This window comes from Rhinatrema bivittatum, chromosome 7 (assembly GCF_901001135.1).
Source record: "Rhinatrema bivittatum chromosome 7, aRhiBiv1.1, whole genome shotgun sequence".
In the NCBI taxonomy this organism is placed as follows: Eukaryota; Metazoa; Chordata; class Amphibia; order Gymnophiona; family Rhinatrematidae; genus Rhinatrema; species Rhinatrema bivittatum.
Genome location: NC_042621.1, coordinates 120772349 through 120916527, shown reverse-complemented (window position 1 = coordinate 120916527; position 144179 = coordinate 120772349). Strand labels below are relative to the sequence as shown.

Below are 144179 nucleotides of genomic sequence, written 5' to 3'. Positions count from 1 at the left end.
ATTTCAGAGCTTAACTATGCGCTGAATGAAAAAGAATTTTCTTCAATTTGTTTTAAATGAGCTACTTACTAACTTTACAGAATGCCCCCTAGACCTTCTATTATCTGAGAGAGTAAATAATCGATTTACATTAACCTACATGCTTGAATTCTGCCATTGCTTTGGTTTTTGTAACTTTCACTGAAATTATGCTCCAAGAAGTCTAATTCAGACACTGGCTGGCTTGCAGTTAGCTGGATAAAGTTTTCCAGCTAACTTTGCTGGCATATTCAGCGGTGTAGCTGCACCGCTGAATATACCCAGCTATATCAAAGTTAGTCGGATAAGTTTATCCAACTAAATTTAGGACTGCTCTTTGGCAGTTAGCCAGATAATGCTGAAAATTGGCTGAGAAACACTACTGCCCATAGTAGCCAATGCAGACATACATGCTGCAAACCAACTATCCACCAGTGCTTGAACAGAATTACATTTTCAAATGCTGAATTACAACAAACAGCTCTCTTCTTTATTTACTGATGGGCCGATTCAGTAAAGTCTGCGGGACAGCGGACGAGCGCCTGCTCTCCCGGTGCACGCACAGGCCACTCGCCTGTGCGCGCGATTCTGTATTTAAATTAGGTGGTGCGGTAGAAATGGGCAAAAGGAGGCGCTAGGGACACTAGCGCGTCCCTAGCGCGTCAGTGGGTTTGACAGCCGACGCTCAATTTTGCCGGCGTCAGTTCTCCAGCCCGCTGACAGCCACGGGTTCGGAAACCGGACGCTGGCAAAATTGAGCGTCCGGTTTTCGGCCCGACAGCCGCCAGCCCATTTTAATTTTTTTTTCTTTACTTTTTTTACCCTTCGGAACCTCCAACTTAATATCGCCATGATATTAAGTCGGAGGGTGCACAGAAAAGCAGTTTTTACTGCTTTTCTGTGCACTTTCCTGGTGCCGGCAGAAACTAGCGCCTACCTTTGGGTAGGCGCTAGTTTCTTAAATTAAAATGTGCGGCTTGGCTGCATATTTTACTTTCTGTATCGCGCGGGCATACCTAACAGGGCAAATGCATGTTGAGGGCGCTATTAGGTGCCGCGGGTTGGACGCGCGTTTTCCACCCCTTACTGAATAAGGGGTAAGGGAAAACGAGCGTCCAAGGGCGCACTGTACTGTATTGGCCTGTGAGAGATCCCAAGTCCTCAGTGTACTCCGTATCATCCACTTCACATAGGGGCAAAACCTCTGGTAGTTCATGCTTTCTTCTTTACCCTGCTCCTCGTTCCATTTCTGCCCATGACCAAATCCTCTTTGGCCCTCCATGACCATCACCTACCTCGTTAATGCTTCTGGGGAATGGAGTCCAGGAAATCAGCCATTTCCCCCTAGGTCTCCTTTCAGGGACTACATTTCTCTTAAGGTTGTTCCTCTGCATTTTTCCACCATTTTGGGGTAAGCAGAGAACAAGCTAAGATGAGGATACATTTGGGTAATTGCCAGGTTCTTGTGGCCTGGTTTTGGCCTCTGTTGGAAACAGGATGCTGGGCTTGATGGACCCTTGGTCTGACCCAGCATGGCAATTTCTTATGTTCTTATGTACAATCTCCTCATCACAACTGTTACCTTTCTCAACTGTTTTGTCACACTGACTATGTACCATAAGGTTAGATGAGATGATGACCATCAGATTCCTTTCTTGTTTGGTCACTGCTAGCTTTTAACCTTCAAAAAGATATTAAGCCCTCGATTTTGCATTTTTTGGATTAAAGTGTAGCTGCCATAACTTTGACTATTTTTTTTCTCAGAGAGAGGACTGGAGGAAGGCTGAAACCTAACATACCTCATCTAAGTCCTAGCTCTATTTCAAACAAAGGGGAAAGCTTTACTTTATTTATTTATTTATAATATTTTATATACGGATATTCTTTATACAGTCATAATGGTTCACTGTTTAAATATAAATAACATAAAATTACAAGCAAATTAAAAACAATTCTCATAAAAATCAAAATAAATACAAAAGCAATTCAAATAAAATCCTTATGGCTGAATTTTAAATCCTCTGTGCATTAAAAAAGGGGGTTATGCGCGTGGCTGGGCCTTTTGCTCACTGCGCGCATCTTCAAAGGGGCCCAGCCATGCATATAACCCTTGTTACACACCGAGGTGCCAGGCCCAGATAAAGGGGCAGGGAGGGGAGCGGGGAGGGGAGGGGCTGGAGGTGGCCAGCACAGCGGCCATTTGCTGCTGTGCCGGGGAAGCACGTGTCAGCAGCCTGCTGGCGCACACAAGTTACTACTTTCCAGAGAAGCAGTTACTTAAAAAATTTAAAAAAAAAGGTGAGGTAGGGTAGATTTAGGGGGTGGGGAGGAGAGGAGAAGGGAAAAGAAGGTTAGGCAGGGAGTTAGGGAAGTTCCCTCCCAGTCCACCTCTTAATTGGAGCAGACTGGGAGGGAACTAAGGAAGTGCCGATTGTGTCGCTGAGAAGATTTGCAAAAGTACACACACCCCTTGCACACGCTGCACACACACCCCTTGCACACGCTGCACACACATGCACGCGTGGATTATAAAATTCAGCGCATATATGCGCGCGGCCATCCGATTTTATAACATGCCCTGCAATACATATGGCTCTTACCCTGACTTGTGCTGTTTGTACAGAAGGTACAGTGAAACAAACCTTTGTTTGCTGACCTTAAGATCCACTGAGGTGTATGAATATGCAATGAAGCATTCAGCCACTCTATCTTCTCATTATAGATAGATTTATGTATTAAGCAGAGAACTTTATAGTCTATCCTGGATTTTATTGGCAACCAATGCAAATCAATAAGAGTTGGGGGTAATATGATCGTATTTCCTTCCCCAAGTTAAAATTCTTGCTGATTCTTTGCAATAGCTGAAGGGGTCTCATAGTGCTAACAAGTAAACCCAGTAAAAGAGCATTGCGATTTTGAAAAGATTAAAGTTTGAAGCACTATCATATGAAGGCTTGGCTTTAATTTTTTTAATATGTGCAATTTATTATATCCATCTCTAATCATCAAAATAATGTTTTTTCATATTAAGCTCATCATTGATAATAATTCCAAGGTCTCCTGCAGAACTAGTTAAATTTATGTCGGCACCACCGGCTTTGTAAACAAAAGGCATACTCTGAGTTAATTTATAATATAATACAATACATTTTGTCTTTTTATTATTCAGAACTAATTTCATATGGGTTAGCAATCTTTGAATTGTAGACTTGTATTTTTCCATTAACTCTAAAATCTTCTCCACAGATTCATTTACAGGAATTAAAAGTTGAACGTCATCAGCATACGCATAATAGATGAGGCACAAAGGTAACATTTGTATATTGAAAAGGGTGGCTGATAAGGAAGATCCCTGTGGCACTCCTGAATCTAGGGTTAATTTATCAGATCTAGAATTCCCTATCTTTACTACAAATGTACGATTTTGAAGATATGAAGAAAACCATTGTAATATATTGCCATCTAATCTTATCTCAGAGAGTCTTTGAATTAAAATTCTGTGATCTAAGTGTTATGGTTATGAGGTGTTGGAGTGGATTCTTGGGTACTGCAGCAATGGCCACTCCCACGGGGAGGAGCCCCATGAGGAACCGCAGTACTAGGCTAGACTCTATACACGCAGACACAGAAGATTTGTATTTATTATACAGCTTGGAGATACTGGCCAGGGGGTGGCAGTAGTGAGGTAACCCAGTAGAAGCAGTCCAGGGTCCTCAGCAGAGGAGACCAGTCCCACACTTGAATAGATGGTAGGCAGCGTGAGGTAGTAGAGGAAGTCCCGGATGCAGGATCCCAGCGCTGAGCTGTAGGTGAGACAGACTGACAAGGTTAGATTACCCACTGAAGTTGATAGCTGTATTGATGGAGATCCTGGCAGGCAGAAGTAGTTGAATTGCAGGCACCAAGGCAGGGACAGCAGGCCCTCGAGGAACGAGTACCTGGTATCCCAGATAGGCTCCTGAAAGAAACCATAAGGGCCCCCGAGGAGCGGGTACCCAGATTAGAGATGAAATACCCCGAAGGGCAGAGAGAGCTTCCAGAGGCAGCAAGGAAGTGGCAGAGTAACTTAGACTGGAAGTGTTCTAATCCATTCACGATCCTTGCTAACTCACGGGCCGATACAGTAAAGTCCGTGGGAGAGCGGGCTAACAGGCCTGCTCTCCTGTGCGCGCGATTCTCTATTCAAATGAGGCCCGGCAGTAAAACAGGCAAACGGAGGCGCTAGGGACACTAGCGCGTCCCTAGCACCTCCTTTTGGACCGGAGCAGTGGCTGTCAGCGGGTTTGACAGCCAACGCTCAAGTTTGCCGGCATCGGAACTCGAGCCCGCTGACAGCCACGGGCTCGGAAACTGGACACCGGCAAAACTGAGCAAATTTGGCCGACTTCAAATTTATTTATTTATTTATTTATTTATTTATTTTACTTTTCTAAACTTGCGGGACCTCCGACTTAATATCGCCATGATATTAAGTCGGAGGATGCACAGAAAAGAAGTTTTTACTGCTTTTCTGTGCACTTTCCAGGTGCCCGAAGAAATTAGCGCCTACCTTTCGGTAGGCGCTAATTTCTGAAAGCAAAATGTGCGGCTTGGCTGCACATTTTGTTTTCTGAATCGCGCAGGAATACCTAATAGGGCCATCAACATGCATTTGCATGTTACGGGCGCTATTAGGTTCGGGGGGTTGGACGCGCGTTTTCGGCCCCTTACTGAATAAGGGGTAATGCTAGCGCATCGAAAACGCGCGTCCAATGGCGGGTTAACAGTGCGCTCCGTCGGAGCTCACTGTACTGTATCAGCCCGTCAGTTTGTTAGCAAACGAAGGGCAGGCTAAATACCCGGATGACGTGACGCCACTCGGAGGGGACGCCCCCGAGGTTCCCGCCATGACGTGGATAAAGACGAGGGTGGTGTGCGCACGCGCACCCTAGGAGGCCCTCAGGAGAAACATGGCAAACACCTTCGCCGTTGCCGTTCCGGGGACGCCGGAGAGAGCGGCATGATGATGCGGCAGCAGCCATCTTCCCAAGACTTGAGGAGAGAGAAGGAATAAAGGTGAGGCACAGAGGTCAAAGCCGTCTGAGACCGATGGAAGAAACACTAAGGTGTCAAAAGCTGCTGAAATATCTAATAAAATTAATAAATACGACTGACCAGAATCCATGCTTCTAAGAACTGTGTCAATTAAGGCTAATAAAAGCATTTCAGTACTAAAAAACTTTCTAAAACCAAATTGTGATGGGTATAATAAATTATCTTCTAAAAATTCAGCTAACTGCGATTGCACAACCTTCTCAATAATTTCTGCCAGAAACGGTAAATTAGAGATAGGTCTGTAATTACTTAAAACATTATGATCGGAATTTCTATTATTTAAAATTGGCTTCACTATTGTACATCTTAAAGAATCCTGTATTATTCCTTCTTCAAATGATACATTTACAGTCTCAATGATAAAAGCTATTATCAGAATGGCATCTAATAAATGAATAGCTGGAATTATCTTTTTAATAATGGATTCAACTTCAGTGGAGGAAACTGTCTCAAATGTAGACCACTTTGGACCCATTGTATCTTGTAAGGTGATCCTTTTATATGAGACGTTAGGGATAGGACTACCCCTCATTCCAAGTAGTCACTCTTCACACAGGAGGTGATGTTCCAACAAAATAAACTTTATTTAAATTTTAACTTATTCAAGTTGACACAAGGTACATCTCTTATTTTTATTTTCCGTGCACTGGAGGCTAGCCTTTTTCAACTGAAATGAGGCTCTAGAACAAGGGGTAGACTCATGAGTAATCTTAGGAAATATTTCTTTACAGAGAGGGGGTGGATGCATGGAATGACCTCCCAGTGGAGGTGGTGGAAACAAAAACAATATCTGAATTCAGGAAGGTATGGGATAAATACGGGGGATTGCTCAGGGAGGGATGGGACTGGTACGGCTAGATAAGCTGGATGGATGAGCAAACTATATGGTCTTTTTCTGCTGTCATGTTTCTATGAAATGAATCCATATCTTCAGAGTTTTACATTCACAAATATACTTTCTCAGGATCCTCCTTAGTTTTGTCTGCCACAGATTTTCCTAGCAAATAGTTCCAAAAGTTCCTTTACCCCCTTGTACCTAAGATCCAAAGAGCTGCTCTGGATACCCTCCTCCCCTTAGCTCTCCATTGCTGCACCAAATGGGCACACACTCCTGTCTCCACCTGGGATAATGTCTGGGTACCACTTAGAAATTAGGATGAGAAATTCCCTCTCTCCAAACACTTTCGGTGATCAGTTAACACTTAACAGTGAACTATTGGCAAGCCAGCAAAAAACAAAAAGCACACAGAAGTCTCTTGAGCTCTAAAACAGGACTCTACTCTAGCAGGAACAGAAATTTTGACAGGAAGATCTATTACCCAGTTGTGGTGAACTGTTATACTTTCACTAGTTTAAATCTTAGACATACATCAAGGGACAGATAGCTTCAGTAACTTCTTCCCTCTAACTCTGTTCTTCCTTTGGGCAAGTATCTAGTTTCAAGAAACACCACAGATCTGGCACCGTCTGTATTGCTCCTCTCGCATCTTTTCTGCAAGGGAAGGGGAAAGGAAATTGCTTCCTCTCCTTCTCACTGCTTGTGTGTCTCAATACTCACTGCAGGATCCTTACTTGCAAATGGATCATAGCAGCTTTTTACGCTCTACAAACATGTCCTTTGTAAAAGGACACGGTGAAGGGCACTGTAGCTCAGTCTGAACAATATGTGTACACCTCGCCCTATTGGAAGTTTATAAGGGTGTGGAAACACTATACAGATGACATCTTTAATCTGGAAAGAGTCCATTGAGCTCTTCCAAGAATTTATAATTTGGCTTTAATCAGTGGAGCCCTCATCTGCACTTTATTGTTCACACTAGTTTGCCAAGCATTTTGTTTTTGGATATTTTGATCTATGCCACTTCAGGTGTTTTACAGACATCTGTGTTTAGAAAAGACACTGATTGAAATAAGCTTCTGATATATCCTAGTCATCATCTAAAATTTTTGCATAATAATATTCCAGTGGAGCAGTTTTTGCACCTGAGCTTTTATTTTATTTTATTAAAGTTTTTATACCGCTAAATACCAAAGGCCCAAGACGGTGAATAAAAGAACATTCATAAAATTATAAGACAAAATGACAGCATAATCCCAAAATAGTATTACAGCCTGTGCGCAAACGGAAAAAGCTTCGTGGAATAAATAGGTTTTAATAGCCCTATGAATGTTTTGAGGCAGCCTTTGTTCAACTGTACTATGATTTAAGAATTGCATACAAGAGATGTTCATGCACTCTTTACAAAGAGGCTATTTCCCTTAAAGATATATGGAAGGTTGTTACCAGGACTGATAATTCCTTGACAAGAACAGTCACTAGTTTATGTGCTTTTTCACCAGGTGTGTCCTCCAAGTTGATTGAACTGGATCATCCAATGGGTGTGCTTGAATCTCAGGTGGTCACTCAATCTGGAAAAATACCTACACTGCAAAGTACTATGTCAGCAAGTATTAAGGACAATTTGAGTATTCATTATCAATATGAAAGGTTTAAAAATAGAACTCTCAGGCTTTCGAACTTTTCTGAAACTAATTTGCTATCTGGAACAGAATTATTTAAACATTATTTTACTGATGCTTTTCAGTTCTCTTCTGACAAATTGTTTATGTTATCTAAAAGATATTATTTACCTAAAATGAGGAGAAACTCAAGCTCTGTGGAAGGAACTCATCTCCAGTCCAGACCTTTCTCAATTTCTTCCAACTTCAAATGACAACATATCATCTGGAGCTACTTTTGTAATTACATTTGCTCTAGAAGCTGATATAGACTTGTTTTTTCAATACTTTAAACATAAATAAGGTTTGTTATGTGGTTAAAAGGTACATGTTTTGCCTGATGTCTCCAGGGAAATGCAAGCTAGAAGGAAACTTTTCTTTCAATTAAGACAAGAGGTCTTATCCTTGGGGGCTACTTTCTTTTTAAAGCTCCCATGTAAATCTGTGATAGCATATCAAGGGAACAGGTATATTTTTGTAGACCCTGCTCATTTGCAAACTTTCTTGGTGGACAAGTCTCAATGATTTCCTGGCTATTTTAGGTGAGTGGATAATAATGAGCATTGCTGTTAATTTGAGGTTTTGCAACAATTTAATCCCCCTTTTATATTTAGTGTTGGGAAATGTTCTCTTTTTTCTTCTTATTTCTTATTTCTTCTTTGTTTTGGTTTTTCCGTCATGTAAATGGTTTAAAACTTAATACAGAATAAATTATTTTAAAAAAATGCCAGCCTGAAAAGTTACATCTTCAGTATAACTTTGAATGTCTTTGTACAGCTCATCAGATGCAATTCTTGGGGAATAGTATTCCAAAGGGCAGGAGCCGCAATTGAGAAAGCCCTTTCTCTCATCTCACCAAGCAGTGCCACTGCCTGACAAATAGAAGGCACGTCTAGGAGTATTCTTTGTGAAAATCTTAAAGCTCAAGATGGATTTTATATATATGGAGCAAGGCATTTGCCCACGGTAATAAATTCATTGCCGTAAGTTTATAAACTAACAGAGTTTTGCATAGAACCCTTGAGGCAACTGGCAGCCAATGAAGATCTCTCAAATTTGGGTGGACGTGGACTCTCATGGGCTACCAATAATCGCTTGCTCTGCAGCATTTGTTTTTCCAATTTAAGGCCTAGATTCATCATTTTTCTATAAATTTTGCAAGAATAGCTCCTGTGATAAAAAAAAGGGGGCGTGGTTATGGTAATTTTCCAGATACCGCAATGCCCACTATTTTACCACATTGCATAGGTATTTTAGATATTGCACGTGCAAGAAAAAGAGAGAGAGACTCTTTATAAGGCTCTCATATGAGTAAATATTTATACTTCTATAAGAGGGGCAACTAGAAACTCGGAGTGAGGTTTTGGTGGTGGCTTAGGTTATAGGGAGCAGTTTTACATGCACACTCAGCGGTACAAACAGCACAGTAGACATTAGTGAAGATTTTTTGGAGTGATAAAAGGTACACAAAGATGAGATTTGTACATTGTGCTCTCAACCTAGCTTGATAGCACAGCATAACGCCAGGAAAAAATGTATAGTTATTTCTGGCGTTAAATTGTGCAATTGTGTGCATTATGCTATCGCACGCAATGTTAAACACCCCTAATTTCCTAAACTCTGCCCAAACTTCTCCCTTTTGACTAAATTTTGAAAATTTGCATATGTATATCTCGAAGCGTTATTTATTGCATGCATTATGGCTTTATCACGTGCGTTAGGGTCCTATCACCTGCGATAAAGCCCTAACGCAATTTCATGAATGACCCTATTAGTTTTTATGGTGATCAACATAGGTCAATAACAACAAGAACATATAAGGCAGTCAAAACAGAATTACAATATCATCTTTTACATTAAACAAACCCACACGCACTCCCACTTAACCCAACACACCCATCCCCCTCCCAAAAGGAGCTTCCATCCTATAGAAGAGGGAATAAAGAAGCAAGTCAGTCAGATATGTATTAATAACAGTAACAGAAACAGAAGGACACATGCCCGTCCCTTCCTCACATGTGCTGCAGCATTGTGTAATATCTGTAAAATCTTTAGCATATATTTTGGTATACCAAGGTATAAATGATTGCAGTAATCGAGCAGGATTAAAGCCGATACCACAGTGCGAAAATCAGCAGCAGGAATAATGGTTTTACATGAAAAAGCGGTACTACGTGGACTTAAATCAGCAGTAGCTACTGTACATAGTAGTAAGTCAAGATGTTATATAAACATGATGTAAGATAAAGACTCAAAAGGTTCATCCAGCAAAATGTTTAGGGCTGTAACTGCTGCTCCGTGCAGGTTACCCCTATGCAGAAATGTTACACCTAATGTTACCCCACATCTTCCATTACAACTTTTAGATAGTTACTAACGGCAGATAAGGAATTCAGAGCTCATCCAGTCTTCCTAAACTGCTTCCTGTTACATGCAATATAGTAATAATTATGAAGTTAAATCAGTTTGGGATTAATGATTTAAACTGATTTTGCTGGTATTGACTGAGGCCTGTGATTTAGGCAATGTGTTAGATTCTTGTTTTAAATATGAAATCTCAAGCAAAGGTAGTTGCTAAGACTGTGTTTTGTTTTGTTTTTTCAATATCTGTTTATTAACCAAAATAGTATATATGTACAAACAAGGAAAAGCAAGTACATTACTGGCAACCCAACAACAAAACAGAGAGACTGTGTTTTTTAAATTACACCAGTTAACAAATTCATAGCATAGAATTTCTTGACATGATTTTAGAAAGGTACTACAGGCAATAATAACCTTTGCTTGAATATTGTAATTCATTATATTAGGGGGTTTGAAATCATTGCTGCATGCATTATTGATTGTGCAAACTGCAGCTGCCAAGTTACTAACAGGTGCTAATAGTTGGGATACCATTACACCAAAACTAATTGAATTGCATTGCCTTCCGATCCCTGAACAAATGTTATTCAAAATGTGATAGCGCACAAAATATGATAGGGGAATGATGATCATTGCCTCAAGAAATTGATGACAAAGTGTTGGGATTTAAGATTTAACTGTATATTTTTCATAAGAACATAAGAAATTGCCATGCTGGGTCAGACCAAGGGGCCATCAAGCCCAGCATCCTGTTTCCAACAGAGGCCAAACCAGGCCACAAGAACCTGGCAATTATCCAAACACTAAGAAGATCCCATGCTATTGATGCAATTAGTAGCAGTGGCTATTCCCTAAGGGGTAGATTTTTAAAAACAGCGTGATCGCGTACTTTTGTTTGCGCAGGCGCAAACAAAAGTACACTGGATTTTATAAGATACGCACATAGCCGCGCGTATCCTCTAAAATCCTGGATCGGCACACGCAAGGCTGCCGATTTTGGGCAGCCGGCGCGTGCCGAGCCATGCAGCCTGCCTCCGTTCCCTCAGAGGCCGCTGCGAAATCGGAGCGGCCTCGGAGGGAACTTCCTTTCGCCCTCCCCTCACCTTCCCCTCCCTTCCCCTACCTAACCCACCCCCCCCCCGGCCCTATCTAAACCCCCCCCCTTACCTTTGTTCCTAGATTTACGCCTGCGAGAAGCAGATGTAAATCTACGCACGCCAGCAGACTGCTGGCGCGCCGTCCTCCGACCCGGGGGCTGGTCCGGATGCCTGGACCACGCCCCCGGGCCGGCACCACGCCCCGGTCCCGCCCCCAAAACACTGTATCCTGCCCCCAAAACGCAGCGTCATCGGGTCCCGCCCCCGACACGCCCCCGACACGCCCCCTTCGACAAACCCCAGGCCCTACGCGCGGATTATTTTCCCTGTCAATATTCCACATAGTTAAACAACGGGAAAGTTTTTAGGAGGGTTCGTTTGTTTCTTTGTATTTATTTTCTTGGATTTGATTTTTTTGCTTTCTAATTAGACACAAGTCAGCCATGATTTCCAAGGGGGATTTAGACATAATGACAGCTGGAGGATTAAATCTGCGCTGATCAGAAAGCAGGAAATCATTTTTATTTATTTTTATTTAAAAAGTATTTATTACCCGCCCCTCCTAAAAGGTTAATTCAACTCACCTCAGGTCCTTTCCTTAGCATTAAAAAGATTCATGCATAGCTAACAATTCCAATCAAAGAAATAAGAAAGATGCATTTCAGTAATCAGTATTAACATAGAACATGGGGTTCCACTGTGTTCAATCTGGAAATCTACTTCAGTTCCAATCTCAGTAATTCCTTTTTTTTTTATATGAACTATTTACTTAAAATATCCATAAAAATGCAAATAAAATACAAATAGTCCTTAGACAGAACAGAGCAAACATATTAATGTTCAATGGAGTAGATTTTACATTATATATCTTACCCCACCACCACCTTCTCGTACCTTCCCACCACCAATTACTTATTTTTTCAACCTACAAATCTGTTTTTACAACAAAATTTGACAAAGGTCCATCAAGCCCAGCATCTAATCAAACTGATTTTGGGTACATCAAACTAGTACAATACAAGTACAGTAATAACTAGAAGTCCTAGCAGAAATGCAGAGGCTAACTTAACTGGCAGGCTATGTACAAAGCCTAGAAAGCTGGATGATGAAGCAACAGCCACACTGGTACTGCTGGTAACTATTTAGATTATTACAAAGCTTTGTGGTTAGACATGAGGGGTTGGGGGCTGCTGCAGGTGCACTAATTTGGGAATTTTGTATGCTCATCTCCCTAAATAAGTGGAGTAGAAATAAGCAAGAAAATAAATACCGTCCTGGATAAGGAGAGAGATGTACACGTAGTCACACTCTACAGCTGGGAGAGATCTTTAGCAAGGTGAACAGGAATAACCAGGCAGACTGGATGTGCAAGCTGATCATTTCTGACGTCATATGCTATGTAATCCCATAGTTTCCTTTTTGTTCTGATTTATATTGCCTTTCTCGGGAGACATTAGTGCTTAACATTTTGAAAACCCCTCTTATTTAATATCTCTTGCCATTATTGGACAGCCCAGGCATCCAAGGAGACTCTCAAGCCATCTGCTCCTCTTCCTCCCATCATCCGCCACCACTGGGGTCTCCTTGCACTGTGCAGATAGGAGCCTCAGATCAGGGAAGCCTGTGGCCGCCCCTCTTCTGCCGGAAGAATGATCAGGTTGCTGCTGCAGGGACAGGAATAAAGTAGGTGTCCCCGCTTCCAGTTAAGAGAAGAAGTGGGCCGCCCGTGGGGACAAGATGAAGGAGGCACACATGCGTGCTTTATCCCCGTGGGTACCCAGCACCTTATCCTCTTCCTGCGGTGCTTCCTCAGGCAAAGGGAAGCTTACCAAGGGGAGAAGGCGGGTGCCCCCGCTCCATTCTTGTCCCTTCTGTGCCATGTTATCATGCCTGCTGCTGTCAGAAAAAAAAATGCTTCAGTGGGGGAGGGAGGGAGACAAGCATTGGTCTGTGGATGCTGGGGGCAGATCATCAGAAATTGAAGGACAGACAGAAGGAAGGAGCTGGGAAAAGTTAAAGAGAGAGGGAGGAGGATGGGAAGAGGATGAGACAGAAGGAAGGAGTGGAGGTGGAGGTGGCTGGGTACATAGGTGAGACAACTTTGGAGGATGCAGCTGAGAAAAGGCTGAAAGTAGAAGAGGTGATGCATCAGAGAGGAAGAGAGAATGTTGAGATGGCTGAGAAGAGGGAAGATCGTGTGAAGGGGAAGTTTATGGAGTGGGAGGGGTGAGGATGGAGAGCTGGTGGGTAAGGAGAGACTGAGGAGTGGGAACATTGATGAGATAAATCTGGCAGTGCTTTAGATATGATAACTTATTGCAGTGGTAAGAAAGATGAAAGAAGACCAGATATGAAGAGGAAGAGTGGTAACAGAGTAAAAACCAAAACTATACAATGTTTACAGGGAAACTGAATGTGTTTAATCTATAAGACCTGGATACAAAGCAGCAAGTTGCTAGGAAACAGGCTTCCTCAAGTGCAGACACATCCATAATCAGGAGGGCCTGAAAAGCCTAATTTGCAGGCTGAGAGACAGGCAGCTGCAAGGAGAGCTGAGCTCCAGCCACACACTTTATTACCTCAGATCTGTCTGCTGAAGAGAAGCAGTATCTGTTTATTTTGCTACAAAAGAAGCTGTATATTAAGTCTCGTTTATGTTGTGGTTAAGGAGCTATACTTTTGTTTCTGCTTGTGCTGCTGCTTAAGAAACTGTGTGTTTGGGTCTACCGGCCACAATAAACCTCTTTAAACTGTCTTCTGGTGTGGTTGGGTTCAGTCTTCCTGTCCTTGCAACCATCCCAGTCTATTGTAAGGAGAAAAGTGAAGATGAGACCATAAATAAGAGCATAAGAAATGCTATACTGAGTTGGCTAAGAGGTCCATCAAGCCCATCATCCTGTCTCCGGCAATGGCCAATCCAGGACACAAGTACCCTATAGGATCCCAAGAATAGATTCAATCCTCCTTGCTCATCATAACCAGGATAACCAGTGGCTTTCCCAGTCTATATGACTAATAATGATCTGTGGACTTTTCTTCCAGGAACTTGTCTAAAGCCTTTTTAAACACAGCTGCGCAAACAGCTTTCAGTACATCCTCTGATAGCAAATTCCACTTTAACTGTGCCCAAGTGAAAAAAATACTTTCTCCAGTTTGTTTTAAATGTGCTACCTGTTTGCTTCTGAGATGGACTACTCCCGAAGTTATGACTCCAAAAGCAGAGGAGAGCTGGACACAGACGAGATGGACTTGAACAGAAACAAGGAGTCTTCTGCCTGTATTAACCTCCTTCCCCTCAGGTTGAGCCCTCGAGTGCTGGTAGCCAGCAGGATTCAGACCACAGGAAATGGAACACTCATGCCTGGGAACTCGAAGAAGCCCACAGAAACAGGGCAGAGCTGCTGCAGGAACACGAATCAGGAAGGTGTCTGCTAGAGCAACAGGAACAAAAACAACTACCGGTAGGACCAGACAAGAACACAAGGCAAGGCTGTGACCAGACAGGAACAGAGGCAAAGGTGAGACCAGACAGGGAACACAAAAGCAGACCAAAGCAAACAAGAGTTCAAAGGCAGAATATGAGGGCCCAAGAGAGGGAGCCAATTAAGGCCACAAAATTAGGGCCAACAAGGCAAAAATCTAAGAGCAAGACTAGGAAGCAAGAACCTGATTTAGACCAAGCTCCGGTAAGTTACTGATTGTGAGGCCGCAGTATAACAGAATTCATAGTACAAGAAGTTAGATACCTTAGGAAGCACAGGCCACTGAGCTGGGCTGTTGCGTCCATAGGTCTCAGACGGCTTCAACCCTTGTGCCTCACCTTTTTCTCTACTCTCCCCGCTAGCCTTGGGAAGATGGCTACTGCCGCGTCTGCAAGCCGTGCTCTCCGGCGTCCCCGGAATGGCTATGGCGTTGCCTCCCGCCATGTTTCTCCCAAGGGTCTCCTAGGGTGCGCACGCGCTACCCACGTCTTTATTCCAGCTATGGCGCGAACCTCGGGGGCGTCCCCCTCAAGTGACGTCACACCATCCGGGTACTTAGTCTGTTCGTGTTTGCTAGCTCATTGAGTTAGCAAGGATTGGACTCGTCCGGTCTAAGCTACTCTGCCGCTTTCGTGCTGCCGCTGGAAGCTCTCTCTCTCTCTGCCCTTCAGGGTATTCTCTAACCTGGGTACCCGCTCCTCGAGGGCCCTCTGCTTTATTTCAGGTGCCTTACTGGGATCAGGTACTCGCTCCTCGAGGGCCTGCTCTCCCTGCCTTGGTGCCTGTAACCATCTACTTGTGCCTGGTGGAATCGCCAACCTACAGCTACCATCTAGTGAGTAATTTAACTCTCAGGCTGTCTCATCTACAGCATTGCCTTGCTGGGAAACCTACACCGGAATCCCCCTATACCAACTTGGTGAGACGGGTTCCCTCTGCCGAGGGTCCCGAGACTGCTACCTCTGGATCACCTCACTACTGCCATCAGCTGTACAATAAAAGATCTAACTCTGTGTTTGTGCGTCCTGAGTCTAGCCAGTACTGTGGCTCCCCACAGGGCTCCTCCCCATGGGCATGGTCATCTACCACAGTACCCAAGAATCCATCCAAACACCGCTAAACCATAACACAGACCAAAAGGTGCATTCTGGTGGCAGGCAGACAGAACTGCTGAACAGGTCCTCCCAGCCTCATGGAGTATCCCATAGTTCTAGTACGTTTTGAAAGGGTAAATTACCATTTCACTCCACTCAAGATTTTATAGATCTCTATCAAATCTCCTCTCACCCATCTCTTCTCCAGCCTGAAGAACCCTAACCTATTCCTTATAGGGGAATTGCCATATTCCCTTTATAAATTTGGTCACCCTTCTAGTTCCGCTATATCTTTGAGATGAGGTGACCAGAACTGCACACAATACTCGAGGTGCAGTTGTACCTTGGATCGATACAGAAGCATTATGATATACTCTGTTTTACTTTCCATTCCTTTTCTAATACGGTATTACCTAATACTGTTTGCTTTTTTGACTGTTGACATGCACTTGGCTGAAGATTTCAATGATTCCAAGATTTCTGGGCGATGGTGCCTAAGATAGAATTAGGATTAGGTACCTATAGTTTGGATTATTGTTGTTACCTACATCATAACTTTGTACTTGTCTATATTAAATTTCATCTGTCATTTAAATGCCAAATCCCTTATTCTCACAAGGTCTTGAAATTTCTATCAGCTTGTGATCTAATAACTTTGAATAATTTTGTATAATCTGCAAATTTGATCACCTCACTCATCACTCCTTTTTCCAGATCATTTATAAATATTTTAAAAAGCATCAATCCCAGTACAGATCCTTGTGGTATTCCATTATTTAACTTTCTCCATTGATCAATTCACAATAAGATTGCCTCTAATTGCATGACTTTTTAATTTCCTGATGAGCTTCTCATACAGAAAAATGTCAAATACCTTCCAAAAATCCAGAAACACTATATCAACTGACATCCTTGTCCAAATGTTTAACCCATTCAAAACATTTTTGAAAGGCAAAATTTCACTTTGATAAATCCAAGATGGCCTGTAATTTTCTTTATCAGAATAGCTTCTACCATTTTGCCCAGCACCAATATCAGGCTCTCCGGTCTGTAATTTCCTGGATTACACCAGAGCCCTTTTTAAAAATGGCCATTACACTGGTCCCCTACCACTCCTCAAGTATCATAGCTGATTTGAACGAGAAGTTAGAGATTACTAGTAACATGTCTGCAATTTCATTTTTTAGTTCTTTCAGAACTCGGGGATGTATACCATCCAGTCCCAGTCGATTTGCTCTATTACACCTTCACAGTTCACCATGATTTGATACATTTCCGCTGAATCATTATCCTCAAAGAATGTTTACAGTGTAGGTATCTCTTCAACACCCTCCTCAATAAAGACTAAAGGAAAGAATCCATTTAGTTTTTCTGCTATGGCCTTATCTTCCCTCAGTGCTCCTTTCACCCCTCAGCCACCTAACAGTCCAACCAACTCCCTCACTGCCTTCTTGCTTCAAATATATTTGGAAAAGATTTCGATCTTCTGGCAAGCTTTTTTCAAATTCTCATTTGGCTGCCTTATTGTTATGATTCCTGCCCGCGGAGCTACTCTCCATGAGCAGGCCTCGCCACCTACCTGCCCGAGACGCCGCCGATTCCGTTTGCCACGGCCCAGAGGCCGTGGTCGTCCTCATTTCTGCGGCAGGATGCCGCCACTGCCACTATCTCTTGTGGCCTGGAGGCCACAGCAGCTCCTGCCCTGCTCGGCAGGGCCGGCCCCGCCGAGCAGCCGCAGACGCCGACACCCTCGTCGGGTCCCGCACGGCAGGGCTGCCGCCAGCACTATCTTGCCGCGGCTTGACCCACCGCCGAGACCCGCGGCCTAGAGGCCCTGCTGTCCGTCTCCTCGTTCCAGCCTGGAGCTGCCCTGGGTCAGCCTACGTGGTAGGGAGCCGCGTCATCGTGCTAGGGGTCCTCGCCGGACGGCAGGAGGCCATCCTGAAGCCTGCCTGCCTGCTTGCTGCGTTGAAGTGCAGGAGAGCACCGCTGTCCATGTTCCTGCTTCTTCTCTTCAGCCTTCCTTTAGGCGCCGGCATGCGCCTCTTCACAGTATTTAAAGGGCCTCCCACAGGAAGTGTTGCTGGCTCCTCCCAATGATGTCTTCCTGCTTCAGCCCTATATAAGGGATTCTTCGTCAGTCTCTCGTGGCCTTTGGATCAGGTTCCACAGTTGCCTGTGTCTTCAGACTGGTCCAGGTCCTCCATGGTCTTCTCTTGCTTTGATGGCTTCGTGTTCAGTGTCTTCATGTTCCTTGTTTCCAGTCCTGGTGTTGGCCAAGTCCGGATGTCCGTGTCTTTAGCTGTTTCCATGTTCCAGATGTTCATCGTCCTGGTCTTCAGCGTCTTCAGGTTCTTGACATCTCCTGTTCTTGTCTTCAGATGTCCTCAAGTTCACGGTACCTGATGTTCCATGTCTCCGTGTTCCAGAGGTCCCTCGTCCAGGCTTCCTCACGTCTCAGCCTTCCTGGTGTTCTAGCCTTTCCTGATGTTTGCTTCTGTGCTCTGGAGTCTTCTGTTCTGCCGGCCATGGATCTCCAGGTGACGCTGCTCCGTCTTAGAAGATGCCGGCAGTGGACTGGTGTCCTGTGCTCCTGAGCCGTCCTGTCCTGCCAGCCTTTGTGGTGCTTCGGATGACATCTGGCTCTGTCGTTGAAGTTCTGCCTCGGCTGGATTCTTCCCTGCGCTTGTCCCGCTCTCCGCATGGTCTGGGACTAGCCTCCTCGGGCTGTGTAGGGCACGCAGTGGGACAGGGTGGTCCGCAACCAGCCCATTGGGTCCGCCCGTGAAGGTGGGTTGTGTAGGGCGCCCTGAGAGACAGTGCCAATGTCTACCCTCCCAGCTTCTCGTCTTGTCTGGGATGCCGTTGCATCACGCCCTTGCCTGTGTTGTCTTCGTCTGTGATGCCGTCGCATCTACCTTGGTCCGTGATGCCGTTGCATCAGTCCCTCGACTGTGATGTCTTCGCATCAGTCCCTCATCCATGATGTCTTCGCATCAGCCTTGGTGTCATGTCTTCACTTCAACCTTGGTGTCATGTCTTCGCATCAGTCCCTCGTCCGTGATGTCTTTGCATCAGCCTTGGTGTCATGTTTTCACTTCAACCTTGGTGTCATGTCTTCGCATCAGTCCCTCGTCTGTGATGTCTTCGCATCAGTCCCTCGTCTGTGATGCTATCGCATCAGTCATAGTCTCAAGTCTTCTGTGTTTCAAGGACTCCGTCTGCCCTCGTCCTCGTTCTGGCCTGCCACCCATTGCCGTATCCAGCGGCAGGTCCGAAAGGGCTTGGAACGGTCGGAGGACTGTTCATCAATCAACATTGCGTTGTTGGTTGTCCGGGGTGTGCAGGTCCGGTTGAGGGTCAGACCTTGTATCCTAGTCCTTGCGTCTGCCATGTCGTGCCATGTACCCATGCTCGCACCAGCTCACCTCCCACGGTTTGGCTTGGGGCTCCTCCCTGGGTCATGCCATGGCCCAAGGGCTCACAACCCTGTTTAGAGGCAACCGCGCCTCAGTGCCTCGGAGCGTGACGGCCGACGGAGGTCGCGCTCGTAACATTATTAATACTTTGCATCTAACTTGCCTATGCTCTTTCTTCTTTTCTTCATTTGGATCCACCTTCCAGTTCTTGAAAGATGTCCTTTGGCCTTAATAGACTCTTTCACCTCACCATTTAATCATGCTGGTAGTCATTTGGTCTTCTATCTTTTTTAATGCATAGAATACATTTAGTCTGGGCTTCCAAGATGTTTTTAAACAGCATCCAATGCTGCATGCAACTTTTTAACCTTTGTGACTGTTCCTTTTTGTGTTTGTTTTCTAATTTCCTCATTTTATCAGTCTCCCTTTTTAAGGTTAAATACTACTGCACTAGTTTTCCTTAATGTACTTCCTCCCTTGAGTGATTATGTTAAATGTATATGTATTATGATCACTACTGCCAAGCGGTCCCATCACTGTTATTTCTCACATCAGATCCTGCATTGCAATGAGGACACGTTCTAGAGTAGTCCCCCCACTCCCGCTCTTCAGTCCCAGGACCAACTGCTCCATGAAACAGTCATTAGTGGCATCTAGAAACTTTACTTCACTAGCAAGTCCTGATGAGACATTTATTCAATCAATATCGGGGTAACTGAAATTTCCCATTATTTTTAGTGTTGCCTAATTCATTAGCTTTCCTAATTTCTGTTAGTATTTCACAGTCTGTTTCTTCATCCTGGCTAAGCAGATGGTAGTATAATCCTGCTGCAATACTCTTTTCTATAACAATGGAATTACTATCCATAGAGTTTCCAAGATGCATTTGGTCTCCTGCAAGACTTCTATCATGTTTGACTCTATGCCAACCTTAACATTTGGCATCACCCTTCCACCAATTTAATGTTTTATTTATATTCTGCCTTTCTGATTGGTCAACCACTTCATAAGAGATTACTTTCTGGTACCATGTTTTTCTGTCCCCTGAAGGCCTACCATCTAAGGGGGTCATTTGCTATGCCATGGTATTTTCTCCCGAGGGGGATATTTTGCGGAGGTTTACTAAGCTGCCGCATAACTTTTATAATGGCCAGCCAGCACCATTTTGAATGAAGATGGCAACAGGCCCAGAGCCTAGGGGGCACTCTGGGCCCCACTAGGCCACCAGGTATGCCAGAGAGAGTTGGCTAGCTTGATTCGGGAAGGTCAGGGGAATCTACTGTTTGGAGGGCTTTGGAGCTGGGGGGGATTTATTGAAAAGGGACAGGGTTTGGTAGGGTGGAGGGGCATTCACCAGGTAAATATTTAATTTTTGCTGTTGCTTTTATGAGGGCAACCTCTAAAGGAAGTGAGGAGGGTAGACGGAGGCCTCACAAGACTCCAGGGGGGTTTACACATAGGTGAGGGGAGGGGATCAATTGAGCCCACGTGGCCCTTTAAGAAACTGCTCAGAAGCATCGGAATGCATGTTAGTGTCCCGATACTCATGGAGAAAGTTAGCTAAAACTCCTGAGTTGTAGTTAATTTTCAAGAAAATAGCGTGACTTGTGTTTTTTTAGGCAAGCCGTGTTATTTTATTTACATAAAATTTGATAGTAATGAGCTGCTTTGTATGCAAAGCAGCTCATTACCATTTTTGCGATATCAGGGGTAAATGATAAATAAATATTAAATACATGTATTTATTTAGAAACTTTTTTATACCGATACTAGTGGTTACATCATATCGGTTTACATCGAACTGCAGGTAGAAAGTACATAGAACAGGGAAGGGGAGGGGTACTGCAATTAAACCAGAAGTCAAGGGAAAGAAAAGGAGAGAGGAACTGGAGAATTTAACTGAAGAGAAACATGTTAACTTAAAGAATGTAACAATTAATGACTTAGAGGCAGTAATGAAGCGATGGGATTAGTGCGCAGGGGACCTAATCTGGGTATGCCTGTTTGAAGAGCCAGGTCTTTAGCTTTTTCTTGAATTTGATGGAGCAAGGCTCGAGGCGGAGATCCGTAGGTAGTGAGTTCCAACGGGTGGGGCCTGCAATGGAAAGAGCTCGATCCCTGGTGGAGGTGAGGTGTGCATTTTTAAGGGATGGGATGTGGAGAGTACCTTTCAGGGTTGCTCTGGTGGGGTGGTTGGAGGGGATGAAACGGAGAGGCTCGTCAAGCCAGTTGGAGTTGTGATTGTAGATGGATTTGTGAATAATGGTAAGGGTTTTGTAGAGGATGCGTGAGGATATTGGGAGCCAATGGAGATCTTTAAGGATGGGGGTTATGTGGTTGGATTTGCTGGTATTAGTAAGGATTCTAGCAACAGCATTCTGCAGCATTTGTAGCGGTTTTATTAGTAGGGGAGGCCTAGAAAAAGGGAGTTGCAGTGGTCCATTTTAGTTGAGAGGGTCGCCTGTATGACGGAGCGAAAATCATGGGTGTGGAGTAAGAGTGTTTTTTTCAGGTTTAGTTGCTGGTCAATCAGAACACCATTGAAAATTGAAAATACCATGTGTTTTTGCTACATTGTATTTACATGCGGTAAACTAACACAACTTAATAAATATACCCCTAAGTTTGTTCCCAGCCTATCATTTCAATAGAATTTGGTATTCTAGTGTTCCATCCTTCCACCAGATCTCTGAGATTCGTATTATGTCTACATCTTCATTCAGTGCCATACATTCCAGCTCTCCAATCTTTTTATTTTAGACTTGTGGAATTTGCATAGAAAATTAAGTATGTATTCACAACCTGTCTAGCACTTGAAATGGGCAGTTTGGAATCATCTCCATAGGCACTTTATTTAAATGCACCTGGGCCCTTTCTGTCTCTATCCTTCTGCTATCAGGATAGTCTGACTCCCTTGTTATGTCAGTATCTTTTGAAGATACCTCAATTCCAAATCATGTGCTCCTAAGCAACTGTTTACTTTCTCCCATGATTCAGTTTTAAAGGTTAGTGCCAGCAGCCAGGTTCCATCCTGATTAAGGCATAACCTATCTTATTGGAATAAGTACCTCCTCACCCAGGCTGCTACTCCCTTCCAAACAAGCCTAAAGCCCTCTTCCTTGCACCATTGCCTCATTCATTGAGACTCCTCTGGGGTCCTGCATGTGGAAGATGGAGCATTTCTGAGAATGCTTCCCTGGGGTTTCTAGATTTCAACTTACTACCTAGAAGCCTAGATATAGATTCTAGAACCTCCTTCCCTTACTTTACTGCTGATCTCATGTAGCATAACTGCCGGCTCCTCCCCACTACTCTCTAAAAGAAAGCAGAATACAATAAAAAAAATGACAAATAGTAGAAAAAAATGTAAATATTTAGTTACTTTTCAATGTTTTATTTATATATATATATATATATTTTTTTTAAATTTTGTGTGTAATAATTAACATGTGCCTCTGCTGAACTCTCCTGCACTACTTGTCATCAGTATTGCCTGACTAGGCTATTTCACATCCAAATGGGCTTCTTTTCTCAAATTCTGCAGAAAAACATTTTGCATGCAGGTTGGGCTAGTTTGAGGCTATATCCTCAACCCGGACATGCGTGCTACCATTCCTCTTCCCATTGGTGCATTTATTCTTCACGAGAGCCCCACAGCCTGTGCACTGAAAAGCAGAATGATGATGAATAGTCAGCACAGTCGACCAGAGGCAGCTGGAACAACAGCAAAGTAGGGACCCACTGCTGCAGGATGCAGGTGGTGTGTGCTGAAGGTGGGAGCTGTTTCACCGTACTCCTCATGCAATTTATGACTGAGTTAAGATGAGAGCTGCCCACCTGCACAGCCCAGCCTGCCCACCTTGTTACTGAGTAGTGTGCCACCATCCAGTCTCTGTACCCCTGCCTGCACAGCTCTTCATTTCCAGAAGCCCTAAAGAGGCAGTCAAATCCCCGCACTTGTTGCCGCCACTGGAATCCTTCTCCACCTCTGCCCTGAACCTGCCAAAGCTGCTGAACTTGAGCTTTTGCCCCTAACTGCTGAAGCTCCCCAACGCGGCTACTGCCTGGGAACTGGAGAGACTGGAAGAATGCTGCAGGAAGTAGGAGAGACTAGGGAGATACTTTCTTTGCCTGATAATGAAGGATTGGCCTGCTTGGGGTGGGGGGAGAGAACAGCACTGGTGGATAGGAGGAGGAAAGGAGAGGGGATGAGGGCAAGGGGGGAAGAGAGGGGGTTGGGGAACAGGTAAAGAGCTGGGTTGGAGGCAAAGGGAAGGGCATGTGGAATGAAGGGATGGGAGGCAGGGAGACAGGGGAAGGACAGAGAAGGAAGTATGGAGTGAGAGGATGGGAGAAAAGGGAGGGAGAGGAGTGTGGGGTGAAGTGGTAGGAGGCAGAGAGCCGGGGTTAGAGAAAGGGGGAAAGCTGTTGGGCATACTGCAGGGGAAAGGGAAGGATTAGGAAGAAATATTGGTAGAACAGTTAAAGTAATAGTTGCATTTTACATCTATTGGGAAAATTTTCAAACTGGCAGTGGTCACCTAAGGGCAAAATCCTTAGGAACCTTTTACCTGTGGAGTTTATACCAGTTTACAAAGGGGAAAATGGTACTTTTTAAAAATTGCTTAAGCAAAACTTCAAGCAAAAATTGACACCAGCTGTTCATGCAAGCACTTTTTCTAGTAAAATTATGCACTTAATTTTTGAAAATGCATGCCCCAACACCACCCCCAGGAATGTCTTTTCACACTGTAGGTAAAATTATGAGCACAGTGCCACTATGCACATAATGTTACCCACAGATAAGACAATTTTCAAAGACCCCACTTCTGCACAGAAAAGGTCATTTAGTAACTTAAGGGCTGATACAGTAAACCACGCGGGAGAGCACCTGCTCTCCCGGCGCGCGCACAGGCCACTCTCCTGTGTGCGCGATTCAGTAACAATTTATTTAAATTAGGGCCCGTGGTAGCGGAAGCGGCGGCTGTCAGCAAGTTTGACAGCAGACGCTCAATTTTGCCGGCGTTGGTTCTCAAACCCGCTGACAGCCACGGGCTCGGACACCGGACGCCGGCAAAATTGAGCGTCCGGTTTTCAACCCGCGAGCCCAGCAGAAATTAACGGTAGAATTAGCGCCTACCTTTGGGTAGGCGCTAATTTCTTAAAGTAAAATGTGCGGCTTGGCTGCACATTTGACTTACTGTATCGCGCGGGAATGACTAATAAGGGGTAAAGCTAGCGCGTCAAAAATGCACGTCCAAATGTGGGTTAACAATGTGCTCCACCGGAGCTGCCAGGAGTCTTTTTGTTTTCCTCCTTTGTACTCCACTGTCTTGGGTAAAAAGAGAAAACAAGATTCACACTTGGGTCCCATGTCTAAACACGGGGCTCTGTAATCTAGTCAGCAACATCTGGCTTCCTAAATCCCCTGCCTAACCTTGCAGACACACTCACCTAAGTAAGCACTTGCTTTTCTAGTAAGACATCTAGTTAATTACAGAATTTACAATTTGCCAGCCGGCTCAGATGCTAGTTTTGAGTCTGACACCTCAATATGATATAATTCTAAATAGCTATCATTACAAGGTAATCTACCAGGTCCCTCATGTAGCCTGCCAGACAGACCTATGTGAGCACCTGCGTTCCTGCTAGGATTTATGTGTGGAAATGGCTTTTGAAAATTGCCCTGCTAATAAAGGTTTGTGAATACTTTATTTTTGCTTGGTGCAGTTTTACATGTCCACCTATTTGGATAGGTTGCGGCACTATAAATACACTACAACTTTGTTACTCCATCACAAAATAATTATTGAATATACCATTTATATCAGCCTTTATTTGATAATTTGAAGATTTGGCTACTTGAGTTTAGGTTCCATCCCTTTCCTTGGGTTACAATTAGTCTTATTTTAGCTACCAAACCTGTTGGCAAATTAAGAACTTTTGGAAGGGGTGGGGTTGTGCAATATCCTCTCCATCTTCCACGTCTTCCTGAAAGTCAATGGCCCATAGTTGCATCACCAATCTCAGTAAACTGAGATGAAGTTTCATCAGAACTGTTCTTTGGCTTTTGTATCTCCTCCATAGTCTGCAGATGGCATTGCATTCCTGTACCTAACTTCCTGTCTATAATGGTATTTATAAAAATGCCCTAAACCAAGGTGCTTCAGAAGGGCAATTTATCCCTGCCCCAGAAAATGTATAATCCAAGGAGGTACTTGAGAAAATGGGATTAAAAAATTTGCCCAGGGTGTCAGTAACAACTGCGTTTACAAACCCGGTCGCTTAGTTACTAGTCTATTATCCTAAACACTAGGCCACCCAGTCTTTCAGCTGTAGGTTTATGCCTGGATAAAGTCTGATGATCTCAGATTCATGTGTCTAATTATACTTTACTACTACTTCCACTGGCATTACATCCCCTCGGAACCAAACACAAGGCCGTAGCAATCCCTTGCTCCTGTACCCTTAAAACCGTCTTGGCCAGAACCGAACTCTCTCGCACCTAATGCGGACGGCAAAGAGTTGTCCATCTGTCTGCCTCCCCCGCTCGAACGACACTGCATAGCAGGGCCAAGCTCACACGAGGACTCTTATGATGTGGCTCCGCGGGAACAGAGCCAGAGCAATTTGCGGCTCTTGGCCTAAGAAGAAAGACTAAACTCCACGTGGCAGATTCTCACACTAGAGACTCCGAGCTGAGACCGGTCTTCAGAAAGGAGGAACAGGCGTGCGCTTGCGCAAACTGCGTCACAGAGGAGGGTATCCGTACGTCTCGGAATCTCCAGGAGGGTGTCACAGGCCTCTCCTCTCACTCTCTGCCGCACCCACCGCTCTCCAGCCAATGAGACTCAGAGCCCTGGTTCACGGGGGGTCGTCCTGTCAATCCTATATACGCAGCAGCACCCCTCGGTAGCCCACAGCGTGCAACAGACTGTTCACGGTCAAGACAAAGAGAAACTACTGCAGCAGCAGCCGTCTCCCACCTCTCCCCTCTCCCACTGCGCGTGTACAGCGTCACCTGCAAGCTCGCGCCACAGCCACCTCCCCCACGCTCACTTCGTTTCTCCCGCTCCCAGCGCCGGCCAATCACCGGGCACTCTCCTCCCCTCCGGCGGCGCGAGCCAGTCAGCTAAGAGGCTCCGAGGGCCGAGCTCCAAATGTCGTCGCACCAGAAACCCGGCCTCCTGAGCTGGTGGTTCGCGCGAGATTCGCGCGGAGGTGGCAGCACCGCCAAGAACGGTAGCGGCACCGCCAAAGGCAGCAGCAGCGGCACAAGTACTGGTCCCGGCGGCGGCATGGGCTTCAGCACCGAGGAGAGGGCGAACTTGAACACGCTGGAGTACCGGCTCTTCTTCAGTGAGTGAGGGGAGCGCCGGTGGCTTATCGGCTCGTTCTCCGGGAAGCGCCGTAGGCTGCAGCGCGTGGTGCTGTCTCGCTCCCTGGGGTGTCATTCATATCGGGGGGAGGGGGCGGGGCTGCCGGCTCATTCGTTTGCGGCTTCGTGTGCCGTGGACCGCCCGGCTCGTCCCTGTACCTGACTGTCTAGTCCGGGGAGCACCTGTCCGAGGCGGGAATGTCTGCTCGCTTCCCCACCTTTGCGTGGCACTACTCCGTGCTTTTATTTTTTTTTTTTCATTTTATTTCGTGTTTTTTTTTTTTTAAGTATGTATTTGTTCTCTGTTCTTTCTAGGTTCTTATTGATTCTTTTCACGTTTTGTTTCTTTCTCTTTGCTTTTTTGTGTGACTGTTTTTCTGTACTCCCTTAAACTTTCCACATAAGGATTCCCTGCTCTCCTGACCAACTTTCCGATTCCTTTGCGAAGGATCTTATAAACCCCCATTGAAATTTATGGGTGACTGTGTTGTTTTTTTTGTAGATTTGTTTTTAATCTAGGATGGGGGAAATTCTGCCTTTGCAGACTTTGCACTTTATTGTCTCTCCCTAAATTCATTTGTTTAAATTATAATTCACTCTTTATAGTGCACTTGTTGGTAGTTAATGGTCTAGCTTGAGAAGCTGAAGGGCTGAAGAATTTTATAGAAGCCCTTAAAGACAAGCTTTTTTTTTTTTTTTTTTTTTTTGCATTTTCGGATATATCACAATATCATTTTACAAAAGAATAGAGATTTTATACACCTTATTTTCCAACGTAAAAAAAATTTGAAGCAAAGAAAATAGATAATGACATTCTAACACAAAATCTCTTAATATAGTTGGAAATTACAGAGCCAAGATGATTAAAGAAAATATGGAGCTCACTTATTAACGCTTAGTATAAAGAATTACATAGAAACATAGAAATGACGGCAGAAGAAGACCAAACGGCCCATCCAGTCTGCCCAGCAAGCTTCACATTTTTTTTTCTCATACTTATCTGTTTCTCTTAGCTCTTTGGTTCTATTTCCCTTCCACCCCCACCATTAATGTAGAGAGCAGTGATGGAGCTGCAACCAAGTGAAATATCTAGCTTGATTAGTTATGGGTAGTAGGGGAAGTAACCGCTGCAATAAGCAAGCTACACCCATGCTTATTTGTTTTACCCAGACTGTGTTATTCAGCCCTTATTGGTTGTTTTTCTTCTCCCCTGCCGTTGAAGCAGGGAGCTATGCTGGATATGCGTGTAGTATCAGTTTTTCTTCTCCCCTGCCGTTGAAGCAGAGAGCTATGCTGGATATGCGTGAAGTATCAGTTTTTCTTCTCCCCTGCCGTTGAAGCAGGATATGCATTGAAAGTGAAGTATCAGGCTTATTTGGTTTGGGGTAGTAACCACGTAACAAGCCAGCTACTCCCCGCTTTGTGAGTGCGAATCCTTTTTTCTTCTCCCCTGCTGTTGAAGCAGAGAGCTATGCTGGATATGCGTGAAGTATCAGTTTTTCTTCTCCCCTGCCGTTGAAGCAGAGAGCTATGCTGGATATGCATTGAAAGTGAAGTATCAGGCTTATTTGGTTTGGGGTAGTAACCGCCGTAACAAGCCAGCTACTCCCCACTTTGTGAGTGCGAATCCTTTTTTCCACATTTCCTCTTGCTGTTGTAGCTTAGAGCGATGTTGGAGTCACAGTAACCATGTGTATGTTTATTGAATAAGGGTATTATCTCCAGGCAGTAGCCGTCATTCTGGCGAGCCACCCACTCTTTATTGACGGCCTCTTGATTTTATGGATCCACAGTGTTTATCCCACGCCCCTTTGAAGTCCTTCACAGTTCTGGTCTTCACCACTTCCTTCGGAAGGGCATTCCAGGCATCCACCACCCTCTCCGTAGATGAGTCACCCTTTATCCCAATTACACACTTCCAGAAATCCTATTTAGAAAGCCCCTGAGTTGTTCCGGCGCTAGAAATATATAATTTTCTTCTTGATACTTCAATAAACATTTGCATGGATATTTCAGTCATAGTATCACCTCCGATCTCATATGCAGGAATTTCTTCCTGCGTTCTTGTGTGGGGCCTCCTATGTCTGGATTTTGCCCATAATAATTAGTCATCCTATTTCTGAAGAAAAACTTTAATACCATATTTTGATCATGTTCAAAAGTGAATGATATCAACAATGTTCCCCTTGTGGTAATTTCTGTTTGTGTGAATAATTCAAGAATCTCAGTAATATTCATAGACTGTTGATCCTTTGCTTCTATGCCATCTGTATTTAATGATTTATGTGATATGAAAAAAGCTTTTGTAATCACTGGTATTGCCTCCTTTAGAATTTTAAGACATTCCATCAAGTAAAATTTAAATATCTCCACCGGCGCCATTTTTTTCAAGATAGGAAAATTAACTACACTCAGATTTAAAAATCTGAGGGTATTCTCAATTTTCTCAAACTTTTTCTCCATGATATTTTCAGACTTAATTAAATGTAGTTGAATTTTCTCCATTGGTGTTACTTTCTTCCACATTTTCAAATTTTTCTTGCTGTTGAGTAACGATCTTTTCAGTATTTAATCCTTTTTTACTCATTTCAAGAAACGCTTTAGTTAAAAACGATATTGCTGACTCTATGGAAACTATATCATTCCAAACAGTATCTAGAGTCACAACGGGCGGTTTCTGTAATGTAAACACAGTCCCTGGAATTATATTCAATGATTCGGTTGGTGTAATAACACTGTTGTCATATACCGGTGGAGCCTCTTTAGGGGGCCAGGGAGAGAAAGTTGTATCTCCAACCGGAGTTCTCTCACCTTTACCTGACCCTCTTTCACCGCCCGGATCTGGAGTCCCTCTTTTCTCTTGAGGGACTCGGCTGTTCTTCGATTTTCACTCCTCTCAGTGCCTGGGGAGGGGATGGTGTCGTTGGGGGCCCCCGGGTTCAGCGATATCATCTCAGCCATGGAAAGAGACCAGAGTTCTAGGATCTCTCCCACCGTGGCCCTCGCTTCTGGTGCCTTTGGGGTCGACGCGAAGAAGCTCTCTATTTTCGCCTGTTGGACACCGTCATCTTTGTCAGGAACAATGTTCTTTAATCTGTCATGAGAGGAACCCTGCTGTTAGAAGCTGAATATTACTTGATTTTTTTGTGTGTGTAAGGGGGGGGGGCGGGGGCAGTTATTACTTTTTTTTTTTTATAAACTAGCGTGAATATCATTCATAGATGTCAGTGAGAGTAGCAGCAATAATCCCTAATAGATAAAAACATGAGTGGACTGGAAGGGTAAATAAGTTGGGTTACATTTTCAAATAACACTAAAAAGGTGGGCATTCAATGAAACTAACAATCGGTAGATATAAAACACATTCTAGAAAGTACTTTTTTACTTGGTGCCCGATCAAACTGTGAAATCTATTGCCAGAGGACGTAATCAAGTTGACTAGTATAGCAGGGTTTAAAAGAGGTTTGAGCAAGTTCTTGATGAAATGTCCATAAAACATTTATTAGCCGGGGAGACTAAAAAAAAAAAAAAGAGCTATTCCTAACCCTGGGAGTGACAGGTAATAGAGCTGCTTTATGGGATCTGCTTGGCACTTGTGACCTGCATTGCCTACTGCCAGAGACAGAATGCTAGGCTTGATGGACCTTGATCTGACCAAGCATGGCATTTATGTTCTTATGGATAGGGAATTTTACAAGCAGTTAATCTTGTTTGCAGGTGTACAAGGTCAAAGAGAAGAACTTGTTTGATGTTAAAATATGATGGAAACCCTGACATCGGGCATTGTCATATAAAGAATGTTCATCAGAGTGAACTATACCAGCAGCTGCCTTAATGTGGTACTAACTGTGAGTTAAGTTGTAGAGGATACCCACATGGCTATTTTCTTTTCTTTTTTTTTTTAATACTATAATTATTTTGCCATATGATGTTTTCGAAAGCAGCATCTCCCCTGCAGAAAGTGTAGTACTCCTAAAGCAGCTTCATTTTGCTGCGTGCGTCCCTTGCCCACCCATGACTACTTCTCATGCTATCTCTGGCTGAACAGCTCAGAGATAGCATCTCTTCCTTTTCCTTCTACCCTCTGACCACCGAGTGACCCACCACATAGCGCACCTTAGTCTTTTCCATGAGGAGGGTTCATGAGATTCCACCTGAGCTCAGGATCTTGTATGCCAAAAATATAAAGTAGAAGGCCTGGCTTAATTATATATTATATAAGTAAACGTTTTGAGAGATTAAAAAGTTGCAAAATTTAAAATGTGGTAGAGCAGAAGGCATGCTGCCTAAATGTGTAAAGTTCATCAAAAAAAGGGTTATGTTTCCCTTCAATTTATTTGGGTTTGTTTTTTTTTTAATGAAAAAATGCTGTATAAATTATATTGATTTGCTTGTTAGAGAGCTAGTAATTACAAAGATCAGCTTGAAAATCCTGCCATGTCCCCAGTGCCCTAGTGTTTGTTTGTTTTTTCTTGTCCAAAGTATGATGCAATCTGCAGGTGCAACCCATTCCCAAAGCCTCTCAGCACTATTTTTCCTGCCTTTTCGGAAAAGTGATAGCATCAGAGTTCACAAACAGAGAGAAACTGGTGCAGTGCATTTACTCTTTCTGTGTTGCCTTGCGTTCAAGTTCAGTTTGTGTGTTATGTACTTTACTGTGTAGAGTTAAACAAGGAATTGGGAAATCATCACAAGGGGCAAAGGTGACTATGGATTACAAGTCTGACTCTACTTAATCCCTCAACAGGATTTACTGTGCTCTGCTTCCTGCTCTTGTGTGAAGATTTCATTCCTCACTGATTTTTAGCTTGTTTGGGGGGGAATGAAGGCTGCCCTAATACATGGTTTCATTTTCCCGCCATTTGGTACTGTAGTCGGGTATCGACAATGGCTAATGTTTTTTGGGGGGGGGGTTGTGTTCAGGGGTGCCACTTGTGAAAAGAATATGGCGCATTTCATTTTAGAAATACTCGGGGAAAAGTGATTCTGCCTTGCTTTATAAAGATCCTTATATAAGGTCATACACTCCGGTTCAAAACAATAGTAGTAGCTATTACCTAAAGTCTTCAAAGTGGCAACTTGACTTTGGTACTGTTATTATCCCAATGCATTTTTTAAAAAAAAATTTATTTATACATTTTTTGGGGAGCAGGGAGGAAAGATGTATTATGACCACATTCTCGGTGTTTAAACTTCTTCATCCCTGAGCCCACTCTACTGGTCATTGTGTGTCCACGTGTAAGGTGTCAGTGTGATACTATCATGGGGTTCTGACTAAGGCTGGCGCAGTAATAAACCTCAGTTTACTCGGATTCACACTGGCAGGAGAAGCCAGGTATAAAAAAAAGCTTTCAAAAATGTATACTCTTTTTTTTTTTTTTTTTTTTTAATTTGAAATATTTTTCTATTCCACCAAATGCAAAACAAGTTGTTCTTGGTGGATTACAGCTAAAAAAAAAAATAAAATCTGTTTAAATACGCATGACTGATAAAAACATAAACAGAAAAACAAAGTGCCTGCCTACCATGTTAGAAAACAAACTTCTATTAAATGCAAGAAAATGAAAGGAAATCTTGAAGATTTTGCTTTAATTGCAAACTGAATTATATAAAAAAGTTGTGGTACTGCTGTTTTAAATTATCATACATTCTCAAACATAACTTTCCCACAAGTGTCAATGCCCCTGAACAGAATGATTTGAGAGGGCTGAAGCATATATTCTAATTGCTTCCTTTTTTTTTTTCTCACATAATATGCTTAAAAGGCATAGCTAAATCACACATTAGAAATGTGAAGAATCTCTAAGAGCTGGTTGCTTATTAATAAATAAATATTTGTTCTAGTGCTGGGTAGTTCAGCAAATGTTCAAGGCTGTAAAGCTGCTGTGACTTGCGTACTGCAGCCCTGTGGTATTAATCTGGATACTGTGCCGGGCACGCTGCCAGCTGATTTCCGGTCCCGGTGCATAAATTGTGGGCGTGAGCCATTTGGCAGTATTCTTTCTTCAGCTCAAGCTTAAAACAGACACATTTGAAAATTAAATGAAAAAAGAAGCCAATAGCAATATTCTGTAGGGCAGCTCAGTCACTGGTCTGAAATGGGTGATAAATTTGACATACTTTTACTAGAGTATGGAGTAAGACAAATGGGTAACTAGGGAGTAATATATAAAAAATTTAATATATTTTTTTTAAATGGTGGACCAGCCATGACCTATCAGAAGTTGTGCATTTTGCAAGAATGGATTCGTCCCTATCCAGTGCTCTAACAGCCATCACAAGATGTAAAACATTTTTCTTGTCTGGCACCCATTCCAGCTGCATAATGGAGTTGCCAGAAATGGGATAAGGGAGCCCCAGTTAATTGATGCTTCTAAAACCAATATTTGGTTTAAAATGAACATTTTATATTTTAATGGTGTAAAGTTAATGAAGTGTCTTTTTTTTTTTTTTTTTTTTTAGGTTTGTGGCATTTGTGCATATCACTCAGGAATTTCCAAATAGGACCTTATAATTTATGCCTAAAAGTTACTTATCGACATAGGATGTGATTATTCTTAGTCGCCAATGTTAAACTGCTTGGAAGCCCTGTGTATTTTGGAAAAATGTCATCAACTCCCTTTACATGCCTTTCTCAGATCTTTCACCCTAACTGTCTTAGTCCATAGGTTCTTCCTTTCTGACAAATTTATAGAGATGCAGAGAGACCTTTTTCTCTATAAATAGTGTGGCGCTGTCCTCTGTCTTAAGGGGGGCGAGCAGGCATCCAGAGCTGAATATTAAAAGTGAAACAGAAGATTTTAAAAGTAGAGTATCAAGCCCTTTTTGGAATCGAGGGGTTGGGGTCCTGCCTTAGCTCTTTAGTTCAGATTTCTTTATAGTCAGCCATTGAGAGTTTGGATTCTGTTTGCATTTCTGGATTTCGTGTTAGGAATTTTGGCTATAGAGTGCCTAAGCCTTTATCTCTTAGCGGCTCAGCTCCCCCCTGTTACAGTGACAGTGGATTTGGCATTTTGGTGCACCGTTGCAGTGAAGGTTTGTTTGCTTTTGGCCTGGAGGACACAGTCAGTTAGCATGTCAGGTCTAAGGACAGGTGTATAAACGCAGAGAGAGAGAGATGTAGTAGTTTGAAAACAACTGGATTGCCAGATTATAAAGAACTCCCCAAGGTTATTGCCATTTGGAAGCAATCAATAATTGAGATCTGAACATGGATTTTGTTGACATTATGACTAAGCAAAATAGCCTGTTGGAAGATAAGCGTAAAAGACAAGTGGCAGTGATTTAAAAAGCAAATAGAATGTTAGGAATTAATTGGAAGGGATTGTAGAATAAAATGGAAAATACCTATCTGTATCGCTCCATGGTGCAACTACATATATTGGGGCAGATTTTCAAAGGGTTACGTACGTAAGATACGCGCGTAACCCCCCGAAAAGATGCCCCTTCCACCCCCTGCGCGCGCCGAGCCTATCTTGCATAGGCTCGGCGCGCGCATATGTCCCGGGGCTTTCCTGGGGGAGCGTGTCGGGAGCGTTCCGTGGGCATGGTTCTGGCCCAGGGGCGTTCCGGAGGCATGGCCGCAACCTCCGGAACAGCCCCCGGACCGGAACATGGCGCACTGGCAGCTGGCCGGAGTGCGCAACTTGTAAAATAAAGGTGGTGGGGGGGGGGGGAACTAGTTAGGGCTGGGGGGGTGGTGGAAGGAAAGTTTCCTCCGAGGCCGCTCTGATTTCAGAGCGGCCTCGGAGGGAATAGAGGATGGCGGCTCGGCGCGCGCAGGCTGCCGATTTTTTTGCATGTGCCGACCCTGTATTTTATAACATGCGCACAGTAGCTCGCGTATGTTATAAAATCAGGAGTAGATTTGTTCGTACCGGGTTGCGCGAACAAATCTACTCCCGTGCGCACCTTTTAAAATCTACCCCATTGTATGCAGTTCTGGTTGTGCCATCTCAAATTTTTTTTTTAAGTGGAACTACAAAAATTTATAAGAACATAAGAAATTGCCATGCTGGGTCAGACCAAGGGTCCATCAAGCCCAGCATCCTGTTTCCAACAGAAGCCAAACCAGGCCACAAGAACCTGGCAATTACCCAAACACCAAGAAGATCCCATGCTACTGATGCAATTAATAGCAGTGGCTATTCCCTAAGTCAGCTTGATTAATAGCAGTTAATGGACTTCTCCTCCTTTTTTAACCCAGCTACACTAACTGCACTAACCACATCCTCTGGCAACAAATTCCAGAGCTTAATTGTGCATTGAGTGAAAGGGGATAGAACTCCCTTATGAAGGGGCCGATGCAATAATTTTCGCGGAAAGCAGGCCACTTTCTTAACACACGCATGGTGCCATGCAATAGGCAAATTAGGGGATCTTGCTTGCGCGACCTTAACGTCTCCTTTTTAACGCAACCCTGCGGCGGCTGCCAGTTATGAAGACTGACGCCGGTAAACTCTGCATCAGTTTTCATAACCGGCCGTCTGCCAGTAATGAAAACGGACACAACCAGAACTGCATACAATATGTGTAGTTGCACCATGGAGCGATACAAATAGATATTTTCCATTTTATTCTACAATCCCTTCCAATTAATTCCTAACATTCTATTTGCTTTTTAAATCACTGCCACTCGTCTTTTACACTTATCTTTGTCTGCTGAGGTATTTCTTTTGTTTTTTTACTGAAGCAGTACAGAAACGCAGTTTTTTTCTGCTTTTCTGTACTTCTTTTACATGCACTCAGCTATTAACGCCTGCTCCAGGCAGGTGTTAATATCTGAGCGATAAATGTGCATCTGAGACTCACATTTATCTCTTTGCATTTGGAGTGAATGAGTAATAGCCTCATTTGCATGTGATGAGCGCTACCTCATTCACTCCGCGTCTGATGCACGTTAAATAGGCGCTAATCCCCTTATTGCATTAGGGGGTAGATTAGTGTCTAACCCGCGTCCAACTGCGGGTTATAGTGTGCGCTCGGCTGAGCACACTATATTGCATCGGCCCTAAAGAGAGGCTAAACAAGTTGGAACTCTTCAGCTTGGAGAAGAGATTGAGAGGGGATCTGATAAAGGTTTATAAAAATCATGAGTGGGGTGGAACAAGAGATTAACGCAATTTAAAGTAAAATTGTTCTTTCTCTGAATTGCATGGAAACTGACTTCAATAAAGAAGAAATTCCATTTCTCTGGGACCATTAAAGATTAGTTACCAGAATAAGGAACATCTAATCGGGAAGAAGACACATTAAAGTTTTGATAAAATGCAATAATTTAATATTAAAAACATTGTCCCTGGAAGCAAGCGTTGAAAAAGGCATTGCCTGCTTGCCTAAGGCGAGTTGATTTCCACTGTCTGAACTGCCAGGGTAGGAGAAGAAGCTGTGAAACCAGCAGCCACTACCGGCAGGCGGAGGATTGAGGCCATGGAGAACATCCCCCTTCCTCCCTTCCAATAAGGGACAGCATTTGCAAGGCGCCACATATGTCAGGAGGGTTGAGAGGGGGCACCCCAGAGAATGGCACTGAGGGTTGGAGGGCGGGTGTGGGAAGGGTTCCAAGGAAAGGGATTGGTGGATGGGGGAATGTAGGAAAGAATTCCAAGGGAGGGAAGAGATGGTGAGTCAGGTTCAGATGCCAGGGAAGGATCCTGTGGTGAATGGGTGGGGATGGGACAAGCAGGGAGCATCATTTTTCTGTAGAGCAAGCAAGACTTTTCAATGAAGAGAAAAAAAAAAGCAAGAAATCTGTACAGATTTGTGGCATAAGTACTTATTTATTTATTTATTTATTTATTTTGGGAGGGAAGAGAGGTCTTGGGTTTCCTTCCCTGGTGAGTGAGTGTTGGCAGTTTCCAGTCCCTGCCTGAAAGAACCAAGGCAAGTAAAGTTCATACAGAGGAGCCAATACATAAAGCAATAAAGGAGATAGTATTAGGCAAGTGAAATGTGTACCAGACAGACACTTATTGTACTAGTAAATACTTTCACCTTACACCGTTCTACCCAAATCAGAGTGAAGAAACCGCATTGACCTAAAATGGGTGTGGAAATGAGGGAAGTTACGATGAGACTCGCCAGACCATTAGGGAACCTATCTTCCCCCTTAGGATTTAAACAGAAACCTTAGGGAGAACTCACTAAAATAGCCTCATAAGCTTTTCTTCCTGGTTTCTATCACTTTAGCCAGAAGCGTGAACATTCTAGGGACATTATCATGTAGATATCCACATGAGATATTTCATTCAGATAAACTAGTACTTTGTATGTTTCCTGGTTTTAATCCTGAAGTATTTTCTTCCTTTCATTTAAAACAGGAAACAGTTCCCCCTAACTTTTCCCTAAACTGAGGTCTTAGAAGGAGCAAAGGTGACAATCACTTAGATGTAAAGATGGATTTGCAGATCTACATTCAGAGCAGTCATTTGGAAGATCCAATAGGCATCCTTTATTTGGGGTGATAAAAGGCTTAGCAGCCTCTTCTATCCAGCTGGATAAGTGTTGAATTATATACAGTGACTTTCAAAAGTAAGCAGGTTTATGTGGATTACAAATGACATTTACACATATTGTTCCAGACAGTATGTTTGTTGCAAACCAGTAAATTTTCTAAGTTGCAATTCATATTTCTCTGTATTTTTTGTAAAATAAAATTTAAAACTGCAGAGTATTCAGCCCCTTCAGACTAGTACTTGGTAGAATCAACTTCTGCTGCAATAACAGCTTTAAGTATGAGTGATTTTTTTTTGCCCATTCTTCCTGGCAGATTTGCTCTAGGTTGTTCAGGTTGATTGGATGATGCTTATGGTTTGCAATTTTCAAATAGTGCCACAGGTTCTTGATTTGTATTGAGATCTAGACTTTGGCTTGTCCATTGTAGAATATTCACCTTTTTGTTTAGTCATTTGTGTTGCTTTGGCCTTGTTCTTGGGGTCATTGTTTTGCTGAAAGGTGAACTTTCTCCCAAGTTTGTTTCTTAGCACAGCAGTTCTCAACCGTTGTGTCGCCAAGCACTGGCAGGTGTGTCGCGGCTCCCGGTGTCCCACTGCCCCGCTTGTGCTTCCCTTCTCCCCAGGGGTGAGGCCGGAGTGGAGAGAACTGTGCGCCGCCGCTGGAGGCCAGGCTGGCGGGGCCGAAGAATGGAGAGACACTGCGCCCCGCCGGAGGCCAGGCCAGCGGTGGCTGGAGAGATATTGCACACAGCCAAAGGTCAGGCCAGCGGCGGCTGATAAGCAGAGGCCAGGCTTATTGGGCCAAACAATGAGAAGAGGCTCCATGTGAGCTTTTGTGTGTGGCAGCTGTGTGTGTGTGGGAGAGACAGACTGGTTGTGACTGGTTGTGGGCCCTAAGGAAGAGGATTGTGAGGACAGAGCTTCAGCAGCCACTGCTGCTTCTGGTGAGTGCTATTGGCCTGCAAGGGAAAGGAGTAGGAGAGGGTAAGTAAAGGCGGCTTTTTAAGAACATAAGAAAATGCCATACTGGGTCAGAGCAAGGATCCATCAAGCCCAGCATCCTGTTTCCAACAGTGGCCAATCCAGGCCATAAGAACCTGGAAAGTACCCAAAAACTAAGTCTATTCCATGTTACTGTTGCTAGTAATAGCAGTGGCTATTTTCTAAGTCAACTTAATAGCAGGTAATGGGCTTCTCCTCCAAGAACTTATCCAATCCTTTTTTAAACACAGCTATACTAACTGCACTAACCACATCCTCTGGCAACAAATTCCAGAGTTTAATTGTGCATTGAGTGAAAAAGAATTTTCTCCGATTAGTTTTAAATGTGCCACATGCTAACTTCATGGAGTGCCCCCTAGTCTTTCTACTATCCGAAAGAGTAAATAACAGATTCACATCTACCTGTTCTAGACCTCTCATGATTTTAAACACCTCTATCATATCCCCCCTCAGCCGTCTCTTCTCCAAGCTGAAAAGTCCTAACCTCTTTAGTTTTTCCTCATAGGGGAGTTGTTCCATTCCCCTTATTTTGGTTGCCCTTCTCTGTACCTTCTCCATCCCAATTATATCTTTTTTTGATTGACTGCCATTTGAATTATTGGGTATTATGTGATATCTGCTGTTTTGAAATATTTTATTGATATTTGAACAATTTTTAATAATTTGAGTTTTTAATTGTTCTGTTCATCAGCTGTTTTGTAACATTTATTAGTATAGTTTTACAATTATTTCTAAGTGGGTATCTATCTATAGCAGCTTGGCTTGCTTTGTTTTCCTAATAGGTGTATTTGTGTTTAGGGCCTGGTTAATATTTGTAGTGGTAAATTACTGTCTTTTGATAAGGAGGGGTATTGTGCCTGCCAGTAAAGAGTTTGTTTTGCTTTTACTGAGATGTCATCAGAACCAGAATATCTTTTTTTTTTTTTTTTATATGGTGAGTTGTACGGATAATGCCCTAGTTCTGCTCTTCACCCATATGTGGGGGTCGAGGGGGTTCCTGAGGATACAGAATGTATATTTACATTTTGCCCCATGACTGTCACATGTTCAGTGTGTCACGCATGTGAGAACCATCTGTCAGGTGTGTCCCGACCGAAAAAGGTTGAGAACCACTGTCTTAGCAGACTGAAGCAGGCTGTCTGTTATAATTAGTGAGGTTTGGGTGGACCCTTGGACACTGTGGCAGCTGACCATGCCCACGGGGGGAAGTCCCGTGAGGGGCCACAGGTCAGGCTCAGCTCCGGACACACAAACACAGATTTATCTTTATTTAGACAGTTTGAGAAGCCACCAGAGGTGGCAGTAGTGAGAAGATGTAGCCCGGCTGGGCTAGTATTCCCCAGGGCGCTGGAACAGCGGTTTCTCCGGTAGCAGTGCTGTAGTGGAGAGAACTGAGAAAATGAGTACAATAGAACATTCACAGAGTCCCAAATATGGAGAAGCCTCGAGATAGGGAGAGCTGTCCCTCGAGGAGCGAGTTCCAGATCCCTGGGAGCAGAGAGACTCGTTGGCAAAGTCCTCACACAGCAGTTCCATGTAGGAGATGGCACTGGCGCTGGAACAGAGGCAGGCCCTCGAGGAGCGAGTACCTGGTTCCAGGGAGACAGCTCTGAGGAGTGGATGATAGTAGTACTCACTGATGGTGTCTGTAGCGAATTCTTCCAAGTAGAAGAGGAGATAGATGCAGGCAGCGGGTCGGGAACATGGGCCCTCGAGGAGCGAGTACCGGTTACCTGATAGCAACCTGAAAGAAGCAAAGAGGCCCCCGAGGAGCGGGTACCCCGTTAGCAGAAAGAGTTCAATGGAAGTTGGAGAGGCAGAGTAGCTGGGCACGGAGAGCGAATCCCATCCATAAAAATCCCCTTGCTAACTCAATGGCCAACAATGAACTGTAGGTTTAAATATCCAGGCAGCGTGACGTCATCACAGGGGGATGCCCCTGAGGAACGCACCAAGGAGGAAATAAGAATGAGGACCACGCAGCGCGTGTGCCCTAAGGTACCTGTAGAACATGGCAGGAGGCAGCGCCCAAGCTGGTCTGGGGACGCCAGAGAGGACGGCAGGCGGACACTGTGGCAGCCAGGTGTCCGTGAAGAGCAGGAGGGAGCTGCAAAAAAGGAAAGGTAGGCGGAGTGAAGCAGTCGAAGTGACGGTCGCAACACTGTCTTGCAGTATCTCCCTATATGTTGTTTCATCCATCCAACCTTCAATTTTAACAAGATGTCCAGTTCCTACTGAAGAAAAGTATCCCCCACATCATAATACTGCTTTACTATTGGGATGGTGTTTTGCTGAGGAATGGACAGTGTTAGGTTTGCACCACACATGGCATTTTGAATTTTGGACAAAAAGCTCCATTTTTGTGTCTAGTGTTTTTTATATTTATTTATTTTTATTTCAAATCTTTTATATACCGACGTGTAGCAATCTGCCTTGTCTTCATGTAAACTGGAGTGAACTTATTACATTGTTAACATTGGAACAGTATATTACAATAATTATACAATTGAACGAGAGACTTATTAATTGATCAACTATAACATTTTAAAAGAACAATTTCTAACAACAAGCGAATTGAACATATATGAGATTAGGTTAACAGATCGTTTTTAGGCAGGGTGCATATAGACTTGAGTATAACATCGAGCATATGGCGCATTCAACATTGGACATAAGGTGCAAAAAGCTTTATCGTGAAAAGGTAAGTTGGGACTGAGAGAAGAGTCCGAAATTCGGTAAGCAGAGTGATCAAGATCTTTAACTATATAAGCTGCGTTAATAGGAGATCGTGGAAAGTAGAGAGATGTGGATGGGTGAGAGAGGAGAACATTCGACAAGTTTAGTGTGTGCAGCCAGATATGGATAATGGGTAAGGGTAGTTGTATGCCGCTTAACCCACGCCATCTCTGAACGTTTGGCTGAATATCCATGCTTTGAGTTCTTTTTTGAAGGATTTGATGTCGCTGAGTGAGCTTAGGTATTGTGGTAAGGAGTTCCATAGGTTTTGGTCCCTCTGTGGAGACCGTCATTCCATGTGAGAATCACTAGTTCATAACGGTGTACAGGTTTTACTCATAAATAAATGATGAAATACAGTGGGAGCATACATAATACAGGTAATAAACTAGATAAGAATTTAGAGGCAAGGGTGCCCTTCAAGGCAGATATAATATAGGCTAGTATAAAAGGGTTAAAGAGGGGTTAGGATTATGGGGGTTAGGATTATGGGGAGATATTGTTCAGGACATATTTTGGATAACTGGCTCATGGTGAATTGGAGGTTTGTCAAACAGTAGGCATTTTTGAATAGCCAGGTTTACAACTCTCTCTTAAATTTTTTAATGTCTGCTATTGTTCGTGGGTCCTCTGGCATATGGAGTTCCATAGTTTTGGGCCAGCGACTGACATCACTCTTTCTTTCTCTTGTTTGTGTTAAATTATCATGTTCGGGATTTCTAGGAGGCCTTTTGTTTTGCGATCTGAGCGTTGTGGGAGAATGTGGTTTAAATATTCGCATTAGATCGTTCTGATGTTATTGAATATTATTGTTAGTACTTTATAAATTATTCTTGATTATGCAGGGCGATCAGAGTAGGGGTGATGTGGTCATATTTCCTTGTTCCAGACAATAGTCCAGATGCAGCATTTTGCAGTAGTTGCAGAGGTTTTAAGTGACTGGTCGGGAGACTTAGCAGTAGGGAATTAGAATAGTCAAGGTTTGAGAATATTAGAGATTGTAAATCCATTCTGAAATCTGCAGTATTTAGAGGTTTCAGTTTGGTCAGGATTCACAACTTGTAGTAACCAGATCTGATTAGTTTGCTGATATGAGTTTCATCGTTAAATTTTCATCAATTTGTACTCCAAGATCAGTCACTTGATTTGCTGGGATTAGCTGGCAATTTCTGAGGTGAATATCTGGTGGAATAGATTTTGGTGGGCCTCGGTTCAGTCAAATTCAGTTTTTTGGGGGGTTCATTGATAGTTTCATTTGTGCAAGTTTCTTTTATTGTGACTATATATTCAGAGATAAGTGATGCTGTTTTCTCAAACGATTTTGTTAGTGGGATATAGAATTGCAGATCGTTAGTATATAGAATTTTATTCCTAGATCTGTTAGAAATTTTCATAACGGTAGCATGTAGATATTAAATAGAGTTGCAGAATGCCTGTTGAGCATTTGAGTGTGTCGGATAGATGATTGAGTTTTACTTGGGAAAAATCTGTTTGAGGAATGAGGTGAACCATTTAAGTACATTTCCATCGATCCCTATGTTTCTCATCTGTTGGCAAAGAAGGTTATGGTCAACAGTGTTGAAGGCTGCTGTTAAGTCAATCAGCACAAGGCAGTATGATTCATTAGTGTCAAAGCCTTGTAGTATAGGGACAGTTAGGGATTGTAGAAGTTTTCATTGAGCAGTTTTTTCAAAATCCAAATTGGTTAGGATATAGGGTTTTATTGTCTTCTAAATGAGACTCTAATTGGGTAAGTGCTGCTTTTTCAAGAATTTTTGCAAGGAAGGTCAAATTAGAGATTGGAATGTAGTTGTCCCAGTTATCAGCTCTTCCCAATTTATTCTTTAGGATTGGTTTTATAACTGCCTGTTTTAGACCATGGGGCATGTGTCCTGCAAGGACAAGGTTATCTAGTGTTGTGATAGGGTTATGGTTTGATTTACTAGTTTGAGCAAAGAGGCTGGTATCAGGTCAAGTGAATGAGTAGCTGGTTTTAGTTTCATTATGATTTTGCTTATCTCCAGTTTCAAGACTGTGTCAGATGATCATGTATCGTGTGTTAAGTCTTCCGATGCATTGATAGGGTAGGTATAGGTGGTTTGTTTCAACCTCCTGGATTTTTTTCACTTAATGCTATAGCGTAATCATTCTTGAAGTTATTGTTTGAAGTGCAGAAGGGTCTTTTATTAGACTCTTAACTGTTTCGAACAAAAATTTTGAGTTGAAAACAACTCCGTGTATTTGTTTTGCATAATAGTCCCTTTTTTTTTTTTTTTTTTTTTAGATTTATTTGTTAGTGTTCTGTAGTGCGATAAGTATGATTTGTATCTTCTTAGGGATTCATCTGTAGTGGGGGGGTTTTTCCACCAGAGTTTTTCAAGCTTTCCAAGGTGCCTTTTTGATTCTTTCAGTTCATTATACCATGGATTCATCTTCCTGAGATTTTCATAATTTTTGTTTGAAGTTCTGGTTTGAATTGGGATGTATTTGTCTATTTCCTTAGTCATGTTTTCCCACAAATCAAAATAGGTTGATGTTTTTGTCCGCTAATGCATTTGTTAGTGTTTCAGTTTTAATTTTCCTTCTGAATGTTTGAGAGGTTTTGCTTTCAGAGCTTATCGCTGAATGTTTTTTGTATATTAAGTCTGCTTTGATTAGATGGTGGTCGGACCAGGGTATTATTTTGTGCTTAGTAGTTATACTGTAACTACTCGAATTTGCAAATATGAGGTCAAGAGTATTACCTGCTTTATGGGTGGCCTCAGACATGTTGAGGCCATCCTAGGGCTTCCATTGCTTCTAGGAACATGTCGCATGAGGTGGATCGTGGAGAATCATTTACATGCAGATTGAAGTCTCCTAAGGATATTGTCTCAGGAGTAGGGAATTCTTTTGTGAATATTTTGATAATGGGGAGGGCAGTATACCAATCCAATGTTAATTTGTTTAGATTTTAAAATGGCTACTTCATAGGGAGGGTAGATTTCAGTTTTCTTTAGTATCAATTTGAGTTCCTTTCTGCAGATTAATAGTAGTAGTCCTTTTTCTTTTTTGCCGTGGTACATGGAATAGATTGTAATTTGGGTGGGATAATTGGTTTAGTAGTCATTTAGCCAGGTTTCAATGTGCAGAATGTTATTGGTCATTAATGATATCATTGAGGAGTGGAATCTTTTCCTTGAAATTAATTGTGCATTCAGGAGTAATAAAGTGAACAGTAGGCATGTTTTGGTTTGGAGTTTGTTGTGAGTTGTGTGTGTGTGTTTTTGGGTTGTTTTTTTTAAGTCTTAGTTGGATTTTTGTTTTTGTAGTTCTTTAGGTTACTGTTTTTCTCCTGACCTGTTGGTTGTATTCTGATTTTTAATTCCATGTCTAAATTAGATATTCGAAACAAAAGGGGGAGCACTGATGGTCACTTCGCTGGATGTGTCTTTGTGTTGACAACCATCATAATATAGAAAGGCCTTAGTGCTGTTTTATACAGAGCGGTCAAAGTCAGCCAGTCATTTAGCGTAGTTAGTCCTGAGGTGGTGGTCTCAGCTGGTGACGTCAGGAGTCTCATCTGACCACAAAACCTTATCCAACGTCTTAGCTGAGCCACTCTGCATTCTGGCAAACTCCAGACGTGCTTTTCTTCAGTAATGGCTTCTTTCTAGCTACCCTCCCATGCAGAGCTCTTGATATGCTTGACTGGTGCACCTCCATTCCAGTCTCAGTCACTGAACTTTTGTAGCAACTTCAAAGTGATTTTTTGGCTTCTCTGTGGCTTCCCTCACAAATCTTCTAGCTCTGATGCTGAGTTTTGAGGGGGTGGCCTTGTCTGGGTGGTATGATGCAGTTTCTATTTCCTCTCAATTGATCCAACAATGCTCACTGTTTTATCCAAGCACTTGGATATTATTTTGTAGCCTTTTCCTATCTTGTGCTTGTCTATAACTCTTTAATTTCCTTAGTATGTTCTTTAGACTTCATTTTCACAGCTTTCCTTCAGATTCACAATTTGACCAATGGTACTGGAATTAGGGGGTCTTTTATCCAAAAAAGCCCACCTTTTTTATTGATTCACAGGTAGAGACTAATTGTTAAGGCAGTATCTTTCATCTGTGTAAACTTGGAGCTTCCACAGCACAGGGGCTGAATACATATGCCAGCAGCATTTTTCAGTTTTTAATTTAATTTTACAAAAATTGCAGAGAAATAATTAACTGTGACTTTGAAAGTTTACTTTGAGTATAGTGACTGGTTTGTAGTAAACATACTGTCTGGAACAATCTGTGTAAGTGTCATTTGTAATCCACACATCTGCTGACTTTTTAGGGGGGTCAAATACTGTTGCAAGCACATATACAGTATATGGGAACATCGTGGTGCAGATTCATTCCATTAAAGCAGCAAGCAGAAGCTTCACTATTTAGAAATTTGTAGGACTGTATTAATCTGTTCACATGTTCATGAAATACTCCTCTGTTTAATCAGTAATATCTTTGAATGCTGCACTTGGAGATAAATGCTTTCAGCTATATTGCCTCCCAGAGTATTTGGGATCGCTTTGGTAAGTTTCATGGTTTTGGACTAGCCCAAGGGTAAATTTATTTACCAGCTAATTGGATTCCCAGAATGCCCACTTAAACAATTAAAATGGCTTAAGGGAGCTCAAAAATAGATTCCTCCAAAGGCAGGATTTTAAGTGGCAGACAAACTTTGGTTGTATCCTATTCAGGCTTTGATCTACTCTCTCCTAATTTGGTTATTGCTTGCTTCATAATAAATTAGAAAGTTTGGACAGTGTAGTGAGATGCCATAATCTGCATTTCATCCACTTAACAAATGTTTGCAGTCTCTCTTCCTCTGGTTACCTTCCAGCCCTTAGAAAAAATTCATGACTACTTTCTGTCCTTTCAACGGTCTTGATTTAACCGGGATCTTGGAAAAGTCAGAAAATGATTCTGCTATACTCTACCTTGGTGGTGAGTTTGAACTGGAATGGACACGGTTTGGTTTTCAAATATACAGAGAGAATTTTTGAATTGTAAAACTAGGATGTTTCCAGAGAACTAAGGCTATACAAAAAGAGGAAAATGTTTTTATTTTACACAAACTGCTGTCACGCACATTTTAACCCTCAAAAATTAATTGAGCTGGCAGTAAGTCTTGAGAAGCCTCAAGCAGAAAATACTGCTTTTCTGTAGTTTCTCTGACTTAATATCATGACAATATTAAGTCAGAGGAACCACAGGGAAAAGTCTTGACAAGCATCCATTTTCCTAACCTATGCACAGCTGCTACTTCTCCCATGCACCCGATACTGAGGAGGCACTAGAAATGCACAGTTTCCCCTAGCGCCTCTTTTTTTTAACGCAGCAGCTCATTAGCCTACTGCATCATGCACCCGGGAGAGGTGGATGGGCGCGCATTAAGACAGGCGCTCACTCGGGTGCGCCCATATTGCATCAGCATGAATGTGAGTTGCTCCCTCCCTCTCCAGCCCAACCTTGTAATTAAACACATTTTTGTAGGATGGTAAATAGGCAGTCAATAGCTCAAAATGTACAATACTCCAACCAGAGCAAATAAGCTTGAAGCCACATGGAAACCTTATCAACTATTTAATATTTAAGTGCAGTCAATTTCCCTGTGTAATGCATTTCCTAAGGCTCTGACAGACATATAGCAAAGCTGGGATCTTTATAGACTTCTAAGAAGCTGCCAGCGCACACCTCTCAGCTATAATAATTTGTAATAACATTTTCATGTAAGATGCTGCATTGGGAGTGAAGAAACTTAAAAAGAAAATCTTAGGATTATGGGTAATATCCTTAATCATATCCCAATACTTCTGTATTAGATGACATTCCAACCATATGTGAAAAAGAATCTACCCCACCATGCTGATGCCAGCAATCTAATTTGGCATCCTGATAAGCTGGAGAGGTTAAAAAAAAATAATTTTAAGGTACGACTGAAATAATTTATATCAACTTTCAACAAGTAGTGCGCATATTGAGCTGCATCCAACTGACAAAAAAAAACAGAGATCCCATGAGTTTTCATCTAGAGTCTCTTCTAAATCCAAGCCACAAGGTGTGAGGTTTGTTGGGTAAAACCCCAGTCTGTGGCATACTCTGCTCCTCCCACCACTGAAGATCAGACCAGAGAAGCCCAGGTGGAAACTCCATATCTCGCAGGTGATCTAGAGTAAAAATTCCTCTTGCCTACCGATGTCACCTTACATGTATCCCACGGTCGCATAGTAAAGGGTGAGGAAAAAGGAGGTAACCACCCGTAATCTTCTGGGAAGCCATATCAAAGCCTTAATAGGCACATCCCCCCCACTGAGGCCTGTTCTCCATGAATCCATTCCTTGCTATCTACTTCCTGGTGCCAATAAACAACCGTTTTCAACTGGGAGGGTAGGTAATATTTCTTGAAATTGGCAACACCCAACCCACCTTCCAGTTTTGGCTGGTACAAAACACTTTTTTTGGCCAGCCAAAGGGATCTCTGCCTCCCAATAAAACTAAATGTCTTCCTCTGGAGATGGGACAGAAACTGGGAGCGTTTGAAATAAATAGCATAAATGTGGCAGAACAGTGATCTTAATTGTTGCAGTTCTTCCTCGCTAAGATAAATTGAACTCTTTCCACGTCTCTAGGTCATTTGTAATCTTTGAAATCATAGGGAGATGGTTAAACTGAAAAATATCTCTAGTATCTAACCCAGTATAAATCTCCAGGTATTTGTTTGCCCGAAGAGGGATTTTTTTTTTTTCTGTAAAAGATGTAGATTATTGCAGTTAGGGACTTTTATATCTTTTAAGCTTTCTCTGTAAATGTGGTAAGTGCCATCTGAGATTTTCTATAAACTGTAGTAGCTTGATGCTTTCCTGAATAGCAACATTTTTGAAATCTCTCTCTGGTTGAAGAATACCTGTGGTAGAACTGGTTTCTTCCAAAATAACTTTTACAAATTTTAGAGCCAGGAATTGCTCTTGTGTGTTGTGATGTGTTTTGGTTTTTTTTTTTTTTGTTTGTTTGTTTGTTTGTTTTTTTAATCTTTAACATTGTTTTGTGGACTGATTGTGCACTGGATTGGATTTTGCTTTTTTCCTTGTTAATTTGTAGAGTATATTTTCACTGTATTTATTGATCTGTACTTATTTTCCATCAAGTGATCACTTAGCTGTAATTTTTAAATCAATAAATATGAACCGTGGGCCTGTGCATCAAAATGTGTATAGAAGAAAAAAAAAGTTTTGGATAGCTTTCAACTTTGGAAGAACTGAAAGCTGAGTCAGAGGAGAGAGCAGACCTTCTGTCTGAGGTTTCTGTTTTCTCTGCCTGCTAGCTGGAAGAGAAACCCCACGCCCCCACTCTTTTCAGGGCTATTCCTGGTGGAACTCAAATTAGCAGATAAGGAAATGTTTGTTTTTAGACTGATCCCTGCTCTTATTCACATTATGCATAATCGGCTTTATTACAGTGTGTGACCTTTTGTTATCCAGCTTTGACATGCAAGTCCCTCTCCTGATGCCAGCATCAAGAACTGGGTGGATGAAGCACATTTAGTATCCTTCTGCCTTGCTGTCACCTTGAATTAAGGATATGAAGCAAAAAAAAAAATGCTTGCCAACCCTTAAATCATCATATATCATTTAATTATCTGAAGAATCACAGAACCCTATTCTCCATTGGTTGTCATGTACACTTTGGGAATACTGTATTGTATACAGAGGGGCATAATTTAACTTTAAAATTTTGAGCATTCTGTTTTGGGGATATTACCAACAATAATATAAGATCTTCTAGTGAGGTTCTGTGTGAACTAGTCTCAGGATAAAGTTTTTGTGTGGTTTTTTTTTTTTTTTTCAATTGAATGTTTTAGTCACGTTCTGATTTTTTTTTTCCATATTGAGACCTTGCCTCTTATTTTTAGAGAGCAGATGATAAACATGAAATTTGTTTTTGTTTTTTTCCTAGAAAATAGCAAGGGGCAGTACATTTCCCCATTCCATGACATCCCACTGTATGCCGATGAGGAGAAGGTAAGAATGCTTGACTACCTGTGCCAGGTATCCTCTAACTCTCTTCTTCAGGTTAAGCCTCTCTTAGATCCACTTCAAAACAGTAAAGATTCTGCTTAACACTCTCCGGTTTCAGGGGAAGCCTATAGTATCCCTGCTCCCCAAATACAAATTTCTCTTTTGGTTATAATTACTTTAGGGATTTGCCTTTTACCAGATGCTACAATGAAACTGAGTCAAGTGGCAGCATATACAATACTTTTACCCCAAAATCACACCTTCCTCACTCCCATCTACAGCATATCCAGTTCCTGTATTTTTAAAATAATGTATATAGCTCATACTGAGACATTACATAGTTCTTGATCTATTCAGTGTTTGATTTTACACTACAATTTCTGTAACCCTACTAGTGCTCATATAACCTGCTTTTGAAATAAAAAAAAACAAAACCAAACAAACAAACATACAAAAAGATCTACTTTCCTCAAGGAGTTAATTCATATTTAAATAACTGATCAGCAGTTTTTGATTATGGTAGTTTCCAGAGTTTTAATACAGATTTAGTTAAACCAGAGTAAACTTTATACAATAGCTTAAGCACCTGGAGTACTTTACATTCCCACTTGCTGCATAAAATGTTGCTTCCTTAGTTTTTATTGCTGCCACCCAATGTATTTCTCAACTTTGCCTTACACCTTTCCAAATCTGAGTTTGTCATGTCCTTTTATATTCCCTTGAGCTTTCTTTACTGAGAGTTTCAAAAAAGAAAAAGCCAGACTGAAAGACATCAGAATCTCTGAACTGATTATAGTTATTGAAGCTTTGGGGGCCAATGTAACAATAACCTGCACCAAATTGTCATCAACAGATCTTTATTTTGGTCGTTGTTAGAGAGAGGACAAACCTTGACCTGTTTTAGGCTTGGCAGAGAAGTATTGATCTTAATTAGTCAAGCTAACCACTAGCAGGGAATGACGAGGGAAAAAAGTAGTGTAGACCAGTGGTTCCCAACCTTTCTTGTTTTGTGGCACAGCTGACACACAGGTCACTTCGTGTGGATCACCACCCACTTCCCCATCATCACTTTCTCTCCTCTTCTCTTCTTTTGGCATTATTCTCCCTTCCTTCCCTCTTCCTCCCAGTCATAATTGTACCTCCTCCCTTCCTTATCCCCCATGCCCATGGTATCATCATCACCTTCCCTCTCCCACCATCTCTTCCCCCCCCCCCCTCCTTAACTCCCTAACATAAACTTCACCTTCTTTCCCCACCTCCTTACCCCTGGCATCATCATCATCACCACCACTTTCCCTTTCTTTATACCTCTCTCCCCTATCCCCTGGCATCATCACTACCTTCCACCACATCTTTCCCACTCCCTCTCCCTTCACCCACCAAACTAATCATCGCCTTCTTTCTCTCCCCCCCCCCCCCCCCCCCAAACATCATCTTCTTCCCTCTGGCTTTACACCTCTCCCTAACCCCCCCTTGCCATCATCACCTTACCTTTGCCTCCACCCCTCTCCTTCCCTCTTCCTCTATGCCTTTCCCCCTTCTCTCCATCCCCTGGCATCATTGCCTTCTCTTCCTCTCCCTCCATGCCCCATATCAATCACCTTCTCTTCCCTTTCTCTTCACCCTCTGGCCTCACTTGCCTTCTCCCTGGCGGCATCTTTCCTCTCCCCTTGGCATCATCACCTTCTTTCTCTCTTCACGCCTCTCCCCCACTGACATCATCAATCTTCCATGTCCCCCACCCCCTTAAATCATCATCTTCCAGCTTCTTCTCCTTCTAACCTGCCCCCCCCCCCCCATCTCCAGGCATTATCACCTTCCCTTCTCTCCACCCCCAATCCTTGAACAGCAAAGGTCTGGGAGCAAAGCTTAACGAGTGCTGCTGCTTCTTCCTGTACCGGCTTCCTGCTGCAATATGTACTGCACGGGGCCAGCAAGCCTAAAGAGCACCGTGCAGTTTCTGTTGCAGGGGAAAGGCCAGCAGAGGGGAAAGCAGGAGCAGCTGTTAAGTGCTGCTGGCAGGAGGACATCCTGCAGGCCAAGACTAAAGGAAAAGGAGAATGCAGCCGTAGCATTCCCAGTTGGGAAATGCTGATCCAGACTGATATAGGTTACAGGATCCCTCTGCCCTAACTGGGAATCAAACTTGGTGGCGGGGGGAGTATCTTCACAGCAGAACACAGCTCATTAATTGATTTTTGCATGTTATGTTATACTTTTTTTTTCTTTGTTTTTAATGGTAACACAAGCACATGTGCTGCCGTTAATGCACTCTAATGCAATACTGTAGCCAGTTAATGCACTTTAGTAAAATGTGCCTTAACACAGGGGTGGACAGTTGTGGTCCTCGAGCCACTAAAGGGCCTAGTTTTCAGGATAGCCCCAATAACTATGCATATGAGAGATTTGCATGCACGGTCTCCATTGTATACAAATATAGCTCATGCATTTTCATTGTAGCTATCTTGAAAACCAGGCTTGTTACTGGTGCTTGAGGACCAGAGTTGGTTATCCCGGCTTAACATAAAGTTGTTTTTGTAAGACAGTTTAATGGTTTGAGCTTCATAAAGTTGTCTTATTTTTAAGTTAAACTACTGTTCAATATTATTGGTGAATACTTTGAATAGTTTGCCATCATCACACAATTTATAATGTGTAACCATACAATATTTTTATATAATTAAAAATTGTTTACATAGGCAGGATGAAATCTTAACACAGTAACTTCAACAAAATGTTGTTGCTAGGATGCTTACAGTGATTTACACATCTGTGGTTCTTTGCCTCTTACATTATGTATTTGGATTATGTAAGCCACTTTGACAGAGTAAATAAACAGAGCAGTAAAAGGAGCAAAACAGCTAAACTAAGAGGTACTTTTTTACTAGGTTAACTGCTCACTGGTAGAGTCGTTAGTGTAGAACAAGGGAGACCAAATTCGGTCCTCAAGAGTAACAAACAGGCCTGGTTTTCAGGATATCCAGGGTGAATATGCATGAGAGAGTTTTGCATGACTTCCTCCATTGCATACAAATCTATCTCACGCATATATTCATTGTGGATATTCTGAAAACCTGGCCTGTTTGTGGTTCTTGAGGATTGGAGTTGGCCACCCTTGGTGTAGAAGTGAATTTCCTCGGCTGCTAGGTCCTATTTCTTGAGATCTCCAGTTTGGTTGTAGGAATTAGCAGTGCAGTCTTAAATTAAGAGCCAGTTTCTAGGGAAGGCTTTGCAAGTCATTGCAGCATTTTATATGTGCAACTTTAACCAGTTCCAGTCCTTTAGACTTTTTCTTGTATTGATCAAGAGACATGAGAACTGTCCTTTTGGTGTAGAAGGTATGTCTTCTGCAAAATGTGCACTTATGGGGTGCTGCCACTATTCCCATTGTGTTTTCTTTCAAACACAATATGCTGGGGATTTATTCACCCACTTTTAAGGCTGGAAAGGAGACTGAGGCAATTAGCTATCTGGGGAAGGGGGGGGCGGGGGGGAGAAACAAAACTGTTCAAAACTAGATTGGCTACTATGTTAAAATATTTAATAGTATTACCCACCCTGCCAGTGTTTGGGGCAGGATACAGTGAGTTTCATAATTATAACAGTGATGACAAAAATTAGATTTTTTAGACATATGTCTCAGTGAACAAAAATATTAAAACAATTGATTAAAAAATCTAATTATATAAAAAAGTATTTTGCAAAAGTATTCGACCCCCTAAAATGTCAGCAGATGTGTGGATTACAAATGACGCTTACTCAGATTGTTCTAGATATTGGTTTGTAAACAAACATACTATGGGGAGTGACTTGAAAGAATGAGGCCACACATTCAAAATCCAGTAGATGATTTAGCATTAATGGACCGGTAATTCACCTACATTGCTTTTTATTTAATCATAGGTCCCGGTACCATTTGCTACTTTTTTTTTTTTTAATTTGTCTCTTGCAGATTAAATTACTATCGAACATTCAAGATTACTTGTTTTATTGGTAATTCATGATTTCAAAGCTGTTGCATAAGACTCCAGCTTTCGTGGCGTGAAAGCACGCATAAACCTTGCTTGCAGTAACCCAAACAGTCCCAACACGGGTTGTGTTTCGAAAGTTAAGTCTGCGTCAGAGGTGTCTAAACATTGAGGCACTCCACTGTGACAGAAGTGCTTGGCGCCAAGTTCAATTCTAGTTTGAACTTCGCACCAAGCACTTGTCGCAGTGGAGTTAACCTTTTATTGTTCAGGCACCCTTTTCATAGTACAGACTAGCGATGGGTCCTAGGAAAGTGAATGCAGCTTGAGATACTTCCTCTACCTCCCCTTCCCACTGCTGCCAGCTCGCTCCCTTCCACCCCAAGAATGCACATCTGAGCAATAACATCCTGCCACAATCTATAAACTAGACAAGCTTGAAGGTATTGGGAATGAGAAAAAAAAATCCCTCCTTGAACTGAAGGAACATTACCAGAATAATATTATTGTTGCAACCAATTGCTCTTTATCCGGGGGGGGGGGGGGTGGTTATGGGAAAAACTTAATCAATGTAAGTGCAAATTTAATTCTTACTTTGTTTTCTGTGGTTTATAAAAAAAAAAAAAAAAAAGCTGTGTGACTATACTTTTATTGGTCAGACACTATGGGTTGGTGGGGAGCTCATAGGCTGCACAAAATGTCTTTGGCCTTCTGCTAGCTAAGCCTGCAAGTTATCTTTCCTGAAACTAGAGAACTGAAGACTTCAGGAATGGGTGATAAATCCTTACCTTGCAGTTTAGTGTTCCATTGCCAATAGCCCCCTTTACACTAAAACGCTGGTAAAAATGCTGCATGATTTAGCACTCCATATAGAACCCATGTTGTGCTATAAATTTCTTTTGCTTTGCAAATTGTATTACAAAAACCATAAATCCCTATAGCCTTGGCATTCACAACCACTCTTGGCAGTGAAAAGGGTTAAAGAAACGCTCTCTCCTGCTAGTAAGCCCACTTTACTATGGCCAGAGGTGACGTATTGTAATAGGGAAAATAAGCCAACCGGATAGGCTTGGAGGCCTTTATTTAATGTTTTTTTTTCCTTCAAAATGCAGAAATTTAAGCATAAACTGAAAATTAGACTTGGCAATTTTATAAAAGGTTTCAAAGGCAATTTTATTTTATTCCAGAGAAGTATAAAAAATATTGTATTTTCATATTAGGAAAGCACAGGATGCCTAGGGATAAGCCCGAGGAAGCAAACCAAGGAACAGGCAAGTTGACAGTTTGAAGAATTTTAGTATTCCTGTCATTAACATACTAACTGCATAAGAATGCTATTCCCTTCAGCTTGTTGATACATGGCTATGTAAGAACAATATGGCAGATCATATCCAATTTTTCACAAGTTGTCTTGACTTAGTCCCCACTTGCAATGAAGCAAAATAGAAAAAAAAAAACTGAGTGCAGATTACGAACCTAGAATTTTCTAATGCATTTCGGAATAGAACCTGGCTATGAAGATACACACTGATAAATTGGAGGTTCAAGGATTGGTGGGTATTTTGTCCAAATTTTTCAAAAGTTTGGGGTGTGGAGAGAGGCTCTCTACAAAAATAGTAAAGAGGTATAGCTGGATAGGTTTACAGAGGGTGTTGACAGAGGAATGTGTGGGGATTATTGCATGCCAGCATTGCTGCTAGCATCTCTGTCTAATTCCATTAATCCTCTTCTTTCTTGAGCAATAAATACATTTAATAAAACTTTGTACATAATGTGAGGCTAAGAAACGAAGATGTTGAATGTGTTTAGATCTGGGTTGTAAGTGCTCAGTGATTTGGGACATCACTAACAACTGTTGTCTCATTTCTAACAATTTCGTTAATTTCAGTGCAGATCTACTGCAGATTGTACTCCTAACACAGCAGATGATGGCAGAAAAAAGACTAGTTAGCCTTGTCCATGCTGCCAAGGACATATTCCAGCTGCTGGAAATAGAGCACAGCTGTCTGGAAGATATTCCTTATTCAAGACAGTATTTCTCATCTTCCAACATCGTACTCCACCCTTGTGGGTAACTAAATATGCAAGATCCTCTTATTAGTTCATGCATACACCACACTTCCCCTCCCATGTCCAACCACAAGGTCCAATAATTAACCAAACACCCACCAATGTGTTTCTGGTAGGACTTCTAGGGTGTTTGGTTGGTGTGTGTTTTTTGTTTCTTTTTGTTTTAATTTTTTTTTTTTTTTTTAACTACAATTGCAACCTGCCAGACAAATCTGACTGTGAATATCTGGTTTGTTTTTTTGCTAGGACTTCTAGGTTTGAGAAGTGAAAACGCATGTATTCTATTTCCCTCCCCATCTGCCCACATATTAGCAGGTGCAAAGCATGTGCACGCTTCTAGTGCACATGCTTTGTGCTAGCTAATTTTCAAAGAGAAATTACCTGGTTGAAATTAGCCACAAAATGTTCTCTACAACTACGTGGGCTATTTCAAAGATTGACTGCTTACTTATTGGTCTTGCAGCCTGTCATGAAGACCAAATTGCTGAGTAATTCTGTCACAGCCTGCAAAAACAGACCCGGCTATGTGAGCCTTAAACCAAGAGTGCCAGCCATTCCTGGGCACACGTGCATGGTAGACCAAGTCCTAGAATTGTCTGGAAACCTCAGAGTGCATTTTATGATACCATGACCTGCGTATATGTATTACAGTTTCTCTGGGTGGATGATAGGTGTGTTGCTGAGAGGAGAGGGGTGTTTTGAGGAGGCTTGGGTTGGGAGGGGGAGGTGTGCTGGTTGGTGGCTGCAAGTGGGGAGGATGGGATGTGGAGAGATGAGTCTTCTCCCCTCCCCATCTCATCATCTTTCCTTATCCCTTGCAAGTGCTGCTCCTTCCCTTCAGCTGGCACTTTGAGGCATAGGCTCTCCTGCAGTCCCACTCTCCTTTGGCATTGTGGGGCCTGGGCTCCCTGCCAGTCATGCTTGTTTTCTTTTCTCCACAATGCTGCTCTAGCGCTTGTGTGTGAAATGGATAGACAAAAGTGTGCAAAAAAAAAAAAAAAAAAAAAAGCTTTTTATCGCATAAATTGCACTAACAAGTAATGCAGTAAGTTGGACACAGATGCCCTGTACACACCCAGACAAATGGGAAATTTAAAATTCAAACATACAAGCATATCTCCCGGTAACTCTTTTTTTAATATAATATTAATCAAAGAAAAACCTTTAATATTTGTAGGACTTCTATGTAAACCACCTTCAATATATATCATTATATGTTGAAACAACCTTGTAGTCCAAATTGACTTTTTTATATATATGTTTTCCTTTATTACAAATAAAATTAGATGGCCAGTGAATCTCAAGAGAAAATCATGTGCGAGTCACATTTTAAGACCAAAAAAACCATTGTGTCCCAAAAGCATTCTATCTCGAGGGTGCACTATTAAATCCAAAGTTCCCCAACATGTTTCATGCCGTTTCATTGGACCTGCATCAGGGAGATAGTTGGTCATCTTACAATTCCACATATGTTGAAGTCAAATGCTGTGATGATCCTTTTGTAACAGTCTGCTCAATTTTTTTATTTTTTAAAGGTTAAGGCTTGGCAAGGTTTTGTTTCCTATATTTTAGACCATGACTTTTGTAATGAGGTCATAGAAAAGGTTTCTTTCTGATCATCATATAAGCGATGAGTGGAGGCGTAGCCTGGTGGTTAGAGCAGCGGGTGATGATCCAGCAAAGCCAGAGTTAAAATCCCACTACTGCCTCTTGTGATCTTGGGCAAGTCACTTCACCCTCCACTGCCTCCGGTATAGACTCAGACCATAGTACCTGAATGTGATATGTTTTGAAGTGGCCAAAAGGCAGAACATAAATACCATAAATAAAGCAATACTGATCATTGTTTAAGCAATACTTGTATGGTGGACAACTCCAGCATAAGCTAAATTTTTCAGCAAGATGTTTGCAGTGATCTGTGGGTTCTGTTTTACAAATCTGATCAGTTTTTTTTGGCAGTTCTATCGGAGATTTATCTTGGTTTTTCAGATCTTGCCTTGACTTCAACAGTTCTGTTTCACTTACATTGTTAAGAAATGGAACAGTTGAAATTGCTGGCTGGAAGCCTTTAGAGATTTTTTTTTTTTTTCTTTAATAGCCTTCTCCAGCTTTGTAAGCGTAAATTATCTTTTTCTTTCAAATGCTCAAACAGCTGTTTAGAGGAGCCCAGGTTGTTTAAAAGTAGACAGAACAATTGCAAACTGAGAGGTTAGAAGGGTCAAAGTATTTGAACTGTGAAATTGTTCTCACCAGACTAATTAAAGGGCTTTACAAGTTCAAACTTTTTTTGGACCTTAACAATTTTTTTTTTATAGCAGCAGCAAATCTACTGGAAGTGTATAGAAACTTTTGCACATACCATATTCACTGTGGGCCAGATTTTCAAAGCCCTACGAGCGCCAGGCCTATTTTAAAAAGGCCTGGTGATGCGTGTAAAGCTGTGGGGCGGAGCTAGAGGTCCCCAGCATAGTGGCCATTTGCAGGCACAATAGGTAAGAGAACTTTTTGGGGGTGTGTAGGTTAGGGGAAGGATTAGGAAGGTTAGATTAGGGGATAGGGTAACATGCACGCACATGTTATAAAATCGGGCATCCATGTGCAAGTGCCGGGTAGTGCGCGCACATGTACGCCCGCATGTAGGTTTTAAAATCTACCCCTGTATTTTCAATCTGCCAAAATCAGCAAATAGTAATTTTGCTTTAAAAATTGCAGAAAAATATTGTATTTAACTTTGTAACAGGAAAAGAGTCAAATATTGCAGTAATTCTACAAAGATCAAAGGGAGTGGTACAAACAGAATAAATGAATACATTTAAAAAATACATTTATATACATTTACACACACCTATATATACAGCTTTATTTTTTTTCATGTCTGTGTAAGAAAACATCAACCTAGTTAACTCAAAAGATCAGCTAGATTCAAATGTTTATTTCACGAATTTCCTAATACTACTGAGCAGGAAGGCAATGAGCAGATGTAGGTTTTGAAAGCATACTGAAAAAGGGGAAGAGTATGGAGAAAGCAGAGGTGGGTTAAGTAGAGCCTGCATGAGCTCCACCCAGTGCTGCTGAGTTGCATTACCATTTGGGTGGAGGTGGTGATAACTGCTTCCTGAATTACTCTGGAGAAGCAGCAGCAGATGGAGAAAACTGCAGTGGCACTGTAGGTGGGACCTTTCTCAGATCTCTGGGCAAAAAGGCACCCTTTTCTCCCACTCCTAGATCCCAGGTGTTGACTCCTTTCCTTGAATGTGGCAGCACATGCCCAGTGTGATCCTTGTCCAAAATGTTTGCTGCTCCTGTTATTGGGAAAGAAATGACACATTTTAGTATGTTGTGTGTGTGTGTGTTCATATAAGGAGTGGAGCCAAAAGATGATCCCAAGGTTGTGGGGACTGGGAAGATGACAGTGGTGTATAATACTAAAATACAGTACTAATATTTCATTCTAGCTGATTTAGATTAAAGTCTTTCCTTTTAAGGAGTCTACATTGATCCTGCAGAGCAGCAGCTCTCAACCGGTGTGTCGTGAACACCGGTGTGCCGAGCACAAGCAGGTGTGTCGCCACGCTTCCTGGTCCCCCGCTGGCCGCCCTCCTCCAGCGAAATGGAACTCTTCCTCTGCCTGGGCTTTTATCACCCAGGCAGAACGCGGCAGTAGCACCAGTATGGTTCCTTCTTCCTGCCCCTGTGGCCCAGAAGAGGACGTGGAGTGCAGCGGTTGAGAGCGCGGGAAGAAGAGATCCTGTTAGGTAAAAGGTCTCTGCAGCGCCGACCGGAAGAAGAGCAGCGTCATCCCGGAGCAAAACGAGGAGCTACGTCAGTCGCCGCAGCCGAAGGGACTCCTTTCTCGAAGCTGTGAGGGCTGGAAGAGAAGGAGACTTTTGCTGCCACTAGTTCGGTGGGGAGAGCAAGTGAGTGAGCTAGCATGTGTTTGAGATTGCATGTGTGTGACATCATGTAAGTGAGTGTGTTATTGAGAACCTGTTTGTGTGAGAACGTGTGTATGTATGATTAAGAGCATGTGTGTAAATTGTGTGTCTATGTAAGTGAGAGAGAGAGCATGTGTGTGACTGAGAGAAGGAGAAATGTCCAACCCCCCCCCCCTTCGTATTTCACAGCAATCTCAGCGTACCTGAAAATCGAGCATTTTTTAATCCTTATTTTTAATTATTGGGTCTTTGTGTCTGCTATTCTGAAATTTTATTGGTGTCTAGAAATTTTTGATATGAGTTGGGTTTTTTTTTTGTTTTTTTTTAATTGGATATTCCATTCATCTGCTGTTTTGAAATCTGTTCTTTTTATTAGTATGGCTTTACTGCTATTGATTTTATATATTTTGCTTTATTTTATGAGGACTGGTGATTTCCATTTGTCCTTTGTTGCTGCACTGCATACAGACTCTGGCTTGTGGTTTCCAGTTTAGGTTTTGACTGCATATTTCTGTTTGTGATTTATGGTCTCTCTATTCTGTTAGGTGAGGGTCTGCACATGTGACTGAGGTGAGATATTCTGATGCATGTAATTTCTGGATAGGGCTCTATAGCAGCCTGGTTTGTTCCATTTTCCTAACAGAAGTATTGGAGTTTTAAGGCCTGGTGTAATATTTTCAGTGTTGCCTTTTCTTAGGTAAGGTAGTTACGGTTTGAGTACTGGAAGTTGATGCTGTTCTGGTAAGGGAGGTTTACTATTTTATATAATTTACATTCAGAGAGAGTACTTTTATTTTTACTTGTCATTCTTAACAATTAAGGTAATATTGCAATGAACAGTGTGTCACACATGTGAGAACCAGCTGTCAGTTGTGTCCCGACCGAGAAAAGGTTGAGAACCACTGCTGTAGAAGATAAGACTGGGAATAGTTGAAGGAAACTATAAGAATGCACAGGTGTAATGTATAACTGTTTGTTTGTCTCCTTCAAGCAGAGAGATCTTTTTAGATGAAGTTTCTTATAGTCCATTTTAATTTAGCTTCATATAGATTGCAAGAATCTGAGAGAAGCTACTAAAACGCTTACTATCTATCCATCCCCCTTAAATTTTCAAGTGCTGGTAATCAAATGGCATATATTTTATTCCTCATAGCTGTTTGTTATAAAGCATTCATCAGACTTAGATGAACAGTGTGCACTTTATCCTGTAGATAACGCTAAAAGGACTTTGAGTCCAAAACAGTTTTGATAAGAGGAAATAGTCCTCTTCTGTTATGGCTGGGGTAGGCCGCTGAACAGACCAGGCTGGAGAATGGTCTGCTTTTCATCAGTTTATTTTCAAAAGTACATAACAGAAGAGGAGCAAAATGGCTGCTTACCTCAGCAGACTGACAAGCAACGAAAATATCCAGAACAAACACAGCATTGGATTACCGCTTCCTTCTCCCTGGGGCCTCTCTAACTCTCTCAGGGCCTCACCTTTGTATCCCTTACCTCAGGGAAACGCCCCCCCTGAGGATCCCTTTCCTGTCTGTCTTAAGGTGGACCGGGCCAGATAGCTGGAGCCGGTCCGTTAAGGCAGTCTGAGGCTTTCTATCATATACTCTATCACAATATAAAAAAAAAATTGGGCTTGATTATATGCTTTCTTAAACTAAACTAACTCCTAATCGAACCTAATGTGACACTCCTCACGGAGCTTTGGGTGAAGGATCATTCCAAACAGGGAAAAATTACCTTCTAGTCCACTGGGGTTTAAATAAGTCTCTATCTGGTAAGTCATGTGCTGTGGTGAGCAAGCAGAAACGTGCAGTGTCTGCTCTGGGTGCCAACCCTTTTTCACTTTTAAAATTTTCTTCTTGTCTGAACAAACTTTGGACTTTCTGAAAAAAGCTGGAGTTTAAAACATGACTTTTCTCAGCAATTACATCTTCCAGGATAACTTCAAAACTTATGAGAGGAAAAGGCAAAAACTGTGAAAGAAACCAAGATGGCGGAGGGGTCAATGTTGGCCTCATCTATTGGGGAAAAACTCCTCTCTGGTGACAAAAGTATCTAAAGCTGTTGTTGCAACATTGGAAGTAAAGTTTGATATGGCAAATATAAAATTAGAGGTAAATGCATGGGAAAAGTAAAGCTTGCTTGTGTGATGCAAATGATTGAGTGGAGGCCTAAGGTAGATCTGAAATAGCATATGATTTTAATAAAAGTGTTGGAAAATAGGTGGTGATTTGGACAATAGCTAAAAGCACAACAATTTGTTCTACGGGTGCCTGATTTGGTGCAGGTGGGGATCTCTAATTTGTTGGAAACGTCGCTATTGAAGGATTAGCGCCCTGCAGACTCTGAAACTGCTGTTAAATGAGACCACATGGACTTGGTGTTACAAATAATGTGCTGACAAGGCCAAGCATTGTGATAGCGCAAGTGCTTAATTTTGCATATAAAACAGCAATTCTGCAGCTGTGCCCAGAGTGCAGAGACCTGCAATACAAAGACAAGTTATCTTTCAAGAATATTTTGCAGCAGTGGCAACCAAAGATGTTTTTGGCAACACTGCCCAAGAAAAAATGTAAGGTTCACATTGCAGTTTCTTGCTCAATTATGAGTGCTACTCATGTGGGGAAAAAGATAATGTTGGAGACTGTAGCTGCGGTGAGAACATTGTGGACTCACTAAATGTGGATACCAAATAAACCGTACAAAAGGGTGAACTAAATCAAAACAAGTGGCACTATCCAATTTTATAAATAAAAAAAAAAAGGGCTCTGCATTATCGGATACAAAAGGCTTGGCTAAATCGCTGCCTATATGACCATACATATCAATCATTTATACCTGTAAAGTAATAACTCTAATGATTTCTAATTTTTTGTGTTTTAAATTTGCAAAGTATAACAAACCCAGCCTTGTACCAAAGGAAACTACTAAAGTCCCTGCCACCATCAATGCCTTCCCTGGGGGACCCCCAAAAAAGAAAGTCCAAATACACTTAGTGAAGTAGCATGGTTTTTAAATGCTGACAAGGTAACTAATGAGAGAACAAAACTATGGTCCAAAATGTGAGGTCTGACCTTCAGAAAAGCAAGATCCTGAGTTTAAAAGGCATCAATGGGTGATGTTACTGAGGCTGTACTATAGCTTATATGCTGAAAAGGGAAGACAATAGGTGATATCTACTACTGGAAAAACAGTTAAAGAACTAATGACTAAAAAATTGTCCACGGGGGGAAAAAAAAATCACTTTTTTTTTAGCAACCATGACTACCTTGAATACTTTATTTCTGATGAATCAAAGTATCTGTGATGTACTATAAACCTAAATTGTTTCAATATGATAAATCAGGCAAATTATTGGCAAAATTGTTCAGACTTCATGAGTTTGATTTGTTCCAATTTTGAAAGATAAAGGAGCAATAGGACATAATGTGGATATCTTCAGAATATTTAGAGTACTCTAAAGAGCTTTACAAGGCATTTGAAGCCATTGTGATTCACAGTTTCCTTCTTTTAAATGCAGAACTACGAAGATTCAAATATGCCTTTTTACGTTGCAAGAAATCAATTCACATTAAAACTAGTAAAAATGTCAAATCTCTGAGGCCTGATGGATATAGTTTGAAGTATTATACAAATTTAGTGGATTAGAGTGATGTTTATGGGAGAAATATATGATGTGGGTTTGGGAGAAGATGGTTTTCCCAGTTATATTATGAAAGCAATGACTAGGACTAGGGGGCATTCCATGAAGTTAGCAAGTAGCACATTTAAGACTAATCGGAGAAAATTCTTTTTCACTCAACGCACAATAAAGCTCTGGAATTTGTTGCCAGAAGATGTGGTTAGTGCAGTTAGTGTAGCTGGGTTCAAAAAAGGTTTGGATAAATTCTTGGAGGAGAAGTCCATTAATGGCTATTAATCAATTTTACTTAGGGAATAGCCACTGCTATTAATTGCATCAATAGCATGGGATCTTCTTAGTGTTTGGGTAATTGCCAGGTTCTTGTGGCCTGGTTTTGGCCTCTGTTGGAAACAGGATGCTGGGCTTGATGGATCCTTGGTCTGACCCAGCATGGCAATTTCTTATGTTCTTATTAGTCATTCCAAAAAATGGGAAAAGGATTTGACAGATCCAGCATCCTACCATCCCATATCTTTAATTTTTCGAGCATATTTATTAGTGGATTGAAGAAATACTACCCTATCTTATTATAGAAGAGCAGGTGGGGTTTGTGATGGGGTATAGTGCTGCAAAGAATATTTGTAAGATAGTGATTCTGTAGAGATTATACTCAGAAAATGGAAAAGAGGGCATCTTGAGGGAGCACTGCAAGCAGAAACAGTTTGTGCTGGTGATTCATCAGTTTGTGAATATTGCTTTGCTGGGGAATTTGTTACTTAAAGCTTGGGCAAGAAGAGAGTGTGGAGTAAATTGGTTATTTCTATGTCCTTGACATTTAGAATTAGTTGTTTTGTTGTGGTGTTTTTTTTAATAAAGATCAGCCCCAACATCCATTCCCACATGCATGATGTGCTCTAGTTTCAGACAATACATCTGGTGTCTGGATTTATTTAAGACTTATTACCCACCCTATCTCCAATTCTAAGTGGATAAGAAACAACGCATCCATAAATACAACACACAAAGCAATCCATAAAGCAAAAAACCTTCAAGGCAAAGTTGCAGTTCATTGAGCTTCAGTAAAAAAAAAAAAAAAAAAATCTTTAGTTTTAAATCATTGAAATATTTGAGCATTAAAATACCCAGCAAATTAGTGGACTTGTACTCCTTTAAATTACAAACACCTCTTCACTACAGTTTAGTGAGATGTCAGAACCTGGTTATGTTTCCTTGTCTCATGTTTGGGGGAATGGTGGTCGTTAAAATTAATATATTCTTGCGGCTTAATATGTGTTCCATTATACTGGTTCCAATTCCAAATTAATTCATCAGGGATTTAAAGAAACACACTTTGGTTCATCTGGAGAGATTCCAACCTAGTAGCTAGACCTAACCTAGTAGCTAGACCTGTTCTTACTCGAAAATAAAGACAGGCTCTTGGTACCTGGTGTCAAAGACCACTGGGCACCACAACTGAAGAGGGTGGTTGACTGGTACAAAAAAAGCCACAGAATAGCATTGGATCAACATTTATTTTTTTATTTAGAGATTTTTTATGTACCGCGGCACGTTACAAACATCACCTCTGTTTACAATGAACCATAATTCAACAACAAGCTTTACAATCAATTCAGAATCAAACAAGCCTATATCTAATAAAGTATCTAATAAACATGAAGAGATTGCTCCACAAAACAACTTTATCGTCCTGTTATGGAAGGAAAAACGCCCTCTGAAAAGAATTCAGTCGGATCATCTCTTCATAAAAGGCAGCCTGCAAACATGATAAAGCTTGGCATCTAGGTGACAGCTCACAGCTTTCCCTTTCCTAGTGCTGCCCCTACAGTGTAATCCTGATTTACTCAAGGTCATAGCCCAAATGAGTATTAGACTCTTGAGCACAAGTGGGTTTAATAGAGCAGGACAACTTTCAAACTTAACTTTGTTTCAGCTTCTTACACATGGTGTATTATGCAACTCTGAATAAATGCCTATTTTTAAGGCTCTTAGTCATATTCAGTTTTGTTTTGAACTTAAGTTGATTTGAAATCTATTTCCCTCTCATTTCAATTCTACAGTTAAGCTACACATCTTTTTTGTTCCCCGTGTTTTAACCATTGCCAAGTTTGTTGCCTGTTAAAGAATCTTTTATGCATGAGGTAGTTGCTGTGTAAAACGTTGCCTCTGCGGGTGGCTTCCAGGTCAGACCGACTTTTTATGCAGGTTAAAAAGCACTCATTTACTGCTCGGAGGACATTGAATGTGAAATTAGAGATGCATTTTGTGTGTCTGATGTTTAATAAGTTAATATCAACTGTCTAGTCAATGGTAAACAGCATACAAAATATTCAGTGTAGCGATTTAAAGTAATATTCTGTGATTATGGAAAGCAGTTGCTTACCTGTAACAGGTGTTCTCCTAGGACAGCAGGATGTTAGTCCTCACACATGGGTGACATCATCACCCATGAGCCCGGGACTGAAAACTTTTATGTCAAAGTTTTTAGATCTGTTTGCATGCTACTGTCCATGTGAGGTCCCTCTTTAGTCTTATAATATAGAATTTGTGGTTAGTGCAGTTAGTGTAGCTGTGTTTAAAAAAGGATTGGATAAGTTCTTGGAGGAGAAGTCCATTACCTTCTATTAATTGATTTGACTTAGAAAATAGCCACTGCTATTACTAGCAACGGTAACATGGAATAGACTTAGTTTTTGGGTACTTGCCAGGTTCTTATGGCCTGGATTGGCCACTGTTGGAGACAGGATGCTGGGCTTGATGGCATGTTCTTAAAATCAAATCCAAAGAAAAAAAACAACTTCGTGGGGAGGCTGGTACATTTCATGAGGACTAACATCCTGCTGTCTGAGGAGAACACCTGTTACAGGTAAGCACCTCACACAGGTGAATACATAGCCATAGGCTGCTCCCTAACAACAAGCTAAACAAACAGGCACTCAACTCTGTGCCAAAGGGCATAACCACCCCCAAGGGAGACAGCTGAACTCCAAAGAAAAGGCCTGAGGCAGGAAGAATTGGTTTTACTGCTGAAAAATATTATGGAGGACAGACTGACCGAAAATGCTGTCACATTGGTCATCTTTGTCCAGCCAGTAATGTGAGGCGAAGGTGTAGAGGGAACTCCAAGTCACAGATCTCATTCATGGGCACCGCACGGAAGTGGGCCACTGAAGCTGCCATGGCTCGCACAGAATGAGCCATGACTTGACCCTCAGGCTGCAATCTGGCCTGCACATAGCAGAAAGATATACAATCCTGCTAGACAGTCGGACAAGGTCTTCTTGAACACTGCAACCCCCAATCTGTTTCTGTTGAAGGTTAGAAAGAGCTGTGTGGGCTGTGGTGTGGTCCAGGTAAAAGGCCAGGGCCCTTTCGCAATCCAGCATGTGCAGGGCCCGCTCACCCTTGTGGGAGTATGGCTTAGGAAAGAAGGTAGGCAAGGACAATTGACTGATTAAGGTGGAACTCAATCACTACTGTCAGCAGGAACCTAGGATGTGTCCACAGAACGACCTTGTCATGAGAGAATTTTGTATAAGGTGGATAGGAACCCAAAGCCTGAAGCTTGCTGACCCTGCACGCAGAGGTGACTGCCATCAGAAAAAGGACTTTCCAGGACAGGTATTTTAGGTTGCAGGGGCTCGAAAGGGGCTCTCATAAGGTGGGCTAACACCATGCTGAGGTCCAAGGAGACCACCGGAGGGCATATCAGAAGCTTGAGCTGGAGTAGTCCCCACATGAAGCGCCCTATGAGAGGTTCTGTGGAGATGGGCAGACCATCCACTCCCTGGTAATATGCACCAATAGCACTGAGGTGGACCCTTGTGGAGGTGGTCTTCAAGCCAGCCTTGGAGATGTGCAACAGGTAGTCCAGAAGTTTTGAGGTGGAGCAGAAGAATGGATCCAAATAGTGTTCCTCACGCTAGCCTGAGAACCTCTTCCACTTGAGGTTATAAGATTTCCTAGTGGAAGGCTTCCTGGACTCCTCCAGAACCTGAGACACCTTCTCTGAGAGGTCCATGCTCTGCAGGGTCAGCCGGTCAACGTCCACGCCATGAGAGCCAGAGACCGCAGGCTAGGATGGCACAGCCTGCATGATTATGTCCGGAGCAGTCCCCAGAGACAACTGTGCCCAGGAGGACAGATCCTGTAGAAGTGGGAGCCAGATCTGCCGTGGCCAAAACTGTGCAATCAGGATCATGGTTCCCTGGTCCTGCTGGAGCTTCAGGGAGAGTCTTCGATACCAGTGGAAGCAGTGGGTATGCATATAGGAGGCCAGTGCCCCAATGGCAAGCGAAGGCATCCAAGGCTGGTCTGCCATCCGCCCTGAACAGGGAGCAGAAGTGGTCCACTTTCTTGTGCATGAGGATGTGAACAGATCTATGTCTGGGGTTCCCCAAAGGCAGAAGATCCGATTCTCCACCACCACCTGTTTCAGGGACCACTCATGAGGGCAGGAAGAACGACTCAGGGCATCTGCCGTCACATTCGCTGCCCCGGGCAGGTATATGGCACGAAGGAGGATACCCAGCAAGAGAGCCCAGGACCAGATCTGTACTGCCTTCTGGCAGGGGAGGAGTGAGCCCGTGTCTCCCTGTTTTGTTCAGATACCACATCACCACCTGGTTGTCTGTTTGAGCCAGGATGACTTTGTTGGCCAGGTGTTTTCAGAAAGCCCACAGCGTACCAAATAGCCCAGAGCTCCAGGAAATTGATCTGGTACCACGGCTTCTGTGAGGACCATAAACCCTGGGCAAGCATCCATAGTGACCGTGACTTGAGGAGACACCTGGAAAGGAATTCCCACCTCCAGGTGGGATAGTGTTTCCCACCATGACGAGGATTCCCAAAGTGGTGTAGTAACCCTGATGGATGCCTGGAGGTCCTGCCACTGGGAGCACAAAGTCCCTGTGTTCTGCGCATGTGGAATTGAGCAAAGGGCGTAACATGAGCTTTGGCTGTCATGTGTCCCAAGAGACACCGGAACTTGTACGCAGGGGCACAGCGGCTCCAAGTGATTGCCCATGCCAAGGACAGCACTCTGTCTCAGGGCAAAAAAACCTTGTCCTGGGCTGTCTAACCTGGCCCCTAAAGTCCAGGTGACGAGAAGGAACTAGCTTGGACTTAGGATAATTGATGAGAAATCCCAAGGTCTCCAGGATCCAGATGGAAAATGGACAGTGCAATGCCCTCTGCCTGGTGTCACTCTTGATGAGCCAATCATCCAGGTCGCGGAAGACCTGCACTTGCTGCATTCTGAAATACACTCCGGTGGAGGCTGTCCCGATACCCCGGGTGCCATTGCTGACAGAGGAGGCATCTAGAGGCTGTGTCAGCAAAACACAGAGTAGCAAGTCCAACTGCTCCAGTAAAGGCGCAAGCACCAATGGAGCGGGCTTCGGTGAGGGCAGCGAGACCGAGGCCTCGATGCCCTGCAGGGTCCAACCTGCCTGCCAGTCGCACACAGCGCTCCAGCTCCTCCACAAATGCTGACTAGGATAAGGATAAGACAGCTTGAGGAGGCGGCGAAACCAGATCTCCCCTGGAGCTCCGAGAGGGATTGCTGCCCACCACTGGAACCGGTGGGGATCATATTCCCTCAGGGTTGATGGAAGGTGATACTTCCTTGGCCCGGGGCCATTGCGGGAGCACCTCGGTCAGTGTCAGTGCTTTCCCAACTCGGGAGCTATGCATTGATGGTGGTCAATGGTGGTGATTGTTTTTTCTCAACTTCTCCCAATGTTCCCCAGCGCAGAGGTAGATGAGCCAGACCTGGAACGAGAACAAATAGACATCAGATGATCCCCCATGCCCTGGAACCTGACAGCAGGGGGGGGATGTCAAAGCAACTGGGGTTGCCAAAACCTCCTGCCCCTTGGGCATCGAGGGCTCAGACCTTTTAGTGCCGAACAATTTTTCCACTTTGTCCAGGCGTGCATGACAGTCCTTAGGAGTCATTTGGGTACAAAAATCGCAACCCCGACCACCATGCAAAGCCCTCAGGCACAAAATGCAGACCTCATTGGGGGGGGGGGGGGGGTGTCTGTGATGGACAGAGTCCAGGGCCTTGGGGGCAATGGCACAAACTGGATGACACCATGGGGAAGAGTGTGGCATGCGGTCAGTACCCAGCATCCACCAGGGAACGGCATCTTCGGTAACTGACCACCATCAAAGACTTACCACGATGCCCAAAAAGTATCCCGAAGCTCAGAGGGACCCAATGGGACTCAGGATGGAAACAAGTTTTTTTTTCTACAAGAAGCGTGAGCTCCACAATCCTGAGGCACTAACTTTGCAGAAAAAGATACTGAAGAGGGACCCTGCGTGGATAATGGCATGTTGGCAAGCTCAGTATGTCTGTCAAAGTTTCTAGAAACTTTGATATGTTTTCTGTGCCAAGCTCCATCTGATGTTACCCATGTGTGAGGACTACCATCCTGCTTGTCCTAGGAGAAGGTATGTGCATGCATTAGAATGTATAAAGGGTTTGTTACAGAACTTGGATTATAAGTCACTGCAAAAAAAAAAAAAAAGTTTAGTTAGTAGCCTGTGTTCCTGCTATGACTCCCAACATCCTTCAGTTAACTGAAAAACAAAATCACTTTTGTTCTGTTTCTGCATGAAGGATACAAAGTTCAGACAGTGAGCTGATAGCATTAGAAAATAGCTCTAGACAGAACATATTCTGAGTCCTAGATTCCAACTGTTCAGTAATATGTGACTCATCTGCAGACCATACATTTGTGTGTGTGTACTGTGACTTCTGTCCCAGGAGGTATCCTAGGGCTAGATGAGCTAAAGGTTTTCTTCCATTTTGTGTTGATGGGGAAAATGCCAAATATGGGGACTGATTAATCGAGATCTTTTCTCATAGACACAGAATGGGCAGAAAAAACCTTAATGAATCAGCCCCTTTATGTCTTCAGAGACTGAGGCCCAGCCTTTCTCGTATGGTTTTTCTATGTGCCACTTGTGAGCTCCAAATTGCAAATAGTATTCTTGAGTGAGATGTGGATGAACATTAGTGTGCCTGTGCATGTGAACTGGCAAATGCTCATGGTCCCTGCAGCACCCACACCACCTCCTTCCAAGGGTTCCCATTTCAAAACATGAAACACACAGGAGGTTGGCGATCGAACTTCCACAAAGGCTGTGAGCATGCACCAGGTTAGACACTAGCACATTGTAAGTTTTCTCTCTGCATTCCTCAGCACACCCTGCACATCTCAAGAGCTAAACATGGGGAGGGGATGGAAGGAGAGAAGAAACAGTGGGGCACAGATGTGTGAGAATGCAAGTTTGGGGTTCTGATCATACTGAAAGGCTGCATCTCTATAGTAAGACAGAAACCTTTAACAATCAGTCTAGGTTTGCTATATGGTATCTTCCAGCAATTTAAAACTGGTACATTCCTTAGCCTGCCAAACCAGTCCCAACACATGGGTTATCTCATACAGCAGATGAAGATAGAAAACCAACTCTGTTTGCTGATGACATGCCTAGCATAAGAGCTGGGGCAGCATACTGCCTTTCCAGTATTTCTCCAGCAGATGGAGAATAATGCAGCAAGGTTTTGGTCAGCATGCTTCCAGAGTCTTTGTTCCCAAAAGCATATCCTTCCTCAAAGAAGCAGAAGTTCCTCAAAGAAGCAGAAGTCCATATAAGGAGGGAATTGTCTGTCATTGGGCTCTTCAGGAAGAAGAGATTGGCCTTCATTTCCTAGGTGATGATCGTGTTAGGATTTTGGAGCAGGAGGAGATGACTCGTAAACCCCTTAGATTCTTGCCCTTTCATAGGGACATCAAGAAAATGTTGATGACCAAGTGGAAGCACTCTGAGACTCGATTCAAGATGGGGAAGGCGATGAAGTTGTACCCTTCCCCAGGGAAAACTTGGCTCAGTTATTTTGCATCCCCAAGATGAATACCCTAATATCGGCAGTGATATGCAAAGCCACAATTCCAACAGAAGGTGGAACGGCTCTTTAGGATTCCTACACATTGAATACTGTTTACAATTCTGGTCGCCGCATCTCAAAAAAGATATAGTTGCGATTGGAGAAGGTACAGAGAAGGGCAACCAAAATGATAAAGGGGATGGAACAGCTTCCCTATGAGGATAGGCTGAAGAGATTAGGACTGTTCAGCTTGGAGAAGAGACGGCTGAGGGGGGATAAGATAGAGGTCTTTAAGATCATGAGAGGTCTTGAACGAGTAGATGTGACTCGGTTATTTTCACTTTCGAATAATAGAAGGACTAGGGGGCATTCCATGAAGTTAGCAAGTAGCACATTTAAGACTAATCGGAGAAAATTCTTTTTCACTCAACGCACAATAATGCTCTGGAATTTGTTGCCAGAGGATGTGGTTAGTGCAGTTAGTGTAGCTGGGTTCAAAAAAGGTTTGGATAAGTTCTTGGAGGAGAAGTCCATTAATGGCTATTAATCAATTTTACTTAGGGAATAGCCACTGCTATTAATTGCATCAGTAGCATGGGATCTTCTTAGTGTTTGGGTAAGTGCCAGGTTCTTGTGGCCTGGTTTTGGCCTCTGTTGGAAACAGGATGCTGGGCTTGATGGACCCTTGGTCTGACCCAGCAGGGCAATTTCTTATGTTCTTATGTTCTTACAATTGAAAGATTAAGGCTGTTGTCAAACAGTCCTTTGCAGATTTCAGTGTGTGAGAGGATAGTGATATATGAAGTGTTATGAGAGGCTGCATGTAGGGAATCGGGTGCAGATACCTGGTATGACACATTTGGACTTCTTCCAGAAACTTGGCTTCAGTGATTTCAGCTAGGAAGTTGCTATGGCTGTATCATTTGGTCAGCAGATAATGCCTCTAAGATGTGTATTAGGTACACTTCCCTTTAAGGGAAACTCTTGTTTGGCAAAGATTTGGAAAAGTTGGTTAAGGATTTGGGTGAATCAAAGCCTCAGTGTCTGCCAGATAAGATACCAAAACCATTAAGCAGCATTCTGGCCAAAACTATTCCCGGAAATATTCGGGTAGATTATATAATTCTCAAAAGCTACATTAGTCTGGTAGAAGCCAGTCCTTTTCACGGAGGAAGAAAGGGGCCTCAGTGTACCTGGTGCTTTTGGTGTAGCCTACACTGCATAATTGATGACCTATGGATCCCCTCCAGGGCAATTCTGGTGGGCAGTTGGCTTACTAGTTTTTATTGAGAGTAGAGACTGATCAGCATGCCCTGGACATTGTGGGGAATGGGTATGCCAGAGGCTGGGTTTTCCCACTCTTAAACACCTTTATGGTCTCCTCTTGCTTCTTGGCTGCGAAACAGGTAGCAGTAGTATCTACTCTGCACAGGTTAATTCAGTTAGAGGTGGTGGTCCCAGTGCCTGCAGCAGAGTGGTGTCGGGATCAGTACTCCATCTTTTTTTATGGTCTCAAAAGTTACTAGCATCCTATCCAAATCTCAAGATGTTCAACCGATGTTTCAAAGTCCCTGATTTTTGTATGGAGACACTGCATTTTATGATAGTGGCAGTCAGGCAAGGGTAGTTCCTTTCATCACTGGATCTGTCAGAAACCTATTTCCATATCCCTTTCAGGACAAGTCTCATTTTTCTCTGCAGTTCTGTGGGCAGCATTTCTAATTCAGGGCCTTTCTGCTGTAGTCAGTCACACAAGGATATGTAAGAACAAAAAAGGGTGCATAGAAATTGACACACAATCTGTAATTGTCATATGAAAGAGTTATATAAACAGGAAGAATGCATAGAAATTGTAAGGAGAATAACAAATAATCGAATAATAAATGGATAATGGAACCTTATAAAACAGCATAGAGGGACTGGGGTGGGGAAGGAGGGGGGAAGAGCAAAGGAAAGACAGGAAAAGGGAAGGATCTTAAACTGAGCAAGTAACAGCAATGAAATATATACAGAGTCAAAAGATGCAATTCCAAAAACTTTAAACCAGGTAGGGTTGCACTACTTACAGGTCATGAATGAATTTTAATTTAGACTGTTTTTTTGTTAGATTTTTATATTCTGCTTTTTGATGCTTCAAAGTGGATTACATTCAGGTACTGTAGGTATTTTCCTGTCCCCAGAGAGCTTACAATCTAACCCCTAGATTCATCAAAATGAGTTAACACATGGATAACACCCACGATAAGCAAAAGGGGCGTGTTTAGGTAAATTTTAAAATTACTGCACCACGCGATAACATGCCATTTTACATCGATAGTATCATGTAGTACGGTAAACTTAGTGCACCTTGCAATAATTCCTATTTTTGCATCTTGCGCTGAGGGGAAAGACAGAGACTACAAGGCCTTCATAGTAGTGAAGTATTTATCTCTATAGGAGAGCCATCTAATAGCTCGAGGTGAGGTGTTGGTGGTAGTTTAGGGTTTAGGGGCCGGTTTCTCATAACTCTATAACAGGGTACCATCAAGCTAGGGTGAGATGACATAGTACAAAATTTCATCTTTGTGAGCCTTTCCTCACTCCAAATAACATTAAATCTTCACAGAGGTGTACTGTGCTGTTTATATGTCTCAGTCTATATAAGAAACCAGCCCCTAAACCATCACTGACACCTCACCTCGAGTTATTAGATGGCCCTCCTATAGAGAGAGAAATAGTTTGCACACTGAGGGCCTCCCCAGAGGCTCTCGTTCTCTCTCCAATTCCCTTCTCCCCTCCTAAGCCCAGAAATGCAATTCTAAAAATGTATTGCGAAATTGCGTTACGGCCATTTCGGGCATATCACAGAGATTAATGCCAGGAAAAAAGGTGTAGTTATTTCCAGCACTGTGTGATATTGTTCTTCATTTTCACAAAACCCGCCCAAACTCCTCCCTGATCCCACCCCTTTGAAAAATTTGCGTTCACACCATGCGCTAGCATTATCACATCACATGTGTTAACACCATAATGCATTTTGATGAATGACCCTGTAAGTTTGTACCTGAGGCAATGGAGGGTAAAGTGACTTGCCTAAGGTCCCAAATCTCATTGATTCTTTGGTGTTCAGTGGCCCACAGAAGGAAGAGCCCACTGTGAAATCTTCCATTGCTCACTGGATTAAGGAGGCAGATATCTTGTAAAGGTGTATCTGTGCCAGAGGTCCTAAGATCTCACTCCACCAGAGTTCTGATGTCTTCCTAGGCAGAAGGGCAAGTGGTGTCCACAGAGGAGATTTGCAAGGTAGCTACTTGGGCTTCCTTGCATTTCTTCTGTAGGTACCACAGGTTGAATATGCAGGTGAGGGGGTGCTGCTTTTGAAGCAGAAGTCTTCAGAGCCGTCTGGGCCTCTTCCTGCCCAGTCTAGGGGAACTTGGGTATTTCCCATGCATCAAGACTGGTCTAGCAGAATAAAGAAGGTGAAACTTTTCCTTTCATTGAATCCTGCCAGACCAGTCCCACTTTCCAGTATACAGGCTGAGGCTGTTGGAAGTCAAGGTCTTCTCCTTATTTATCCTTGGGGGTTGTTTGATCTGTCTTCCTTGGGGGTTGTTTGATCTGTCTTCCTTTTTTCTTTTTCTTCTCTCTGAATTTCCTCCTTTGATCCAGTTGGACCCTGAGGAAGAGGCAACTTGGGGGGAGGAGGTGTTTAGCATGGCTAGTTTTCGCGCTTTGATAGCAAGTATGCTAGATAGGCAGTCTGCTGCACCAGCTCTTATGCTAGGGATGATGTCAGCAAACAGAGTGGATTCTCATTCGCCATCTGCTAGTAGGAGGCAATCCATGCATCAGGACTGGTCTGGTAGGATTCAAAGAGAGGAAATTTAACAGGTAAGATAAAATTTCACCTTTAGTCTCTGGAATGAGTGGCAGGGACAGCTAAAGTATTAAGGTAATGCTTGTGATTCACCTGCTGTACATTTGTGGGGAAAAGACTTAATATTCACTGGCATGGCATCAACAGCTGTCTCCATGTATTATGGTGGAAGCAGCTGCAGACAGATGAGAATATACTGAGATTCTAAGGGTGATCTAGAGCCTAGTGGGAAAGCTGAGGTTTCTAAGGACCCATGGTAAAGTGTTTATAAAAGAGATAAAGTAGCACATTAACAAGGCTGTAATTCATTCTGCCCTGCACTGGTGACATTAACATCAAAGTTCATGGTTTGTGACCCAAACCCTTGAAAGGAATTCCAGTCTATAACTCATCTCCTATATATGGCCTAATTATACTTGGTTGACCAAGGCACAAGTTAAGTAAAGTATCCCACAGAGAATCACATAGTGTGCCTTGGTAGGGCCAGGATTAGAACTTGAGTCTTGTGCCCTAACCATACCCTGTTTTCAGCTGTGCAACATTGTCATTTTTCCTGTAATTATACAGTACAAGTTCAGGACCACAAAACTTCTTACATCTATGATGTGCCCACATCAAACGTTCCAACCTCTCTGAAGTTAGTAAACATTATTACTATATACTTGCAAAGCAGCAACACTTGCAGAGACTTTAAGTTTTTTTTATTTTTATGGACAGCAGCTCTACATAGCTTACTATCTTCTAATGCAAGCAGGGATGTATAAACATTAGGAAATATGGTCAATAGGCTTATAATAGGGATGTTGCCTGATGTCTGTGGTTGCTAACAGAACGTTCATACAGTTGTATTCACAGTTTCAAATACTGTACAGACGTTGTCACACTTCTGTATTTTTTAGTTTAAAATGTGAAACACTTAAAGCATCCAGAAAATGTACATTTATGTTGTAATAAGGACAGAACACGTTTCTATTTGCATAAAGTGCCAGCAAGTTTGGAACAATTAGAGTGAATAAATATCCTTCCATTTTTGTACTTACTGCTAGCCTGCCTGCCTGCAAGCAAGACTATCATTCTTGGCGGGGTGGGGGTGAAGATCTAAAATGGAGGGGAAATGCCCAGTAATTGCAAATAAAAGCTGTAACCCCAGTGGGGAGACCATTTGGAAACTGAAAGGAGCAGGGGGAAGCTGCCAGGTCAAATAAGGTTTTTAAAAACAAGCATGTACGTTTTTTTTTTTTTTGTTAGTGCAGAGCATAAAATAACACATACTGTGACACACAGATGTTAAGCTAGGGAAGCTGGAGGAACTCTGGCTTCCATTTTATACACACAAGTTCTGCAATTAAAAAAAAAAACAATTTCCCTGGGACCTAGAGAGCATAACTCTGAATAAAACTAAATAAAGCAAATGGAGCCGAAAAATAAGCAAGTTAATATTTTGAGCTTTCTAATACTGCTGTATCAGAAAGAAAGCAGTGGTAACATTATAGTTCATTTTGCAAAGTTATTAAATGTCATCTTTAGATTATAAAGCATAACTTTTTTTTTCACATAGACTTAATGCAGTTTGTGTGTGGCATGTCCTGGTGATTGCTCTCTCTATTGCCTGAGGAACCCAGGGAGCCACTTGACTTCCTGATATTCCAGAGCTGCGCTCTGACCCCCATCGTGTTCACAGAACAAAAAAAAACCAGCAGGTTTTCTTGCCATGTTTGTTCTTTATGACCTGATGTATTAAAGGGTTTTCTCAATTTTGTGTCTATGGGAGGGAAATGCTGATTACATCAAGCCCGATATGTGGTCTGCTGAATTTCCATTTTGCAGCTTTTTTTTTTTTTTTTTTTGGGGGGGGGGGGTGTATCTCCCATCCTTGCATAACTTAAAATTCCTTTTCAACATTTAACTGGTTACTCAAGGGTGTACTTGACTGGTGGTGTAGGGTTCTTTACTAAGTTAAGTTATGAAGACATCAGGTAGAAAAAACTTAAAGTAAGGAACAGTTCTCTGTGGCTGCAGATTCAGATTCTGTTAGCCAGTACTAAGTTACTGCAGACTACTCAGCTGATGTGGTTTCAAACTGTTCTGATTTTGTTTTCAAGATAGTAAATAAACTATTATTAATGGAGTTAGAATCTTGGACCATGGGAGTTGGCAGCAAATAGATCAGACGCTTCCCCAGTATTTGGGGAGTATTTCTGGCCCAATTACCACGATCTATTAGAGATCGGTTCTTTTTGCCCCAGGGAGGGACACCTACAGTGGCATCCTCCAACATGGCTTAACAAAGCACGTTCAATGGTGGGAGAGCTTTTTCAGTGTTACCTTATAGTTTTTGTGGGTTTTTTTTTTAAATTTCTTATTTTCTCTTCCCCTTTGCTCTCTCCTGGTCGGTTTCAGATTAGATTGGGGGGAGGGAATAGGGGTTGTAGTCTTGTGCGGAACATGCCTGAACCTTTATTTGGTTTTCTATATCATTGTGTAATATCTTTTATATTATGATCCACTGTGAATGACTTTTGTCATTGTTTAGTATTCTTTGTATTGTTCTGTGGTTGGATGTTAAACTGAATAAAGATTATATTTTAAAAAAAAAGTTGCTTTCCACTGGAAACAGTTGTAAACAGTTCTCCATTTCTGTATTGAACAGATTTATTTTATTTATTTAAAAGTATTTCTATACCGTCTTTACAAACAGTGTTTAGTCAATAAAATAGAAATAAAATAATAAAAAGACAGAAGATTAATTAAGAGTAAATTAACTTATAGAGAATATAAAATTACAAAAATTTCATTAATATAAAATAATAAATTGTTTAAAAAAAATAAAATAGGTAACATAAACAAATCAGTAATTGGTAAAAAAAAGAATCGGGTGCCAAAATAAATTTGTGGGTATTCTGGGAATGTAATATGATTATTTGGTAGGTGGTATATGAAATGCAGATGAACCAGATTGCAAGAATTAAATAGGAGATGCCTTTAGTTAGTAGTCTTCCTTCTGCTGTAGAACATAGGACAGTCAACCTGCATTAGGGACCTAAGAAAATAGGGCACATTATATGATCCAGCTCTGTAACCACCACAAACATAGAAATGACGGCAAAAGAAGACCAAACGGCCCATCCAGTCTGCCCAGCAAGCTTCGCACTTTTTAATTTCCTCATACTTATCTGTTACTCTTGGCTCTTAGTAACCCTTTGGTTCTATTTCCCTTCCACCTCCACCATTAATGCAAAGAGCAGTGTTGGAGCTGCAACTAAGTGAAATATCTAGCTTAATTAGTTAAGGGTAGTAACCGCTGCAATAAGCAAGCTACACCCATGCTTATTTGTTTACCCAGACTATGTAATTCAGTCCTTGTTGATGAACTTTGGGAACATCTCATCGTTTAACAAGGAACAAAAATCGCAACAGGCTTTACATTGAACATAGAACTGGTGGAAAATGAGGGGAGAAGGGGCTAAGGAAAGGGAGGGGGGCGGAGGGAGAAAGGGAATTGGCCATCCACTGAAAGAATGCCTTTTTCCTTGTGAGGCTGTTCCGCATTTGACTCGGCTGAATCTCCAAATCACAACACACTTCCTAGATTCAGGCACTCTACTCTTTTTGGGAAGATGCCCATTGTACTCTCATTTCTGGCGGTCGACATGAAGTCTTCCAGAAAGGAGCTATCATCAGTGCTTGGTTGTCTCATAATTCTTCCCAGGAGTTTCACGTAGCTAATAAGCTTCTACCTGGTCCATGATACTGATAGATTCTGCTTTCAGACTGCTTCTGTTAGACTCTCTCTACCTCTAAGCTGAGGCTCCCCACTGCTGACTCCTAGCAGATTAATCTTCTTTCTCCAGCTTGTATCCTTTTATCTCTCATTCTGCAAGGCTTGCATTGCATGACCAGATCGCGCATACATGGATCAGAGAAATAGTATGGCATACCATTTTACTCCAAAGATTACATACACACACACACTGTAGAAAGTATTTGCATTTTCATCATCCTGAAAGCTGTTGATTTTTGTTTTTCAGAATGTGTTCAACATGGTGGTGGAAGTACCCCGATGGACAAATGCAAAGATGGAGGTAATTGTATTTTGTTAAATAATTTGATATTTTAGCTGGCAGGTGTATTTCACAGTTTTTAGGGGGGTTTTTTTGCCATGTGTAGTACAAAATCTCCCCTGGAATTGAGATCTTTTTGTGGCCAATACTTTATCATCAAAAGTTTCATAGCTGCTCTTCCTGCAAAAGTTTTTGAGAAAAAAAATTGACTTGTTAGGATTTTGACCCTTTTTATATTGAAAAAGTGCTCTAGTGTAGCTAAGCTATTAACACAGACATTCTGGTAGATCTGACTTGCCTGCAAAGTATAGAAATATGGAATGCAGCTGACCTTTTTGTTTGATTGGCACTAATATAAGGCATGCTGTTATGATTCTGCTGTTTCTAGGTCTCCTGAGATGCACTACATTGACAAGAGAACAAACTGTTCTAATGATACAGCCACTTTTTGCTTTTAAACATTGACTGCACAGGTTCATTGGCATCAGACAGGCTTTATGTGACAATACTGACACACTATGGACCAACGAAGAGATGATGATGGTCCTTTGCCCAAGTGTTATGGACGGGAAGAATAGAATTTAGTCTAATCTAAATTATATTTTAACTGCATATTTTCAGTGAGTAAATATTCACAACAAAACAAAATATATAGTGTAATAATGGAGCTTTAACACAACAGATGGCTTTTCTGCATCCGGTGGGGAGTGTAAGGATGGTATATTCAGACTGAGGGGAGACATGTTGCAGAGAGGGGTTGGGAAAGCATCTCTACTTCCAGCTAATTATGGAGCTTCAGGATTGAGGAAGGCTGTGCCATCTTGCAAACATGGAGTAATGCCTTTCACCTAAAAGATCATAAGAACTATACTGTAGGGTAGCATTTTGGAGGGTGTTAGTAGAGAATCGGTGGTACAGTGTTCAGAAACCTTATGGTAGTTCATGGCTACTCTTTTGTCAGAAAAACAAATGGCAGTGAGCTGCCATATTTGCAGTCATATTTTGGTAGCAATCATGTAAACAAAATGGATAAGGGTGAGCTGATAAATGCTTTCAGAAAACCCATATACTCTAGATTTAACAAAGTCCTTCATAGAGGCTGCTCAGAAAATTTAAAACGTCATGGGATAGGAGGCAATTTCCTAATGTGAATTGGAAACTGGTTAAAGGATAAAAAACAGAACTAAATAGTTGGGTTTTTGTTTTTGGTTTTTTTTTTTTCAAAATGGAGAGAGAGAAATGGAGTGCCCCATGGATCTGCACTGTGACCAATGTTTAACATATTCATTAATCTGGAAAAGGGAACAGTGAGTGAAGTGATTGAATACATCTCATCTGCAAATTCAAAGTAGTTAAAACATGAGCGGATTGTGAGGAATTGCTGGATGACTTTGTGAGACTGGGCATCTAAATGGCAGATGAAATTTCATGTAAACATGCACAAAGTGATGCATACAGGGAAAAATAATCCCAATTATGTATACACCATGCCAGGTTCCATGGTAGGAGTCGCCATCTCAGAAAAGGATCTTGGTGTCATTTTGAGCAATAAGTTGAAATCCTGTATTCGGAATGCGGTGATCAAATAAACAAATAGAAAGTTAGGAATTATTTGGAAATGGAAAATTAGATATCATACCTCTGTTTAGATCTATAGTGCAACAAAACCTTGTGTATTGTGCGCAGTTCTGGTCGCCCCCATCTAAAACTATAGAGATAGATATAGAGATAGATAGATAGAGATAGAGATAGAGATAAGCTAGAAAAAGTATGGAGAAGAGCATCTAAAAGGGTTGGAATGGCTCCCCTATGAAAGGCTTAGCAAGTTAGGGCTCTTTAGCTTAAAAAACAGACATTTGAGAGAGGGATATGAAAGACTTAAAACCATGAGTTGGGTGGAAAAAGTTCATAGGGAACGGTTATTAACCTTTTCAAAGAGTAGTAGGTAATAGGGCACATTGGTGGCAGATTTTAAAACAGACTGAAGTGTTTTCAGAAAATATGCAGTTTGGTTTATGTTCTTATGAATTTGTTACCTGAGAATGTGGTCAAGGTATTTAACAGTTGGGTTCAAAGAGATATTTGGATAAGTTTCTAGAGGACAGGTCATAAGAACATAAGAAAATGCCATACTGGGTCAGACCAAGGGTCCATCAAGCCCAGCATCCTGTTTCCAACAGTGGCCAATCCAGGCCATAAGAACCTGGCAAGTACCCAAAACCTAAGTCTATTCCATGTAACCATTGCTAATGGCAGTGGCTATTCTCTAAGTGAACTTAATAGCAGGTAATGGACTTCTCCTCCAAGAACTTATCCAATCCTTTTTTGAACCCAGCTATACTAACTGCACGAACCACATTCTCTGGCAACAAATTCCAGAGTTTAATTGTGCGTTGAGTAAAAAAGAACTTTCTCTGATTAGTTTTAAATGTGCCCCATGCTAACTTCATGGAGTGCCCCCTAGTCTTTCTACTATCCGAAAGAGTAAATAACCGATTCACATCTACCCGTTCTAGACCTCTCATGATTTTAAACACCTCTATCATATCCCCCCTCAGTCGTCTCTTCTCCAAGCTGAAAAGTCCTAACCTCTTTAGTCTTTCCTCATAGGGGAGTTGTTCCATTCCCCTTGTCATTTTGGTAGCCCTTCTCTGTACCTTCTCCATCGCAATTATATCTTTTTTGAGATGCGGTGACCAGAATTGTACACAGTATTCAAGGTGCGGTCTCACCATGGAGCGATACAGAGGCATTATGACATTTTCCGTTTTATTCATCATTCCTTTTCTAATAATTCCCAACATTCTGTTTGCTTTTTTGACTGCCGCAGCACACTGCACCGACGATTTCAATGTGTTATCCACTATGACACCTAGATCTCTTTCTTGGGTTGTAGCACCTAATATGGAACCCAACATTGTGTAATTATAGCATGGGTTATTTTTCCCTATATGCATCACCTTGCACTTATCCACATTAAATTTCATCTGCCATTTGGATGCCCAATTTTCCAGTCTCACAAGGTCTTCCTGCAATTTATCACAATCTGCTTGTGATTTTAACTACTCTGAACAATTTTGTGTCATCTGCAAATTTGATTATCTCACTCGTATTTCTTTCCAGATCATTTATAAATATATTGAAAAGTAAGGGTCCCAATACAGATCCTTGAGGCACTCCACTGTCCACTCCCTTCCACTGAGAAAACTGTCCATTTAATCCTACTCTCTGTTTCCTGTCTTTTAGCCAGTTTGCAATCCACGAAAGGACATTGCCACCTATCCCATGACTTTTTACTTTTCCTAGAAGCCTCTCATGAGGAACTTTGTCAAACGCCTTCTGAAAATCCACGTATACTACATCTACCGGTTCACCTTTATCCATGTGTTTATTAACTCCTTCAAAAAAGTGAAGCAGATTTGTGAGGCAAGACTTGCCCTGGGTAAAGCCAGGTAAAGCCTGGTAGACTTGATCATAACTTATTGTGTCTGGGAGTGAGCAGCAGGGAAGGGACCTGCTGGGTACTTCATTTCACCCTGATCCAGCCTAGCACTTAGGCTTATAGAAGTTGCTTAAAATACTACATAAGAACAAAAGCTGAAAGCACAGATTTTGCATCAAGTGACCATTTTACAAAGTATCTGGTGAAGTGATATCCTTGAAAGCTCATGCTTCAATAAATGTTAAGTCTAATAAGGTGCCACCAGCCTCTTTGTTGTTTTTACAAAGCACTAACACTTCTCTTTTTTTCCATTTCAGATAAATACAAAAGATCCTCTCAACCCAATTAGACAAGATGTAAAGAAAGGGAAGCTGCGCTTTGTTGCAAATGTGTTTCCTCACAAGGGTTATATCTGGAACTATGGAGCACTCCCTCAGGTAAACTTCCTGTGTGAGATTTTCTGCGTATGTGCACTGGTACTGATTACTGCAATTCTATCTGACAAACAGGATCACTTTTATCAGAACCAGCTATAGAAAAACCATGCAACAACTAAATTTTAGTCTTTTTAGTCTCTTGGTACAAAGAGATGTTCACAATAGCAGTAGACAAAAGCCATGTTTAGAATATCTGTGCACCTGTTCAGTAAAAGAGTGAGAAGTAATGCATCTTTTTGTTGTCGCTCCATTAAATAAAACTGCTTTGCTCCGCAACAGTTGGCCTGCTTAAAAGCAATGGCAGTGTACAATGGGTTTGAAAAGATTTTCAGAAGCAGCTGGAAAGATGTGTGCGCTGAAATGATTTAAAGGTTTGGAAAGAAGGTTTTAAAGGGTTGGCAGAATGAAACTAGTTTTCCCACAAGACTTGCCAACAGGAATCAGATAAAGTAGAAGCATATGTAATTAAATGGGTGAGAAGAAGACCAAAAGTTCACCACTGAGAAATCCATCTTTCATTTTTCTTTGCTTACATGCCTGCCAATTTTTTCAAGCTTTTCTACTTGTTTCCACATTTTCTGTTGGTTAGGAACTTAATTTTTTTTTTTTAATTTGTAGAATATTTTCAAATTTCACACAATGCCTTGTTAATAGAAACAGATATTCCTATTTAAAAAAAAAAGATGAAAAAATTACTCATATTACTAACAAACATGTCAGATCATACATTTTAAATCTCCATATGTAAGAGGGGGAGGAGAAAGTGAGAAAAATAAGAGATATCAAAGTAGAGGGAAAAAAATTCAGGAATGAGAGGCTATATAAAAAGTCCAAATACCAATTCCAGAACTTAACTGCTTGTATCACCACCTTACTCCTGAAAGGACCCATATGTTTCTCAAAATCAAGAAAAGATCTTGTGTGTTCTGGGGTATAAAAAAGATAATTATGGGGGGTGACTGAGAGTGAGAGAGTGGTGCGAGAGGAGTGACTGGGGGAGAGAGAGAGAGACTGGTGTGAGGGGGGACTCATTGTACTGGTGAGAAAGATGAGAGAGGTGTGAGGGCTGACTAGTGAATTAGACAGACTGGAGCGGGGATGACTAGTGAATGAGAGAGACTAGTATGGGGGACTGGTAAGATAGTGAAAGACTAGAGTAAGGGGTGATTGGTGAGAGAGAGAGACACTGGTTTGGGGGTGACAAAAACAACTTCCACAATTTAAAAAGAGGCTGAAGAGTACCTCACATGGAGAGACAGGCAATGTTTGGTTCCATTCTACAGTACTCACTACAACCTTGGGGTAAATCCAATATTTCCACTAGTAGCAGATAAGCTTAACTTAACTTAAACACATAGTTTATTGTACTAAAATGTTACTGTACTATGATGGCACATGTTTAATTTGTAATCTATACTAATATTTTTCTTTATCGTGCCTATCTGTAAACCGTTGTGATGGCTATCTAACTTAATGGTATAGAAGAGTTTTTAAATTAAATTAAATTACTTTCAATATACACTCTGTGAGGCACCTTCCTTGCCACCAGCTACTCTTGTAGGGCGTGTATTTGGCTTTCCCTGTCAACCCTCGTTAATATTCCAGGTATTTAAACTCCTGGCCTGGGTCTTTTGCATGTCTGCAGTAGCTGCTTTTTTAGTGCCCTGCCAGTGTCTTTGAGCTCTATCTGCTGACATGACACAGTCCCAAACCTGGAGTGGACTCACTTGCAAAATCCAAGAGGAGAAATAAGGCAACCCAAACTTCGACAAAGATGGTAGCCTTTGAGAAAGATCACCTGCTTTAGTGTTCTCAAACACCAAAACCTAGCTATCATGTACTGCAGACACACAGATTTATTTGTATGTCATGCTTAGAGGGCCTAAGGCCAGAGTCAAAAAATGGAGATGTGTGTGTATATGCAAATGTGGTAGTAGGGTGATTGAGGAAACCAAATGTTTGGCGGCTATGTAGTAACAGATGCAGATGCTGTAGATATGCACACTTGAATCATTTAGTATCCATTTTATTATGACAGGGAAATATGTTATAAACAGTGCTGGATGTAGTCGTCGCAAGGTTGTGACTGGTATGGGAAAGTTTTAAAGTTAAAACTTTGAATTTTGTGACAAGATTGGCTTGTTTTGGTTCACTCACATCAGAATTCAGATTTAATGTGGTTAGTGCAGTTAGGTAATTTTTAAAACCCAGCTACACTATTAATCAAGTTGACTTAGAAAATAGCCACTGCTATTACTAGCATCAGTAGCATGAGATAGACTTAGTTTTTGGGTACTTGCCAGGTTCTTATGGCCTGGATTGGCCACTGTTGGAAACAGGATGCTGGGCTTGATGGACCCTTGGTCTGACCCAGCATGGCATGTTCTTACGTTCTTAAGACAAATGTCTTAAGAACGTAAGACATTTACATAGGTAACATTTACATAGGTAACAAAAAAAAATGTAGTACAAAGAGATCAAGTCTCCTGACAGACAGAACAATTTTCTTTTTTTTCCTATCTTCTGTAAGATCCGGAAACATCCAGGATTTTTGCCCTGTAAATTTCTTAATCTCCCTTCCAAAAGTGTAAAAGTATAACTGTATCTAGATCTTGTCTGAACACCAGAGGCTAACATTGTAGCCCTATCTTGTTCATAATTTGACCCTTCCAACATAGCTGTAATACTGAAGTGATTTTGAGATATTAAGGCCTCCATTTAATTACAGTTTGAAATATTCTTTCTCATAGGAAGATAGTACACTCTATTCATAGGAAGGACAGTATCTGACAAAATACAGGAGAAAGACCTGTAGTTCTGGGAAATTCAAGAGGTGGAGGTTTAAATGGCTCACTTGGTTTTCCAGTCTTTGGTGCATGTTAACTTACCTTGAATCAGTGAGGCATTCAGTTTTAATGTCCTGTATATCTTTCTCCATAACATCAAACTTCACCCTAAGTTCTTTAGTTGGACTCCTGCTTAATGGTCAGTGTATTTACATGCTTGATTAATGAAGAAATATCAGATGAACAAGAGTTAAAAGCGTTCAGCCTTACAAGAACTGCCCATATAGCATCGAGCATTACCATTGGGGGTTTAGTTTAGCAAGGGGGTAATAACTCACACTGAAAAATTCAAGTGATATCAACCTGTCCAGCCCTCCTTTGAACACGCCCCCCCCCCCCCGGAAGATAGAGATATTTGGGCCATCGGGTCTAACCTTAGTGGCTATAACAAGTGCTGGCATCACAGAGGATTAATCAGCTTTACCTTTCAAAGACTGAATGACCTTTGTCATCACCTGTCTTGAGTTGTCTTGAAACTGAATTAGAAATTATCTCTTTGCATAGGGGAGGACCAGAGTTTGGAGGGGTAGGAGACAGACCTCTTTCAAAAGTGGTTCCCGTGCTCCTCCACACACACACAGCTGCAGCGGGGTTATCCCTTCAACAGTTCAAGCCTGTGTCCAGGGAACCAACCTGCTGCTTCCTCAAAAGAGTCGCGGTCTCAGCTGGAATTGCCTGCATTCTAGTCTTTGGAAGGCATAATGAAGGTGGCGGTTTTTACAGTGAGGAGAAAAGGAAGGAAGGGTTCAGACTACTACTTAGCATGCTCATGCTACTATCTTGACTCATTCCCTTTACTGATGGGTTTGTTTTTTTTAAACTGATTACTAAGCATTACTAAACTTTTGACATTTAATTTTTATTCTCCTGGTATTCTTTTGATGAGGCTGCTTAGAGGCTTATTTTTTAATTGTCGTTTTTTTAGTTTTTTTCTTTTTTGTTTAGATAAAACTAAATGACGTTAATCTATATCTGGCAGTGCAGTTTACACTAGTGTTACCAGCGTTTGACAGAATGAAAAGCTAAAATTCATGATTATGAAGTGACATCTGGATGGCAGACTCAACTCTGTATTTGAACACCACCACTAAATTACAAAATATAAATTCAAGAAACGAAGCACTCCCCTTAGATACTGGCACTAATACTACGGTATCAGAGTGAAAATAGTCCAGGATGATTAAAAAAAAAAAAATCACACAAAAGAGTAACCAAACAAACCATAAGTCCACACCCTTTAAGTTAAAAATACTTCAAAGATTCCATGCTCTCCAGTCAGATTATATGTACAACCCAGAAATATTTCTGTTTCTATAAAAAGAAGTGAGAATATAGTCAAAGGTCAGAAATGAAACCACAAAGTTTTGAATCCTTGGAGTTCAGAGAGTAATAGAAAAGAATGAAGTCTGAATACTAAAGGGCATTAATATAGGCAAACATTGCCTGCCCCCATTGATTTAGATAAGAGATTATGTATGTCCATTTAGAAATGCCAGATATGTTGTAATCATATATCTGCTATTACAAAAAATCCTTCTTTAAATTGCATCTGCTAAAAGGACTGTCCTCTACTGTTCACGTGAGATTTTTGTACCGTTTTACAGGCCCTAATTTTTTCAGGATTGGACTATTGCAATGCTCTCTATTTGGGATTACCAGACTCCACAATTCACTCACTGCAATTGGTCCGAAATTCTGCTGCTCGTGTTCTTTCTGGTGTGTCCCTCAGATCATGTTTCTCCTATTCTGTATTCATTTCATTGGCTTCCTGTAAAATTTAGAGTACTTTATAAAATTTTCTCAGTTATTCATTCACTAATTCACAACCCTACATCTACATGGCTATGCACATCTCTAAGAATATATAAACCGGTTAGACATCTCAGATCCCTTACAAAAAATTTGTTAGATTTACCATCTGCTCGAACTGCAAGATTAGAGTTAACTCATAGAGCCTTTTCTGTGGCAGCTCCATTCCTCTGGAACTCTTTGCCTGATTCTATCTGTCTTATATCCCATTCACGAGATTTCAAGAGAGCACTAAAAACCCATCTGTTCCAAAAAGCATTGCAACATTTATTAAGAGAATAAAGTCATCAGATTTATTTTCAATTTTTCTGACATAACTGACCATTATTCCTTCCCCTCCCTTTTCCTTACCTATTCCCTCCTCGTCCTCTATTTTCCCTTTTAATACGCATTTGTTTTTTACACTTATGGTTTAATTATGGTTTTTATGTCGTTTTTATTATTGTATGTTTTTTAATTTAATTTTCATATTTAATCTTACAATTATGTATGTTACATTGTAAACCACTTTGATCAAATTTACTTTTGTAAAGGCGGTATATAAACAATTTTTAAATAAAATAAAAATAATACTTAATTCATGTTACTAAACATTAGGAGTGTTCCAATTAGAGAAAATATGGAACAAAACTGATACTGAAATTTGATTGTGAGCATGTTTATGCAATGTTGGTGCTTGCAGGCAGTTGACTCCAAAAAGCAGTGGGATTGTATCTTACTAGTTTCACCTCCATTGAGCAGAGATCAAATCCAAACATGAACTTTGAAGAGACTCCAGTTGTGAAGGATTCATACAGAAATACCATACTCAGTTTGGCCAATAATCTGTCCATTAAGCAGAGGGGCCCTGCGTTTATCTTCTGTTGGAAGAGTGTTGTGGTCTGTGATGGTAGCCAGTGTTCATGTTCCTGGAGAGAATGGCGGTCTGTGTCAAGGTTGAGGTCATGGGTCAGAGGTTAATGTACATTACCCTGGCTAAACCTGGCCTGGGTTGAATAGAAAGATTTTCACTTAGCTGGGAAGCATCCATAATTTCACTTACTTTTTTTTTTTTTTCAATAAGTAAAAAGCTGTTAACCAGTATCTGTCTTGATGTGATGGAAGAAATTTGCATAACTGATAACTAATGTTTCTACATTAGCTTGTTTTATTGTATTATAAAGTAGTATGATCTACAGTATGCCTTTCTCATTTTGGGGGGGGTGCACTCGTTTCCTTGCCATACTTAAAGGTGTGTTACCTCATGTGGAAGAAAGGATTGCCAAAGAGATAGAGAGGTGTCACAACATTTTTCAGATACATCAGTGAAAGGAGAAAAGTTCAAAGTGGTATAGCGAAATTGAGAGGTGAAAAGGATCAATGTGTGGAGAGAGACAAAGAAATGGCAGAAATATTAAATGAATACTTCAGTTCTGTGTTCATAAAGAGGACCCTGGAGAAGGACAGTCGCTAGTTAACAAGAAATTGGAGGGAAATGGAGTAGATGAAACTCCATTTACAGTAGAGAATGTATGGGAAGAGCTGGGGAAACTGAAAGTGGACAAAGCCATGGGGCCTGATGAGGTTCATCCCAGGATACTGAGGGAGCTCAGAGATGTGCTGGCTGGTCCACTGAGTGACCTGTTCAATAGATCCTTAGAAACGGGAGTGGTGCCAAGTGATTAGAGAAGAGCAGTGGTGGTCCCGCTTCACAAGAGTGGGAACAGAGAAGAGGCTGGTAACTACAGACCAGTTAGCCTTACCTCGGTGGTGGAAAAAGTAATGGAGTCGCTGTTGAAAGAAAGAATAGAAACTATCTACAGTCAGGAGAATTGCTGAACCAGAGGCAGCATGGATTCACCAGGGGAAGATCCTGTCAGACAAATCTGACTTTTTTTTGACTGGGTAACCAAGGAATTGGATCAAGGAAGAGCGCCCAATGTCATCTACTTGGACTTCAGCAAAGCTTTCGACACGGTCCTGCACAGGAGACTGGTGAATAAAATGAGAAACTTAGGAGGGAGTGCCAAGGTGGTGGCCTGGATTACAAACTGGTTGACGGTCAGAAGGCAATGTGTAGTGGTGATTGGAACTTACTTTGAAGAGAGAGCTGTGAGCAGAGTGCCACAGGAATCTGTGTTGGGATTGGTCCTGTTCAATATCTTTGTGAGCGACATTGCGAATGGGATAGAAGGTAAGGCTTGCTTTTTGCGGATGACACTAAGATCTGCAAAAGAGTGGACACGCCGTAAGGAGTGGAGAGAATGAGACGGGATTTAAGGAAACTGGAAGAGTGGTCGAAGATATGGCAGCTGAAATTCAACGCCAAAAAGTGCAGTCTCATGCATATGGGGTGTGGAAATCCGAAAGAACTGTATTCGATGGGGGGAGAAGGGCTGATGTGCACGGAGCAGGAGAGAGACCTGGGGGTGATTGTTTCACCGACTTCAGATAATTAGACACTATGTTGACAAGGCGATAGCTAAAGCCAGAAGAAAGCTGGGCTGCATAGAGAGGAATATAGAGTAAGAAAAGGCATGTGATTATCCCCTTGTTACAGGTCCTTGGTGAGGCCTCACCTGGAGTATTGTGTTCAGTTCTGGAGACTGTATCTCCGTAGGGTCAGAGACAGGATGGAAGCAGTACAGAGAAGGGCGACCAAAAAGGTGGAGGGTCTTCATCAAATGACTTATGACGGGAGATTGAAGAATCTAAATATGTACACCCTGGAGGAAAGGAGGAACAGAGATGATATGATACAGACTTTCAGATACTTGAAAGGTTTTAATGATCCAAAGACAACGACAAACCTTTTCCGTTGCAAAAAAATCAGCAGAACCAGGGGTCACGATTTAAACTCCTGGGAGGAAGACTCTGAACCAATGTCAGAAAGTATTTCTTCATGGAGAGGGTGGTGGATGCCTGGAATGCCCTTCTGGAGGAAGTGGTGAAGACCAAAACTGTGAAGGATTTCAAAGAGGCGTGGGATAAACACTGTGGATCCATAAAGTCTAGAGGATGTGAATGACGTGAAGAGGTATGGGGGCAGCTTGCGGGAATGACTGTTACTACCTGGAGACTAATATCCTAATTCAATAAACATACACATGGTTAATGCGACTCCAACATTGCTCTATGCTTCAACGGCAAGAGGAAATGTGAAAAAAAAGGATTTGCATCCACAAAAAAGCAGGAGAGTAGCTTGCTTGATATGGCGGTTACTACCCCAAACCAAATAAGCCTGATACTTCACTTTCAATGATATCCAGCATAGTTCTCTGCTTCAACAGCAGGGGAATGATGAAAAGATTTATATTCGGACAACCAACAAGGACTGAGTTGCACAGGCTGGATAAACATGCATGGGAGTAGCTTGCTATGATGGCGGTTACTACCCCTAAACAATTAGCTAGGTACTTCACTTAGATGCAGCTCCAGCACTGCTAAATAGAACAATGGCGGGGGTGGAAGGGAAATAGAACAATGGCGGGGGTGGAAGGGAAATAGAACAATGGCGGGGGTGGAAGGGAAATAGAATTAAACAAAAGTCACAAAGGACAAGAGTAACAGATAAGTATGGAGGGGAAAAAAGTGAAAGCTTGCTGGGCAGATTAGATGGACTGTTTGGTCTTCTGCTGTCATTTCTATGTATCAGTCTTTTTTTCCTTTTAAAAATGCATTCGACAGCATTAAATACTGTAACTTAGTGCTAGCAGTACTTAAGTGGGAAAATCTAGGTTCAGAAAACAGTCATCTACACTGTTCAAACTTTATTTTGGAAGCTGTAGGATAATATAACACATGCTGTCATTTAAAACTGGAGTTTGTAGGGATTGTACTCCAGCACCCAGTAAAACTTTGTTTCTCTCTTGTTTATTGCCAGAGATGTGGGTTTTCTAGAAAATTTTCCCATGCAGATTTTTTACTTGCCTAAAAATTGCATAACTTTTTCTGGAAATTTGACTCTGCAGATTTTTCTGATTCCCTAAATCGGGGCTTCCCAAACCTGTGCTGGGGACTCCTCAGTCAGTCAGGTTTTCAGGATACCAATAATGAATATGCCTGAGATTAATTTGCATACATTGATTTGCATTTACTAAGTTTCCAGTCTCAAGCTTATTCATTGTTGGCATCCTGACTTGCTGTGGAGTCCCCAGCATAGGTTTGGGAAGCCAAGCCCTAAATATATTTGATCTGATTTGATATGCTGTTTGACCTACTTACTTAAATGAAACACCCTGGGAAATTTAATATGGTGTACATTTTATAAGTATCCAGGTAGTTGAACTGAAATATTTAATTGGGGGAGGAGGGAATTTAAAGTCACTTAATGTGGTTTAAATGTTATAGTGAAAGATTTGAAGCTTGAAATTGCCAAGTTTGCTGGATGTTGCATTGCCATCCATTTGTTACTAATACATTTTATGAAACAAGTTTAAGAAATGGAAAATCGTCCACATTAAAATGAAGCATGGGAATATTTTCGGCCCCATTTCTGTTTTCTGTTTAAACCCTGATTTCTATTAAGGAAGAGAGGCTTTAGAGAAGCCTTCATAGCTTGTTCCCCTAGCTGGGAGGGTTGCGACATTTTTAGAGTGGATGTTCTTGTAGGAGGAAGGGAGGGAGGTTAACACTTGGGTGTGGTCCTGGAGGCCATCTTGAATGTATTCTAAGACTGTTCTTGAGACACACCCAGCTGGTTTGGTTTTCAGGGTATCATGCATGAAATGGATTTGCATACACTGCCTCCACTCTATGCAAACCAGTTTCACGTATGTTCATTTTGTGTATCCTAAAAACCAGTCTGGCTGGATGTGCCTCTAGTACCACTGCTCTGGAATAACAAATATTGTATCATGAAGGAGCAGAACTCTTGAAAACTAGTGACAAATGCATTCTTTGTCGAGTACAAAGGAATCATCTAACTTTTTTTGTTTGACACTTTATTTCTGTGTATTGAAGTGGAGTAACAGAGTAACCATATTGCATTATTCAAGGGGAGAGGAGAATTTGCATTTTGTGTGGTGGAAGATTCTGTAGGTGGTCTCCCTGGATTGAATGTTGGACCATGAGAAGAACCTCAGCACAGTGGGAGTATGGAAAACACTCGCACATGAATCCCACAAAAAATAACTTCACATGTACATAAAAATGTTACAGGCTTTACGCAAGCCAAAATAACAGAACACCACACTGCAGAGGTAAACCTCAGAAGTCTGAAAGGAGACACATAGGCATCCAAGACGGTGTTCTGTACCCTTGAGTCTGTACGAAAAAAGAACAGCCGCATAATTGGAGAGAGAAAAGAAACCAAATGTAATTGATGTGTGTAGCAGTACCAGTAATAACCTGGCAGAAAAATTATCCTCCCTTTAATGTAGGCCTGATATTCCAAAATTCTTGCCTAGCAAGCTTGTTCATTAGACCACAGAACCAGTTCTGCTGTTGGTACTGTGATTAGAGACACAGCATTAACAATGTAGCCTTGAGGGCTGCTTTTCAGCTGCTCATACCCTACTTGTACTTCCTTGAGTTATTGTGGCATATCTATGATTAACAGCACGGCAGCTTCTCAAGTCTCTGCGACTGTTACTTAGGACTTTCCGCAAATCCAGTTATTTTTGTGATTTTTAGATTTTTCTTTTTTTTTTTGTTAGTATGAATTCCTCTAGTACTATATTTCTGCCTCAGCAATTATAAGAAATTGTTTTGAGGTGTTAACAGCATAATAACATAAGAATTGCTAGATTAGGTCAGACCAAGAGTCCATCAAGCCCAGTATCCTATCTCCAACTGTGGCTAATCCAAGTCACAAATACCTGGCAAAATCCCAACAGTAAATAGATCCCATATTGCTTGGCAATAAGTAGCAGCTTTCCCCAAATCTAACCTGGTCAAAAACAGTTGGATATCTTGTCCAGGAACTCATCCAAACCTTTTTTTAAACCCAGCTACACTAACTGCCTTAATCACATTCTCTGCCAATGAAGTCTAGTGTTTAATGGTGTGTTGGGTGAAAAAGTATTTTCTCCCATTTTAGTTTAAATGTGCTGACTTCACGGAGTGTCCCCTAGTCTTTATATTTTTTTTGAAAGAGTAAATAACCAATTCATATTATATTTATTCTAATCCACTCATGATTTTATAGAACTCTATCATATCTTTCCCTCAGCTTTCTTTTGCTGAGCTGAACAGCTCTAACCTTTTTAGCCTTTCCATGTAGCCATTCCACCCCCTTTATCATTTTGATTGCCCTTCTCTGACTAGTGATGGTCATTTGGATGTATTTGTAATATCTTGCTACCACATAAGTGCACTATTAAACCTGTGTCTTTTCATTTTATTGTAGTGCTGCATGACGACATGATTGAGCTACTGTGTTTGAGGATTGCTGCACTTGTATGTTTGAAAACCATAGTAGGCAACTCATGTAGAGTATGAAACAGTTTTCCTCAAACTTCTGGCTCATTACCTATTCTTGTTAACTATAGTAACCTGGGTGTGCTCTATTATCCAATTTGCTACACACAGTGGGCTGAAGAAACCTATCTAATTACACTGCTATTAATTGCATCAGTAGCATGGGATCTTCTTAGTGTTTGGGAACTTGCCAGGTTCTTATGGCCTGGATTGGCCACTGTTGGAAACAGGATGCTGGGCTTGATGGACCCTTGGTCTGACCCAGCATGGCATGTTCTTATGTTCTTAATTGTCATGACCAAACAATGACATTTTGTTTGAAAGGAAAGTGGAGCCAATTTGTGTCTATAATATAGTTTCTAACTACAGTTTCTTATTAATAAATTTTACAAAGTTATTGGAGATTTAGTAATCATAAACTGTAAGGCTATGAAAAGATTAACCAAGTTTGTCCATGGGGCAAGGGTTTTTCTTGCAGCTACTTATCTGCCTGCTGTAAGCTTTGCAGTGAGATGTCTTTAAAGAGTCACGATGCACAGCAGGTTTTCATTTAGGTGGCAATTTCTTCACACTTACCTAGTGCCAAAGATGCACAGGTGTGTTTCTACCTGCTTAACGTCAGCAAATTTTCAAAGAGAAACTTGTTTTGGATAATTCTTAACCTTGGACCAGTAAGTTATCAGAACCTGCAAAGGAAACATGAACCTGTGGAACAGTGAAATAGTTTTGATCCACATTCAAACATCTTTTTTAAATTCTAGATTTAATTTAGCAGAGTTAAAAAAAAAAATAATAATAATAAATAAATAAATAAAAATTTTGCTTTTTTTTTTTTTTTTTTTTTTTTAACTTTATTTTAATTGCTTAAAATCTAAGCTATTTCCATATGGCAACATGTATTTTGAATTGTGCAACAGACTCAAATCATAAAAACATCAAAATAGCATGTAAGATACCATTACTTAAAATATAATTTGGTAAAACTAAAATGGCAAGTTAAATAGTGAAAATAAGTCTTATTGTCTCTCTAATTATAAAAAAAAAAGCCTGCTTGTGTAAACGTTTTTAGCCGTGATTTAAAGGATTTTGCGCATTCGCATAAATGAGTTTCCTCAGTGAGAGAGTTCCTCAAAGATGGAGCAGCCATCACAAAGGCACATTCTCTTGTCACTGAAAAATGAGTATTTGATAGAAAGCACATCTAATAGACCACAATGAGAAAATGTCAGTTGATAAATTCTCAAAAGGGCATTGGCCCATTGTTAAGATTCACCATTAATAAATTTAAAAACCACAGTAGCAATTTTATTTTCAATGTGTTGTAGCACCGATAACCAGTGAAGATCCAGAGGATCTAAAATTTTTTTTTTTAAATCATATAGGGGCGGATTTTCATACTCCGCGAATAGGCCTACTTTTGTTTGCGCTCCAGGCGCAAACAAAAGAACGCTGGATTTTAGTAGATACGCGCGGAGCCGCGCGTATCTGCTAAAAACCTGGATCGGCGCACGCAAGGCTATCTATTTTGTATAGCCGGCGCGCGCCAAGCCGCGCAGCCTTACCCCCATTCCCTCCGAGGCCACTCCGAAATCGGAGCGGCCTCGGAGGGAACTTCCTTTTGCCCTCCCTTCCCCTACCTAACCCACCCACCCGGCCCTGTCTAAGCCCCCACCTTACCTATGTCGGGGGATTTACGCCTCCCAGAGGGAGGCGTAAATCCCCGCGCGCCAGCGGGCCTCTTGCGCGCCGTGCCGCGACCTGGGGGCGGGTACGGAGGGCGCGGCCACGCCCCCGGGCTGTAGCCACGCCCCGTACCCGCCCCCAAAACGCTGCCGACACGCCCTGAAAACGCCGCGATGACCGGGACCGCCCCCGACACGCCCTCCTCGGAGAACCCCGGGACTTACGCGAGTCCCGGGGCTCTGCGTGCGCCGGTAGGCCTATGTAAAATAGGCTTACCGGCGAGCAGGGCTCTGAAAATCCGCCCCATATTGTATTGTGGTGTCCCTATTCTGTTGTCAGAGTGCCTAATTCAGGGTTACTGTCTTTTTGCTCTGAGAAGTTGATCTTATCACCCTTTTGTCCAAGTAACAAGTTATTCTATGCTCCTGCCTCAGTCCTTTTACAGGACTTGCATGGCTGCTTATGTGAATGTATTTAACAGGGTGAGCAGACTTAATAGATAGGAAGTAGCATGGCTTCTTGGACACTTTAAAGTAAATTTTAAAAGCCTTGTGCGCGGCAAAGCTGAGTTTCACACACAAGTCAGGCCAATGCACGCTGCACCGATTTTAAAAAAAAAAAACAAAACAAAAACAAAAATCCTGCTTACATGTGTATCTCCCTGTACACGTGCACACATTTTTTTACGAAAAAAGGGCAGGGTATGGCATGGTCTGGGCGAAGCATGGGCATTACAGGATTTATGAATGAAACCAACACGTAAATACTTACGCATACAAGCATGCACCAGGGTCCCCTACCGTGTAACTTTTACTTCTGCTATGGATGGCATGTAAGTCCTAAAACAAAAAAAAAACTAGGCTAGTCAGCAGGGTTGTCAGGGCTAATGGAGTAAAATGGAGGCTAATTAGGGGGTTTAGAAAGTCCTATCCCTTACTTGTATTTGTATTTATTAAAATTTATTAATCGCTTAGCACAAAATAGGCCTAAGCGATTTATAGTAAAACATACATAAAATTAAAATTGGTGACAGAACATACACAATAAAAAGACAAAATAAGGGTCAACCAACAACAGCACAGGAAAAACATAAGCGTGGTACAACGAAGAGTTCTTCAGAAGGAGTCTGATTTTTTTTTTTTTTTAGAATTGTCATATAGACGAATGTTACCTTATCAAGCCACTGCCAACTCAGGCTAGCCATAGGCCTGCTGCAAAAGGAAGAGCTTCAATTGAGGTCTGAATTTTTTTAGATTATCTTGAAGACAGATCATATGGCACTGAGTTCCATATAGATGGGGCTGCTACTGAAAATGAGGTTTCTCTGGTTGTAGTCAAACGGGCGAGGAATGTCTAATAGTCCACGTTGAGATGATCTTAAGTCCCTTGTTGGCTTATAGATCCTTAAGAGAGCATTGGACCAGGAGGGAGAGTCAGGGCTCAGCAATTTAAAGGTGGTCATAGCAATTTTATACCAAATGCGTTCATGAATAGGTAACCATTTCAGGCTATTTAGAATTGGTGTAATATGATCATAGCGTTTCGTATTTGATACAAGTCTGGCAGCTGAATTTAACGGTTTAAGAGAAGTCTTAGGTAAGCCTAATAGTAGACTATTACAGTAGTCTACATGAGGAAAGATAACATGTACAATGGTGTGAAAATCTGAATTATGGGTCAAGTGACGTAGTCCAGTGATTAAACATAATTTGTAAAAACCCGTTTTACTAACTGATTTAATTTGAGACTGAAATGATAGTTGCATCAAGAAAGACGCCAAGGCTTTTAATGGGATTGTTCAGTGGAAAGGTCAAATTATCAAGGATAATTGTCATTTTGAAGGACAGAGTGGGGTCTATGTAACAACAAGAATTCAGTTTTGGCAATATTAAGAGATAATTTGTTCTGGTGCAATCATTGTTTTATAGCGGACAAACAGATCTGAAGATGATCTAAGGTGTTTTGCCAGGGAGTTTGTACTTTGATAATAAACTGGATATCGTCAGCGTGAATTTTAAATTTGGGGGAAACTGGTAATTTTGTCGGTGCGCATGTCTACTAAACCCCCCTCCCCCCACACACACGCACACACACTTAAGCAGTAAAGACAGCGTTTACACACGTCCATATAAAATTGGGTGCACATGTATGCGCATACAACCTATTTTATTCTATGCGCGTATGTTTGTAAAATGTCCGTGCTCTGGACGTGAGCCAGCCTTCCTGCGTACATGTGTGCCCACGCACCAGTATCCTCATAGAGTTCAGAAGTATTCGGGAGAAATGCACAAATGTTTGATTTAATGCATTTAAAAAACAGAGGCTTTTTCCCATGGTGTAACTTTTTTTTTTTTTTTTTTTTACTATCGCATACTTTCTAGTTTGGGACTGATTTGTTTTAGCAGTATTCAGTTGTGTGCTGTGTGTGAATCTGTGCTGAGAAAACCGTGTGTAGTACTAGAGCCTGGGGTCCCAAGAAGCTTTAATGGCAGTCCCAGAAAAAGTTGTCTGTGTTGCCTAATTACTGTATAGATAACCTTGAATTCCCCTGGAAAGTTAGGATTCAGTTGATAAACTGTCAGATTTGCAGAGTTATTGCTTCATTTGTTACACTCGAGCATAGAACATCTTCATTTCTGCTTTGAATTGGCCAGATATTTTCTTTAAAGTGGGATAAAGTAGGGAACATTAACCCTGAATAATCCATCAAATGATAAAACTGCATTAAATTATAATGCTGTCTACTTTAGCTTGGTTGTAGTTTTCTTTTAGTGGAAGCAGGTAAAGTGGTTGGAATAAACCAAGCTAGCTTTTGCATCATACAAGGACCAACTGATCTAGTTTCTGAACACACCCATGTGTAAGTTATTAGGTGTTATGGTTGGTTTTATGATTTATGTGGTGGAACCCAGTTGGTGATTAAAGCAATGCTTTCTAACCTCTATGTTCCTTTTATCAATTAATCTTGGTCCTATGCCTTTTCAAATGGGGCTATGCACTAACGTTTTGTGCACTCAGTAAATAGTGTGCCATGTACCAAGGCCCTAATGTGCACACTAAACAGATCTTGAAAGATATTGGCAGGTGCATGCTAAAATGTGCACATGTTACCTGTAAGTAGAAGCATGTTAAATGCAAATTAGGCTTTGGCAGACCTATGTGAAATACCATGGTTTGCTTTCCTTCATGCACTTTCACACATGCCAATTAAGGCTTAAAATGTAACACCTGCTTGGGATCGGGAGTTAAATGCCTAGCATTTGAACAGCACTTGCATCCTAACATCTAAGACTGGTGGGAGATCCTGCCCTTGGCACCTCCCCACAACTCCTCAATCCTCCCCCTCAACATACCAGGCTCCTCACACAAAGATAAAGAGGTTGTGGTGCCCTGATTACCCCTTTCCCCAAGGTATAAACTAGCCATAGTGTATCAATCATTATCACTGTTAGGATGCTTTGAAAAGGTTTTTCCCTTAAAGCTATTGTGAATTTACACTGATTAAACTTTCAGAATTATTGGAAATTGCTAATATGCTAGAATGTAGGCCAAAAGTAAAAAAAATTAGTCTTAGGTTTCATCCCTGTCTTCTGAGCTCAATTTACAAGAAATTATGAGATTGCAAGAATCCCAGCTCGTTAACATATGGGAGAGAGAATTATAATTGTCTTAAGAGGATGTTGTGTTAATGTCAGTCAGTTAGGAAAATGTTATGAAAAACCAGCTCATTAGTGTGTAAACTGGATTTAACCTATGGTGTAAACCATGCTCTCTGAGACTGCTTCTGAATTGCCTTGCTGGCAATCTTACTCTCCTGGATTATTCCAATACTTTATCTAAAATAAAGATATTTCTTAAGCTGCCAGTATGAAGTGTTTATTTTGGTTAAACCATAACACCACAAAAACCCATTGCACCCTCCCCCCTCCAACTACTGCCAGCACTCTGACACCAAGTATAAGTAAGCACTTTGCCCACATCCCTGGAAATGAAAAAAACATGGGGCTTCTATGATCTCAAGTACTCTTCTCTCCCTTGGACAAATATAAAACATCTGTGCCTTCAGTAACCTACCATCCCTCAACACAAAATGTAAGGTTCCTCTATCCCCAAATAGAAAATGTGGTGCTACTATGTTCTGGAGATGGAGAAATATCTACTGTACCTGAATGTAATCCACTTTGAAGTGTCTGAAAAAACAGAATATAAATAAAATAAATACTAAGTAAATTCCCACCACCTTTTGATATATGAAGCTTTCTTGCCCCTTGAGCAGTCCCTTCATCCCTTAATACAAGATAGATGAGGCTACTGTGTCTCCATGTAACACCCCCCGAACCCCCCCCCCCCCCCACACCCCCAAAAAAAAACAAACCCAAACCATGAAGCATGCCTCCAAGTTACCAATATATGCTCCCTGGACACAAAATATGAGCTCGTTGTAACTCCCTATCACCCAACATAAGACATTTGTCTGCCTTGTCCCAAATTTAATCTTCTCCTGATCCCCAATATCAAGGGGCCTCTGTGCCCAGATTATTCCTCCTCCCTACATGCCCCCTTCTGGTACATGTTTTAAGAAATTTGGGGCAGGAGAAAGCACAGGTCCCTCCTGCCTTGGCTGCTGCTGACAAATTTCAAAATGGCTGACCTGCCTTGCTCATTTGCCCAGTGCACATGTGAAGAGCAAAGGAGTGTGAGAGGTTAGCCATCGACATGTTGAAAGCTAATAGGATAGAGCTGTGTTCTCTCCTGCTTCAATATTTAGGCCTGCATCAGACGGTTTAGGTGGCAGAGGAGGGGAAGACCTGCCAGAGGGTGTACTGGGGCACAGTGGAGCTTGGAGATAGATTACTTGGAGGACACAGCAGCGTCATTCTTGTTTGTATTAGTGGGTATGAATTATGAAATCCCTTGTGCTAGCTGGCCCTTTCGCTTTGGGGATTTCAGTATGTAGTGTGTGCACAGTTTTTGCACTCCATTAAAATGGCTGCATTTTAGCAGGTGCACAAAAAATTATATATCACTTTGTGTGTGTTGTACACAATTTAGTGCAGTAGCCCCTCAGTATGAGCATAATGCTACTTGTCAGATTGTTTTTAATTTTGAAAATATATATATAATTTATTTTTTTTTATTTTTTTTTTAGACATGGGAGGACCCAGCACACATAGATCCGAACACTGGCTTTGGTGGGGATAATGATCCAATTGATGTGTGCGAGATTGGAAGCAAGGTAAACTTTCTTCATGGTACAGATCTATAAGAGCAAGGAAGATGGTTTCAAAAATATATTGGATCAAGAGATGAATCTGCAAAAACTACTGTTGCATAATATTCAACACATAGTACTGCTTGAGTGGTTTACCAACTAATATAATTTCACATTGCAACATCTGTTACTTTATACTGGATAATATGCTCATCTAGTGAAGAACAACTATTAATCTTTCAAACTCTTATTCAAAGTGCTTCACAAACTACCACTCCAGCCATGGATTTTAATGTTATGTTATCATTGTATTTTATTTTGTAATCCACTTAGCATGACATTGCCATTATAGGCGAAATATAAACATTTTTAAATAAAACAATATTACCCAAACAGTGGTATATAACAAATCCATGACACAGATTTTCATGCACTGTCTCCATTGTATGCACATCTCTCATGCATATTTATTGTGGATATCCTGAAAACCAGACCTCTGTGTGTGTGTGTGTGTGTGTGTGTGTGTGTGTGTGTGTGTGTGTGTGTGTGTGGCTCTTGAAGACCAGAGTTGGCCACCCCTGAATTATAACTTAATTTCAGAGCACCGGTTCCGAAGGCTGTACCTCCAAAAAGATAGACAGTGTAGGGTATGTGCATTTGTTGGTTCATTTGTTTCAATGGTGTGTGCATATCTTGTGAATGGAAGGTAAGTGCACAAAACTGATGGTAATTGCACATTCAGGTGGGCGCTCATACCATTAGTTTTGTGCACCCACCTTCCATTCGTGAGATACATGCATATCGCTGAAACAAATGGACTAACAAATGCACATCCCTAATAGACTGTCCTTCTCTAGAGTGGATCCATTCTATCAAAATGGTGTAGGGCAGGGGTAGGCAACTCAGGTCCTTGAGTGCTGTAAGCTGGTTAAGATATCCACAATGCATATTCATGAGATGCATTTGCATGTATCACCTCCATTGGATGCAAATGCACTCCATGCATATTCATTGTAGCTATCCTGAAAACTCAACCAGCTTATAGCACTCAAGGACCTGAGTTGTCTACCCCATGGAGAAGGATATGCATCTAAAGCCTTAGCAGATGAGACTTAAGGATTTACATCTGTATACCCTACAGGAGAAGAGAAACGAAAGGTATGATGCACATTCAGATCTCAGATCTAAAAAAAAAAAAACCACAAAAAAAAAATGTGCTAGAAACAAACATTTTTCAGTAAAAAGGTTCTAAAACAAGTGATCTATAACACAACAAAGGTGGCAAATATTTCTCCATTCAAAAACTAATTTATTTGGTTAAGATTTTTTTATATTTTTGTGTACAAGAGATTGTATCAGTAGGTCAATGCCGTTTCCATTCTGCAGTATTTTGCCCGCAATGGGCTTTAAACTGTGTAAATGATTATAGCTTCCAATGCATATGATTAATCACTTATTTTTTGTTTTTTCAAAAGCCTTCTCTTTTGTTAAACCACTTTATATCTCTAAAATCCTTTTACTGTAAATCCCTTTATTTAATTCCTCTTAAATCCCTTAGTTATTCACGTCAATTCTCAACTACAAAACTTACACACAGAATACTTTTACTTATGCAGTGGTCTTTACAAGCTTATTTACTTGCCAAAATCTTTGTTGCGATGGAGAAGGTACAGAGAAGGGCAACCAAAATGATAAAGGGGATGGAACAGCTTCCCTATGAGGAAAGGCTGAAGAGGTTAGGGCTGTTCAGCTTGGAGAAGAGACGGCTGAGGGGGGATATGATAGAGGTCTTTAAGATGAGAGGTCTTGAACGAGTAGATGTGACTCGGTTATTTTCACTTTCGAATAATAGAAGGACTAGGGGGCATTCCATGAAGTTAGCAAGTAGCACATTTAAGACTAATCGGAGAAAATTCTTTTTCACTCAACGCACAATAAAGCTCTGGAATTTGTTGCCAGAGGATGTGGTTAGTGCAGTTAGTGTAGCTGGGTTCAAAAAAGGTTTGGATAAGTTCTTGGAGGAGAAGTCCATTAATGGCTATTAATCAATTATACTTAGGGAATGGCCACTGCTATTAATTGCATCAGTAGCATGGGTTCTTCTTAGTGTTTGGGTAATTGCCAGGTTCTTGTGGCCTGGTTTTGGCCTCTGTTGGAAACAGGATGCTGGGCTTGATGGACCCTTGGTCTGACCCAGTATGGCATGTTCTTATGTTCTTATATATCGATCTGACATTGCCGATGTTTCAGCAAATCTTTACCTGCATCGGGGGATCATTGTACACTTTTTCGGGCACATTGGGCATTATCACAGAATGAGACTCTAAGGGGCAGATTTTAAAAGACCTGCGCATGTAAATCCGGCTGGATTTACATGCGCAGGGGGGTTATGCGCGCCGAGCCTATGTTCCGGGGCTTTGAAAAAGGGCGTGGGTGGGGCGCCGGTCCAGGGGCGGGACCGAGGCCTCCGGCACAGTGGCCGTGCCAGGGGATCATGTGCCGGCAGCTGGCCGGCAGGCGTAAATAACAAAATAAAGGTGGGGGGGGGGATTTAGGTAGGGCTGGGGGCGGGTTAGATAGGGGAAGGTGTGGGGGAGCGGAAGGAAAGTTTCCTTCGAGGCCTGGGAGGGAACGGGGAAAGCCATCGGGGCTCCTCTAGGGCTCGGCGTGCGCAAGGCGCACAAGTGTGCACCCCCTTGCACGCGCTGACCCTGGATTTTATATCATGTGCGCGGCTGCACACGCATGTTATAAAATTGGGCGTAGCTATTAAAATCCGGCCCTAAGGGAAAACTCCCAGTAATATCAAATTGTTCACAGAAAAGATGGTGGATGCATGGAATGACCTACCAGTGGAGGCAGAAGAGGCAAAAGCCAGTTACAGCATTCAGAAAATCCTGGGAATAAGCACAAAGAACCCATAGTTCGGAGGGTGGCCAGCTTTGGTTCTCAAGAGCCACAAACTGATCTGAGTTTTATGCTCTTCATAATGAATATGCATGAGATTCGCATGCACTGCATCCAGTGTATGTAAATATGAATATTCATTGTGGATATTCTGAAAAACCAGACTTGTTTGTGGCTCTTGAGGACCAGATTTGGTCACATATGCCCTAGTTACAAAGTAATGGAATGAATAGCCAATTGTGGCTTATGGCAGTGGTTCCCAAACCTGTCCTGGAGGGCCCCCAGCCAATCAGGTTTTCAGAATATCCAAAACAAATGTGCATGAGAAGATTTGCATGTATGGTCTCCACTGCATGCATTTTTTCTCATGAAAAGTTGACTAGCCTGGGGTCCCATAGACAGGTTTGAGAACTACTGGTCTGTGACATTGTATAAGGAAGTAAATTGGGGACATAGGGTGGGATTTATTCTCCTTATATGCAGTTACTGTGTACTTCCACAGTCCTCTCCAATTCCCAATTTTTGGAGAGGGTAGCAGGAGGTAGAGTGTTTCTTCCCTGAAGCATGCACACCAACACATATTACTGCTATGCAACTCTTTCTCTTCTTCTCTTCCACTCTCCCCCTCACTCTCCTCTGTTAATCCCCATTCCTGGTACAGATTGTCTTCCCAGCCCTGTTGAGAATGTAAGATGCAGCCACCTCATACTAGGGAGCAGATGTTTTCAGTCTCTGCAGTTGCAACAGGAGTTGCAGTGGCCTGGGCAGCAGTGAGTCTTTGACCGCATCAGGAGGCAGGGTTTCCCAGGTGCCTTTTTTTTTTTTTTTTTTTTATCCCTTTTGTTGAATCAGGCTGTGTTGAGAGAAGAAGCAGCTCCCCCACTCTTTCTCCAGTTACTAGGCCTGCCTACCTCTCTTTGACTGGCAGGGCCTGGTCTTGATCCTGCCCCCTTTCATCATCTGAGGTATTTTTATCTGGTAATGCAGGGAAATGTATGCAAATAACTTTATTGCTTGTAGAATTTTTCTGTACCAGGAAAGTTACACATGCATGTACAGATGAAAAACTATACAGACATGGTTAGGCCCAGGACTTCTGGAAAGAATGCCTGTAAAGCTTTTTATACTATAAAACTCGATAAAGGAAAATGTTTTGTGTGTTATTTTGAACACGGATGAATTTGACAACAGCATTACTGATGAAATCTCAAACCATTGTTTATGGAATGTTAAAACATTCTGGATGGTAAGATAATACCGGATATTTAATCAAAAATCAGCAGGCACGTTTTATAAAGAAACAGTTAACTTACCCCATCATCTTTATGAAGCTTTTTTTGTGGTCAAGCAACCTATGTTTGTTTTTTAGTTGTATTTTTTTTTTTTTTTATTTATAGATTTATCATTACAAAGCCATATTAAATTACAAAGAAAAGGCAAGTCAAATAAGAATATTTGTACAATAGAAATAATTATAATAGAAATTACAGAAGAGAAAAATACATAGCCTTAGTCCACAATATCGGGAGGAGGAAGTACAGCATAGAGGGAGCATAACAAAAAGGAATCTGTAAAAGGAAACAGCTTAACTTGCTATAGAGTAGAGGTTCTTAATATAGATTTTTCTTTTTTAATTTGTTTGAGCCAACAAACAAAGGACCAAATCTAATACATAGCAAATCTTGACAGCAAATCATGACACAAGAGAATATCCCAAGAAATAACAACCTTCTCTCCTGAGTAGGTTTAAAAACGTCTGCATAAATCCAGATACGTTTCCCATAAAAGAGCATGAGCTCTACGGAAGTAAATTTTCAAAATCATATTTAAATCCTGCTCAGAAACAAAAGAAACCCAAATCTCTCTCTTCAGCCTCTTCAATGGAGCTCTCCAGAACAGCGGACACATCAGATGATGAATCAGAAACCAATGTTGCCCTCTCTTCTGCAGGAGGGCAGAAAATAAAGTTTTTACCAATGGGTGGACTGGTTTCATCAGGCAATCCTAAAACTTTGAACTAGTTCTTCAGGGTTTCTTTAACTGGAATCCCTGGTAACTTTGAACTTGCCCTTTCTAAGCTTTCCTAACTCCTTGAAAAATTTTCAAGCAGTTCAGTTTTATGAATAGCATTTTTAGCTTGTATTAATACGGCGTTAACACTTTGGATGTCTTGCACTTGCTTTTCCACATTAGCCACCTTTAACTCAATCCCTTGGAGCCTTTGTAAGTGGACTTCTCTAAGCTCTGAAACTGATTTCTCCAACAACCCAATATCCGAAGCACAGTAATAGCGGAGTCCACTTGCACCAAAACAGACCATAGAGTGTCTAAAGAGTCTTCAGCAGATCTTACCAGGGGTTGTCAATGGCAACTCAGGAGAGAAGATCCATCTTGAGCTGCAGTGCTCCATGGCGAGGTGCCCAATTGCAACATCTCTCCATTTCCTCCAAAACTGCCGTTAGCTGAGCGGTGTCATTTTCCTGTGACTGCCTTGGCACTGTGCTATCGGAGGCGCCCAGCTGGGGTGGAGGAAGGTGCTCGGGGGACTGAGAAACGTCCAGTGGATCCAGTGCTCCCTTGGTGGAAACAGCAATGGTCTGCTTTCCCCCTTCGACCATCTACTGGCTAAAGACCAAATCCAGCGTGCGCTGACCAGGGATAACCACAGGCTCAGAGGGGAATTGCCTGGGCTTCCCTTTTCACTTAGAAGGCATAGTAAGAGGAAGAAAAACAGTGGAGGTAAAACGCCAGCGCACATGGAGCCTAGCAAGCTGCCATCTTGACTCCTCCCCCTTAGATGTATTTTTAATGTTTAAGATCACTGTGGGGAGAGGATGAATTAAAAACCTGCCATTGAATATCCTTCTGTATAAATGTGCATAAAAATGTATTACATGGAAAAAAAACTAAAATATTTTACAAAAGTTTTAACATCTGTTATAGGTCATAATCGCAGTTCGATAATAAGAGTAATGATCACTTGAATTCAAAAGGCCGAATTCCCATTTTTTTTTTATATTGCAACTGCAAGAGAAAAAAATTGACATGATGGAATCTGCCTACATTTTTTTAGTCGCATATACATTTTATTTCTTACTTTGCATTAAAACTTGCTTTATTCTTGGCATGACCTGGTGGCTGCTCCTCCTTTTGGAATGCAGTAGGGTTCCACACTGAGTCTAAACAGCATGTGATGGTGTAGCAATAACTGGGATTCCCTCACTCCTTTGGTGACTGAGAAGGCAACAACTCAGAGCAGGAACCTTGCTGTGGAATCAAAATCCAGATTTCCTGTGTGGCAGCTTGCCATGTTGCCATTGAGCTAGTCGTATACTTTTTCCCACTTTGATCCGCAAGTTTGTCAGAACTTCGGCTGTTCTCTTCTCGTTTTAGGTATGTCAAAGAGGTGAAGTTATTAAAGTGAAAATTTTGGGCACTCTGGCGTTGATTGATGAGGGTGAAACTGACTGGAAATTAATAGTAATCAATGTTGAAGACCCCGATGCCGCCAATTATAACAGTGAGTAATTTTACAGACAGTATCTTAAAGGGAGAGGCAATGTGGTGGTGAATACAAGGAAGATTATTTTAAAGTGATTTATGCAGGTAAACAGTGTTACCTGCATTATTCAGCTGTCTGAAAATTGCTCCCCTTCAGTACAGTTTGTTCTGCAAAATGCATACCTTTTAGCCTCCTAAAGAGAAGGCATTTCTAAGGGCATGTTTAGATTGGGGAGAAAAAGTTCATGCATACTTTGCAATTTTAATGCTGTGCATACTTTTCTAGCACATTCTACCCATGGAAGAAAATGCAAGTGACCGTGCTTACTTTGCCCACTGCAACTTTCATGTATGGTTCACCTTTGAGAATTAGTGCAAAAAAAATTAAAGTACACAGCCTTTGTCCCACTTTGGACAGTTTGAAATTTGTACTTTTTATAGTTATGCTATTCTGAGTCATAATGCTAAAGTGTTTGGGGAAATATGAGTGGCTTCCAAGACCTATCGGGAATATTAACTGTCTGGAGCTGGACACTGTAACTGTGATCTGCATTCCTAGAAGCAGATGATCTCTTACCTCACCAATGTTGTTACTACTTCCTTACTCTTAGAGACATTTGCTGGAATTTCAGAAACATTGGGAGGGCAATTAGGAATTATTAGGAAGGGAATGGTTAATAGAACGGAAAATGTCATAATGCCTCTGTATCGCTCCATGGTGAGACCGCACCTTGAATACTGTGTACAATTCTGGTCGCCACATCTCAAAAAAGATATATAGTTGCGATGGAGAAGGTACAGAGAAGGGCAACCAAAATGATAAAGGGGATGGAACAGCTCCCCTATGAGGAAAGGCTGAAGAGGGTTAGGGCTGTTCAGCTTGGAGAAGAGACGGCTGAGGGGGGGATATGATAGAGGTCTTTAAGATCATGAGAGGTCTTGAACGAGTAGATGTGACTCGGTTATTTACACTTTCGAATAATAGAAGGACTAGGGGGCATTCCATGAAGTTAGCAACTAACACATTTAAGACTAATCAGAGAAAATTCTTTTTCACTCAACGCACAATAAAGCTCTGGAATTTGTTGCCAGAAGATGTGGTTAGTGCAGTTAGTGTAGCTGGGTTCAAAAAAGGTTTGGATAAGTTCTTGGAGGAGAAGTCCATTAATGGCTATTAATCAATTATACTTAGGGAATAGCCACTGCTATTAATTGCATCAGTAGCATGGGTTCTTCTTAGTGTTTGGGTAATTGCCAGGTTCTTGTGGCCTGGTTTTTGGCCTCTGTTGGAAACAGGATGCTGGGCTTGATGGACCCTTGGTCTGTCCCAGCATGGCAATTTCTTATGTTCTTAATTTTGTATAGCATGCATGTGATTGCAGCCAGTTTCCAAAGGAAAACCAGGTGCACTTTTATTTCCCATTGAAAATTAGCAGCCATAAATTACATGTGCTAAAAGTTGCCTGCATGCTTTGCACCTGCTGTTTTTGTGCAGGTGGCTGAGTGGGGGCAGAGTAGTGCTCATGCATTAGAAAAAATGTATGCATGTTCTTTCTCCCACACCACTCCCAGCTCAATCTAAATACACCCGGAAGAATGCTTCTCTAACATGGCAAAAAATGTGTGCTACATAGATGGGCAGAGTAGGGGAATTTGTAGAGTCCAGTTTACCTGGGTAAGTGGCTTTACAAATTTGTCCTCTCAATGAACTTCTAGTACTAGATCTTGTAGGACAGCTGTGGTGTTCGGTGGTCAGTATTGGGAGAATTAAGAATGCCATAGAGTAGATATAGTGAGAATTGGTTCAGTTATGATGTGGGTGATTTGCCAGGACTAGGATAGCAGAGGGTGCTGAAGTGCTGGGAAAATTCTGGAGCTCTTCGGGTCAGGTATGTTATGGAGGTAGAATTGCTGGACATACATTTCTTCTGAAGATCAAGACGCGAGGATATCTGTGCAAAAGAAACTGACAGGATAAATGCAAGCATTCTGATGATTAAAAAGACAGGCTAGTATCCTTTTTTTCAGGTTTAAATAAAATTCACTGAACTAAGCAAAATGTAATCTGTTTTCCTAACATTCTTCTCCGGTTGAGCATAGCGCTGTGGAGCTGTGCATATGGGAAAATTGCATGTTTTTTTTCCCTTATTTTAGCTGGCTGTGGGTTTTAAAGTTTGTGTGTTTTTTGACAAAGCCTCAGAGATGTTCCCAAACCAAGAACCGAACATCACCATCTGCTGTATTGATCTTATGACTGAAATTGTTTGGGGTTTTTTTTTTTTTCACATTATCAGATATAGATGACGTCAGGCGTTTGAAGCCAGACTACCTGGAATCCACCGTGCACTGGTTCCGAACCTACAAGGTACCTGATGGGAAACCAGAAAACCAGTTTGCCTTTAATGGCGAGTTTAAAGACAAGGTAATAGTTTTTCAGTAATTACATTTACATGGTAAAAATCATGAAAAATGTAATTTGTAAATCTGTTATGAAAAATCCTTTACATTATCTTGTGCAACAAGTCATATTAAAAATTTGTTGGAAAACCGTGGATCTTCATACAAAATCATGTTTTTTTTAATTTACATATATAACAATATAAAAGATTGGTCTGTAATTTGAGGCTTTTTACATTATAAATTTATAGGATTTTGCCATTGAAATAATCAAAACAACTCATGAGTACTGGAAGGCTTTGGTGACCAAAAAAACAGATGGAGGGCAAATCAGTTGGTATGTATTTACATTTCAGATTGAGTTGAAATGCTGCATATATGTACCAAGTTTTTAGCAAATGGCTAAAGATCAAAGAACAAAATCTGAAAAAAAAAAAATCCTACAACAAAATGTCAGTAACAGTGGTGGCCCATTACATTTTGAAAATGCAAAGACATCTTTATTGACCTAAAGATTAAAGTAAATATTAAGAATCATTGAATCGAACATCACTTTTGTTTTTCTATACTACAAAATCTCTGATGTGAACTTAAAAGTTCAGGTGTTGGGGGGGGTTAATCTACTAGGATGGTTTATGTAAGGTTTTATGAAGGACTATCGTTGCCTGTCATCAGATAAAAGGCAGGATGGCATTGTGCAAACTGCTCATACATACAATGTAGCTGGTGCACTTCAGTTGCCGTATAGCACTCTGCTGTTCCATTTCCTGAGCAGAGCAGCAAAAACTGTCAGTCTGCTGTAGAGCTGTTTTTTATAATGGGACTGTATATCCTCCAGGACCAGATTCTGAGACACTGAACAAACCAGAGTTATATTGGAGTTCTGTTTCAGAAGCCAAAAATCTTGCATATGCCAATAGTTATCTTGCCTCTGGAATTAATGTGTGTTCCTGGATTAGTGATCCTTTAGGTAAAAAACCAGACCTTTTAATCTAAAAGCTGCCAGTAGGGTTGTCTGACAATTTGTTTTATTTTTATAGCACAAACACTACCGTACCCAACAGCCCTTTCCAGTGCAGTCAAGCTGCTGCCAAAGTCATTGTGGAGGCAGTAAGTTTTGCTTGTTTTTCTTCTATGCAGCAAAAAAGTTTGAAAATTGGTTGAAATAGTTTTTTGGGGTTTTTTTATTTTGGCACCAGGGCAAGGAGAAACATTTTATGTTGCATCAGTAGAGTGTCAATGTATGTTGGTTGTTTGAATTAGTTTTATATAAGTTATGGATGTCTTAATTGTGATACACTTAGAACCAATGATAATATGGAATATAAATGTTTTTAAATGTTGATTGAAAAAGATGGTATTGTGGAGAAAGATGATTTTAAAAAAATGGGGTTCCAAAAGGATCCATGCTGGGGACCAGTGCTTTATTATGATTCCTAAATCTGGAGAGATTTGTGGATTATGCAAAATTATTCTATAGTCGGAACAGGTAGAGAATGGCTGCTAAGAGATGTCAAGAAAATTGAGTGGACAATATTGATGAAAGTCCAACTTAAGTGCAAAGAAATGTTTAGGTTTTTTTTTTCATGTACATTTCATACACCATAATGGTCTCTGGTTTGGCTGTTACTCAGGAAGAAGTCTTCAAGTGATTGTGAATAATTCTGTAAGAACACTGACCAGTGAGCAAAGGTAGTCAAAACAGCAAATAGTGTTAGGATTTATAGATGACACACAAACTAGCCAATAGAAAACTGTGTTAATTTTTAAGAGACATAAGTAGAAAAACTCTGAGGATGTGCCCCTTCAGAAAAAACCACCACAGTTTACTAGTATCATTTAGTTTTGTTCAAACAGCACCCAAAGTGGTGAAAATCTTTAAACGTATACAATTAATCACACTCAAATTCACTTCCCTTATGATGTTAACAGACAGCCCTCGACATGTCTGTGTGTGTTGAAAATCTGCAGGTGAGAGCACATCTAAGATGCATAATGTGCATAGCATATCTTATCTGGGTGCAAAAGTAGCAGAAAACATTCTCAGCATCTCTTCTTGAAGTGCATTTCTAAAACAAAAAGGGTAAAAAGCAGCGTTTAAAGACTTCATTATCAAATGACTAATCGAAAAGCAGAAAAATCACATGAATATAGCAAGGAATTTCATTTTAATTCTTTAATCCCATAGGGCTCCATAATGCTTAATTAAAAGAAATCCAGAACTGTACTCTGAACATTCTGCCCCATCTAAGGATTTTGAATACTATACATAGTTCTGGTCATTCCATCTCAAAATGGACATAATACACACAGGAAGGATACAAAGAAGGGCAACCAAGAGAATCTGGGTATGGTTCATATTTGAAACGAGTTATTAAAACCAAAAAATCTTCAGCTTGGAAAAGATAACTGAAGGCGAGGCGTGATAGTCATAAAAAAAAACATGAATATTGTGGAGAAGGTAAATGGGGGAACTATTCATTAGGCTTCATACTACAAGAGCATCCAAAGAGTGCTATCAGATGGCAGGTAGAAGTATTTTAAACCAATTAAAAAAAAACACCCATTCCCTGTACGTACCAGGATCAGTCCAGAAAAGTGGGTTGTGTATCCCTACCAGCAGATGGAGTCGGAGAGCAAAACTTTGGGCACTGCCATATATACTCTAGTGCCACCTGCAGTCCCTCAGTATTTCTCTGACTCCAGCAAATGGTTAAGGATACACCTGCAGTCTTAGTGTTTTTTGTGTAGATTTTTTCAGTTTAGATAGAATTTTTTTCCTTTTTTCTGCACCTTCGTGGGTCATCCCTCGGTTGAAGTCGGGCATCCAGGGAGTTTCGCCCGTGACAGCTCAAGGGGGGCAAGCCAGGGGCTCCTGGCTACTCGCCCTCATACCCGGTTCAGCTGCTTCCTCAACCCCTGCAGATGGAAGAGTCTCCATAAAGTTTAAAAATAAATAAAAAGTCTGTCTTCTCGACTGAGGTGAGGAGTTGGTGCAGGGGGGGGGGGGCCATGTTTCAGCGGCCATTCGGGGAGCATAGCTGTCACCTCCTCCCCCAGGCACGCCCCGGGAGCCGAGGAAAGTAAGTGCCTGCTTCAGTTTCAGCGCGTTCGCCGCACTTAGGGATCTCATCGGGGTCCCAGGCGCCATTTTGGATTTTTTCCCATGCCGGCTCGGCACGCAAATTTTTTCAGTTCGGGCCTTCCTCCTCAGGTGGGGCCGCGTGGGACAGTAGCGCTTCTCCGGGGTTTTTGGCCTTCCCGATTTGGGCAGCGGCCTGAGGGATGGGAGGGCTCGATGGAAGCGTCGGTGCCCTCCCGCGGGGAGGGTTCTGAGGCCTCTCTTCACGGCTCGAGGGAAGAAGCCGCACCCCCCATTTTGGCCCCGGTGGGGTCAGATCTCAGCCTTGGGGCTGCCGATTCCGCACCTGGCGATTCCCCAGGTTGGGAGGGGGACCTGGAGGGGTTTTCCCCTGAATTTATCTTGCTGATTCACCAAGCCTTTTTGACAAGGAAGCATACAGCATTTAATAGGCAGGGGCAACTGGGGGACCGGTCGGAGCCGCCTGCCAAGCTGGGGCGGAGCTTGGAGCCGCAGCTAGGGTCCGGGGAGGAACCCCGGGAACCGCAGGATCCGGCTTCTGGGACAGGGGCTGCGTCAGTCTCAGCCATGAGTCCAGCAGATCTGGATCCGGTCCCCGGAGATGGGGATCCGGATGACCCGGATGGGGACGACAGCCAGCCTAATGAAGATGACTATTCCAGTGTGGTGCGTCTGTTTAAGATGGATGAGCTGCGTCTGCTCATCCCTCAAGTGTTGGATATCCTGGGGCTGAAAGTTTCCCAGGAAGAATCCGGTCCTTGATGGGATCCGGGACCCCACTTCGGCCTTTCCATTGCCTAAGAAGGTTCGCAAACTGGTTACCCGTGAGTGGGATACTCCAGATACTCCGGATGCGGGCCTGAAAGTAGGCAGAGCTATGGCTAAACTATATCCTCTGTCATCAGATGTTTTGGACCTCCTCAAAATTCCGAAGGTGGACGCAGCAGTTTGTTTCTGCAGTAACAAAGAAGACCACTATCCCGGTTGCGGGAGTGGCCGCTTTGAAGGATACGCAGGACCACAAGCTGGAGATCCAGTTGAAGCGCATCTTTGAAGTAACGGCCTTGAGCTTGCAGGCAGCGGTGTGCGCTAGCCTCATGCAGAGGGTGTGCCTCTGCTGGGTGCAAGATTCTAATTCCAACTCCGGGGCCACTGGCGGATATGCTGTGCGTTCAGCCAGATTAGAAGCGGGAATAGCGTATGTAGCCGATGCGCTGTATGATCTCATGCAGACCTCAGCACGGAGTATGGTGTCCGTTGTGTCGGCACGTTGCCTCCTCTGGCTTTGGAATTGGGCAGCAAGTCCCAGCTTTGCAATCTCTCCTTTTCGGAGAGGAACTTGATCAACTGGTTAAGCTGCTGGGGGAGTCGAAGGGCCATAAGTTACCGGAAGATAGGAGACCGTCTAAGAAGGTTTTTCCCTCTCAGTCTCGCTTTTGGGAGTATCGCCGTTTTCGTTCCGGCAGATACTCTGCACCTTCGGTGTCCAAACAGGCTCCAGGACGTCAGCAGTCCTTTCGCGGGGGTTGTCGCACTGGCAGAGACTTGGGAAGTCTCGGCACCGGAACCAATGAAACCACGAGTCCCCATTCCGTCGTCGAAGCTGTCGGTGGCAGATTATCCAACTTTTACACGGAATGGGAAAGGATTACCTCAGATCACTGGGTCCTGGAGGTAATCGGGAACGGCTACGCTCTAGAATTTTCACGACTGATGAGGGAGGTCTTTGTGGAATCCCGCATGGCCTCTCAAGCCAGATGCGACGTAGTCCAGATAATTGCAACAGCTTCTCGAGCTGCGAGCGATTTTTCCAGATACGCAGCAGGGACGGGGAAGATACTCAGTTTACTTTGTGGTTCCCAAGAAGGAGGGCATGTTTCGTCCTATCCTTGATCTTCAGAAGGTGAACCGCTGTCTTCGGATCCCTCATTTTCATATGGAAACCCTGAGGACGGTAATGGCGGCTGTCTGGAAGGGGGAGTTTCTAGCCTCCCTGGCCCTCATAGAGGCCTACTTGCATATAAAACATTAACCATCATTCATAAAGCAATTCATAACGTCGCACCTATATCTCTACAAACCCAACTTCGTCCACACTTATCTTCCAGACCCATCAGAAGCGCCTACAAAGGCACATTAGCTGCAGCTCCTGCCAAATCAACACTAAGAAAAAGAGCACTCTCCACTGCGGGACCACACCAATGGAATGCGCTCCCACCAGACCTTCGACTCGAATCCAATCTACTAGAGTTCAAAAAAAGGTTAAAAACCTGGCTCTTCAGGCAAGCTTTCCAATAGGCACCTCCTCCTGACTTTCAGATCCAACCATTGCAGGGTATCACCAACACCTTGCCACTTAATTTTCATACCGTAATTGCTTATTCACAATTCTAACAGTCATTATTCACCTTTATATAACCGTCTACTGCAGACCATATTCGCTACTAAAGTTCCTTGTAAAAAAGGTTAAATCTGTTAAACGCTATTGTTACACTCTATGTTATTTGTAATAATGTTCAATGGTTTATTGTTATTGTTCCATGTTCTATGTAAAAAAAACCCAGGTCTAACTTCCCAGACCAGGGCAACCTCTTTCGTTACTTGTAAACCGGACTGATTTGTATTGCATACAGGAATTCCGGTATATAAAAATTTAAAATAAATAAATAAATAAATCCCCATCCGACTGGATCACCAGCGGTTTTTGCATTTCAAGGTCTTGGGACAGCACTTCCAGTTTTTTAGCCCTTCCTTTTGGTCTCTCAACGGCCCCTCGGACATTCAACAAGGTGATGGTGGTTGTAGCGGTTTTTCTTTGCAAGGAGGGGATTATGGTCCATCCTTACCTGGACGACTGGCTAATTCGCGCAAAGTCCCGGGAGAACTGCAAGAGATCGGTGCGCATGGTGATGATGACCTTACAGTCGCTCGGGTGGGTCATAAATGTGCAGAAGAGTCACTTGGAACCCACGCAGGAGTTGATTTATTTGGGAGCGGAAAGGTGTTTCTGGCACCGGACCAGGTGACGAAGTTACGGGACCAGATCCATTCTCTCATTTGCAGGCAGAACCCCACAGTGTGGCATCACCTTCAGGTATTGGGGTCCATAGCATCCACCTTGGATTTAGTGCCGTGGGCGTTCGCTCACCTCCGTCTGTTACAGCGAGCGCTGTTATCCCGATGGAGTTCAGTGTCTGAGCAATTTCATCTGCTGATGCCCTTGCTTCCAGAGTCCAGGCTCAGCCTGTCGTGGTAGCTATCTCGTGTCAATCTGGAGCGGGGGGTGGACTTGGAAACACCGAACTGGCTGATAATCTCCACCGATGCCAGCCTATCCAGTTGGGGAGCAGTGTGTGCGGACAGGTCTGCCCAAGGCCTCTGGTCTCTGACGGAGGCCTCCTGGTCCATCAATCAACTCGAGACGCGGGCGGTTCCGCTTGCTCTACAGGATGTTCCTGCCCTGGATTCGGGGAAGAATGGTGAGAGTGTTCTCAGACAATGCGACGACAGTGGCTTACATCAACCGACAAGGCGGGACAAGAAGTGCGGCGGTAGCACTCGAGGCGCGCCTTCTCTTCGCCTGGGCAGAAAGGCATCTAGAAGGGATTGCCGCATCTCATGTCGCAGAGGTGGAGAAACGTACAGGCGGATTTTCTCACCAGGCAGCAGCTCAATCCGGGAGAGTGGGAACTGACCTCAGACGCCTGGAACCTCATTTGCGCCAGGTGGGGAGTTCCGCAGTTGGATTTGATGGCAATGCGAGCAAACGCAAAGACGGAACGCTTCTTCAGCCGTCGACAAGAGCAGGGCTCAGTGGGGCTCTACGCTTCTGTGTGCCCCTGGCCCACAGGGATTCTAATGTATGCCTTTCCTCCCTGGCCCCTCATCGGAAGACTTCTCCAGCACATAGAGCTCCATCCAGGCAGGGTGGTGCTGGTAGCTCCAGAGTGGTCGCGTTGTCCGTGGCTTGCGGATGTGGTTCGCTTGGCTCTCAATGGACCATTACAGCTCGCGTATCTACCGTGACTACTTCGGCAGGGTCCGAAATTCTTGGATCGGGAGGATCACTTCTCTCTTGCGGCTTGGCTTTTGAGAGGCGACGTTTATGCTTGAAGGGCTATTCCAAACCGGTCATTTCTACGCTCCTGCAGGCAAGATGCCCGACCATTTCTATGGCCTATGTGCAAGTGTGGAAACTGTTTGAGGCATGGTGTCAGCAGCACTCCTTCGCGCCCCGTTAGCAGTGAATGTCCCTCAGGTCCTGGATTTTCTGCAGCAGGGCCTCGCGAAGGGGTTAGCATTCAACTCCCTTCGGGTTCAAGTGGCGGCTCTTTGTGCCTTGCTTGGCAAGTTTGCGGGTGGTTCGCTGGCTGTTCATCCAGACATTGCTAGGTTTCTCAAGAGGGTTAAACACTTGCGGCCTCCCATCCGTTTGGTATGTCCTGATTGGAGTTTGAACCTAGTTCTTTGAGTGCTCTGTGGACCCCCCTTCGAACCTCTCCGCAGGGCGTTGTTGAAGGATTTAACTTTAAAGATGGTATTTTTGGTGGCCATTTGCTTGGCTCGTCGTATTTCTGAGTTACAGGCTTTGTCGTGTCGGGACCCCTTTCTTCGCATTTCCGAGGATAGGGTGTCCTTGCGCACGTTTCCATCCTTCGTGCCGAAAGTGGTTTGGGCGTTTCACGTCAATCAGATGGTGGAGCTTCCGGGCTTCCCTCAGTGGTTTCGTGAATCCTCCCAAGGCCGAGATCTACATCTGGACGTGCAGCGCATTTTGCTACGTTATCTGGAAGTTACTAATGACTTTCGGAGGTCCAATCATTTGTTTATTCTTTTTGGTGGCCCAAAGAAGGGGGACAAAGCGTCTAAGGCTTCCATCTCTCGTTGGATTAAAGAGGCCATTTGTTCGTCATACATAGCCTGCGGGCGCCAAGTTCCATTGGGTCTCCATACTCATTCCACTAGGGCCCAGGCTACTTCCTGGGCGGAATGTCAGTTACTGTCGCCTCAGGAAATCTGCAGGGCGGCGGTGTGGTCTTCCTTGCACACTTTCACTAAACATTATAGTCTGGACGTGCAAGCTCCGTAGGAGTCTTCCTTCGGTGAGAGTGTTCTGCTTGCAGGTCTTTTGGGTTCCCGCCCAGTGTAGGGGGGCTTGGGTAATCCCACTTTTCTGAACTGATCCTGGTACGTACAGGGAAATGAAAATTGGTTCTTACCTGCTTATTTTCGTTCCTGTAGTACTCAGGATCAGTCCAGAGGCCCGACCCTTTCTTCAGCTACCGAAAGACAGCCTTACTGAATTTTTTTTTCTCTGTTGCTTATTGCACAGGGCTCCGTCATTTTGCAGACATGGTTTATGGAGCAGTTTTTTCGTAGTTGGTTTGGTTCACTATGTTCTACGGACAAAGGTCTGTTCCATTTGGTTAAGTTCCCTTCGTTCTTTATGTTAATTTGGTACCGATGGGCTTGGGTACAGGTCAATACTGAGAGACTGCAGGTGGCACTAAAGTATATATGGCAGTGCCCAAAGTTTTGCTCTCTGACTCCATCTGCTGGTAGGGTTACACAACCCACTTTTCTGGACTGATCCTGAATACTACAGGAACGAAAATTAGCAGGTAAGAACTAATTTTCATATACATTACATGAGCCAAAAATCCGTGGTGTTAAAATTAGGAGGAAAAGACTTCATTGCACTATAGCACAAGCAGAATTAGGTTTAAAGAGCATCACAATTCTAAAAAAAAATCTCCTTCCATCCTAACATCTCTTTTTATTGTATTGCAAATCTGTGAGTCAACTTATCAAAAACCTACTTGTGCTCAAAAAGTTGCAGCTCCCAGTAAACAGCAGTTGGTTAAATACAACAAACACCTCTCGGAGTCATTTTAAAATAATGTTACGTAATTATGAACTAAACTGTATTCAGTTCAAGTCTTCAAAGGCTATCCTGCCGGTTTTTTAAATAATTCGCAAATTATACTAAATTGCTCAATCTTCGAAAGCTTGCCCTGCCAATTTTTAAAGACAATCCACAAATTGCAGCAGCTTTCTATACAGCTCAGTAATAATTCACAGCCGGTACAGTTATAGTAAAAAAAAATTTTAGCATGAAGGAAATGTTCCAGCCATTTGAAGTGGGCAATAGTCTGTCCAGACCTGACAAAGGAAACCTTCCCATAGATCAATTCTCAAGTTACTATCCAACTTTTAATTCTGCCTGAGTCTAGCAAGGGCAATTCAGATTGGAATTTTGTAATTTTAATAAAGGATTCCGTTCATCATAGACAGCTGGTCTCCATTTTACCATATTTGCTTCTTGCAACACGAGATCGTCTTTCACTTTCTGTTGTTGGACCAATTTTTTAACTTATCCACAACTGGGAAGTTGCTTGAGAGTTTTGTTCCCGGTTTGCAGATCTCATTAAAGAGAATGTCTTATATCCCCATCAAATTGGCTATCCGGAGCACCATAGTACTGAGACATTATTGCTCTTTGTGATTTACCAGTTATTGCAGGAATTTGATAAAGGAAAGGCATTCCTTGCTGGGTATTTGGGGTTTTTTTAGGTGTCTTTCACATTTGACACAGTAAGTCACCTAATATTGTTAAACCAGTTGAGAGCACTAGGGATTGGTGGGACAGTATTTCAGTGGTTTAGGTCACACCTGGAATGCAGAGAACAAGTATGTGCTGCCAGGGCATCGTTCACCTGGTTCAAAATCCCAGCAGGTTTTCCACAAAGCTCACAATTGTCAGCCTCACTTTTTAATATTTATTTAAGGCCATTATGTGCCACATTAGATCAGCTATCGATTTTGTTTTAAATTTATGCCTACGATATACAATTATTTCCCATTGATAGCAGGGCTGAATTAGCCATGCTGTCATGGGAACTGTCCATCAGGGCCCAGGAGGCGGAGCTTTGTAGTAGGTACAGAGCTTTGCTCTGTGCGGCTGCGCGTGCCTTCCCGCGCAGAAAAACAGTCTCTCCTCAGTCTGTTTTTTCCGTGCGTGGGAGCACACGTGGAGCTAGAGTTCTCCTCAGCAACTCTTGGACACAGAAGAATTGTCAAAAAACAAGAGCCAAGGCCCTCGGGATTCAAGCCCTGCACTTGTGGCAAGATCCTGTCCATAACCGATGGACATGATCAGTGCTACAGGTGTCTGGGGCCCGATCACCAGCAGGCCGCATGCAACCTCTGCGGCAGGATGTCGCCACGAGCTCGTCAGCAGAGGGCCCAAAAGCTGCAATCACTACGGAGCGAAGACTCGGGTGGTGCTGCGCCTTCGGAGGCCCACTCATCACCTGGCCTGGATCACCATCGGACGGCTCCGGTAAGGAGAGCAGCATCTGTCGAACCTTCCACCTCCAGGACTGGAGGCCTGGAAGCCGGCCTTCATGCCCAGAGTCCAAGCCAGGATCTGCACGACTCACCATGGCAAGGCCGAGGGGCGAAGTTAGTCACGACGCACGGCGGAGGTGATGCGCACCATCTGGTGCTGAAGAGCGTCTGCCGCGTGTCGAAAGCGTTGACATCGCCGGCACTCGAGGCGAAAGTCGAGTCGCAGGGCGCTGGGATCAGCGCACAAGTCGAAGCATGCGCCGCAGACCGATGCAAAAAAGGGGCAGCCGCCTCAAGCGACGCCGGAAGCACAAACGTTGGCGCACTCGACGCCGATATTGACACAAGGAGCCTCGAAAGGCCCGGGATCGAAGCCTACGGCGCACATGTCTGCGCCGAAGCCGAAAGGCTCGAAGCATGCGACGCATAAGCAGACGTTTTCGGGCGGTGACCATCCGATGCGTCCTTCACAGACAGCGCAGAGCATCGGGACATGGTCAACCTCGTCGGATTCACCGCCAAAGAACCAATACCCGTCCCCACTTGCCCCGCACAGTCGGGGGAGGACAGAGAAGCAAAGGAAGCACGGGAAACCAAAATACCAGCCTCACGTGCGACCGGATACATCGCCCGAAGCCTCCCCGGGACTACAGCACCCTAGTCCTAGGGTGTCCGACCGGTCGGGCTCCCCTAGGAGTGGGAGATATTTTTATTTATTTATTTATTTAAAATTTTTATAGACCGACATTCATCAGGGATATCACATCGGTTCACATTGTAACGCAAACAGACGCCTGGGGAGGCGTTTTACATCGAACAGAGTTATATCAACAATTTATAACAAATTAACAAAAGAACAGTTGAGGGGGGGGGGGTTAAGTGGGGGAATATAAGGAGGGGAAAGTAACATTGAATGTTAAATGTTAAGAATATGGCACATCTTTGATACACTCGGAGGAGGAGTATATCCATCTTACGTCCTCTTCGTCCTCCCTGGCGGGCAGATCGCCGGTTCCTTCACGGGGCTCTGATCATGGCACAGATGACTCGGCCATAGCCCAACCGGTTCCAAAGAGATGTAAATTGGAGTTGGGAATGACGCCCGCGGTACCACCGGCCAGTGGCGCAGACCAGAAGTCGAGAATGCCCCCACAGACGAAGGAAGCCTTTTCTCAGCTATACACCGCCATAGTGGGTTTCTTTGAAGTCCTCGACTCCACTTTCTATCTTTCCCCGTCTTCTAAGGAAAGCACTCCTCCCTCCCCTCAAGGGGAACCGGAGCCAAAACCGAGCACATCATTCGCAGAGACTCCCAAAGGTCTCTCCCCACAGGCTCCTCCCCCACCTACAACCATAGCACAGAGTAGGGTGCGGTCACCCCCGGTAAGGGAGCCGGAGTCACCGCCATCATCCCCATCATCTCCGGCGTCATCCACGGGATACCCTTCCGATCCCCCAGAGGACGCGGCGGAACTGTACTCGCCGCCAGAAGATCTCTCATACCCGAAATTTCTGGATAAGATGGGAACCCTTCTCAATTTAGAGGTACAGAAGGTACCAGATCCACGGGCGGAAACACTGGGAATCCTAAAGATTTTTGATGTTCCGACAGAACCTACAGCACTTCCATCGCACAAGGTGCTTGACTCCGTCCTGGAGAAAATGTGGGAGTCCCCTTACACTACAACACCGGTCTCCTGGAAATTGGATTTGAAATTTCACATGCAAAAATCCCAATTTTATTCTTCGCCTCAACTTCCACACTCGTCACTGGTCGTGGAATCAGTGATGCAATGTGCCAAGAGATATAAATTACATGGCTCTGCACCACCGGGAAAGGAACAGCGCCTCTTGGCTGATTTTGGAAAGAGGGCGTACCAGTCTTTAATGTTTTCGCCTCGAATCAGCCAGCACCAATTTTATCTGGTGCAGTACCTCTATGAAAGTTTGCAGACCTTGAAAGGGGCACTACCCGACTTCACGGCACCAGAGGCGCAATACACCTGCCAATTCAAAACCTGGAAGAGGGGATTCTGCACCTCCTCCGGACAGTGTATGAGGGGTTCAAATCGTCGGCACGCACTTCAGCATCAGCTATCGCCGCTCGCAGGATGGCCTGGCTTAGGTCCAGTGCCATTCGGGAAGAACTGCATGAACGGCTGGCAAATATTCCTTGCAAGGGGGCAATCTCTTTGGGGATAATTTTCAGGAGACTGTGGACAATCTTAAAGACCAGGTGGTAGCGGTCCAATCACTGACCCACAACCCATTGTTTCTTCTGCGGCGGTTCTACGCACCTATTGGTAGACAGTCCTATACGCGGTGGCCCTTTTGCCCGTACCAACAGAGCCGATTGGCTCCATACAACCCCCCACAGAGGGCAGCATCACAAACTCCTCTCCCTAGACGAGGGAGACCGAGACCCCAAAGACAAGCCCCTCAACAACCGCAGGTAGCTGCGAAGTCGACCCCCTCTTTTTAGGGCCACGGCCATCATCACTGCCACCACACCCGCTGGGCAGAATTCTATTATGCCTACCATACTGTGAAGTCATCATGACGGATCAATGGGTTCTGGAGATAGTGAGACAAGGGTACCAACTACACTTCAAGGTCAAACCCAATCTACCACACTTACTGCCGCCCCAAGCCCAGGGCTGGCAGCTACAGTAACAACAGGAAATCACATCCCTCCTCCAACAGCGAGCGATCGGGCGAATACCACCTCGGACTCACAACAAGGGATTCTACTCACCATATTTCCTAATTCCCAAGAAATCGGGGGGGGGGGGGGGGGGGGTGAGGCCTATACTGGACCTCAGAGAATTGAACAAACACTTGGTCAAGGAGAAATTCAAGATGGTATCCCTGAAAACAATCCTTCCACTTCTGCAACCCGAGAATTGGATGTGCTCCATAGACTTGAAAGATGCCTATATGCATATTCCAGTGCACCCGTCGTCCTGGCAATACCTGTCGTTCCAATTCCAGAATCAACATTACCAGTATCGGGTTCTCCCCTTTGGACTCTCAGCAGCCCCCAGAGTCTTCACCAAGTGTATGGCAGTGGTGGTGGCACACCTTCGTCAACGGGGCATAACGATTTTTCCTTATTTGGACGACTGGCTGATTGTGGCCTCCGAACCCCAGGCTCTCTGCAACGACCTGCATCTGACAATGCAGTGCCTGCATGGTTTGGGGATCCTCATCAATTATCAGAAATCCATTCTCGTTCCGACAGTCTATTCAGTTCCTCGGAGCGGCTCTCTACACCATCAGAGCCAGGGCGTTCCTACCCAGAGAGAGGAGGCTAAATATGTGCCGACTCTTCCAAGCCACGAGCCTAGTCAGGACACCATCCGCGAGGCAGATATTAACCGTCCTGGGGCACATGGCGGCGGCCATTTACACAGTTCCCAACATACGACTCCACATGCGTCGCCTGCAATGGGGACTCAAAAGACAATGGAAGCAACACATACAACCACTCTCGACCCGGATGAAATTCACTCAGGCAATGCTCCGAGGGACGAATTTACGGACGGGAGCGCTATTCTCCACTCCTCAACACAATACTGTCCTTACCACAGATGCTTCCTGGAAGGGCTGGGGGGGCACATCTAGACCACCTTAAAAACACAAGGCAGGTGGTCGCCACAAGAACAAGTCCTACAAATCAACCTGTTGGAACTCAGGGCGATAAACGCCCTACAGACACTCCTTCCGCACTTAAGAGGCTGCAGAGTGATTGTCTACACCGACAACCAAGTCGCGATGTACTACATCAACAAGCAAGGCAGGTCCGGTTCCTGGTCCCTTTACAAGGAAACACTGCAAATCCTGGAACATGCGGCCCGACACTCCATATGTCTGCAAGCCACGTATCTGCCAGGAGCGGTAAACACTCAAGCCGACCGCCTCAGCCGAATATTTCATCCGCACGAATGGACCCTTCACCAACAAGTAGCGGACGGGGTTATTCCAGCAGAGGGGAGTTCCGACTATAGACATCTTTGCCACGGAATTCAACTCAAGACTTCCGTGTTTTTGCTCAGTGTGGGCCAGCGACACTCGGATAGCTCAGGATGCATTCCTCCTACCATGGACGGAACCCCTCATGTATGCATTCCCTCCAATTCCGCTCATAACATGTACCATATAAAAGTGCATATAAGATGCAGCACAACTGATCTTGATCGCACCTGCGTGGCCACGTCAACCCCGTGGTACACTCATCTACTTCATCTATCATGTTACTGCCAAACAGGGGGGACCTCCTCACGCAAAACGAAGGAGCTCTGGTACATCCCATGCACACCTCCTTACATTGAACGGTGCTTATGGAAGGAACAAGGTATATCGCACTCAGCGCAAACCATCCTTCTAGCATCAAGGAAACCCTCTACACGTAGAAACTACAGTTTCAAATGGAAGCGTTATACGACGTGGTGTTCCTCAGAAGGGATACCTCCCTTGGATTGCTCACCGGAAAAATTATTGGACTACCTGCACACCTTGTATCAGGCGTGCCTCACCAACTCGTCAATCAGAGTACACCTCAGTGCCATAACCGCTTACCACAGACCGTACAACGGACATCCCATTTCGGCTCATCCGTTTATCTCAAGGTTTCTGAAAGGTCTCGTGCATCTCCGACCTCCCATTACAAAGCCTCCGATTCCGTGGAATATCAACTTGGTGCTGGAACAATTAATGGTGGCACCATTTGAACCAATGGAACAAGCTCATATCAAATACCTAACATGGAAAGTGGTGTTTCTAATCGCGCTGACGTCGGCCCGCAGAGTGAGTGAACTACAGGCGTTAGTACACTACTCTCCATATCTGCAGTTCTTTCATAACAAAGTAGTCCTATGGACTCATCCATCCTTCCTATCGAAAGTAATCACGCAATTCCATTTGAATCAATCCATTGAATTACCAACATTCTTTCCCAAACCGCATCAGAACGCTAGAGAACGTTTGTTGCACACTTTGGACTGCAAAAAGGCGTTGGCATACTACAAACAATGCACACAGTCAGAGACCCATGTATCGCAACTGTTCGTCTCCTTCATTCCGAACACCCCGGGGCTCCCAGTAGCCAAACGGACTATATCCAGCTGGATTGCCCAATGCATTCAATTTTGTCGTCATAAGAAGAACATCAGCTTACCTTCTCACCCAAAGTCGCATCAGGTACGAGCAATGTCCGCCTCATTGGCTCATCTTGCACAAGTACCACCAATAGACATTTGCAAAGCGGCAATGTGGTCTTCATTACATACATTCACGTCCCACTACTGCCTGGATCAACAGGCATCGCAGGACGCCAACCTCAGGAAGGTGGTTTTACAGACAATATCTTCCTGATCTGCGCCTGACTATCCATGCTTTGGATCACGCAAAAAAAAAAAACCTAGGACAAAGAGTCTTCGTGTGAAGTGCTATAATTGCGTGATTGGGAGCTTAGGACTCCCATGATAGCATGGCTAATTCAGCCCTGCTATCAACGGGAAAAAGCAAGTTTGCTTACCATAAACGGTGTTTCCGTAGATAGCAGGATGAATTAGCCATGCTGACCCACCCACCTCCCTGGATAGTCAGCAAGTTTTTCACCAACTGCGACATCAGACTGAGAAGAGACTGTTTTTCTGCGCGGGAAGGCACGCACAGCCGCACAGAGCAAAGCTCTGTATCTACTACAAAGCTCCGCCTCCTGGGCCCTGATGGACAGTTCCCATGACAGCATGGCTAATTCATCCTGCTATCTACGGAAACACCGTTTACGGTAAGCAAACTTGCTTTTCTTCCCAGTGAATAATAACTTTAACGCTGTATTGCAAACAGTGGCTGAGAGTGTTTCTATAATCAGTTAATGGATGATGAAAAATTGCTTAGATGCTAAATCTTGGGGAAAACCGAAATCCTTTGATTTTCCTATCAAAAAGATTTTTTGGAAAAGCAACATGTTAAAATATGATTAGATATTCCATTTAAGGATACTGCATATAACTTGCGATTGTTATTTAATTCTAGTTTGACTTTTAAAGCTCAAGTACAATGCATTCTAACTGTTTGTTTATAAATTGTGGTGGTTGCGTCATTTAAAGTTTCTATACTTGATCCAAAAGACTTCCAAATGATTTTGTAAGCCTTTTTGTTAAAAATAGACTATTGTAATTCCCTTTTATATTGGGTTACCTGCCACTATGTCAATGGCATTACAAGTCCTCCAAAACTCAGCTGAATGACTAGTTTTGGTTGGTCAGTGGTGGGATCATGTTTCCCTGTTAAAAGCTTTACGTTTGCTTCCAGTGAAGCAAAGAGTTGAACTTAAAGTTCGGATTCTTAAATTTAAAATCTTAAAACTGAATAGCCCATCTTATTTAGCTAACTTACCTGAACCATACTGTCCAGCTATTTACTCTTGCAGGATAAATCATTATGGGTTCCCTCACTAAGAATGGCTCATTTACAAAAGCCACTCGTTCTCGTGCATGTTCAGTGATAGGAACAGTGCTGTGGAACAAGCTTTCTATTTTTTTACATTGTTTGGATGACCCAAAACTATTTCCCTGTACGTACCCGGATCAGTCCAGACTCCTGGGTTATGCCCCCCCCCCCCCCCCACCTCTAGCAGGATGGAGAAAGAAGTTTACTAAAACTCTGCCTTATCTAGGAGGGTGCCACCTAGAGTCTGGCAGTATTCTTCTGTCTCCAGCAGGTGGAGAGGGTGCAAAGCTACAGTCTGTGTTAGGGCCTATTAGGATTTTAGGTCAGTGTAAAAAAAAAAAAAAAGACTGAGTAGGAGAGGAAAGCTTTTCTGAGACAAACCGCAGTGCATGCCTGCAGGTTACTGTCTCTCACCTCCCAAGGAGTTGTGAGGTTCTGAGGGGACCATCCTCCCTGGTTTTAGAAGCAGCTGAGGTGTTGGGTTGAGGACCCATTTTCCAGCTTGTGCAGCCACTGGGGGGTGATACCGGGGAGCCCTGCTCACTCCCCCAAGTTGATTCAGGACCCAGAGGTTCCGGACAGGTACTTCAAAAAAAACTTCAAAAAAAAAAATTGTCTTAAGTTTCTTGGGTGCAGTCTGCTTCTCCCTAGCCTCCCCTTCTGTGGTGGGGGTAATTTCGTCCCGTTTCACCACGTTTTCGGGGGGTCCAGTGTTTTTTTTTGCCGCGCCAGTGATGCCGTGCAGGGCCGCGTGGGCTCGCCTGTCCAGAGATAATCTCTGTTCCTCTTGCGTGTCAGGGGGAGAGGGAGCCTCAGTGATCCCGAAAAGGGTCGTCCTTTGGGTGCAGATGGTCATGGGGGCTTTTGGAGATCTGCCTCCTGAGTTGGCTGCGTTCCCGGTGAGTGGAGGAACGGGCGCCATTTTAGGTCCCCTGGGATCCCCGGCCTCTGCTGCGGGCGCCATTTTGTCTCTGGTCGGGGCTCTGACCGCTGCAGTGTGGGCAGATCGTAGAAGGGAGATTCTCCCACCGAGCTTGTCTCCACAGCGGACGATTCCTGAGGGGAATATTCCCATGGTTGTGGGAAGACAGGACACAGGGGGTCTCCCATCTGGGGACGTGGATGAGTCATCATCGGAGGAGTCCTTCTCCTTAGATTTTATTCTCCTTACGCATAAGGCATTTAAGGCGAGGAAAGCAGGCAAGAAGAGGCCCCTTCTTCTGGACTCTCCGCATGGGACTCCGAAGAGGGCACGGACCGCCCTGGACACGGGTTCGACGTCCAGGACGAGGCCGCCCTCCTTGAGGGCCACCTTAGTAGATACAGATTCCTCCACGGAGTCGGAGGACCACGTAGACCCTGAGCTTCCTTCTCAGCCCCCGCGGGGGATTGAGGGGGAGGGGGACCAGTTACAGGGCGGCCTGCGAGGTTCTCATGGACTGGACGGCGATGACCCAAAAGTGGTCCGCCTCTTTCGCAGAGATGAACTGGGTCCTCTCAACCCAGCTATTATAAAGGAGCTCAGCATTCCACTTCCCCAAGAGGAGTCTCATCTAGGAGCTACGGACCCTGTGGTGTTGGGCCTTTGGGGTCCTCCCTCATCTTTTCTGTTCATTTTTCCACTATGGACTTGCTTTTTAAGGAATGGGACACTCCGGACTTGGGTCTTAAAGTGGCGAAGGTGATAGATAAGCTCTATCCGCTCCCTGAGGAGGCATTGGAGCTGTTGCGTGTTCCTAAGGTGGATTCGGCAGTGGCGGCGGTCACGAAGAAAACCACCATTCCAGTCACTGGAGGGACAGCCCTTAAGGATCTGCAAGACCGTAAACTTGAGATTCAACTTAAGAAGATTTTCAAAGTCTTGGCTCTGGGGATCCGGGCAGCGATATGCAGTAATTTTTCCTTAAGGGCAGGACTCCGGTGGGTACAGCAGCTTCTGACTAATGAGTCTCTTTCTCAAGAGGAAGCTCTCCAGGCGGGGCGACTTGAGTCTGTGATTTCGTACAGTGCGGATGCCTTTTATGATTTGCTCTGCACCACGGCCAGATACATGGTGTCGGCAGTGTCCACCCAGCAGATTTTATGGTTGCGCAACTGGGCCGCGGATGTGTCGTCCAAATCTCAACTCTGATCTTTACCATTCAAGGGCAAACTGCTTTTTGGTAAAGAGCTGGAGGACCTTGTTCAGTCGTTGGGCGAGAATAAAGTACATCGTTTGCCAGAGGACAGGCCGAAGTTGAGGGGTTCTTTTGGTTCTCAATTTAGTTTTCGAGCAGGTCGGAGGGCTAGGACCTCTCGAGGATCGGGGTCAACTTTTCGTCACAATGCCAGCAGACAACAGATGTACACCCAGTCCTTTCGTGGCAGGCATTTCGGAAAACCTGGTTCCAACCAGGGGTTCGGCGGTAGGAAAACCTTCCCAATGATGGGCGGCCGGTCCATCCCTCAGTTCCTACTGTGGGGGGCAGATTGACTCTGTTTTGAGGAGTGGGCCAAAATCACTTTGGACCAGTGGGTGCTCTCAGTGATAAGACACGGTTACGCGTTAGTTTGTACGTACCCCGCACTAGCGGTTTCTGGTCTCTCCCTGCGGTCATGCCGCAAAACGCCAGGCAGTCAGGGAGCACTGCAGCGTCTTCTCGCCTTAGGCGCCATCGTACCGGTGCCACCACAGGAACTTTGGAGAGGCCGATATTCCATATATTTCGTGGTGCCCAAGAAGGAAGGCACCTTTTGTCCTATCCTCGACCTCAAGCAGGTCAACAGATACCTGCGTATCCCCCGCTTTCGTATAAAAATGTTAAGGTCGGTCATCGCGTCAGTTTGGCAGGGGGAATTTCTGGCATCCCTGGATCTCACGGAGGCGTATCTACACATAGGAATCAGGGCCGACCACCAACAGTTCTTGTGGTTCTCCGTCCTAGGAGATCACTACCAATTCCGGGCGTTGCCGTTCGGCTTCACCAAGGCCCCCAGGACATTCACCAAGATCATGGTGGTGGTGTCCACCCAGCTCCGCAGGGAGGGATTCTTGGTACATCCATATCTGGACGATTGGCTAATCCGGGCAAAGTCGGAATCCCTTTGTCAAGAAGCGATGGGGTGCTTCACTTGTTGAGGTCTCTCGGTTGGGTAGTCAATCTGGCCAAGAGCCGTCTAGTTCTCTCCCAGTCTCTGGAGTTTTTGGGAGCCTTGTTCGATACCCATCGGGGAACAGTAACTCTCACGGAAGATCGGATGGTCAAACTTCAAGGTCAAGTACAAAGTTTGTTATGCGAGCCTGTCCCGACAGTATGGGATTACTTGCAAGTCTTGGGGTCTGTGGCTTCAACTCTAGAATTAGTACCGAGGGCCTTCGCGCATATGCTGCCCTTGCAGTCAGCGTTACTCTCCTGCTGGAACCCGTTATCAGAACAATTTAGTCTTCCTTTGCCTCTGAAGGGGACCACGCGGTCCAGCCTGGATTGGTGGCTACTTCCAACCAACTTACAGTGTGGCATTCCGTTGGTAATTCCGGACTGGACGATCGTCACGACGGACGCGAGCCTGTATGTTTGGGGAGAGGTTTGTCAGCGGAAATCTGTGCAGGGGCAGTGGTCCCAGGAGGAGGCACGTTGGTCCATAAATCGTTTGGAGACCAGGGCAATGAGATTAGCGCTGCAAGCATTTCTCCCAATTCTTCGCAGCAAGTCGGTCAGAGTCCTTTCCAACAATGCAACCACGGTGGTGTACATCAACCGTTGGGGGGGTACAAGGAGTCGACCGGTGGCGTTGGAGGCTCGTCTGCTGATTGCTTGGGCGGAGCAGAATTTATTCAGCATCGTGGCCTCACATTGCCGGGGTAGACAACGTTCACGCGGACTTCCTCAGTCGTCATTGTCTGGATCCCGGGGAGTGGGAACTCAAGGATGAAGCGTTTCAGCTCATCTGTGCCGAGTGGGGCTCATCAGCCATGAATCTGATGGCAACATTCCAGAATGCCAAGGTTCCACAATTTTTTGCTCGGCGCAGAGACACAGGGGCGGAGGGCGTGGATGCTTTGGTTCTCCCCTGGCCGACGGACATACTGCTTTGTTTCCTCCTTGGCCTCTTATAGGCCGGACGCTTCGCAGCATAGAATTACACCCAGCAGAAGTGATTCTGGTAGCTTCCGAATGGCCGAGATCTCCCTGGTTCGCGGATCTAGTAAATCTGGCTGTGGACGGTCCCTTGCGGTTTCCGGACAGGCCAAATTTACTTCATCAGGGGCCCGTCTGTTTTGATCAGGTAGCTTGCTTTTGTCTAGCGGCATGGCTTGTGAGAGGAAGAGACTGAAGTCCAGAGGCTACTCGGATGCGGTGGTGACCACATTGTTACATTCCCGTAAGGAGTTCACATCCTTATCTTATGTCAGAGTCTGGAAAGTTTTTGAGGCATGGTGTCTCGACAGTATTGTACCTCTCCGGGCGAGTGTACCAGACATTTTAAATTTTCTTCAAGCTGGGTTAGCGAAGGGATTATCGTGTAGTTCCTTGTGTGTACAAGTGGCGGCACTCTGTTCCTTGCAGTATAACATTCAAGGGACGAGCTTGGCGGCACACCCTGACATTTCGCGTTTTCTATGGGGGGCGAAGCACTTGCGGCCGGTGAGACAGCCGTGTCCGTCTTGGAATCTGAATTTGGTGCTTAAAGCCTTGTGTTCGGAACCTTTTGAACCCTTGCGGAGAGCAACCTTGAAGGATCTCACGTTAAAGGTAGTATTTTTGGTGGCTATCACTTCTGAGCGCCAGATATCGGAGCTTCAGGCCTTGTCCTGTAGGGAGCCCTTCTTGCTCCGGATTCGGGGGTTTCTTCATTTCATTTAAATCAGTCGGTGGAGCTTCCATCCTTTTCCGGTCTGGACAGATCGGATCCGGGTGCAAAAGACTTACGGAAACTGGAAGTGCGTCGAGCTTTGCTTCACTATCTGAAGACTACTAATAGTTTCCGGGTGTCGGATCATCTTTTTGTGCTCTGGAGTGGTCCACATAGAGGTAACATGGCTTCTAAGACCACGATAGCTCGCTAGCTGAAGGAGGCCATAAACTCTGCTTATTTGTTGAGTGGTCGGCCCTTACCAGCAGGCCTCCGGGCTCACTCCACTCAGTCTCAAGCTACATCCTGGGCAGAATGTCAGCAGGTTACTCCAGAGGAGATTTGCCGAGCGGCTACGTGGAAGCCTTTGCATACTTTTGCTAAGCATTACCGTCTGGATGTTCGGGCATCCAGTACAGGTCAATTTGGTGAAGGAGTGCTGCGAGCGGGCCTCTCCGGATCCCATCCCAGGAGTCTGGACTGATCTGGGTACGTACAGGGAAAAGAAAATGGTTCTTACCTGATAATTTTCGTTCCTGTAGTACCACGGATCAGTCCAGAGTCCCACCCTGCTTAGATAATCGAAGGTCATGGAGAGTCTGCACGGTTACCTACTTATTGTTCTTTTCATTGCTTGGTCAATCACAGTTTTGTTCCGGATGGCACAGATCCAGAGATGGAGCCATAGTTGCCCCCATGGCAGGTCCTGAAATTTGTAGATACAATTGTTCTTCAAACAAAAAATAATTATTTTCAATGCCAAAAGAGCTAAAGCTATAATGAAATCACTTGGAACTTGATGTGGTCTAGGACGAGATTTGAGTTTCTTGAAAATGATCGCCAATTTCTGTTCTTGGGGAATGATGGTATGTAATGAAATTATATCAAAAGTAGTCAATATGTTGTTTGAATGATCCACATCAGATAAAAGATTTGAAGAAGCTTGTCTGCGTAGATGGATAGTGGTTCTAACAATGAGTCCTTGGCAAACATCATAGGTCTACTTAGAGGATTAAACATAGATTTATGTATCTTTGGTAACAAATAGAGGGTATTCTTGGAAGTAACATTTAAAAATTAGAATTCATTTAGAGTCAGAAAACCATCTTTCAATGCCTTTGTAGTCATTTTGTCTAATTTTTAATCTGTAAACTCCTGGTAGGATCTAATCCAAGTGTTTTCATATCCGTAAACATTCAATTGACTATGAGCCTCAGAGTTATAAGTACTAGATCCAAAAGAACTATAGCTCCCCCTTCATCAGCTTTCTTGATAATTATTGACTGACCATTCATTAAAGCCTTTAAAACTTCTTGTTCTTGCTTTGAGAGACTGTAAGGTTTAAAACATTTCCCCCTTTCAAATCAAATAACATCTTGTAATAATTCTTTAAATGTATATGAGTCTAGACAATCTGGAGGGCACCAGGTAGACATGTATAATTGAAAAATCAGTTTTGAATTAGAAACATTATTGAAAAATAACTTTAATTGGCAATCTCTAATTGCCCAAGGTCCACTGGAAAAGTGAAGGGGTCATGTGAAACCATAGGTACAAATGAAAAACCTTGACAATATAGATTCTTTCAACTCTGTTAACAAACAGCTTGACAAATGAACTACTAAACATCCACATTCTTCTGCGATCAAATTAAGTGCTGATTACTGGAAGATGTCATATATTTGGTTCTCTGATTGAATCAGTTTCCCTTTCTTAAACCTCTGCTGCCTCTCTTGTTCCTAAGAAGAAAAAAACCATCAGAACTAGACGAATCATCAAATGAAGAGAATTCAAGAGACACTATTCTTTCACTTTAGACAAAGTTTTTATTAATTTTCATCCTCAAGATCTTGATGAAAAAAAGATCTTTGTTTAAATCTTCATATTGGATATTAAAAATATTAATAGCTGATTCAGCCTTAAGAGTACTTTTGCATCCAACTCTGCTTTTGGTGTGAATTTTATGGGTACTTTTTTATCTGCAGACTTTACAGCAGTTTTCAAAGAGAAAGTATGCATGTACTTTTTCTCACGTATTAAGTAGGCACATTTTCTAAAAGCACTTTTCTGTGGGTAAAGCATTGTTTCCATTGAGGAAATGGCTTTGAAATTTACCACCTCAAGAACAGTTTGTATATTAAAGTATACGTCATCAACAGTGCAAATAGAAAATTTCTAATGCTTCTCTCTTAGCAGGTAAAACTTGCATTTTTTTTCATGGTGCATCAGATCTTGTTCATGTTCCATGGAGCCATTAGTTGCACTTTTTTGCGTTCACCATTTTGCACACTGTGGGTTACTGGCTCATACTTTTGGTCTGTTTAGTTTTGGCGAGTGGCATTGTTCATTGTGCCAATTTTTCATTGGCAGGTTTAAAGCAAAAAAAAAAAAGTGTGTTATATATGTGAAGGGAGAGAGAATAGTGAGCCTATGGAACTCATTGTCATAATCTGGAAGCAGATTCTGTAATTAAGGTCAAACAGAGGATTAAACATATTTATGGAAGATACCAATCATGTACTATTAACCATAACAGTCAGGAATATCTGATTTCAACGTATCACTAAACCATAACTTCTGGAACCAGGAGGATATGATAGGATGGACCACTACACCTTTACTTGTTAATGCTTCTTCTAAACCACCTGCTGCTTTGTACCGTCAGAGGCAGGATGCCAAGCTAGATAAACCTTTGGCTTTGACCCAGTTTAGCAGTTAAGCTCCCATGTACCTAACCTTGACAGTGATGTCAGGCTGAGGTACAAGCGCTACCATTCCTAACCACCTAGAAATCCCTAGAAGCAGCTGAGGGGAGTTTACCTTGTTTCTGGACTCTAACAGCCAAAAACCTGCAAAATATGGCTTCTGACATTTAAAAATGCAGATGAAAAACCCTACTATAATACAATTGAGATGTCTGTAGGTTTTTTTGAGGGAAGGAACCTTGTTTGCATTTTCCACAGTCTTCAAGTATTGGTGTGATTTTCAGGATAGCCAAAATATATATAAATATACCTAAACATGCAACCATGAGATGTAAATAACATTATGAATATCCATTGTGAAATGATTAGTTGATAGCACTCAAATACTAGGGCAGGGTGACTAACCCTGGTCCTCAGAAGCCATAAACAGGCCTAGTTTTTAGGATATCAATGAATATGCATGAGAGAGATTTGTATACTCTGCCTCCATTGTATGCATATTCATTGTGGATATCCTGAAAACCAGGCCTGTTTATGGCTCTTGAGGTTGAGAGGTGGCCACCCTTCCACTAGGGTTTGTGATCCCTGCCATAGTCTCACTGATTGTGTTTCCTGATGATGTGTGCTCCACTTTGACACTATAGTATATCTTCCATATAAACCCATTGTTATGCATATGCCACAATAACAAAAAAAAAATGTTACAAACTGTATTTCAGACACCACCTTGTGGAACTGCTATTCCAGTCCCAAATGAAGGTAAGCTTGAGAAAGTTCTTACACTGTGCTAAATAATAAATTCTGTAAAGGCTTTTTTTTTTTTAATGTAAAAGTTTTGTCATTTACCTCGTTTTCAAGTCCTTTACTGTTCTCCTTTTTGTCAAGAAATGGAAATGTCAGATATTTGCTGCCTGTTGTCAAACATAGTTCATACTAGCTCCTTGGTATTTAGCAGCTTGACTAATACTGAAAAGCTTTTAGAAAAGGCTTACCTTAGGCTGAACAGTCAGTACCGCAATAGAAAACAAAAGAGCACATCATTTCTGCACTGACCTGATGAAGGCAGCATAATTCTCAAATGCTATTCGCAAATATATTGTTAGCCCAAATAAAATGGTGTTGCCTATAGTTTGCTTCTTGGTGGTTGGTTTTTTTTAATTTTATTTCTGCATATCAAATGCCTTAACATGAAAACCACACTACCTTTATTCAACCTTGATGTTCTGAATCGAGGTGCTTGCTAACTCTCCGACTATCTTGATGACCATATTCAATAATATAAATTATCATCAGTTTGGTTTCCAAAATTTTCTAATATTAAGGTATTGCATCTTTCAAAATGATATTCAAAGAGCTTCAATCAGGGAATTTAATATTTTTTGTTTACTCTAGATAGTTCATCAGCATTTGACACCAAAAATCACAAGATCTTAACGCATTCAACAGATCTTGGAATAAAGGTGGTGGTGGTGTGCTTTGCTTTTTTTTTTTTTAACAGGAAATTCAGGTGCATCTAAGCTTGCAAATTTCACCCTGGGTTATGGAAGCCCAGTTGCCACAGGGCTCTGTACTTTTGGTTACATTATTCAACATTTATTTAGCCCCTATTTGTAAGATCTTGGCCTATAAGGGAGTTGGATATCGAATATATGTGGATGATATCCAACTATTTGATCCCAAAAAAAGATATATGGTTAAATACTTTACAGTGGGTTTCTTGCTGTTAATCTGAAATTGAGAAATGGATTCTGTATGAAAGACTGGCTGTAAATGTTAAGATGGAAGCAATTTTTTTGAGCAGATTCCCTAAGGATAATTTTCCTACAGAAATTATCCACCAAGAAAACAAAATTTATATAGCTTGTCAGTTAAATGTAGGTGTTACTTATGACTTACCATTATTTCAAAATCAAGTAAAAAGGTAGTAAGATCTCATTCTACAAGTTGCATATGCTATGTAGAATAAAACCATTTTTATTACCTTCCAATTTTCTCACTGTACACTACTGTACTGGGCTTGCAGATGAGTTCATTTAAGCTTTACAGCTCATGCAGAATGCAGCTGCTCAGGTGCTCATAGGGACACTCTTGCATGATCATATCGCACCTATCCTTCAATCACTTCACTGGCTACCTATAGCATAGATAAGTACAGAGAAGGGCAAGCAAAATGATAAAGGGGATGGAATGGCTCCCCTATGAGGAAAGGTTAAAGAGTTTAGGGCTGTTCAGCTTGGAGCAGAGAGGGCTGAGGGGGGCATATGACAGAGGTCTACAAAATCATAAAAGGACTTAAACGGGTAAATGTGAATCAATTATTTACTCTTTCAGATAATACAAGGGCTAGGGGGCTCTCCATGAAGATAACAAGTAGCACATCTAAAACAAATCTAAGAAAATTCTTTCACTCAAGCCACAGTTAAGTTCTGGATTTCATTGCCAGAGGATGTGGTTAAGGCAGTTAGTTTAGCTGGGTTTAAAAAAGGTTTGGATAAGTTCCTAGAGGAGATGTTCATAAACTGCTATTAATAGGGAATAGCCACTGCTTGTGGCAGACATTAGTAGCATGGGATCTATTTAATGTTTGGGTACTTGCCAGGTGCTTGTGACTTGGATTGGCAACTGTTGGAGACAGGATACTGGGCTTGATGGACCCTTGGTCTGACCCAGTATGGCATATCTTATGTTCTTATTATGGCGGATCAAATTTAAAGTGATTACTATCATTTATAAGGCTTTTAATAACCAGGTTTCATTATGCATGTCGTCATCAAAATCTATAATCCTTCCTATATGTTGAGATTTAGTGGGTTGGGGGGGGGGCCTCTGATATTCCATCAGTATAATGGTGGACTGTGTGAAGAATAACAATTTTATTAGATTAAGAGAAGGGCTGTAATAAACCTAGGGCTTATATGTTCACAGTTGTGTCTGAACAGTAGGATTTGGGAAATGTTTCTAGCTTTACATTCTTATATAGCTGCACCTCCTCCAACAAAAATTCTCCTTTACAACTTATAAGAACACTGCCTGCCCCCACTCCACCTCTCCCTGTGAGGGAGTTGATTGGACTGTTATATGATCGAGGGGTTAAAGGGGCACTTAGGGAAGACAAGCAGAAAGACTAAATTAATAAGAACATAAAAGTGCCATGCTGGGTCAGACCAAGGGAACATCAAGCCCATCATCATGTTTCTAACAGTGGCCAAACCAGGCCATAAGAACCTGGCAAGTACCCAAAAACAAAGTCTATCCATGTTACTGTTGCTAGTAATAGCAGTGGCTATTTTCTAAGTAAACTTGATTAATAGCCATTAATGGACTTCTCCAAGAATGTATCCAAACCTTTTTTGAACCCAGCTGCACTAACTGCACTAACCACATCCTCTGGCAACAAATTCCAGAGCTTTATTGTGCATTGAGTGAAAAAGAATTTTCTCAGATTAGTCTTAAATGTGCTACTTGCTAACTTCATGGAATGCCTTCTATTATCCAAAAGTGTAAATAACCGATTCACATCTACTCGTTCAAGACCTCTCAAGATCTTAAAGACCTCTATCATATCCCCCCTCAGCCGTCTCTTCTCCAAGCTGAACAGCTTTGGTGTTTAATTACAAGGATTTTGAGGATATACCTGTGCTGGAAACTGTATTTAATGGTGATGATTCAGATGAACTGAAAAAAAAAAATCACAGTGATAAACTAAGGAGTAATAAATTACCTGGACCAGATGGTTAATATCACAGAATTCTGAAAGAACTCACAAATTAAATTGCAGATCTATTAGTAATTTTGTAACCTAACATTTAAAATCTTGTATTGTACCTGAAGATTGGAGGTGGCCAATGTAATGGCTATCTTAAAAAATAGACTTCATAGGTGATCCAGGAAACTATAGAGCATTGATTCCGTCAGTGCCAGGAAAAATCATAGAAACTATTCTAAAGAACAAAATTCAAAAGAACAAAAAATTAGAGGCCTGGTTTAATGGGACACATCCAGCATGGATTTACTCAAGGGAATTCTTGGCCTCGCCAATCTGCTACATTTTCTGAAGCAGTTAATAAACATGGATAATGGTGAGCCAGTGGATAAGGTGTATTTGAATTTTCTGAAGGTGTTTGCCTCCTATCCCATGACTTTGATTTTCTCAGGAATCTAATGGGAGACTTTGTCAATGTCATATTGTATTGTAGATTGCAAACTGGTTAAAAGATAGTTAATGGAGTAGAACTAAATGGTTAGTTTTTTTTCAGTGGAGAAAGGTAAATGGAATACCTCTGGGATCTGTACTGGGACTTGTGTGCTTTAATATATTTATAAATGATCTGGAAAAGGGAACAGTGAGTGAGGTGACAACTGCATGTTGTCTGCAAATGTTATTCTGAGTTTAAAAAAAAAAGTGGATTGTGAGAAACGGCAGGACCACCTTGGGAGAGCTAGGTATTCAGATGGCAGATGAAATTTAATGTGGACAAGTGCAAAGTGATGCACATAGGGAAAAGTAACCCACACTGTTATACAGTTAGCAGCCTGGAAAAAGGATTTGGGTATAATCATGGACAATACTTTGAAATCCTTGGCTCAGTGTGCAGCAATGGTCAAGAAAGCAAATAGAATGTTAGGAATTATTAAAAAATGAATGGTGAATAAAACAGAGAATTTCATAATGCCTCTGTATTGCTCCATGGTGAGACCGCATCTAGAACACTGTGTGCAGTTCTGATTGCCACATATCAAAAAAGATATAGCTGTACTAGAGAAGGTACAGAAGAGGGCAACCAGAATAAGGGGATGGAACAGATTAGGGCTATTGAGCTTGGAGAAGAAAGAGCTGAGGAGAGAGATTAATATAGGTCTCTAAAATCATGAGTAGAATAGAACAGGTAAATCTGAATGTTGTTTAGTCTGTATTTAAAAAAAAAAAAAAAAAAAAAAAAAAGACTAGGGGACACCTCATGAAGTTAATAAGTAGCACATTTACAACAAATAAGAATTTTTTTCACTCAACACACCATTAAGCTCTGGAATTCATTATCAGAGGATATGGTGCAGACAACATAGCTGGGATTAAAAAAGGTTTGGGAAAGCTCCAAAAACTGTTAACCAGAGAGACTTGCAGAAAGCCACTATATCATTGGGTGAGAGCAGCATGGGATCGATCTTCTGTTTGGGATCTTACTAAGTACTTGTGACCCGGATTGGCCATTCTTAGAAACAGGGTACTGAGCTTGATGAATCTTGCTCTGATCCAGTATGGCAACTGTTTTATGTTCTACATTTCTTTTCCAACTTGCTTGTCTCTTGCAGATCTCTGAACTGAGCTGCAATGTTCTGTCTAATTTTAGACAGACTATGTACAGACAAACTTTCTTTTGTGCAACTTTTTATAAACTCTGCTCAAATTTATGCAATACAAGCCAGTATTATGCAAATATCTGGAATTTCTTGTGTGCGCTATGTTTTGCATGAGTGCTGGGTTCAAGATCGTGGTTTCATTACTGGTGTGGAATGAAGGCAACAGATCACTGGTGCAACAGGTTCAACATATACGCATGTCTCCTGTTAGACCCAGCAGCAGAGACTGAACCCTAATTGGCAAGGCAAATGATTACTGCATTAGCTCAGGGGAACAGGCATGAACTTGGCAAACTGATCATTGGAACAGATCACTGTAATTCAGAATTGCGCTAAGAAAAATAAAATAGCAGCATGCACAATCATGAGTCATGGAGAGGAATACCAAGCATACTGCCACTGCTGGGAGTAGTATACCATTGACCATGATGATGATGGTACCAGTAGGATCCAGTAGTTCAGTGGTGAATGCCCTGTAGCTACCCTCAAGAATGTTAATTGCAAACTTAGTCTTGAACTATGGTCTTGAATATAGTTGTCCCATCAGAGGTGTGCAGAGCTCTTTCCTGCAGAATTAGAGCCGGTGCAGGGCACTGATCCAGTACGCACTCATAGTCCCTGCCCCACCCACTCCAGGTTTCATGATTTGAAAATGAAACTTGCGCCAGCAGAGGAGAGGTCAGAGTTGCTGTAGGGAATATGAGCACGTCAGCATATAGGCGTACATTCGGTACAACCTTTCTGCCAGCTCTGTTCCTTTACACCCCCTCTGCTAGGGTACCGATCGGCTGGGGTGGGGAGGGAAGGTAGAGGAAGCAGTGGCCTGGGTTAGGGGATGGAATGGAAATGTGAGGTATGCAAGTTATTCCCTTCTGATTCTCAAGCATTGGTCTGTTGGGATGGGAGATGCTGTCTCAGGCTCTTGGTATTATTAATCAGCCAGAGCAACAGAGCTGCAGACTCGGGAGGTGGAACTCAGCAGCAGGTTAATACTGGGTTTCCTCCTTTCTGGGCATTTAGTATCTAGATTTTAATGTGTTTGACATGAAATGAGTTAAGTCCATTTACAAAGCAATTTATTTTGGCCTTTATACACATAGCAGCTAATTAACTCATACCTTTCTGTTTTGTTTTTCTTGTTACAGTGGACAAGTGGTTCTATTACCAGAAGAATTAATTGGTAGTTCTGAATGGCTTTTGCAGCCATTATAACATGCCTTTCTACAGAAAGCTGTATCTGAAAATAAAAGCAACAGTCGTTTGAAGAAAAAAGAGCAAAACAGGAGTCTTGCAAAAGAGTAGCTGTAAAATGATCTCTCCCATATTTTTTTTTTTATTTATATATAGTCAGAAATGCTGAGAATTGTTGCATATTTATCAGTGACCTGCCAGGCAGTTACACAGTCTTCTGCATAATGTTATAACTGACATCGTATGTTCATGTACTGCATAGTGGAGACATCTACAGCATTTCTCCTGAGAGAAGCTCCAGGATTGTATATTGAGAAAGTAGAAAACTGATCCAGTAAAATATAAATTGTATAGGTAGATAATAAAAAAAAAATAATAATTTGATAGTATATTTCTGTGGCTTTTTTTTCTCTGTACTGTTTTTTGTGTTTGCATAGACCTGCTTCTCAGAACATCTGCCTGTAGGAAAGAGTGAGGAAAAACAAGTTTCAGATTGAGAACTGTGGAAAGGCACAATCTGGCTATCCAATTATGCAAACATGTGAACAGTCCATTACATTTATATGTTTTTGTCAAAGACAGTTGAGAAGAGTGGGTTGCAAACATATATAGGTCCTTTTGAAGGCATCAGCCAGTGAGATGCTCCTATCACCTTGTGAATGAGATTCTCAAATCCTAATATAGAAAATGCTCACTGCACAATGCATCATTTTGTTGATCTCTTGCACTTCCCATATGTTAATGCAGCACCTGTGGTGGTTACTGCTTTACATATTTTCAATTGAGAGAAAAGTTTATAAGTAGGCACATGAATTCTGAAGAATGACTTAGTATGGAATGAAAGAATAGCCAATATTATCAGCTTCTCTCCAGTGTCATTCCTCACCTGCTCCTTCCTTTCATGCCTTCCTTGCCCTCGCCCTCTCCCCACTGATCTGTCTGCCATTGTCTTATTATTCCCTTCATCTTGCTTCCTCCCTCCTCCACTTCTGTTTCATACTCTGACCCCTCCACCACGGTTGTAGCTGCTGCTGGGCATGTTTTACTCGGCTGTACAGTTAAAAACTTTTGTTTTTGGAGAGCAGAGTTACTATCCATACCACACAGTTTTGAATATACTGAGCCCAACTACTGAGCCCAGCTTTGCAATAGGCAAAGAAGATGTACAAGCGGCAGAAGTTGGGAGGCTTGAGGAAGGTAATGGGAAACAGTAGCAGTCAGGATGGAGATGGAAGGAAAGTGCAGTAATCAAGAAGCTGGGGTTGGAGGGGGTAAGGGGTGCCACCAGCAGTAGCCATTTGCTTGCAGCATGCCAAGGCACCATGTTTTCATGACATGTTGGAACGGTTGGGATAAATGAGAGGATTCACAGCAAAAGACACAAGTACTGCACAAGCTGTTTTCAGCTAACTGAGCTCATTGCTACACCTGACAGGCAAACCTTCTAAGGCACTAGGGTGAGGACATTAGCAAGACAGTATGTGGTGGAAGCTTACACTGCTACTGTTCTGCTGTGCTTGTTTTGTGGTGTTGTAGTGTGTAAGCAAACATTCTGTTGCCACTTGTTATACCTGTCCTGTAGTGACATTACTACCTCCTGTTATGTTGTATGTTTGTAAACGGAGAATGCCACTTTCCAATAATGTTGCTCCAGCACCTTCAATGAGAACTAATTTGAACACAATTTTAAATAGAGACTTGTAACCTAAAGCAATCTGCACCATAACTGTGACAGGTGCAACTCTCCTCTTCCCTTCCCCAAGCCCCACTTAGCACCCCCCACCTTGGTTCTCTTTACACTGCCCCTGCGTGTGGAAATTCTTCATCAGACACTTGCTTTAGAAAGAAGCTATTGGATGTGCAAGGCTGCAGCAATAGGTCAACTCTACACAATAATGCATATAAACAAGTATACCATCTAACTTCCCAAAATACCTACAGGGTGACCATGCCCACCTCTGCTGCATTTCAGTTCATAAGTGCTCATCAAGCATCATACCACTGCAGGGTTGGCTGTAGAAGACAGCCTCTCTACACCCTTCAGTCTGGGGATGCAGGATCATCAAAGCCTTGCCTCCTCGCATTGTCCTGCAATTAGTTGATTATTGGTATAGCCAATGCACTTAAGAACATGCAACATAATTCTTTAGAGGGTAAGTAGGAGGGGAGACTGACAACTCAAGTCTTCCCACCCAAGAAACATAGACACAGAAATATCAGTTAGTTTGTACTGCTTGTCAGACCAGCTTCTAAATCGGTACTTGCTGTGAACCTTTGGATGTGATCAATCCTGCCTTTGCCATGACAGAATGGAGTTCCCTAATCCACCCCCACCACACAAGGACTGCAGGTAAGCAATCCGTGCAGTGGACGGGAAAATCGCCATGAGAAGAGTATGGTGGGTGGGCTGGCCCCCATGTATTTTGCTGTACTGCTCCTCAGCCCTCCCTGCCTATCCACATCCTCCCCTTTATCAGCCAGAGGCTGAGCAGCATGCCGGTTGCGGCCTTACCACCCTCTGGGGAGGGGGAAGAGAGAGGTTGGCTCCTATTCATCAACTTTCATCTTGGTTTACAATACATAGGGCTAGATTTAATGGATTTAGGAGTTCACTTAAGCTCCACCCTGATTAGCATCCAACTAATGATGTAGAAAATAGAGAAGTTTCTAGCCCTTAAAATGTAACAAACCCACTTGTGAAACATATATCAGAATCTGCTTGACTAGTAGCCAGTCAGGATAATTTGAAACTTTTCCACATTCACACCCATCTGCTCACTACTGAAGCCTATGGAGCAATGGTGATCACATCTATCCCTAACTACATCTGAAGGTCTGTGCATTGTCTCGGGCCTTACCGCAGCTTGCTTCAGTTTTGTTTTGTTTTTTTCATCATCTTGTTCTGGGTAACGTATTCACCAGTGATTCAACAGCATTAGTTTTGGGGGGCTTTTTTTTTTTTAAATAAGTTTAATGAATACCAACTAAGGGGAGGTAACTGATCTTTCTTCTCTCCAACAGATTCATATTAAAATTCTCCCACCACTGTTCAGCAGTAGAGTCTCATAGCCACTTCTGAATGTTAACCAGGTTTTTATCCCCTTGAAGATAAACGCAGGAATGAGAAGTTTAGTCCCTTAGAATGGGAGAATCTTCATTTCAGCTGTAGCACATGGACAGAGACCATACCGTAAATTGTAAAATGTTTCACAACAGCGATTGTCAGGAGTTTGACTTCCTCCTCCTCCAAATTCCATCCCAGCTCACTCTAAAAACTGCTGTGGGTCTCTTAAATCCAGGATTTTAGAAGTAAGGCTATTTCTAGGGGAAAGGTCATATCACTCCATGGTGTGACTTGATCTTGAATATTGTGTGCAGCTCTGGTCACCACATCTCAAAAAAAGATAAATATAGCAAAATTAGAAAAGGTACAGAGAAAAAGGTGACCAAAATCATAAAAGGGCTGGAACAAGAAAGGCTAAAGAGGTTAGGATTCTAGCTTGGAGCAGAGGCAGCTGAGTGGAGTCATGATAGAGGTCTATAATGAGTGGAAGGGCATGAGTAAACAATCAGTTGTCTACGCTTTTGAAAAGTACAAAAACCAGGGGACACACAATGAAGTTACTAGATAATACATTTAAAATATTTTTTTACTTGCTGCACAATTAAGCTCTGGAGTTTATTGCCAGAGGATGTGGTGAAAGCTATAAGTGCAGCTGTGTTTAAAAAATATTTGGACAAGTTTCTGGACTAAAAATTCAATAATCATTAAGGTAGAGTTGAAGGAATTGACTTCTTCTTGGGCTAAGCAGTTTGGAATTTATCTACCCCATGGGACCTTGCCAGGTAGTTGTGAGCTGGCTTGGCCACTGTTGGAAACAGAATCGTAAGCTTGATGGACCTTTGGTCTGATCCAGAATGGCAATCTTTATGTTCTAAGTGACTTATTACTCTTTCTATCTCAACAGGTCCTCATGTGAAAGGAGCACAAAACCTGGTAAAGGGTACACTGGCCATATAAAATATTTACATTTAAGTTCCTGGGGCTAGCTCAGTGGCTTACTGCCATGCAGGTAACATAAGAGGATAACATGCCACACTGGGTCAGATCAAGGGTCCATCAAGCCAATTCAGGTTACAAGTACCTGGCAAGTACCTAAACACGCAGTGGCTATTCCCTAAGTTAACTTGATTAATAGCAGTTAATGGATTTCTCTTCCAAAAACATATCCAAACCTTTTTTTAAACACAGCTACACTAACTCCACTAACCACATCTGCCAACAAATTCCAGAGCTTTTTGAGTGAAAAAGAATTTTCTCAGATTAGTTTTACATGTGCTACTTGCTAACTTCATGGAGTGCCCCCTAGTCCTTCTCCGAAAGAATAAATAACCAATTCACATTTACCTGTTCAAGACCTTTCATGATTTTAAAGACCTCTATC

General features: G+C 42.6%; 1 protein-coding gene across 2 annotated transcripts; it reads left to right on the top strand.

Moving 5' to 3' along the window:
* The first annotated feature begins 25984 nt into the window (after positions 1–25984).
* Positions 25985–140118, top strand: PPA1 (pyrophosphatase (inorganic) 1). Of its 2 annotated transcripts, XM_029609041.1 has the most exons (12): positions 25985–26426; positions 48614–48678; positions 53864–53914; positions 78073–78126; positions 81865–81984; positions 99871–99957; positions 106234–106360; positions 108636–108763; positions 108990–109075; positions 109779–109848; positions 133905–133944; positions 139689–140118. In XM_029609041.1, the coding sequence occupies exons 1-12, from the start codon at positions 26228–26230 to the stop codon at positions 139718–139720; spliced, it is 1059 nt and encodes a 352-aa protein (XP_029464901.1). In that variant the 5' UTR covers positions 25985–26227; the 3' UTR covers positions 139721–140118. The 2 variants fall into 2 exon arrangements, with proteins under 2 accessions (XP_029464901.1, XP_029464902.1); XM_029609042.1 differs by lacking the exon at positions 53864–53914 and having other exon boundaries at positions 25988–26426.
* Positions 140119–144179: the final 4061 nt, after the last annotated feature.

What these genes read in the sequence shown, in the direction of transcription:
- PPA1 (XM_029609041.1), top strand. Translation starts at nt 26,228, where the DNA reads ATGTCGTCGCACCAGAAACCCGGCCTCCTGAGCTGGTGGTTCGCGCGA. An exon ending in GGAAGCAAACCAAGGAACAG is followed by an intron (nt 53,915 to 78,072) that starts GCAAGTTGACAG and finishes TTTGTTTTTCAG; the next exon opens with AATGTGTTCAACATGGTGGT. An exon ending in TGTGCGAGATTGGAAGCAAG is followed by an intron (nt 99,958 to 106,233) that starts GTAAACTTTCTT and finishes TTCTCGTTTTAG; the next exon opens with GTATGTCAAAGAGGTGAAGT.